This window comes from Rhea pennata, unplaced genomic scaffold, assembly GCF_028389875.1.
Source record: "Rhea pennata isolate bPtePen1 unplaced genomic scaffold, bPtePen1.pri scaffold_46, whole genome shotgun sequence".
Taxonomy (NCBI): domain Eukaryota; kingdom Metazoa; phylum Chordata; class Aves; order Rheiformes; family Rheidae; genus Rhea; species Rhea pennata.
Genome location: NW_026907685.1, coordinates 842430 through 979219, shown reverse-complemented (window position 1 = coordinate 979219; position 136790 = coordinate 842430).

Sequence of the window (136790 nt, the reverse complement as noted above, 5' to 3'; positions counted from 1 at the left end):
CCTCACTCTTAGGCAAAACGCCTCTCAGCTTGCTGGTGGGTGTGCCTCCGTGCTCAGAAGCAGCCCCGAGGCAGGCAGGACAGTGTGGGATGTCTTCTGGGCATGCAGCATGCTGCTTCCCATGCCCGGGACAAACTGCGAGCAGGTGCCTCGCTTGCGCTTCCATCTGCTGAGACTTGGACCTGGCCAGCGCGCAGCTTCCCGCAGTGTGTGCTGCTGTCCGCAGACAGCCTCCAAACAAAGCAGGGCACTAGGGCAAGAGAACTAAGCACCCCAGGAGGGAATCTGCCTGCGAGGGAAGCTGTGCAGCACATCCCTTGCTGTGCTCGCCACTTCCCTCACTCTTAGGCAAAGCCCATCTCAGCTGGCTTGTAGGCGTGCCTCCGTGCTCAGAAGCAGCCCCGAGGCAGGCAGGACAGTGCGGGATGTCTTCTGGGCACACAGCATGCTGCTTCCCATGCCCGGGACAAACTGCGAGCAGGTGCCTCGCTTGCGCTTCTATCTGCCGAGACTTGGAGCTGACCAGCGCGCAGCTTCCCGCAGTGTGTGCTACTGTCCGCAGACAGCCTCCAAACAAAGCAGGGCACTAGGGCAAGAGAAATAAGCACACCAGGAGAGAATCTGCCTGCGAGGGAAGCTGTGCAGCACATCCCTTGTTCCGCTCGCCATTTCCCTGACTCTTAGGCAAAGCCCATCTCAGCTTGCTTGTAGGTGTGCCTCCGTGCTCAGAAGCAGCCCCGAGGCAGGCAGGACAGTGCGGGATAGCTTTTGGACACGCAGCATGCTGCTTCCCATGCCTGGAACAAACTGCGAGCAGGTGCCTCGCTTGTGCTTCCATCTGCCGAGTCTTAGAGGCGGACAAGCAAGAAGCTTCCCGCAGTGTGTGCTGCTGTCCGCAGACAGCCTCCAAACAAAGCAGGGCACTAGGGCAAGAGAACTAAGCACCCCAGGAGGGAATCTGCCTGCGAGGGAAGCTGTGCAGCACATCCCTTGCTGTGCTCGCCACTTCCCTCACTCTTAGGCAAAGCCCATTTCAGCTGGCTTGTAGGCGTGCCTCCGTGCTCAGAAGCAGCCCCGAGGCAGGCAGGACAGTGCGGGATGTCTTCTGGGCACGCAGCATGCTGCTTCCCATGCCCGGGACAAACTGCGAGCAGGTGCCTCGCTTGCGCTTCTATCTGCCGAGACTTGGAGCTGACCAGCGCGCAGCTTCCCGCAGTGTGTGCTGCTGTCCGCAGACAGCCTCCAAACAAAGCAGGGCACTAGGGCAAGAGAAATAAGCACACCAGGAGGGAATCTGCCTGCGAGGGAAGCTGTGCAGCACATCCCTTACTGTGCTCGCCACTTCCCTCACTCTTAGGCAAAGCCCATCTCAGCTTGCTTGTAGGCGTGCCTCTGTGCTCAGAAGCAGCCCCGAGGCAGGCAGGACAGTGCGGGATGTCTTCTGGGCACGCAGCATGCTGCTTCCCATGCCCGGGACAAACTGCGAGCAGGTGCCTCGCTTGCGCTTCTATCTGCCGAGACTTGGAGCTGGCCAGCGCGCAGCTTCCCGCAGTGTGTGCTACTGTCCGCAGACAGCCTCCAAACAAAGCAGGGCGCTAAGGCAAGAGAAGTAAGCGCCCCAGGAGGGAATCTGCCTGCGAGGGAAGCTGTGCAGCACATCCCTTGCTGTGCTCGCCACTTCCCTCACTCTTAGGCAAAGCCCATCTCAGCTGGCTTGTAGGCGTGCCTTCGTGCTCAGAAGCAGCCCCGAGGCAGGCAGGACAGTGCGGGATGTCTTCTGGGCACGCAGCATGCTGCTTCCCATGCCCGGGACAAACTGCGAGCAGGTGCCTCGCTTGCGCTTCCATCTGCCGAGTCTTAGAGGCGGACAAGAAAGAAGCTCCCCGCAGTGTGTGCTGCTGTCCGCAAACAGCCTCCAAACAAAGCAGGGCGCTTAGGCAGGAGAAGTAAGCGCCCCAGGAGGGAATCTGCCTGCGAGGGAAGCTGTGCAGCACATCCCTTGCTGTGCTCGCCACTTCCCTCACTCTTAGGCAAAGCCCATCTCAGCTTGCTGGTGGGTGTGCCTCCGTGCTCAGAAGCAGCCCCGAGGCAGGCAGGACAGTGCGGTATGTCTTTTGGACACGCAGCATGCTGCTTCCCATGCCCGGGACAAACTGCGAGCAGGTGCCTCGCTTGCGCTTCTATCTGCCGAGACTTGGACCTGGCCAGGTCGCAGCTTCCCGCAGTGTGTGCTGCTGTCCGCAAACAGCCTCCAAACAAAGCAGGGCACTAGGGCAAGAGAAATAAGCACCCCAGGAGGGAATCTGCCTGCGAGGGAAGCTGTGCAGCACATCCCTTGTTCCGCTCGCCATTTCCCTGACTCTTAGGCAAAGCCCATCTCAGCTTGCTTGTAGGTGTGCCTCCGTGCTCAGAAGCAGCCCCGAGGCAGGCAGGACAGTGCGGGATAGCTTTTGGACACGCAGCATGCTGCTTCCCATGCCTGGAACAAACTGCGAGCAGGTGCCTCGCTTGTGTTTCCATCTGCCGAGTCTTAGAGGCGGACAAGCAAGAAGCTTCCCGCAGTGTGTGCTGCTGTCCGCAAACAGCCTCCAAACAAAGCAGGGCGCTTAGGCAGGAGAAGTAAGCGCCCCAGGAGGGAATCTGCCTGCGAGGGAAGATGTGCAGCACATCCCTTGCTGTGCTCGCCACTTCCCTCACTCTTAGGCAAAACGCCTCTCAGCTTGCTTGTGGGTGTGCCTCCGTGCTCAGAAGCAGCCCCGAGGCAGGCAGGACAGTGTGGGATGTCTTCTGGGCATGCAGCATGCTGCTTCCCATGCCCGGGACAAACTGCGAGCAGGTGCCTCGCTTGCGCTTCCATCTGCTGAGACTTGGACCTGGCCAGCGCGCAGCTTCCCACAGTGTGTGCTGCTGTCCGCAGACAGCCTCCAAACAAAGCAGGGCACTAGGGCAAGAGAACTAAGCGCCCCAGGAGGGAATCTGCCTGCGAGGGAAGATGTGCAGCACATCCCTTGCTGTGCTCGCCACTTCCCTCACTCTTAGGCAAAGCCCATCTCAGCTGGCTTGTAGGCGTGCCTCCGTGCTCAGAAGCAGCCCCGAGGCAGGCAGGACAGTGCGGGATGTCTTCTGGGCACGCAGCATGCTGCTTCCCATGCCCGGGAGAAACTGCGAGCAGGTGCCTCGCTTGCGCTTCCATCTGCCGAGACTTAGAGGCGGACAAGAAAGAAGCTCCCCGCAGTGTGTGCTGCTGTCCGCAAACAGCCTCCAAACAAAGCAGGGCGCTTAGGCAGGAGAAGTAAGCGCCCCAGGAGGGAATGTGCCTGCGAGGGAAGCTGTGCAGCACATCCCTTGCTGTGCTCGCCACTTCCCTCACTCTTAGGCAAAGCGCCTCTCAGCTTGCTGGTGGGTGTGCCTCCGTGCTCAGAAGCAGCCCCGAGGCAGGCAGGACAGTGCGGGATGTCTTTTGGACACGCAGCATGCTGCTTCCCATGCCCGGGACAAACTGCGAGCAGGTGCCTCGCTTGCGCTTCTATCTGCCGAGACTTGGAGCTGGCCAGGTCGCAGCTTCCCGCAGTGTGTGCTGCTGTCCGCAAACAGCCTCCAAACAAAGCAGGGCACTAGGGCAAGAGAAAAAAGCACCCCAGGAGGGAATCTGCCTGCGAGGGAAGCTGTGCAGCACATCCCTTGTTCCGCTCGCCATTTCCCTGACTCTTAGGCAAAGCCCATCTCAGCTTGCTTGTAGGTGTGCCTCCGTGCTCAGAAGCAGCCCCGAGGCAGGCAGGACAGTGCGGGATAGCTTTTGGACACGCAGCATGCTGCTTCCCATGCCTGGAACAAACTGCGAGCAGGTGCCTCGCTTGTGCTTCCATCTGCCGAGTCTTAGAGGCGGACAAGCAAGAAGCTTCCCGCAGTGTGTGCTGCTGTCCGCAAACAGCCTCCAAACAAAGCAGGGCGCTAAGGCAAGAGAACTAAGCGCCCCAGGAGGGAATCTGCCTGCGAGGGAAGCTGTGCAGCACATCCTTTGCTGTGCTCGCCACTTCCCTCACTCTTAGGCAAAGCCCATCTCAGCTGGCTTGTAGGCATGCCTCCGTGCTCAGAAGCAGCCCCGAGGCAGGCAGGACAGTGTGGGATGTCTTCTGGGCACGCAGCATGCTGCTTCCCATGCCCGGGACAAACTGCGAGCAGGTGCCTCGCTTGCGCTTCTATCTGCCGAGACTTGGAGCTGGCCAGCGCGCAGCTTCCCGCAGTGTGTGCTACTGTCCGCAGACAGCCTCCAAACAAAGCAGGGCGCTAAGGCAAGAGAACTAAGCGCCCCAGGAGGGAATCTGCCTGCGAGGGAAGCTGTGCAGCACATCCCTTGCTGTGCTCGCCACTTCCCTCACTCTTAGGCAAAGCCCATCTCAGCTGGCTTGTAGGCGTGCCTACGTGCTCAGAAGCAGCCCCGAGGCAGGCAGGACAGAGCGGGAAGTCTTCTGGGCATGCAGCATGCTGCTTCCCATGCCCGGGACAAACTGCGAGCAGGTGCCTCGCTTGCGCTTCTATCTGCCGAGACTTAGAGGCGGACAAGAAAGAAGCTTCCCGCAGTGTGTGCTGCTGTCCGCAAACAGCCTCCAAACAAAGCAGGGCGCTAAGGCAAGAGAACTAAGCGCCCCAGGAGGGAATCTGCCTGCGAGGGAAGCTGTGCAGCACATCCTTTGCTGTGCTCGCCACTTCCCTCACTCTTAGGCAAAGCCCATCTCAGCTGGCTTGTAGGCGTGCCTCCGTGCTCAGAAGCAGCCCCGAGGCAGGCAGGACAGTGCGGGATGTCTTCTGGGCACGCAGCATGCTGCTTCCCATGCCCGGGACAAACTGCGAGCAGGTGCCTCGCTTGCGCTTCTATCTGCCGAGACTTGGAGCTGGCCAGCGCGCAGCTTCCCGCAGTGTGTGCTGCTGTCCGCAGACAGCCTCCAAACAAAGCAGGGCGCTAAGGCAAGAGAACTAAGCGCCCCAGGAGGGAATCTGCCTGCGAGGGAAGCTGTGCAGCACATCCCTTGCTGTGCTCGCCACTTCCCTCACTCTTAGGCAAAGCCCATCTCAGCTGGCTTGTAGTAGTGCCTACGTGCTCAGAAGCAGCCCCGAGGCAGGCAGGACAGAGCGGGAAGTCTTCTGGGCATGCAGCATGCTGCTTCCCATGCCCGGGACAAACTGCGAGCAGGTGCCTCGCTTGCGCTTCCATCTGCCGAGACTTAGAGGCGGACAAGAAAGAAGCTTCCCGCAGTGTGTGCTGCTGTCCGCAAACAGCCTCCAAACAAAGCAGGGCACTAGGGCAAGAGAAATAAGCACACCAGGAGGGAATCTGCCTGCGAGGGAAGCTGTGCAGCACATCCCTTGTTCTGCTCGCCACTTCCCTCACTCTTAGGCAAAGCCCATCTCAGCTTGCTTGTAGGCGTGCCTCTGTGCTCAGAAGCAGCCCCGAGGCAGGCAGGACAGTGCGGGATGTCTTCTGGGCACGCAGCATGCTGCTTCCCATGCCCGGGACAAACTGCGAGCAGGTGCCTGGCTTGCGCTTCCATCTGCCGAGTGTTAGAGGCGGACAAGAAAGAAGCTCCCCGCAGTGTGTGCTGCTGTCCGCAAACAGCCTCCAAACAAAGCAGGGCGCTTAGGCAGGAGAAGTAAGCACCCCAGGAGGGAATGTGCCTGCGAGGGAAGCTGTGCAGCACATCCCTTGCTGTGCTCGCCACTTCCCTCACTCTTAGGCAAAGCGCCTCTCAGCTTGCTGGTGGGTGTGCCTCCGTGCTCAGAAGCAGCCCCGAGGCAGGCAGGACAGTGCGGGATGTCTTTTGGACACGCAGCATGCTGCTTCCCATGCCCGGGACAAACTGCGAGCAGGTGCCTCGCTTGCGCTTCTATCTGCCGAGACTTGGAGCTGGCCAGGTCGCAGCTTCCCGCAGTGTGTGCTGCTGTCCACAAACAGCCTCCAAACAAAGCAGGGCGCTAAGGCAAGAGAACTAAGCGCCCCAGGAGGGAATCTGCCTGCGAGGGAAGCTGTGCAGCACATCCTTTGCTGTGCTCGCCACTTCCCTCACTCTTAGGCAAAGCCCATCTCAGCTGGCTTGTAGGCATGCCTCCGTGCTCAGAAGCAGCCCCGAGGCAGGCAGGACAGTGCGGGATGTCTTCTGGGCACGCAGCATGCTGCTTCCCATGCCCGGGACAAACTGCGAGCAGGTGCCTCGCTTGCGCTTCTATCTGCCGAGACTTGGAGCTGGCCAGCGCGCAGCTTCACGCAGTGTGTGCTACTGTCCGCAGACAGCCTCCAAACAAAGCAGGGCGCTAAGGCAAGAGAAGTAAGCGCCCCAGGAGGGAATCTGCCTGCGAGGGAAGCTGTGCAGCACATCCCTTGCTGTGCTCGCCACTTCCCTCACTCTTAGGCAAAGCCCATCTCAGCTGGCTTGTAGGTGTGCCTCCGTGCTCAGAAGCAGCCCCGAGGCAGGCAGGACAGTGCGGGATGTCTTCTGGGCACGCAGCATGCTGCTTCCCATGCCCGGGACAAACTGCGAGCAGGTGCCTCGCTTGCGCTTCTATCTGCCGAGACTTGGAGCTGGCCAGCGCGCAGCTTCCCGCAGTGTGTGCTGCTGTCCGCAGACAGCCTCCAAACAAAGCAGGGCGCTAAGGCAAGAGAAGTAAGCGCCCCAGGAGGGAATCTGCCTGCGAGGGAAGCTGTGCAGCACATCCCTTGCTGTGCTCGCCACTTCCCTCACTCTTAGGGAAAGCCCATCTCAGCTGGCTTGTAGGCGTGCCTACGTGCTCAGAAGCAGCCCCGAGGCAGGCAGGACAGAGCGGGAAGTCTTCTGGGCATGCAGCATGCTGCTTCCCATGCCCAGGACAAACTGCGAGCAGGTGCCTCGCTTGCGCTTCCATCTGCCGAGACTTAGAGGCGGACAAGAAAGAAGCTTCCCGCAGTGTGTGCTGCTGTCCGCAAACAGCCTCCAAACAAAGCAGGGCGCTTAGGCAGGAGAAGTAAGCGCCCCAGGAGGGAATCTGCCTGCGAGTTAAGCTGTGCAGCACATCCCTTGCTGCGCTCGCCACTTCCCTCACTCTTAGGCAAAGCCCATCTCAGCTGGCTTGTAGGCGTGCCTCCGTGCTCAGAAGCAGCCCCGAGGCAGGCAGGACAGTTCGAGAAGTACTCTGGGCACGCAGCATGCTGCTTCCCATGCCCGGGACAAACCGCGAGCAGGTGCTTCGCTTGCGCTTCTATCTGCCGAGACTTGGAGCTGGCCAGCGCGCAGCTTCCCGCAGTGTGTGCTGCTGTCCGCAAACAGCCTCCAAACAAAGCAGGGCACTAGGGCAAGAGAAATAAGCACACCAGGAGGGAATCTGCCTGCGAGGGAAGCTGTGCACCACATCCCTTACTGTGCTCGCCACTTCCCTCACTCTTAGGCAAAGCCCATCTCAGCTTGCTTGTAGGCGTGCCTCTGTGCTCAGAAGCAGCCCCGAGGCAGGCAGGACAGTGCGGGATGTCTTCTGGGCACGCAGCATGCTGCTTCCCATGCCCGGGACAAACTGCGAGCAGGTGCCTCGCTTGTGCTTCCATCTGCCGAGTCTTAGAGGCGGACAAGCAAGAAGCTTCCCGCAGTGTGTGCTGCTGTCCGCAAACAGCCTCCAAACAAAGCAGGGCGCTTAGGCAGGAGAAGTAAGCGCCCCAGGAGGGAATGTGCCTGCGAGGGAAGCTGTGCAGCACATCCCTTGCTGTGCTCGCCACTTCCCTCACTCTTAGGCAAAGCGCCTCTCAGCTTGCTGGTGGGTGTGCCTCCGTGCTCAGAAGCAGCCCCGAGGCAGGCAGGACAGTGCGGGATGTCTTTTGGACACGCAGCATGCTGCTTCCCATGCCCGGGACAAACTGCGAGTAGGTGCCTCGCTTGTGCTTCCATCTGCCGAGTCTTAGAGGCGGACAAGCAAGAAGCTTCCCGCAGTGTGTGCTGCTGTCCGCAAACAGCCTCCAAACAAAGCAGGGCGCTTAGGCAGGAGAAGTAAGCGCCCCAGGAGGGAATCTGCCTGCGAGGGAAGATGTGCAGCACATCCCTTACTGTGCTCGCCACTTCCCTCACTCTTAGGCAAAGCCCATCTCAGCTTGCTGGTGGGTGTGCCTCCGTGCTCAGAAGCAGCCCCGAGGCAGGCAGGACAGTGTGGGATGTCTTCTGGGCATGCAGCATGCTGCTTCCCATGCCCGGGACAAACTGCGAGCAGGTGCCTCGCTTGCGCTTCCATATGCTGAGACTTGGAGCTGGCCAGCGCGCAGCTTCCCGCAGTGTGTGCTGCTGTCCGCAAACAGCCTCCAAACAAAGCAGGGTGCTAAGGCAAGAGAACTAAGCGCCCCAGGAGGGAATCTGCCTGCGAGGGAAGCTGTGCAGCACATCCCTTGTTCCGCTCGCCACTTCCCTCACTCTTAGGCAAAGCCCATCTCAGCTGGCTTGTAGGCATGCCTCCGTGCTCAGAAGCAGCCCCGAGGCAGGCAGGACAGAGCGGGAAGTCTTCTGGGCATGCAGCATGCTGCTTCCCATGCCCGGAACAAACTGCGAGCAGGTGCCTCCCTTGCGCTTCCATCTGCCGAGACTTAGAGGCAGACAAGCAAGAAGCTTCCCGCTGTGTGTGCTGCTGTCCGCAAACAGCCTCCAAACAAAGCAGGGCGCTTAGGCAGGAGAAGTAAGCGCCCCAGGAGGGAATCTGCCTGCGAGTTAAGCTGTGCAGCACATCCCTTGCTGCGCTCGCCACTTCCCTCACTCTTAGGGAAAGCCCATCTCAGCTGGCTTGTAGGTGTGCCTCCGTGCTCAGAAGCAGCCCCGTGGCAGGCAGGACAGTTCGAGAAGTACTCTGGGCACGCAGCATGCTGCTTCCCATGCCCGGGACAAACCGCGAGCAGGTGCTTCGCTTGCGCTTCTATCTGCCGAGACTTGGAGCTGGCCAGCGCGCAGCTTCCCGCAGTGTGTGCTGCTGTCCGCAAACAGCCTCCAAACAAAGCAGGGCACTAGGGCAAGAGAAATAAGCACACCAGGAGGGAATCTGCCTGCGAGGGAAGCTGTGCAGCACATCCCTTACTGTGCTCGCCACTTCCCTGACTCTTAGGCAAAGCCCATCTCAGCTTGCTTGTAGGCGTGCCTCTGTGCTCAGAAGCAGCCCCGAGGCAGGCAGGACAGTGCGGGATGTCTTCTGGGCACGCAGCATGCTGCTTCCCATTCCCGGGACAAACTGCGAGCAGGTGCCTCGCTTGCGCTTCTATCTGCCGAGACTTGGAGCTGGCCAGCGCGCAGCTTCCCGCAGTGTGTGCTGCTGTCCGCAAACAGCCTCCAAACAAAGCAGGGCACTAGGGCAAGAGAAATAAGCACACCAGGAGGGAATCTGCCTGCGAGGGAAGCTGTGCAGCACATCCCTTACTGTGCTCGCCACTTCCCTCACTCTTAGGCAAAGCCCATCTCAGCTGGCTTGTAGGCGTGCCTCCGTGCTCAGAAGCAGCCCCGAGGCAGGCAGGACAGTGCGAGAAGTACTCTGGGCACGCAGCATGCTGCTTCCCATGCCCGGGACAAACTGCGAGCAGGTGCCTCGCTTGCGCTTCTATCTGCCGAGACTTAGAGGCGGACAAGAAAGAAGCTCCCCGCAGTGTGTGCTGCTGTCCGCAAACAGCCTCCAAACAAAGCAGGGCGCTAAGGCAAGAGAACTAAGCGCCCCAGGAGGGAATCTGCCTGCGAGGGAAGCTGTGCAGCACATCCCTTGCTGTGCTCGCCACTTCCCTCACTCTTAGGGAAAGCCCATCTCAGCTGGCTTGTAGGCATGCCTCCGTGCTCAGAAGCAGCCCCGAGGCAGGCAGGACAGTGCGGGATGTCTTCTGGGCACGCAGCATGCTGCTTCCCATGCCCGGGACAAACTGCGAGCAGGTGCCTCGCTTGCGCTTCCATCTGCCGAGTCTTAGAGGCGGACAAGAAAGAAGCTCCCCGCAGTGTGTGCTGCTGTCCGCAAACAGCCTCCAAACAAAGCAGGGCGCTTAGGCAGGAGAAGTAAGCGCCCCAGGAGGGAATGTGCCTGCGAGGGAAGATGTGCAGCACATCCCTTGCTGTGCTCGCCACTTCCCTCACTCTTAGGCAAAGCCCATCTCAGCTGGCTTGTAGGCGTGCCTACGTGCTCAGAAGCAGCCCCGAGGCAGGCAGGACAGTGCGGGATGTCTTTTGGACACGCAGCATGCTGCTTCCCATGCCCGGGACAAACTGCGAGCAGGTGCCTCGCTTGCGCTTCTATCTGCCGAGACTTGGAGCAGGCCAGGTCGCAGCTTCCCGCAGTGTGTGCTGCTGTCCGCAAACAGCCTCCAAACAAAGCAGGGCACTAGGGCAAGAGAAATAAGCACCCCAGGAGGGAATCTGCCTGCGAGGGAAGCTGTGCAGCACATCCCTTGTTCCGCTCGCCATTTCCCTGACTCTTAGGCAAAGCCCATCTCAGCTTGCTTGTAGGTGTGCCTCCGTGCTCAGAAGCAGCCCCGAGGCAGGCAGGACAGTGCGGGATAGCTTTTGGATACGCAGCATGCTGCTTCCCATGCCTGGAACAAACTGCGAGCAGGTGCCTCGCTTGTGCTTCCATCTGCCGAGTCTTAGAGGCGGACAAGCAAGAAGCTTCCCGCAGTGTGTGCTGCTGTCCGCAAACAGCCTCCAAACAAAGCAGGGCGCTTAGGCAGGAGAGGTAAGCACCCCAGGAGGGAATCTGCCTGCGAGGGAAGATGTGCAGCACATCCCTTGCTGTGCTCGCCACTTCCCTCACTCTTAGGCAAAACGTCTCTCAGCTTGCTGGTGGGTGTGCCTCCGTGCTCAGAAGCAGCCCCGAGGCAGGCAGGACAGTGTGGGATGTCTTCTGGGCATGCAGCATGCTGCTTCCCATGCCCGGGACAAACTGCGAGCAGGTGCCTCGCTTGCGCTTCCATCTTCTGAGACTTGGACCTGGCCAGCGCGCAGCTTCCCGCAGTGTGTGCTGCTGTCCGCAGACAGCCTCCAAACAAAGCAGGGCACTAGGGCAAGAGAACTAAGCACCCCAGGAGGGAATCTGCCTGCGAGGGAAGCTGTGCAGCACATCCCTTGCTGTGCTCGCCACTTCCCTGACTCTTAGGCAAAGCCCATCTCAGCTGGCTTGTAGGCGTGCCTCCGTGCTCAGAAGCAGCCCCGAGGCAGGCAGGACAGTGCGGGATGTCTTCTGGGCACGCAGCATGCTGCTTCCCATGCCCGGGACAAACTGCGAGCAGGTGCCTCGCTTGCGCTTCTATCTGCCGAGACTTGGAGCTGGCCAGGTCGCAGCTTCCCGCAGTGTGTGCTGCTGTCCGCAAACAGCCTCCAAACAAAGCAGGGCGCTAAGGCAAGAGAAGTAAGCGCCCCAGGAGGGAATCTGCCTGCGAGGGAAGCTGTGCAGCACATCCCTTGTTCCGCTCGCCATTTCCCTGACTCTTAGGCAAAGCCCATCTCAGCTTGCTTGTAGGTGTGCCTCCGTGCTCAGAAGCAGCCCCGAGGCAGGCAGGACAGTGCGGGATAGCTTTTGGACACGCAGCATGCTGCTTCCCATGCCTGGAACAAACTGCGAGCAGGTGCCTCGCTTGTGCTTCCATCTGCCGAGTCTTAGAGGCGGACAAGCAAGAAGCTTCCCGCAGTGTGTGCTGCTGTCCGCAAACAGCCTCCAAACAAAGCAGGGCGCTTAGGCAGGAGAGGTAAGCACCCCAGGAGGGAATCTGCCTGTGAGGGAAGATGTGCAGCACATCCCTTGCTGTGCTCGCCACTTCCCTCACTCTTAGGCAAAACGCCTCTCAGCTTGCTGGTGGGTGTGCCTCCGTGCTCAGAAGCAGCCCCGAGGCAGGCAGGACAGTGCGGGATGTCTTCTGGGCATGCAGCATGCTGCTTCCCATGCCCGGGACAAACTGCGAGCAGGTGCCTCGCTTGCGCTTCCATCTGCTGAGACTTGGACCTGGCCAGCGCGCAGCTTCCCGCAGTGTGTGCTGCTGTCCGCAAACAGCCTCCAAACAAAGCAGGGCACTAGGGCAAGAGAACTAAGCACCCCAGGAGGGAATCTGCCTGCGAGGGAAGCTGTGCAGCACATCCCTTGCTGTGCTCGCCACTTCCCTCACTCTTAGGCAAAGCCCATCTCAGCTGGCTTGTAGGCGTGCCTCCGTGCTCAGAAGCAGCCCCGAGGCAGGCAGGACAGTGCGGGATGTCTTCTGGGCACGCAGCATGCTGCTTCCCATGCCTGGAACAAACTGCGAGCAGGTGCCTCGCTTGCGCTTCCATCTGCCGAGACTTAGAGGCGGACAAGCAAGAAGCTTCCCGCTGTGTGTGCTGCTGTCCGCAAAGAGCCTCCAAACAAAGCAGGGCACTAAGGCAGGAGAAGTAAGCGCCCCAGGAGGGAATCTGCCTGCGAGGGAAGCTGTGCAGCACATCCCTTGTTCTGCTCGCCACTTCCCTGACTCTTAGCCAAAGCCCATCTCAGCTTGCTTGTGGGTGTGCCTCCGTGCTCAGAAGCAGCCCCGAGGCAGGCAGGACAGTGCGGGATATCTTTTGGACACGCAGCATGCTGCTTCCCATGCCCGGAACAAACTGCGAGCAGGTGCCTTGCTTGCGCTTCCATCTGCCGAGACTTAGAGGCGGACAAGCAAGAAGCTTCCCGCTGTGTGTGCTGCTGTCCGCAAACAGCCTCCAAACAAAGCAGGGCGCTTAGGCAGGAGAAGTAAGCACCCCAGGAGGGAATCTGCCTGCGAGGGAAGCTGTGCAGCACATCCCTTGCTGTGATCGCCACTTCCCTCACTCTTAGGCAAAGCCCATCTCAGCTGGCTTGTAGGCGTGCCTCCGTGCTCAGAAGCAGCCCCGAGGCAGGCAGGACAGTGCGAGAAGTACTCTGGGCACGCAGCATGCTGCTTCCCATGCCCGGGACAAACCGCGAGCAGGTGCTTCGCTTGCGCTTCTATCTGCCGAGACTTGGAGCTGGCCAGCGCGCAGCTTCCAGCAGTGTGTGCTGCTGTCCGCAAAAAGCCTCCAAACAAAGCAGGGCACTAGGGCAAGAGAAATAAGCACCCCAGGAGGGAATCTGCCTGCGAGGGAAGCTGTGCAGCACATCCCTTGTTCCGCTCGCCATTTCCCTTACTCTTAGGCAAAGCCCATCTCAGCTGGCTGGTGGGTGTGCCTCCGTGCTCAGAAGCAGCCCCGAGGCAGGCAGGACAGTGCGGGATATCTTTTGGACACGCAGCATGCTGCTTCCCATGCCTGGAACAAACTGCGAGCAGGTGCCTCGCTTGCGCTTCCATCTGCCGAGACTTAGAGGCGGACAAGCAAGAAGCTTCCCGCTGTGTGTGCTGCTGTCCGCAAAGAGCCTCCAAACAAAGCAGGGCACTAAGGCAGGAGAAGTAAGCGCCCCAGGAGGGAATCTGCCTGCGAGGGAAGCTGTGCAGCACATCCCTTGTTCTGCTCGCCACTTCCCTCACTCTTAGCCAAAGCCCATCTCAGCTTGCTTGTGGGTGTGCCTCCGTGCTCAGAAGCAGCCCCGAGGCAGGCAGGACAGTGCGGGATATCTTTTGGACACGCAGCATGCTGCTTCCCATGCCCGGAACAAACTGCGAGCAGGTGCCTTGCTTGCGCTTCCATCTGCCGAGACTTAGAGGGAGACAAGCAAGAAGCGTCCCGCAGTGTGTGCTGCTGTCCGCAAACAGCCTCCAAACAAAGCAGGGCGCTTAGGCAGGAGAAGTATAGCGCCCCAGGAGGGAATCTGCCTGCGAGGGAAGCTGTGCAGCACATCCCTTGTTCTGCTCGCCACTTCCCTCACTCTTAGGCAAAGCCCATCTCAGCTGGCTTGTAGGTGTGCCTCCGTGCTCAGAAGTAGCCCAGAGGCAGGCAGGATGCAGCGGGATGTCTTCTGGGCACGCAGCATGCTGCTTCCCATGCCCGGAACAAACTGCGAGCAGGTGCCTCGCTTGCGCTTCCATCTGCCGAGACTTGGAGCTGGCCAGCGCGCAGCTTCCCGCAGTGTGTGCTGCTGTCCGCAAACAGCCTCCAAACAAAGCAGGGCGCTAAGGCAGGAGAAGTAAGCACCCCAGGAGGGAATCTGCCTGCGAGGGTAGCTGTGCAGCACATCCCTTGCTGTGCTCGCCACTTCCCTGACTCTTAGGCAAAGCCCATCTCAGCTTGCTTGTAGGCGTGGCTCCGTGCTCAGAAGCAGCCCCGAGGCAGGCAGGACAGTGCGGGAAGTCTTCTGGGCATGCAGCATGCTGCTTCCCATGCCCGGGACAAACTGCGAGCAGGTGCCTCCCTTGCGCTTCCATCTGCCGAGACTTAGAGGCGGACAAGCAGGAAGCTTCCTGCTGTGTGTGCTGCTGTCCGCAAACAGCCTCCAAACAAAGCAGGGCACTAGGGCAAGAGAAATAAGCACACCAGGAGGGAATCTGCCTGCGAGGGAAGCTGTGCAGCACATCCCTTGTTCCGCTCGCCACTTCCCTGACTCTTAGGCAAAGCCCATCTCAGCTGGCTTGTAGGTGTGCCTCCGTGCTCAGAAGCAGCCGCGAGGCAGGCAGGACAGAGCGGGAAGTCTTCTGGGCATGCAGCATGCTGCTTCCCATGCCCGGGACAAACTGCGAGCAGGTGCCTCGCTTGCGCTTCCATCTGCCGAGACTTGGAGGCGGACAAGAAAGAAGATTCCCGCTGTGTGTGCTGCTGTCCGCAAACAGCCTCCAAACAAAGCAGGGCGCTAAGGCAAGAGAACTAAGCGCCCCAGGAGGGAATCTGCCTGCGAGGGAAGCTGTGCAGCACATCCCTTGCTGTGCTCGCCACTTCCCTCACTCTTAGGCAAAGCCCATCTCAGCTGGCTTGTAGGCGTGGCTCCGTGCTCAGAAGCAGCACCGTGGCAGGCAGGACAGTGCGAGAAGTACTCTGGGCATGCAGCATGCTGCTTCCCATGCCCGGGACAAACTGCGAGCAGGTGCTTCGCTTGCGCTTCCATCTGCCGAGACTTGGAGCTGGCCAGCGCGCAGCTTCCCGCAGTGTGTGCTGCTGTCCGCAAACAGCCTCCAAACAAAGCAGGGCACTAGGGCAAGAGAAATAAGCACACCAGGAGGGAATCTGCCTGCGAGGGAAGCTGTGCAGCACATCCCTTGTTCCGCTCGCCATTTCCCTGACTCTTAGGCAAAGCCCATCTCAGCTGGCTTGTGGGTGTGCCTCCGTGCTCAGAAGCAGCCCCGAGGCAGGCAGGACAGTGCGGGATGTCTTCTGGGCACGCAGCATGCTGCTTCCCATGCCCGGGACAAACTGCGAGCAGGTGCCTCGCTTGCGCTTCCATCTGCCGAGACTTAGAGGCGGACAAGCAAGAAGCTTCCTGCTGTGTGTGCTGCTGTCCGCAAACAGCCTCCAAACAAAGCAGGGCGCTTAGGCAGGAGAAGTAAGCACCCCAGGAGGGAATCTGCCTGCGAGGGAAGCTGTGCAGCACATCCCTTGCTGTGCTCGCCATTTCCCTGGATCTTAGGCAAAGCCCATCTCAGCTGGCTTGTGGGTGTGCCTCCGTGCTCAGAAGCAGCCCCGTGGCAGGCAGGACAGTGCGGGATATCTTTTGGACACGCAGCATGCTGCTTCCCATGTCTGGAACAAACTGCGAGCAGGTGCCTCCCTTGCGCTTCCATCTGCCGAGACTTAAAGGCGGACAAGAAAGAAGCTTCCCGCTGTGTGTGCTGCTGTCCGCAAACAGCCTCCAAACAAAGCAGGGCGCTAAGGCAGGAGAAGTAAGCGCCCCAGGAGGGAATCTGCCTGCGAGGGAAGCTGTGCAGCACATCCCTTGCTGTGCTCGCCACTTCCCTCACTCTTAGGCAAAGCGCCTCTCAGCTTGCTGGTGGGTGTGCCTTCGTGCTCAGAAGTAGCCCTGAGGCAGGCAGGACAGTGTGGGATGTCTTCTGGGCATGCAGCATGCTGCTTCCCATGCCCGGAACAAACTGCGAGCAGGTGGCTCCCTTGCGCTTCCATCTGCTGAGACTTAGAGGCAGACAAGCAAGAAGCTTCCCGCAGTGTGTGCTGCTGTCCGCAAACAGCCTCCAAACAAAGCAGGGCGCTTAGGCAGGAGAAGTAAGCGCCCCAGGAGGGAATCTGCCTGCGAGGGAAGCTGTGCAGCACATCCCTTGCTGTGCTCGCCACTTCCCTCACTCTTAGGCAAAGCCCATCTCAGCTTGCTTGTGGGTGTGCCTCCGTGCTCAGAAGCAGCCCCGAGGCAGGCAGGACAGTGCGGGATGTCTTCTGGGCACGCAGCATGCTGCTTCCCATGCCCGGGACAAACTGCGAGCAGGTGCCTCGCTTGCGCTTCCATCTGCTGAGACTTAGAGGCGGACAAGAAAGAAGCTTCCCGCAGTGTGTGCTGCTGTCCGCAAACAGCCTCCAAACAAAGCAGGGCACTTAGGCAGGAGAAGTAAGCGCCCCAGGAGGGAATCTGCCTGCGAGGGAAGCTGTGCAGCACATCCCTTGCTGTGCTCGCCACTTCCCTCACTCTTAGGCAAAGCCCATCTCAGCTGGCTTGTAGGCGTGCCTCCGTGCTCAGAAGCAGCCCTGAGGTAGGCAGGACAGTGTGGGATGTCTTCTGGGCACGCAGCATGCTGCTTCACATGCCCGGGACAAACTACGAGCAGGTGCCTCGCTTGCGCTTCCATCTGCCGAGACTTAGAGGCGGACAAGCAAGAAGCTTCCCGCTGTGTGTGCTGCTGTCCGCAGACAGCCTCCAAACAAAGCAGGGCGCTTAGGCAGGAGAAGTAAGCACCCCAGGAGGGAATCTGCCTGCGAGGGAAGCTGTGCAGCACATCCCTTGCTGTGCTCGCCACTTCCCTCACTCTTAGGCAAAGCCCATCTCAGCTGGCTTGTAGGCGTGCCTCCGTGCTCAGAAGCAGCCCCGAGGCAGGCAGGACAGTGCGAGAAGTACTCTGGGCACGCAGCATGCTGCTTCCCATGCCCGGGACAAACCGCGAGCAGGTGCTTCGCTTGCGCTTCTATCTGCCGATACTTGGAGCTGGCCAGCGCGCAGCTTCCGGCAGTGTGTGCTGCTGTCCGCAGACAGCCTCCAAACAAAGCAGGGCACTAGGGCAAGAGAAATAAGCACACCAGGAGGGAATCTGCCTGCGAGGGTAGCTGTGCAGCACATCCCTTGCTGTGCTCGCCACTTCCCTGACTCTTAGGCAAAGCCCATCTCAGCTGGCTTGTAGGCGTGGCTCCGTGCTCAGAAGCAGCCCCGAGGCAGGCAGGACAGTGCGGGAAGTCTTCTGGGCATGCAGCATGCTGCTTCCCATGCCCGGGACAAACTGCGAGCAGGTGCCTCCCTTGCGCTTCCATCTGCCGAGACTTAGCGGCAGACAAGCAAGCAGCTTCCCGCAGTGTGTGCTGCTGTCCGCAAACAGCCTCCCAACAAAGCAGGGCGCTTAGGCAGGAGAACTAAGCGCCCCAGGAGGGAATCTGCCTGCGAGGGAAGCTGTGCAGCACATCCCTTGCTGTGCTCGCCACTTCCCTCGCTCTTAGGCAAAGCCCATCTCAGCTGGCTTGTAGGCGTGCCTCCGTGCTCAGAAGCAGCCCCGAGGCAGGCAGGACAGTGCGGGATATCTTTTGTACACGCAGCATGCTGCTTCCCATGCCTGGAACAAACTGCGAGCAGGTGCTTCGCTTGCGCTTCCATCTCCCGAGTCTTAGAGGCGGACAAGAAAGAAGCTTCCCGCAGTGTGTGCTGCTGTCCGCAAACAGCCTCCAAACAAAGCAGGGCGCTTAGGCAGGAGAAGTAAGCGCCCCAGGAGGGAATCTGCCTGCGAGGGAAGATGTGCAGCACATCCCTTGCTGTGCTCGCCACTTCCCTCACTCTTACGCAAAGCGCCTCTCAGCTTGCTGGTGGGTGTGCCTCCGTGCTCAGAAGCAGCCCCGAGGCAGGCAGGACAGTGCGGGATGTCTTTTGCACACGCAGCATGCTGCTTCCCATGCCCGGGACAAACTGCGAGCAGGTGCCTCGCTTGCGCTTCCATCTGCCGAGACTTAGAGGCGGACAAGCAAGAAGCTTCCTGCTGTGTGTGCTGCTGTCCGCAAACAGCCTCCAAACAAAGCAGGGCACTAGGGCAAGAGAACTAAGCGCCCCAGGAGGGAATCTGCCTGCGAGGAAAGCTGTGCAGCACATCCCTTGTTCCGCTCGCCACTTCCCTGACTCTTAGGCAAAGCCCATCTCAGCTTGCTTGTGGGTGTGCCTCCGTGCTCAGAAGCAGCCCCGAGGCAGGCAGGACAGTGCGGGATGTCTTCTGGGCACGCAGCATGCTGCTTCCCATGCCCGGGACAAACTGCGAGCAGGTGCCTCGCTTGCGCTTCCATCTGCCGAGACTTAGAGGCGGACAAGCAAGAAGCTTCCTGCTGTGTGTGCTGCTGTCCGCAAACAGCCTCCAAACAAAGCAGGGCGCCTAGGCAGGAGAAGTAAGCACCCCAGGAGGGAATCTGCCTGCGAGGGAAGCTGTGCAGCACATCCCTTGCTGTGCTCGCCACTTCCCTCACTCTTAGGCAAAGCCCATCTCAGCTGGCATGTAGGCGTGCCTCCGTGCTCAGAAGCAGCCCCGAGGCAGGCAGGACAGTGCGAGTAGTACTCTGGGCACGCAGCATGCTGCTTCCCATGCCCGGGACAAACCGCGAGCAGGTGCTTCGCTTGCGCTTCTATCTGCCGAGACTTGGAGCTGGCCAGCGCGCAGCTTCCAGCAGTGTGTGCTGCTGTCCGCAAACAGCCTCCAAACAAAGCAGGGCACTAGGGCAAGAGAAATAAGCACCCCAGGAGGGAATCTGCCTGCGAGGGAAGCTGTGCAGCACATCCCTTGTTCCGCTCGCCATTTCCCTGGATCTTAGGCAAAGCCCATCTCAGCTGGCTTGTGGGTGTGCCTCCGTGCTCAGAAGCAGCCCCGAGGCAGGCAGGACAGTGCGGGATATATTTTGGACACGCAGCATGCTGCTTCCCATGTCTGGAACAAACTGCGAGCAGGTGCCTCGCTTGCGCTTCCATCTGCCGAGACTTAGAGGCGGACAAGCAAGAAGCTTCCCGCTGTGTGTGCTGCTGTCCGCAAAGAGCCTCCAAACAAAGCAGGGCGCTTAGGCAGGAGAAGTAAGCGCCCCAGGAGGGAATCTGCCTGCGAGGGAAGCTGTGCAGCACATCCCTTGCTGTGCTCGCCACTTCCCTCACTCTTAGGCAAAGCCCATCTCAGCTGGCTTGTAGGCGTGCCTCCGTGCTCAGAAGCAGCCCCGAGGCAGGCAGGACAGTGCGGGATGTCTTCTGGGCATGCAGCATGCTGCTTCCCATGCCCGGGACAAACTGCGAGCAGGTGCCTCGCTTGCGCTTCCATCTGCCGAGACTTAGAGGCGGTCAAGAAAGAAGATTCCCGCTGTGTGTGCTGCTGTCCGCAAACAGCCTCCAAACAAAGCAGGGCGCTTAGGCAGGAGAAGTAAGCACCCCAGGAGGGAATCTGCCTGCGAGGGAAGCTGTGCAGCACATCCCTTGCTGTGCTCGCCACTTCCCTCACTCTTAGGCAAAGCCCATCTCAGCTGGCATGTAGGCGTGCCTCCGTGCTCAGAAGCAGCCCCGAGGCAGGCAGGACAGTGCGGGATGTCTTCTGGGCATGCAGCATGCTGCTTCCCATGCCCGGGACAAACCGCGAGCAGGTGCTTCGCTTGCGCTTCTATCTGCCGAGACTTGGAGCTGGCCAGCGCGCAGCTTCCAGCAGTGTGTGCTGCTGTCCGCAAACAGCCTCCAAACAAAGCAGGGCACTAGGGCAAGAGAAATAAGCACCCCAGGAGGGAATCTGCCTGCGAGGGAAGCTGTGCAGCACATCCCTTGCTGTGCTCGCCACTTCCCTCACTCTTAGGCAAAGCCCATCTCAGCTTGCTTGTGGGTGTGCCTCCGTGCTCAGAAGCAGCCCCGAGGCAGGCAGGACAGTGCGGGATGTCTTCTGGGCACGCAGCATGCTGCTTCCCATGCCCGGGACAAACTGCGAGCAGGTGCCTCGCTTGCGCTTCCATCTGCCGAGACTTAGAGGCGGACAAGAAAGAAGCTTCCCGCAGTGTGTGCTGCTGTCCGCAAACAGCCTCCAAACAAAGCAGGGCGCTTAGGCAGGAGAAGTAAGCACCCCAGGAGGGAATCTGCCTGCGAGGGAAGCTGTGCAGCACATCCCTTGCTGTGCTCGCCACTTCCCTCACTCTTAGGGAAAGCCCATCTCAGCTGGCTTGTAGGCGTGCCTCCGTGCTCAGAAGCAGCCCCGAGGCAGGCAGGACAGAGTGAGAAGTACTCTGGGCACGCAGCATGCTGCTTCCCATGCCCGGAACAAACTGCGAGCAGGTGCCTCGCTTGCGCTTCCATTTGCCGAGACTTAGAGGCGGACAAGCAAGAAGCTTCCCGCAGTGTGTGCTGCTGTCCGCAAACAGCCTCCAAACAAAGCAGGGCGCTAAGGCAGGAGAAGTAAGCGCCCCAGGAGGGAATCTGCCTGCGAGGGAAGCTGTGCAGCACATCCCTTGCTGTGCTCGCCACTTCCCTCACTCTTAGGCAAAGCGCCTCTCAGCTTGCTGGTGGGTGTGCCTCCGTGCTCAGAAGTAGCCCCGAGGCAGGCAGGACAGTGCGGGATGTCTTCTGGGCATGCAGCATGCTGCTTCCCATGCCCGGGACAAACTGCGAGCAGGTGCCTCGCTTGCGCTTCTATCTGCTGAGACTTGGAGCTAGCCAGCGCGCAGCTCCCCGCAGTGTGTGCTGCTGTCCGCAGACAGCCTCCAAACAAAGCAGGGCGCTAAGGCAGGAGAACTAAGCGCCCCAGGAGGGAATCTGCCTGCGAGGGAAGCTGTGCAGCACATCCCTTGCTGTGCTCGCCACTTCCCTCACTCTTAGGCAAAGCCCATCTCAGCTTGCTTGTGGGTGTGCCTCCGTGCTCAGAAGCAGCCCCGAGGCAGGCAGGACAGTGCGGGATGTCTTCTGGGCACGCAGCATGCTGCTTCCCATGCCCGGGACAAACTGCGAGCAGGTGCCTCGCTTGCGCTTCCATCTGCCGAGACTTAGAGGCGGACAAGAAAGAAGCTTCCCGCAGTGTGTGCTGCTGTCCGCAAACAGCCTCCAAACAAAGCAGGGCGCTTAGGCAGGAGAAGTAAGCACCCCAGGAGGGAATCTGCCTGCGAGGGAAGCTGTGCAGCACATCCCTTGTTCCGCTCACCATTTCCCTGGATCTTAGGCAAAGCCCATCTCAGCTGGCTTGTGGGTGTGCCTCCGTGCTCAGAAGCTGCCCCGAGGCAGGCAGGACAGAGCGGGAAGTCTTCTGGGCATGCAGCATGCTGCTTCCCATGCCCGGGACAAACTGCGAGCAGGTGCCTCGCTTGCGCTTCCATCTGCCGAGACTTAGAGGCGGACAAGAAAGAAGCTTCCCGCAGTGTGTGCTACTGTCCGCAAACAGCCTCCAAACAAAGCAGGGCGCTAAGGCAAGAGAACTAAGCGCCCCAGGAGGGAATCTGACTGCGAGGGAAGCTGTGCAGCACATCCCTTGTTCTGCTCGCCACTTCCCTCACTCTTAGGCAAAGCCCATCTCAGCTGGCTTGTAGGTGTGCCTCCGTGCTCAGAAGTAGCCCAGAGGCAGGCAGGATGCAGCGGGATGTCTTCTGGGCACGCAGCATGCTGCTTCCCATGCCTGGAACAAACTGCGAGCAGGTGCCTCGCTTGCGCTTCTTCTGCCGAGACTTGGAGCTGGCCAGCGCGCAGCTTCCCGCAGTGTGTGCTGCTGTCCGCAAACAGCCTCCAAACAAAGCAGGGCGCTAAGGCAAGAGAAGTAAGCACCCCAGGAGGGAATCTGCCTGCGAGGGAAGCTGTGCAGCACATCCCTTGCTGTGCTCGCCACTTCCCTGACTCTTAGGCAAAGCCCATCTCAGCTTGCTTGTAGGCGTGGCTCCGTGCTCAGAAGCAGCCCCGAGGCAGGCAGGACAGTGCGGGAAGTCTTCTGGGCATGCAGCATGCTGCTTCCCATGCCCGGGACAAACTGCGAGCAGGTGCCTCCCTTGCGCTTCCATCTGCCGAGACTTAGAGGCAGACAAGCAAGCAGCTTCCCGCAGTGTGTGCTGCTGTCCGCAAACAGCCTCCCAACAAAGCAGGGCGCTTAGGCAGGAGAACTAAGCGCCCCAGGAGGGAATCTGCCTGCGAGGGAAGCTGTGCAGCACATCCCTTGTTCCGCTCGCCACTTCCCTGACTCTTAGGCAAAGCCCATCTCAGCTGGCTTGTAGGTGTGCCTCCGTGCTCAGAAGCAGCCGCGAGGCAGGCAGGACAGAGCGGGAAGTCTTCTGGGCATGCAGCATGCTGCTTCCCATGCCCGGGACAAACTGCGAGCAGGTGCCTCGCTTGCGCTTCCATCTGCCGAGACTTGGAGCTGGCCAGCGCGCAGCTTCCCGCAGTGTGTGCTGCTGTCCGCAAACAGCCTCCAAACAAAGCAGGGCACTAGGGCAAGAGAAATAAGCACACCAGGAGGGAATCTGCCTGCGAGGGAAGCTGTGCAGCACATCCCTTGTTCCGCTCGCCATTTCCCTGACTCTTAGGCAAAGCCCATCTCAGCTTGCTTGTGGGTGTGCCTCCGTGCTCAGAAGCAGCCCCGAGGCAGGCAGGACAGTGCGGGATGTCTTCTGGGCACGCAGCATGCTGCTTCCCATGCCCGGGACAAACTGCGAGCAGGTGCCTCGCTTGCGCTTCCATCTGCCGAGACTTAGAGGCGGACAAGCAAGAAGCTTCCCGCAGTGTGTGCTGCTGTCCGCAAACAGCCTCCAAACAAAGCAGGGCGCTTAGGCAGGAGAAGTAAGCACCCCAGGAGGGAATCTGCCTGCGAGGGAAGCTGTGCAGCACATCCCTTGCTGTGCTCGCCACTTCCCTCACTCTTAGGCAAAGCCCATCTCAGCTGGCTTGTAGGCGTGCCTCCGTGCTCAGAAGCAGCCCCGAGGCAGGCAGGACAGTGCGAGAAGTACTCTGGGCACGCAGCATGCTGCTTCCCATGCCCGGGACAAACCGCGAGCAGGTGCTTCGCTTGCGCTTCTATCTGCCGAGACTTGGAGCTGGCCAGCGTGCAGCTTCCCGCAGTGTGTGCTGCTGTCCGCAAACAGCCTCCAAACAAAGCAGGGCACTAGGGCAAGAGAAATAAGCACACCAGGAGGGAATCTGCCTGCGAGGGAAGCTGTGCAGCACATCCCTTGTTCCGCTCGCCATTTCCCTGGATCTTAGGCAAAGCCCATCTCAGCTGGCTTGTGGGTGTGCCTCCGTGCTCAGAAGCAGCCCCGTGGCAGGCAGGACAGTGCGGGATATCTTTTGGACACGCAGCATGCTGCTTCCCATGTCTGGAACAAACTGCGAGCAGGTGCCTCCCTTGCGCTTCCATCTGCCGAGACTTAAAGGCGGACAAGAAAGAAGCTTCCCGCTGTGTGTGCTGCTGTCCGCAAACAGCCTCTAAACAAAGCAGGGCGCTAAGGCAGGAGAAGTAAGCGCCCCAGGAGGGAATCTGCCTGCGAGGGAAGCTGTGCAGCACATCCCTTGCTGTGCTCGCCACTTCCCTCACTCTTAGGCAAAGCGCCTCTCAGCTTGCTGGTGGGTGTGCCTTCGTGCTCAGAAGTAGCCCCGAGGCAGGCAGGACAGTGTGGGATGTCTTCTGGGCATGCAGCATGCTGCTTCCCATGCCCGGAACAAACTGCGAGCAGGTGGCTCCCTTGCGCTTCCATCTGCCGAGACTTAGAGGCAGACAAGCAAGAAGCTTCCCGCAGTGTGTGCTGCTGTCCGCAAACAGCCTCCAAACAAAGCAGGGCGCTTAGGCAGGAGAAGTAAGCGCCCCAGGAGGGAATCTGCCTGCGAGGGAAGCTGTGCAGCACATCCCTTGCTGTGCTCGCCACTTCCCTCACTCTTAGGCAAAGCCCATCTCAGCTGGCTTGTAGGCGTGCCTCCGTGCTCAGAAGCAACCCCGAGGCAGGCAGGACAGTGCGAGAAGTACTCTGGTCACGCAGCATGCTGCTTCCCATGCCCGGGACAAACCGCGAGCAGGTGCTTCGCTTGCGCTTCTATCTGCCGAGACTTGGAGCTGGCCAGCGCGCAGCTTCCCGCAGTGTGCGCTGCTGTCCGCAAACAGCCTCCAAACAAAGCAGGGCACTAGGGCAAGAGAAATAAGCACACCAGGAGGGAATCTGCCTGCGAGGGAAGCTGTGCAGCACATCCCTTGCTGTGCTCGCCACTTCCCTGACTCTTAGGCAAAGCCCATCTCAGCTTGCTTGTGGGTGTGCCTCCGTGCTCAGAAGCAGCCCCCGAGGCAGGCAGGACAGTGCGGGATATCTTTTGGACACGCAGCATGCTGCTTCCCATGCCCGGGACAAACTGCGAGCAGGTGCCTCGCTTGCGCTTCCATCTGCCGAGACTTAGAGGCGGACAAGAAAGAAGCTTCCCGCAGTGTGTGCTGCTGTCCGCAAACAGCCTCCAAACAAAGCAGGGCGCTAAGGCAGGAGAAGTAAGCGCCCCAGGAGGGAATCTGCCTGCGAGGGAAGCTGTGCAGCACATCCCTTGCTGTGCTCGCCACTTCCCTCACTCTTAGGCAAAGCCCATCTCAGCTGGCTTGTAGGCGTGCCTCCGTGCTCAGAAGCAGCCCCGTGGCAGGCAGGACAGTGCGAGAAGTACTCTGGGCATGCAGCATGCTGCTTCCCATGCCCGGGACAAACTGCGAGCAGGTGCTTCGCTTGCGCTTCCATCTGCCGAGACTTGGAGCTGGCCAGCGCGCAGCTTCCCGCAGTGTGTGCTGCTGTCCGCAAACAGCCTCCAAACAAAGCAGGGCACTAGGGCAAGAGAAATAAGCACACCAGGAGGGAATCTGCCTGCGAGGGAAGCTGTGCAGCACATCCCTTGTTCCGCTCGCCATTTCCCTGACTCTTAGGCAAAGCCCATCTCAGCTTGCTTGTGGGTGTGCCTCCGTGCTCAGAAGCAGCCCCGAGGCAGGCAGGACAGTGCGGGATGTCTTCTGGGCACGCAGCATGCTGCTTCCCATGCCCGGGACAAACTGCGAGCAGGTGCCTCGCTTGCGCTTCCATCTGCCGAGAGTTAGAGGCGGACAAGCAAGAAGCTTCCCGCAGTGTGTGCTGCTGTCCGCAAACAGCCTCCAAACAAAGCAGGGCGCTTAGGCAGGAGAAGTAAGCACCCCAGGAGGGAATCTGCCTGCGAGGGAAGCTGTGCAGCACATCCCTTGCTGTGCTCGCCACTTCCCTCACTCTTAGGCAAAGCCCATCTCAGCTGGCTTGTAGGCGTGCCTCCGTGCTCAGAAGCAGCCCCGAGGCAGGCAGGACAGTGCGAGAAGTACTCTGGGCACGCAGCATGCTGCTTCCCATGCCCGGGACAAACCGCGAGCAGGTGCTTCGCTTGCGCTTCTATCTGCCGAGACTTGGAGCTGGCCAGCGTGCAGCTTCCCGCAGTGTGTGCTGCTGTCCGCAAACAGCCTCCAAACAAAGCAGGGCACTAGGGCAAGAGAAATAAGCACACCAGGAGGGAATCTGCCTGCGAGGGAAGCTGTGCAGCACATCCCTTGTTCCGCTCACCATTTCCCTGGATCTTAGGCAAAGCCCATCTCAGCTGGCTTGTGGGTGTGCCTCCGTGCTCAGAAGCAGCCCCGAGGCAGGCAGGACAGTGCGGGATATCTTTTGGACACGCAGCATGCTGCTTCCCATGCCCGGGACAAACTGCGAGCAGGTGCCTCGCTTGCGCTTCCATCTGCCGAGACTTAGAGGCGGACAAGAAAGAAGCTTCCCGCAGTGTGTGCTGCTGTCCGCAAACAGCCTCCAAACAAAGCAGGGCGCTAAGGCAGGAGAAGTAAGCGCCCCAGGAGGGAATCTGCCTGCGAGGGAAGCTGTGCAGCACATCCCTTGCTGTGCTCGCCACTTCCCTCACTCTTAGGCAAAGCCCATCTCAGCTGGCTTGTAGGCGTGCCTCCGTGCTCAGAAGAAGCCCCGAGGCAGGCAGGACAGAGCGGGAAGTCTTCTGGGCATGCAGCATGCTGCTTCCCATGCCCGGAACAAACTGCGAGCAGGTGCCTCGCTTGCGCTTCTATCTGCTGAGACTTGGAGCTGGCCAGCGCGCAGCTTCCCGCAGTGTGTGCTGCTGTCCACAAACAGCCTCCAAACAAAGCAGGGCGCTAAGACAGGAGAAGTAAGTGCCCCAGGAGGGAATCTGCCTGCGAGGGAAGCTGTGCAGCACATCCCTTGCTGTGCTCGCCACTTCCCTCACTCTTAGGCAAAGCCCATCTCAGCTTGCTTGTGGGTGTGCCTCCGTGCTCAGAAGCAGCCCCGAGGCAGGCAGGACAGTGCGGGATGTCTTCTGGGCACGCAGCATGCTGCTTCCCATGCCCGGGACAAACTGCGAGCAGGTGCTTCGCTTGCCCTTCTATCTGCCGAGACTTGGAGCTGGCCAGGTCGCAGCTTTCCGCAGTGTGTGCTGCTGTCCGCAAACAGCCTCCAAACAAAGCAGGGCGCTAAGGCAAGAGAAGTAAGCGCCCCAGGAGGGAATCTGCCTGCGAGGGAAGCTGTGCAGCACATCCCTTGCTGTGCTCGCCACTTCCCTCACTCTTAGGCAAAGCCCATCTCAGCTGGCTTGTAGGCGTGCCTCCGTGCTCAGAAGCAGCCCCGAGGCAGGCAGGACAGTGCGGGATGTCTTCTGGGCACGCAGCATGCTGCTTCCCATGCCCGGGACAAACTGTGAGCAGGTGCCTCGCTTGCGCTTCCATCTGCCGAGACTTGGAGCTGGCCAGCGCGCAGCTTCCAGCAGTGTGTGCTGCTGTCCGCAAACAGCCTCCAAACAAAGCAGGGCACTAGGGCAAGAGAAATAAGCGCCCCAGGAGGGAATCTGCCTGCGAGGGAAGCTGTGCAGCACATCCCTTGCTGTGCTCCCCACTTCCCTGACTCTTAGGCAAAGCGCATCTCAGCTGGCTTGTGGGTGTGCCTCCGTGCTCAGAAGCAGCCCCGAGGCAGGCAGGACAGTGCGGGATGTCTTCTGGGCACGCAGCATGCTGCTTCCCATGCCCGGGACAAACTGCGAGCAGGTGCCTCGCTTGCCCTTCTATCTGCCGAGACTTGGAGCTGGCCAGCGCGCAGCTTCCCGCAGTGTGTGCTGCTGTCCGCAAACAGCCTCAAAACAAAGCAGGGCGCTAAGGCAAGAGAAGTAAGCACCCCAGCAGGGAACCTGCCTGCGAGGGGACCTGTGCAGCACATCCCTTGTTCCGCTCGTCACTTCCCTGACTCTTAGGCAAAGCCCATCTCAGCTTGCTTGTAGGTGTGCCTCCGTGCTCAGAAGCAACCCCGAGGCAGGCAGGACAGTGCGGGATGTCTTCTGGGCACGCAGCATGCTGCTTCCCATGCCCGGAACAAACTGCGAGCAGGTGCCTCGCTTGCGCTTCCATCTGCCGAGACTTAGAGGCGGACAAGCAAGAAGCTTCCCGCAGTGTGTGCTGCTGTCCGCAAACAGCCTCCAAACAAAGCAGGGCGCTTAGGCAGGAGAAGTAAGCACACCAGGAGGGAATCTGCCTGTGAGGGAAGCTGTGCAGCACATCCCTTGTTCCGCTCGCCATTTCCCTCACTCTTAGGCAAAGCCCATCTCAGCTTGCTTGTGGGTGTGCCTCCGTGCTCAGAAGCAGCCCCGAGGCAGGCAGGACAGTGCGGGATGTCTTTTGGACACGTAGCATTCTGCTTCCCATGCCCGGAACAAACTGCGAGCAGGTGCCTCGCTTGCGCTTCCATCTGCCGAGACTTGGAGCTGGCCAGGTAGCAGCTTCCCGCAGTGTGTGCTGCTGTCCGCAAACAGCCTCCAAACAAAGCAGGGCGCTAAGGCAAGAGAAGTAAGCGCCCCAGGAGGGAATCTGCCTGCGAGGGAAGCTGTGCAGCACATCCCTTGTTCCGCTCGCCACTTCCCTCACTCTTAGGCAAAGCCCATCTCAGCTGGCTTGTGGGTGTGCCTTCGTGCTCAGAAGCAGCCCCGAGGCAGGCAGGACAGAGCGGGAAGTCTTCTGGGCATGCAGCATGCTGCTTCCCATGCACAGGACAAACTGCGAGCAGGTGCCTCGCTTGCGCTTCCATCTGCCGAGACTTAGAGGCGGACAAGAAAGAAGATTCCCGCTGTGTGTGCTGCTGTCCGCAAACAGCCTCCAAACAAAGCAGGGCGCTTAGGCAGGAGAAGTTAGCACCCCGGAAGGGAATGTGCCTGCGAGGGAAGCTGTGCAGCACATCCCTTGCTGTGCTCGCCACTTCCCTCACTCTTAGGCAAAGCGCATCTCAGCTTGCTTGTGGGTGTGCCTCCGTGCTCAGAAGCAGCCCCGAGGCAGGCAGGACAGTGCGGGATGTCTTCTGGGCATGCAGCATGCTGCTTCCCATGCCCGGAACAAACTGCGAGCAGGTGCCTCGCTTGCGCTTCCATCTGCCGAGACTTAGAGGCGGACAAGCAAGAAGCTTCCCGCTGTGTGTGCTGCTGTCCGCAAACAGCCTCCAAACAAAGCAGGGCGCTTAGGCAGGAGAAGTAAGCACCCCGGAAGGGAATCTGCCTGTGAGGGAAGCTCTGCAGCACATCCCTTGTTCCGCTCGCCATTTCCCTGACTCTTAGCCAAAGCCCATCTCAGCTTGCTTGTGGGTGTGCCTCCGTGCTCAGAAGCAGCCCCGAGGCAGGCAGGACAGTGCGGGATGTCTTCTGGGCATGCAGCATGCTGCTTCCCATGCCCGGGACAAACTGCGAGCAGGTGCCTCGCTTGCGCTTCCATCTCCCGAGTCTTAGAGGCGGACAAGCAAGAAGCTTCGCGCAGTGTGTGCTGCTGTCCGCAGACAGCCTCCAAACAAAGTAGGGCGCTAAGGCAAGAGAAGTAAGCGCCCCAGGAGGGAATCTGCCTGCGAGGGAAGCTGTGCAGCACATCCCTTGCTGTGCTCGCCACTTCCCTCACTCTTAGGCAAAGCCCATCTCAGCTTGCTTGTAGGTGTGCCTCCGTGCTCAGAAGCAACCCCGAGGCAGGCAGGACAGTGCGGGATGTCTTCTGGGCACGCAGCATGCTGCTTCCCATGCCCGGAACAAACTGCGAGCAGGTGCCTCGCTTGCGCTTCCATCTGCCGAGACTTAGAGGCGGACAAGCAAGAAGCTTCCCGCTGTGTGTGCTGCTGTCCGCAAACAGCCTCCAAACAAAGCAGGGCGCTTAGGCAGGAGAAGTAAGCACACCAGGAGGGAATCTGCCTGTGAGGGAAGCTGTGCAGCACATCCCTTGTTCCGCTCGCCATTTCCCTGACTCTCAGCCAAAGCCCATCTCAGCTTGCTTGTGGGTGTGCCTCCGTGCTCAGAAGCAGCCCCGAGGCAGGCAGGACAGTGCGGGATGTCTTCTGGGCACGCAGCATGCTGCTTCCCATGCCCGGGACAAACTGCGAGCAGGTGCCTCGCTTGCGCTTCCATCTGCCGAGACTTGGAGCTGGCCAGCGTGCAGCTTCCCGCAGTGTGTGCTGCTGTCTGCAAACAGCCTCCAAACAAAGCAGGGCGCTAAGGCAAGAGAAGTAAGCGCCCCAGGAAGGAATCAGCCTGCGAGGGAAGCTGTGCAGCACATGCCTTCTTCCGCTCGCCACTTCCCTCACTCTTAGGCAAAGCCCATCTCAGCTGGCTTGTAGGCGTGCCTCCGTGCTCAGAAGCAGCCCCGAGGCAGGCAGGACAGAGCGGGAAGTCTTCTGGGCATGCAGCATGCTGCTTCCCATGCCCGGGACAAACTGCGAGCAGGTGCCTCGCTTGCGCTTCCATCTGCCGAGACTTAGAGGCGGACAAGAAAGAAGATTCCCGCTGTGTGTGCTGCTGTCCGCAAACAGCCTCCAAACAAAGCAGGGCGCTAAGGCAAGAGAAGTAAGCGAGGGAATCTGCCTGCGAGGGAAGCTGTGCAGCACATCCCTTGCTGTGCTCGCCACTTCCCTCACTCTTAGGCAAAGCGCCTCTCAGCTTGCTGGTGGGTGTGCCTTCGTGCTCAGAAGTAGCCCCGAGGCAGGCAGGACAGTGTGGGATGTCTTCTGGGCATGCAGCATGCTGCTTCCCATGCCCGGAACAAACTGCGAGCAGGTGGCTCCCTTGCGCTTCCATCTGCCGAGACTTAGAGGCAGACAAGCAAGAAGCTTCCCGCAGTGTGTGCTGCTGTCCGCAAACAGCCTCCAAACAAAGCAGGGCGCTAAGACAGGAGAAGTAAGCGCCCCAGGAGGGAATCTGCCTGCGAGGGAAGCTGTGCAGCACATCCCTTGCTGTGCTCGCCACTTCCCTCACTCTTAGGCAAAGCCCATCTCAGCTGGCTTGTAGGCGTGCCTCCGTGCTCAGAAGCAACCCCGAGGCAGGCAGGACAGTGCGAGAAGTACTCTGGTCACGCAGCATGCTGCTTCCCATGCCCGGGACAAACCGCGAGCAGGTGCTTCGCTTGCGCTTCTATCTGCCGAGACTTGGAGCTGGCCAGCGCGCAGCTTCCCGCAGTGTGCGCTGCTGTCCGCAAACAGCCTCCAAACAAAGCAGGGCACTAGGGCAAGAGAAATAAGCACACCAGGAGGGAATCTGCCTGCGAGGGAAGCTGTGCAGCACATCCCTTGTTCCGCTCGCCATTTCCCTGACTCTTAGGCAAAGCCCATCTCAGCTTGCTTGTGGGTGTGCCTCCGTGCTCAGAAGCAGCCCCGAGGCAGGCAGGACAGTGCGGGATATCTTTTGGACACGCAGCATGCTGCTTCCCATGCCCGGGACAAACTGCGAGCAGGTGCCTCGCTTGCGCTTCCATCTGCCGAGACTTAGAGGCGGACAAGAAAGAAGCTTCCCGCAGTGTGTGCTGCTGTCCGCAAACAGCCTCCAAACAAAGCAGGGCGCTAAGGCAGGAGAAGTAAGCGCCCCAGGAGGGAATCTGCCTGCGAGGGAAGCTGTGCAGCACATCCCTTGCTGTGCTCGCCACTTCCCTCACTCTTAGGCAAAGCCCATCTCAGCTGGCTTGTAGGCGTGCCTCCGTGCTCAGAAGAAGCCCCGAGGCAGGCAGGACAGAGCGGGAAGTCTTCTGGGCATGCAGCATGCTGCTTCCCATGCCCGGAACAAACTGCGAGCAGGTGCCTCGCTTGCGCTTCTATCTGCTGAGACTTGGAGCTGGCCAGCGCGCAGCTTCCCGCAGTGTGTGCTGCTGTCCACAAACAGCCTCCAAACAAAGCAGGGCGCTAAGACAGGAGAAGTAAGCGCCCCAGGAGGGAATCTGCCTGCGAGGGAAGCTGTGCAGCACATCCCTTGCTGTGCTCGCCACTTCCCTCACTCTTAGGCAAAGCCCATCTCAGCTTGCTTGTGGGTGTGCCTCCGTGCTCAGAAGCAGCCCCGAGGCAGGCAGGACAGTGCGGGATGTCTTCTGGGCACGCAGCATGCTGCTTCCCATGCCCGGGACAAACTGCGAGCAGGTGCTTCGCTTGCCCTTCTATCTGCCGAGACTTGGAGCTGGCCAGGTCGCAGCTTTCCGCAGTGTGTGCTGCTGTCCGCAAACAGCCTCCAAACAAAGCAGGGCGCTAAGGCAAGAGAAGTAAGCGCCCCAGGAGGGAATCTGCCTGCGAGGGAAGCTGTGCAGCACATCCCTTGCTGTGCTCGCCACTTCCCTCACTCTTAGGCAAAGCCCATCTCAGCTGGCTTGTAGGCATGCCTCCGTGCTCAGAAGCAGCCCCGAGGCAGGCAGGACAGTGCGGGATGTCTTCTGGGCACGCAGCATGCTGCTTCCCATGCCCGGGACAAACTGTGAGCAGGTGCCTCGCTTGCGCTTCCATCTGCCGAGACTTGGAGCTGGCCAGCGCGCAGCTTCCAGCAGTGTGTGCTGCTGTCCGCAAACAGCCTCCAAACAAAGCAGGGCACTAGGGCAAGAGAAATAAGCACACCAGGAGGGAATCTGCCTGCGAGGGAAGCTGTGCAGCACATCCCTTGCTGTGCTCCCCACTTCCCTGACTCTTAGGCAAAGCGCATCTCAGCTGGCTTGTGGGTGTGCCTCCGTGCTCAGAAGCAGCCCCGAGGCAGGCAGGACAGTGCGGGATGTCTTCTGGGCACGCAGCATGCTGCTTCCCATGCCCGGGACAAACTGCGAGCAGGTGCCTCGCTTGCCCTTCTATCTGCCGAGACTTGGAGCTGGCCAGCGCGCAGCTTCCCGCAGTGTGTGCTGCTGTCCGCAAACAGCCTCAAAACAAAGCAGGGCGCTAAGGCAAGAGAAGTAAGCACCCCAGCAGGGAACCTGCCTGCGAGGGGACCTGTGCAGCACATCCCTTGTTCCGCTCGTCACTTCCCTGACTCTTAGGCAAAGCCCATCTCAGCTTGCTTGTAGGTGTGCCTCCGTGCTCAGAAGCAACCCCGAGGCAGGCAGGACAGTGCGGGATGTCTTCTGGGCACGCAGCATGCTGCTTCCCATGCCCGGAACAAACTGCGAGCAGGTGCCTCGCTTGCGCTTCCATCTGCCGAGACTTAGAGGCGGACAAGCAAGAAGCTTCCCGCAGTGTGTGCTGCTGTCCGCAAACAGCCTCCAAACAAAGCAGGGCGCTTAGGCAGGAGAAGTAAGCACACCAGGAGGGAATCTGCCTGTGAGGGAAGCTGTGCAGCACATCCCTTGTTCCGCTCGCCATTTCCCTCACTCTTAGGCAAAGCGCATCTCAGCTTGCTTGTGGGTGTGCCTCCGTGCTCAGAAGCAGCCCCGAGGCAGGCAGGACAGTGCGGGATGTCTTTTGGACACACAGCATGCTGCTTCCCATGCCCGGAACAAACTGCGAGCAGGTGCCTCGCTTGCGCTTCCATCTGCCGAGACTTGGAGCTGGCCAGGTAGCAGCTTCCCGCAGTGTGTGCTGCTGTCCGCAAACAGCCTCCAAACAAAGCAGGGCGCTAAGGCAAGAGAAGTAAGCACCCCAGCAGGGAACCTGCCTGCGAGGGGACCTGTGCAGCACATGCCTTCTTCCGCTCGTCACTTCCCTGACTCTTAGACAAAGCCCATCTCAGCTGGCTTGTAGGTGTGCCTCCGTGCTCAGAAGCAACCCCGAGGCAGGCAGGACAGTGCGGGATGTCTTCTGGGCACGCAGCATGCTGCTTCCCATGCCCAGAACAAACTGCGAGCAGGTGCCTCGCTTGCGCTTCCATCTGCCGAGACTTAGAGGCGGACAAGCAAGAAGCTTCCCGCAGTGTGTGCTGCTGTCCGCAAACAGCCTCCAAACAAAGCAGGGCGCTTAGGCAGGAGAAGTAAGCACACCAGGAGGGAATCTGCCTGTGAGGGAAGCTGTGCAGCACATCCCTTGTTCCGCTCGCCATTTCCCTCACTCTTAGGCAAAGCCCATCTCAGCTTGCTTGTGGGTGTGCCTCCGTGCTCAGAAGCAGCCCCGAGGCAGGCAGGACAGTGCGGGATGTCTTTTGGACACGCAGCATGCTGCTTCCCATGCCCGGAACAAACTGCGAGCAGGTGCCTCGCTTGCGCTTCCATCTGCCGAGACTTGGAGCTGGCCAGCGCGCAGCTTCCCGCAGTGTGTGCTGCTGTCCGCAAACAGCCTCCAAACAAAGCAGGGCGCTAAGGCAAGAGAAGTAAGCGCCCCAGCAGGGAATCTGCCTGCGAGGGAAGCTGTGCAGCACATCCCTTGTTCCGCTCGCCACTTCCCTCACTCTTAGGCAAAGCCCATCTCAGCTGGCTTGTGGGTGTGCCTTCGTGCTCAGAAGCAGCCCCGAGGCAGGCAGGACAGAGCGGGAAGTCTTCTGGGCATGCAGCATGCTGCTTCCCATGCACAGGACAAACTGCGAGCAGGTGCCTCGCTTGCGCTTCCATCTGCCGAGACTTAGAGGCGGACAAGAAAGAAGATTCCCGCTGTGTGTGCTGCTGTCCGCAAACAGCCTCCAAACAAAGCAGGGCGCTTAGGCAGGAGAAGTTAGCACCCCGGAAGGGAATGTGCCTGCGAGGGAAGCTGTGCAGCACATCCCTTGCTGTGCTCGCCACTTCCCTCACTCTTAGGCAAAGCGCATCTCAGCTTGCTTGTGGGTGTGCCTCCGTGCTCAGAAGCAGCCCCGAGGCAGGCAGGACAGTGCGGGATGTCTTCTGGGCATGCAGCATGCTGCTTCCCATGCCCGGGACAAACTGCGAGCAGGTGCCTCGCTTGCGCTTCTATCTGCCGAGACTTGGAGCTGGCCAGCGCGCAGCTTCCCGCAGTGTGTGCTGCTGTCCGCAGACAGCCTCCAAACAAAGCAGGGCGCTAAGGCAAGAGAAGTAAGCACCCCGGAAGGGAATCTGCCTGTGAGGGAAGCTGTGCAGCACATCCCTTGTTCCGCTCGCCATTTCCCTGACTCTTAGCCAAAGCCCATCTCAGCTTGCTTGTGGGTGTGCCTCCGTGCTCAGAAGCAGCCCCGAGGCAGGCAGGACAGTGCGGGATGTCTTCTGGGCATGCAGCATGCTGCTTCCCATGCCCGGGACAAACTGCGAGCAGGTGCCTCGCTTGCGCTTCCATCTCCCGAGTCTTAGAGGCGGACAAGCAAGAAGCTTCGCGCAGTGTGTGCTGCTGTCCGCAGACAGCCTCCAAACAAAGCAGGGCGCTAAGGCAGGAGAAGTAAGCGCCCCAGGAGGGAATCTGCCTGCGAGGGAAGCTGTGCAGCACATCCCTTGCTGTGCTCGCCACTTCCCTCACTCTTAGGCAAAGCCCATCTCAGGTTGCTTGTAGGTGTGCCTCCGTGCTCAGAAGCAACCCCGAGGCAGGCAGGACAGTGCGGGATGTCTTCTGGGCACGCAGCATGCTGCTTCCCATGCCCGGAACAAACTGCGAGCAGGTGCCTCGCTTGCGCTTCCATCTGCCGAGACTTAGAGGCGGACAAGCAAGAAGCTTCCCGCTGTGTGTGCTGCTGTCCGCAAACAGCCTCCAAACAAAGCAGGGCGCTTAGGCAGGAGAAGTAAGCACACCAGGAGGGAATCTGCCTGTGAGGGAAGCTGTGCAGCACATCCCTTGTTCCGCTCGCCATTTCCCTGACTCTCAGCCAAAGCCCATCTCAGCTTGCTTGTGGGTGTGCCTCCGTGCTCAGAAGCAGCCCCGAGGCAGGCAGGACAGTGCGGGATGTCTTCTGGGCACGCAGCATGCTGCTTCCCATGCCCGGGACAAACTGCGAGCAGGTGCCTCGCTTGCGCTTCCATCTGCCAAGACTTGGAGCTGGCCAGCGTGCAGCTTCCCGCAGTGTGTGCTGCTGTCTGCAAACAGCCTCCAAACAAAGCAGGGCGCTAAGGCAAGAGAAGTAAGCGCCCCAGGAAGGAATCAGCCTGCGAGGGAAGCTGTGCAGCACATGCCTTCTTCCGCTCGCCACTTCCCTCACTCTTAGGCAAAGCCCATCTCAGCTGGCTTGTAGGCGTGCCTCCGTGCTCAGAAGCAGCCCCGAGGCAGGCAGGACAGAGCGGGAAGTCTTCTGGGCATGCAGCATGCTGCTTCCCATGCCCGGGACAAACTGCGAGCAGGTGCCTCGCTTGTGCTTCCATCTGCCGAGACTTAGAGGCGGACAAGAAAGAAGATTCCCGCTGTGTGTGCTGCTGTCCGCAAACAGCCTCCAAACAAAGCAGGGCGCTAAGGCAAGAGAAGTAAGCGAGGGAATCTGCCTGCGAGGGAAGCTGTGCAGCACATCCCTTGCTGTGCTCGCCACTTCCCTCACTCTTAGGCAAAGCCCATCTCAGCTGGCTTGTGGGTGTGCCTCCGTGCTCAGAAGCAGCCCCGAGGCAGGCAGGACAGAGCGGGAAGTCTTCTGGGCATGCAGCATGCTGCTTCCCATGCCCGGGACAAACTGCGAGCAGGTGCCTCGCTTGCGCTTCTATCTGCCGAGACTTGGAGCTGGCCAGCGCGCAGCTTCCCGCAGTGTGTGCTGCTGTCCGCAGACAGCCTCCAAACAAAGCAGGGCGCTTAGGCAGGAGAAGTAAGCGCCCCAGGAGGAAATCTGCCTGCGAGGGAAGCTGTGCAGCACATCCCTTGCTGTGCTCGCCACTTCCCTCACTCTTAGGCAAAGCCCATCTCAGGTTGCTTGTAGGCGTGCCTCCGTGCTCAGAAGCAGCCCCGAGGCAGGCAGGACAGAGCGGGAAGTCTTCTGGGCATGCAGCATGCTGCTTCCCATGCCCGGGACAAACTGCGAGCAGGTGCCTCGCTTGCGCTTCCATCTGCCGAGACTTAGAGGCGGACAAGAAAGAAGATTCCCGCTGTGTGTGCTGCTGTCCGCAAACAGCCTCCAAACAAAGCAGGGCGCTAAGGCAAGAGAAGTAAGCGCCCCAGGAGGGAATCTGCCTGCGAGGGAAGCTGTGCAGCACATCCCTTGTTCTGCTCGCCACTTCCCTCACTCTTAGGCAAAGCCCATCTCAGCTTGCTTGTGGGTGTGCCTCCGTGCTCAGAAGCAGCCCCGAGGCAGGCAGGACAGAGCGGGAAGTCTTCTGGGCATGCAGCATGCTGCTTCCCATGCCCGGGACAAACTGCGAGCAGGTGCCTCGCTTGCGCTTCCATCTGCCGAGACTTAGAGGCGGACAAGAAAGAAGATTCCCGCTGTGTGTGCTGCTGTCCGCAAACAGCCTCCAAACAAAGCAGGGCGCTTAGGCAGGAGAAGTAAGCACCCCAGGAGGGAATCTGTCTGCGAGGGAAGCTGTGCAGCACATCCCTTGTTCTGCTCGCCACTTCCCTCACTCTTAGGGAAAGCCCATCTCAGCTGGCTTGTAGGCGTGCCTCCGTGCTCAGAAGCAGCCCCGAGGCAGGCAGGACAGTGCGGGATGTCTTCTGGGCACGCAGCATGCTGCTTCCCATGCCCGGGACAAACCGCGAGCAGGTGCTTCGCTTGCGCTTCTATCTGCCGAGACTTGGAGCTGGCCAGCGCGCAGCTTCCAGCAGTGTGTGCTGCTGTCCGCAGACAGCCTCCAAACAAAGCAGGGCACTAGGGCAAGAGAAATAAGCACACCAGGAGGGAATCTGCCTGCGAGGGTAGCTGTGCAGCACATCCCTTGCTGTGCTCGCCACTTCCCTCACTCTTAGGCAAAGCCCATCTCAGCTTGCTTGTAGGCGTGGCTCCGTGCTCAGAAGCAGCCCCGAGGCAGGCAGGACAGTGCGGGAAGTCTTCTGGGCATGCAGCATGCTGCTTCCCATGCCCGGGACAAACTGCGAGCAGGTGCCTCCCTTGCGCTTCCATCTGCTGAGACTTAGAGGCAGACAAGCAAGCAGCTTCCCGCAGTGTGTGCTGCTGTCCGCAAACAGCCTCCAAACAAAGCAGGGCGCTAAGGCAAGAGAAGTAAGCGCCCCAGGAGGGAATCAGCCTGCGAGGGAAGCTGTGCAGCACATGCCTTCTTCCGCTCGCCACTTCCCTCACTCTTAGGCAAAGCCCATCTCAGGTTGCTTGTAGGCGTGCCTCCGTGCTCAGAAGCAGCCCCGAGGCAGGCAGGACAGAGCGGGAAGTCTTCTGGGCATGCAGCATGCTGCTTCCCATGCCCGGGACAAACTGCGAGCAGGTGCCTCGCTTGCGCTTCCATCTGCCGAGACTTGGAGGCGGACAAGAAAGAAGATTCCCGCTGTGTGTGCTGCTGTCCGCAAACAGCCTCCAAACAAAGCAGGGCGCTAAGGCAAGAGAACTAAGCGCCCCAGGAGGGAATCTGCCTGCGAGGGAAGCTGTGCAGCACATCCCTTGCTGTGCTCGCCACTTCCCTCACTCTTAGGCAAAGCCCATCTCAGGTTGCTTGTAGGCGTGCCTCCGTGCTCAGAAGCAGCCCCGTGGCAGGCAGGACAGTGCGAGAAGTACTCTGGGCATGCAGCATGCTGCTTCCCATGCCCGGGACAAACTGCGAGCAGGTGCTTCGCTTGCGCTTCCATCTGCCGAGACTTGGAGCTGGCCAGCGCGCAGCTTCCAGCAGTGTGTGCTGCTGTCCGCAAACAGCCTCCAAACAAAGCAGGGCACTAGGGCAAGAGAAATAAGCACACCAGGAGGGAATCTGCCTGCGAGGGAAGCTGTGCAGCACATCCCTTGTTCCGCTCGCCATTTCCCTGACTCTTAGGCAAAGCCCATCTCAGCTTGCTTGTGGGTGTGCCTCCGTGCTCAGAAGCAGCCCCGAGGCAGGCAGGACAGTGCGGGATGTCTTCTGGACACGCAGCATGCTGCTTCCCATGCCCGGGACAAACTGCGAGCAGGTGCCTCGCTTGCGCTTCCATCTGCCGAGACTTAGAGGCGGACAAGCAAGAAGCTTCCTGCTGTGTGTGCTGCTGTCCGCAAACAGCCTCCAAACAAAGCAGGGCGCTTAGGCAGGAGAAGTAAGCACCCCAGGAGGGAATCTGCCTGCGAGGGAAGCTGTGCAGCACATCCCTTGCTGTGCTCGCCACTTCCCTCACTCTTAGGCAAAGCCCATCTCAGCTGGCTTGTAGGCGTGCCTCCGTGCTCAGAAGCAGCCCCGAGGCAGGCAGGACAGTGCGGGATGTCTTCTGGGCACGCAGCATGCTGCTTCCCATGCCCGGGACAAACCGCGAGCAGGTGCTTCGCTTGCGCTTCTATCTGCCGAGACTTGGAGCTGGCCAGCGTGCAGCTTCCCGCAGTGTGTGCTGCTGTCCGCAAACAGCCTCCAAACAAAGCAGGGTACTAGGGCAAGAGAAATAAGCACACCAGGAGGGAATCTGCCTGCGAGGGAAGCTGTGCAGCACATCCCTTGTTCCGCTCGCCATTTCCCTGGATCTTAGGCAAAGCCCATCTCAGCTGGCTGGTGGGTGTGCCTCCGTGCTCAGAAGCAGCCCCGTGGCAGGCAGGACAGTGCGGGATATCTTTTGGACACGCAGCATGCTGCTTCCCATGTCTGGAACAAACTGCGAGCAGGTGCCTCCCTTGCGCTTCCATCTGCCGAGACTTAAAGGCGGACAAGAAAGAAGCTTCCCGCTGTGTGTGCTGCTGTCCGCAAACAGCCTCCAAACAAAGCAGGGCGCTAAGGCAGGAGAAGTAAGCGCCCCAGGAGGGAATCTGCCTGCGAGGGAAGCTGTGCAGCACATCCCTTGCTGTGCTCGCCACTTCCCTCACTCTTAGGCAAAGCGCCTCTCAGCTTGCTGGTGGGTGTGCCTTCGTGCTCAGAAGTAGCCCCGAGGCAGGCAGGACAGTGTGGGATGTCTTCTGGGCATGCAGCATGCTGCTTCCCATGCCCGGAACAAACTGCGAGCAGGTGGCTCCCTTGCGCTTCCATCTGCCGAGACTTAGAGGCAGACAAGCAAGAAGCTTCCCGCAGTGTGTGCTGCTGTCCGCAAACAGCCTCCAAACAAAGCAGGGCGCTTAGGCAGGAGAAGTAAGCGCCCCAGGAGGGAATCTGCCTGCGAGGGAAGCTGTGCAGCACATCCCTTGCTGTGCTCGCCACTTCCCTCACTCTTAGGCAAAGCCCATCTCAGCTTGCTTGTGGGTGTGCCTCCGTGCTCAGAAGCAGCCCCGAGGCAGGCAGGACAGTGCGGGATGTCTTCTGGGCACGCAGCATGCTGCTTCCCATGCCCGGGACAAACTGCGAGCAGGTGCCTCGCTTGCGCTTCCATCTGCTGAGACTTAGAGGCGGACAAGAAAGAAGCTTCCCGCAGTGTGTGCTGCTGTCCGCAAACAGCCTCCAAACAAAGCAGGGCGCTTAGGCAGGAGAAGTAAGCGCCCCAGGAGGGAATCTGCCTGCGAGGGAAGCTGTGCAGCACATCCCTTGCTGTGCTCGCCACTTCCCTCACTCTTAGGCAAAGCCCATCTCAGCTGGCTTGTAGGCGTGCCTCCGTGCTCAGAAGCAGCCCTGAGGTAGGCAGGACAGTGTGGGATGTCTTCTGGGCACGCAGCATGCTGCTTCACATGCCCGGAACAAACTGCGAGCAGGTGCCTCGCTTGCGCTTCCATCTGCCGAGACTTAGAGGCGGACAAGCAAGAAGCTTCCCGCTGTGTGTGCTGCTGTCCGCAGACAGCCTCCAAACAAAGCAGGGCGCTTAGGCAGGAGAAGTAAGCACCCCAGGAGGGAATCTGCCTGCGAGGGAAGCTGTGCAGCACATCCCTTGTTCCGCTCGCCATTTCCCTGACTCTTAGACAAAGCCCATCTCAGCTTGCTTGTGGGTGTGCCTCCGTGCTCAGAAGCAGCCCCGAGGCAGGCAGGACAGTGCGAGAAGTACTCTGGGCATGCAGCATGCTGCTTCCCATGCCCGGAACAAACTGCGAGCAGGTGCCTCGCTTGCGCTTCCATCTGCCGAGACTTAGAGGCAGACAAGCAAGAAGATTCCCGCTGTGTGTGCTGCTGTCCGCAAACAGCCTCCAAACAAAACAGGGCGCTTAGGCAGGAGAAGTAAGGGCCCCAGGAGGGAATCTGCCTGCGAGGAAAGCTGTGCAGCACATCCCTTGTTCCGCTCGCCATTTCCCTGACTCTTAGCCAAAGCCCATCTCAGCTTGCTGGTGGGTGTGCCTCCGTGCTCAGAAGCAGCCGCGAGGCAGGCAGGACAGTGCGGGATGTCTTTTGGACACGCAGCATGCTGCTTCCCATGCCCGGGACAAACTGCGAGCAGGTGCCTCGCTTGCGCTTCCATCTGCCGAGACTTAGAGGCGGACAAGAAAGAAGCTTACCGCAGTGTGTGCTGCTGTCCGCAAACAGCCTCCAAACAAAGCAGGGCGCTTAGGCAGGAGAAGTAAGCACCCCAGGAGGGAATCTGCCTGCGAGGGAAGCTGTGCAGCACATCCCTTGTTCTGCTCGCCACTACCCTCACTCTTAGCCAAAGCCCATCTCAGCTGGCTTGTAGGCGTGCCTCCGTGCTCAGAAGCAGCCCCGAGGCAGGCAGGACAGTGCGAGAAGTACTCTGGGCACACAGCATGCTGCTTCCCATGCCCGGGACAAACCGCGAGCAGGTGCTTCGCTTGCGCTTCTATCTGCCGAGACTTGGAGCTGGCCAGCGCGCAGCTTCCCGCAGTGTGTGCTGCTGTCCGCAGACAGCCTCCAAACAAAGCAGGGCACTAGGGCAAGAGAAATAAGCACACCAGGACGGAATCTGCCTGCGAGGGTAGCTGTGCAGCACATCCCTTGCTGTGCTCGCCACTTCCCTGACTCTTAGGCAAAGCCCATCTCAGCTTGCTTGTAGGCGTGGCTCCGTGCTCAGAAGCAGCCCCGAGGCAGGCAGGACAGTTCGGGAAGTCTTCTGGGCATGCAGCATGCTGCTTCCCATGCCCGGAACAAACTGCGAGCAGGTGCCTCCCTTGCGCTTCCATCTGCCGAGACTTAGCGGCAGACAAGCAAGCAGCTTCCCGCAGTGTGTGCTGCTGTCCGCAAACAGCCTCCAAACAAAGCAGGGCGCTTAGGCAAGAGAAGTAAGCGCCCCAGGAGGGAATCTGCCTGCGAGGGAAGCTGTGCAGCACATCCCTTGCTGTGCTCGCCACTTCCCTCACTCTTAGGCAAAGCCCATCTCAGCTGGCTTGTAGGCGTGCCTCCGTGCTCAGAAGCAGCCCCGAGGCAGGCAGGACAGTGCGGGATATCTTTTGTACACGCAGCATGCTGCTTCCCATGCCTGGAACAAACTGCGAGCAGGTGCTTCGCTTGCGCTTCCATCTCCCGAGTCTTAGAGGCGGACAAGAAAGAAGCTTCCCGCAGTGTGTGCTGCTGTCCGCAAACAGCCTCCAAACAAAGCAGGGCGCTTAGGCAGGAGAAGTAAGTGCCCCAGGAGGGAATCTGCCTGCGAGGGAAGATGTGCAGCACATCCCTTGCTGTGCTCGCCACTTCCCTCACTCTTACGCAAAGCGCCTCTCAGCTTGCTGGTGGGTGTGCCTCCGTGCTCAGAAGCAGCCCCGAGGCAGGCAGGACAGTGCGGGATGTCTTTTGCACACGCAGCATGCTGCTTCCCATGCCCGGGACAAACTGCGAGCAGGTGCCTCGCTTGCGCTTCCATCTGCCGAGACTTAGAGGCGGACAAGCAAGAAGCTTCCTGCTGTGTGTGCTGCTGTCCGCAAACAGCCTCCAAACAAAGCAGGGCACTAGGGCAAGAGAAATAAGCACACCAGGAGGGAATCTGCCTGCGAGGAAAGCTGTGCAGCACATCCCTTGTTCCGCTCGCCACTTCCCTGACTCTTAGGCAAAGCGCATCTCAGCTGGCTTGTAGGCGTGCCTCCGTGCTCAGAAGCAGCCCCGAGGCAGGCAGGACAGTGCGAGAAGCACTCTGGGCATGCAGCATGCTGCTTCCCATGCCCGGGACAAACTGCGAGCAGGTGCTTCGCTTGCGCTTCCATCTGCCGAGACTTGGAGCTGGCCAGCGCGCAGCTTCCAGCAGTGTGCGCTGCTGTCCGCAAACAGCCTCCAAACAAAGCAGGGCACTAGGGCAAGAGAAATAAGCACACCAGGAGGGAATCTGCCTGCGAGGGAAGCTGTGCAGCACATCCCTTGTTCCGCTCGCCATTTCCCTGACTCTTAGGCAAAGCCCATCTCAGCTTGCTTGTGGGTGTGCCTCCGTGCTCAGAAGCAGCCCCGAGGCAGGCAGGACAGTGCGGGATGTCTTCTGGGCACGCAGCATGCTGCTTCCCATGCCCGGGACAAACTGCGAGCAGGTGCCTCGCTTGCGCTTCCATCTGCCGAGACTTAGAGGCGGACAAGCAAGAAGCTTCCTGCTGTGTGTGCTGCTGTCCGCAAACAGCCTCCAAACAAAGCAGGGCGCCTAGGCAGGAGAAGTAAGCACCCCAGGAGGGAATCTGCCTGCGAGGGAAGCTGTGCAGCACATCCCTTGCTGTGCTCGCCACTTCCCTCACTCTTAGGCAAAGCCCATCTCAGCTGGCATGTAGGCGTGCCTCCGTGCTCAGAAGCAGCCCCGAGGCAGGCAGGACAGTGCGAGTAGTACTCTGGGCACGCAGCATGCTGCTTCCCATGCCCGGGACAAACCGCGAGCAGGTGCTTCGCTTGCGCTTCTATCTGCCGAGACTTGGAGCTGGCCAGCGCGCAGCTTCCAGCAGTGTGTGCTGCTGTCCGCAAACAGCCTCCAAACAAAGCAGGGCACTAGGGCAAGAGAAATAAGCACCCCAGGAGGGAATCTGCCTGCGAGGGAAGCTGTGCAGCACATCCCTTGCTGTGCTCGCCATTTCCCTGACTCTTAGCCAAAGCCCATCTCAGCTTGCTTGTGGGTGTGCCTCCGTGCTCAGAAGCAGCCCCGAGGCAGGCAGGACAGTGCGGGATGTCTTCTGGGCATGCAGCATGCTGCTTCCCATGCCCGGGACAAACCGCGAGCAGGTGCTTCGCTTGCGCTTCTATCTGCCGAGACTTGGAGCTGGCCAGCGCGCAGCTTCCAGCAGTGTGTGCTGCTGTCCGCAAAGAGCCTCCAAACAAAGCAGGGCGCTAAGGCAGTAGAAGTAAGCGCCCCAGGAGGGAATCTGCCTGCGAGGGAAGCTGTGCAGCACATCCCTTGCTGTGCTCGCCACTTCCCTCACTCTTAGGCAAAGCCCATCTCAGCTGGCTTGTAGGCGTGCCTCCGTGCTCAGAAGCAGCCCCGAGGCAGGCAGGACAGTGCGGGATGTCTTCTGGGCACGCAGCATGCTGCTTCCCATGCCCGGGACAAACTGCGAGCAGGTGCCTCGCTTGCGCTTCCATCTGCTGAGACTTAGAGGCGGACAAGCAAGAAGCTTCCCGCTGTGTGTGCTGCTGTCCGCAAACAGCCTCCAAACAAAGCAGGGCGCTTAGGCAGGAGAAGTAAGCACCCCAGGAGGGAATCTGCCTGCGAGGGAAGCTGTGCAGCACATCCCTTGCTGTGCTCGCCACTTCCCTCACTCTTAGGGAAAGCCCATCTCAGCTGGCTTGTAGGCGTGCCTCCGTGCTCAGAAGCAGCCCCGAGGCAGGCAGGACAGAGCGAGAAGTACTCTGGGCACGCAGCATGCTGCTTCCCATGCCCGGAACAAACTGCGAGCAGGTGCCTCGCTTGCGCTTCCATTTGCCGAGACTTAGAGGCGGACAAGCAAGAAGCTTCCCGCAGTGTGTGCTGCTGTCCGCAAACAGCCTCCAAACAAAGCAGGGCGCTAAGGCAGGAGAAGTAAGCGCCCCAGGAGGGAATCTGCCTGCGAGGGAAGCTGTGCAGCACATCCCTTGCTGTGCTCGCCACTTCCCTCACTCTTAGGCAAAGCGCCTCTCAGCTTGCTGGTGGGTGTGCCTCCGTGCTCAGAAGTAGCCCCGAGGCAGGCAGGACAGTGCGGGATGTCTTCTGGGCATGCAGCATGCTGCTTCCCATGCCCGGGACAAACTGCGAGCAGGTGCCTCGCTTGCGCTTCTATCTGCTGAGACTTGGAGCTGGCCAGCGCGCAGCTCCCCGCAGTGTGTGCTGCTGTCCGCAGACAGCCTCCAAACAAAGCAGGGCGCTAAGGCAGGAGAACTAAGCGCCCCAGGAGGGAATCTGCCTGCGAGGGAAGCTGTGCAGCACATCCCTTGCTGTGCTCGCCACTTCCCTCACTCTTAGGCAAAGCCCGTCTCAGCTGGCTTGTAGGTGTGCCTCCGTGCTCAGAAGCAGCCCCGAGGCAGGCAGGACAGAGCGGGAAGTCTTCTGGGCATGCAGCATTCTGCTTCCCATGCCCGGAACAAACTGCGAGCAGGTGCCTCGCTTGCGCTTCCATCTGCCGAGACTTGGAGCTGGCCAGCGCGCAGCTTCCCGCAGTGTGTGCTGCTGTCCGCAAACAGCCTCCAAACAAAGCAGGGCGCTAAGGCAAGAGAACTAAGAGCCCCAGGAGGGAATCTGCCTGCGAGGGAAGCTGTGCAGCACATCCCTTGTTCTGCTCGCCACTTCCCTCACTCTTAGGCAAAGCCCATCTCAGCTGGCTTGTAGGTGTGCCTCAGTGCTCAGAAGTAGCCCAGAGGCAGGCAGGATACAGCGGAATGTCTTCTGGGCACGCAGCATGCTGCTTCCCATGCCTGGAACAAACTGCGAGCAGGTGCCTCCCTTGCGCTTCCATCTGCCGAGACTTAGAGGCAGACAAGCAAGCAGCTTCCCGCAGTGTGTGCTGCTGTCCGCAAACAGCCTCCCAACAAAGCAGGGCGCTTAGGCAGGAGAACTAAGCGCCCCAGGAGGGAATCTGCCTGCGAGGGAAGCTGTGCAGCACATCCCTTGCTGTGCTCGCCACTTCCCTCACTCTTAGGCAAAGCCCATCTCAGCTGGCTTGTAGGTGTGCCTCCGTGCTCAGAAGCAGCCCCGAGGCAGGCAGGACAGAGCGGGAAGTCTTCTGGGCATGCAGCATGCTGCTTCCCATGCCTGGAACAAACTGCGAGCAGGTGCCTCGCTTGCGCTTCCATCTGCCGAGACTTAGAGGCGGACAAGAAAGAAGATTCCCGCTGTGTGTGCTGCTGTCCGCAAACAGCCTCCAAACAAAGCAGGGCGCTTAGGCAGGAGAAGTTAGCACCCCGGAAGGGAATGTGCCTGCGAGGGAAGCTGTGCAGCACATCCCTTGCTGTGCTCGCCACTTCCCTCACTCTTAGGCAAAGCGCATCTCAGCTTGCTTGTGGGTGTGCCTCCGTGCTCAGAAGCAGCCCCGAGGCAGGCAGGACAGTGCGGGATGTCTTCTGGGCATGCAGCATGCTGCTTCCCATGCCCGGAACAAACTGCGAGCAGGTGCCTCGCTTGCGCTTCTATCTGCCGAGACTTGGAGCTGGCCAGCACGCAGCTTCCCGCAGTGTGTGCTGCTGTCCGCAAACAGCCTCCAAACAAAGCAGGGCGCTAAGGCAAGAGAAGTAAGCACCCCAGCAGGGAACCTGCCTGCGAGGGGACCTGTGCAGCACATCCCTTGTTCCGCTCGTCACTTCCCTGACTCTTAGGCAAAGCCCATCTCAGCTTGCTTGTAGGTGTGCCTCCGTGCTCAGAAGCAACCCCGAGGCAGGCAGGACAGTGCGGGATGTCTTCTGGGCACGCAGCATGCTGCTTCCCATGCCCGGAACAAAGTGCGAGCAGGTGCCTCGCTTGCGCTTCCATCTGCCGAGACTTAGAGGCGGACAAGCAAGAAGCTTCCCGCAGTGTGTGCTGCTGTCCGCAAACAGCCTCCAAACAAAGCAGGGCGCTTAGGCAGGAGAAGTAAGCACACCAGGAGGGAATCTGCCTGTGAGGGAAGCTGTGCAGCACATCCCTTGTTCCGCTCGCCATTTCCCTCACTCTTAGGCAAAGCCCATCTCAGCTTGCTTGTGGGTGTGCCTCCGTGCTCAGAAGCAGCCCCGAGGCAGGCAGGACAGTGCGGGATGTCTTTTGGACACGCAGCATGCTGCTTCCCATGCCCGGAACAAACTGCGAGCAGGTGCCTCGCTTGCGCTTCCATCTGCCGAGACTTGGAGCTGGCCAGGTAGCAGCTTCCCGCAGTGTGTGCTGCTGTCCGCAAACAGCCTCCAAACAAAGCAGGGCGCTAAGGCAAGAGAAGTAAGCGCCCCAGGAGGGAATCTGCCTGCGAGGGAAGCTGTGCAGCACATCCCTTGTTCCGCTCGCCACTTCCCTGACTCTTAGGCAAAGCCCATCACAGCTTGCTTGTAGGTGTGCCTCCGTGCTCAGAAGCAGCCCCGAGGCAGGCAGGACAGAGCGGGAAGTCTTCTGGGCATGCAGCATGCTGCTTCCCATGCCCGGAACAAACTGCGAGCAGGTGCCTCGCTTGCGCTTCCATCTGCCGAGACTTAGAGGCAGACAAGCAAGAAGCTTCCCGCTGTGTGTGCTGCTGTCCGCAAACAGCCTCCAAACAAAGCAGGGCGCTTAGGCAGGAGAAGTAAGCACCCCGGAAGGGAATCTGCCTGTGAGGGAAGCTGTGCAGCACATCCCTTGTTCCGCTCGCCATTTCCCTGACTCTTAGCCAAAGCCCATCTCAGCTTGCTGGTGGGTGTGCCTCCGTGCTCAGAAGCAGCCCCGAGGCAGGCAGGACAGTGCGGGATGTCTTCTGGGCATGCAGCATGCTGCTTCCCATGCCCGGGACAAACTGCGAGCAGGTGCCTCGCTTGCGCTTCCATCTCCCGAGTCTTAGAGGCGGACAAGCAAGAAGCTTCGCGCAGTGTGTGCTGCTGTCCGCAGACAGCCTCCAAACAAAGCAGGGCGCTAAGGCAAGAGAAGTAAGTGCCCCAGGAGGGAATCTGCCTGTGAGGGAAGCTGTGCAGCACATCCCTTGTTCTGCTCGCCACTTCCCTCACTCTTAGGCAAAGCCCATCTCAGCTTGCTTGTGGGTGTGCCTCCGTGCTCAGAAGCAGCCCCGAGGCAGGCAGGACAGTGCGGGATGTCTTCTGGGCACGCAGCATGCTGCTTCCCATGCCCGGAACAAACTGCGAGCAGGTGCCTCGCTTGCGCTTCCATCTGCCGAGACTTAGAGGCGGACAAGCAAGAAGCTTCCCGCTGTGTGTGCTGCTGTCCGCAAACAGCCTCCAAACAAAGCAGGGCGCTTAGGCAGGAGAAGTAAGCACACCAGGAGGGAATCTGCCTGTGAGGGAAGCTGTGCAGCACATCCCTTGTTCTGCTCGCCACTTCCCTCACTCTTAGGCAAAGCCCATCTCAGCTTGCTTGTGGGTGTGCCTCCGTGCTCAGAAGCAGCCCCGAGGCAGGCAGGACAGAGCGGGAAGTCTTCTGGGCATGCAGCATGCTGCTTCCCATGCCCGGGACAAACCGCGAGCAGGTGCTTCGCTTGCGCTTCTATCTGCCGAGACTTGGAGCTGGCCAGCGCGCAGCTTCCCGCAGTGTGTGCTGCTGTCCGCAGACAGCCTCCAAACAAAGCAGGGCACTAGGGCAAGAGAAATAAGCACACCAGGAGGGAATCTGCCTGCGAGGGTAGCTGTGCAGCACATCCCTTGCTGTGCTCGCCACTTCCCTCACTCTTAGGCAAAGCCCATCTCAGCTTGCTTGTAGGCGTGGCTCCGTGCTCAGAAGCAGCCCCGAGGCAGGCAGGACAGTGCGGGATGTCTTCTGGGCATGCAGCATGCTGCTTCCCATGCCCGGGACAAACTGCGAGCAGGTGCCTCCCTTGCGCTTCCATCTGCTGAGACTTAGAGGCAGACAAGCAAGCAGCTTCCCGCAGTGTGTGCTGCTGTCCGCAAACAGCCTCCAAACAAAGCAGGGCGCTAAGACAAGAGAAGTAAGCGCCCCAGGAGGGAATCAGCCTGCGAGGGAAGCTGTGCAGCACATGCCTTCTTCCGCTCGCCACTTCCCTCACTCTTAGGCAAAGCCCATCTCAGGTTGCTTGTAGGCGTGCCTCCGTGCTCAGAAGCAGCCCCGAGGCAGGCAGGACAGAGCGGGAAGTCTTCTGGGCATGCAGCATGCTGCTTCCCATGCCCGGGACAAACTGCGAGCAGGTGCCTCGCTTGCGCTTCCATCTGCCGAGACTTAGAGGCGGACAAGAAAGAAGCTTCCCGCTGTGTGTGCTGCTGTCCGCAAACAGCCTCCAAACAAAGCAGGGCGCTTAGGCAGGAGAAGTAAGCACCCCAGGAGGGAATCTGCCTGCGAGGGAAGCTGTGCAGCACATCCCTTGCTGTGCTCGCCACTTCCCTCACTCTTAGGCAAAGCCCATCTCAGCTGGCTTGTGGGTGTGCCTCCGTGCTCAGAAGCAGCCCCGAGGCAGGCAGGACAGAGCGGGAAGTCTTCTGGGCATGCAGCATGCTGCTTCCCATGCCCGGAACAAACTGCGAGCAGGTGCCTCGCTTGCGCTTCCATCTGCCGAGACTTAGAGGCAGACAAGCAAGCAGCTTCCCGCAGTGTGTGCTGCTGTCCGCAAACAGCCTCCAAACAAAGCAGGGCGCTTAGGCAGGAGAAGTAAGCACCCCAGGAGGGAATCTGCCTGCGAGGGAAGCTGTGCAGCACATCCCTTGTTCTGCTCGCCACTTCCCTCACTCTTAGGGAAAGCCCATCTCAGCTGGCTTGTAGGCGTGCCTCCGTGCTCAGAAGCAGCCCCGAGGCAGGCAGGACAGTGCGGGATGTCTTCTGGGCACGCAGCATGCTGCTTCCCATGCCCGGGACAAACTGCGAGCAGGTGCCTCGCTTGCGCTTCTATCTGCCGAGACTTGGAGCTGGCCAGCGCGCAGCTTCCCGCAGTGTGTGCTGCTGTCCGCAGACAGCCTCCAAACAAAGCAGGGCGCTTAGGCAGGAGAAGTAAGCGCCCCAGGAGGAAATCTGCCTGCGAGGGAAGCTGTGCAGCACATCCCTTGCTGTGCTCGCCACTTCCCTCACTCTTAGGCAAAGCCCATCTCAGGTTGCTTGTAAGCGTGCCTCCGTGCTCAGAAGCAGCCCCGAGGCAGGCAGGACAGAGCGGGAAGTCTTCTGGGCATGCAGCATGCTGCTTCCCATGCCCGGGACAAACTGCGAGCAGGTGCCTCGCTTGCGCTTCCATCTGCCGAGACTTAGAGGCGGACAAGAAAGAAGATTCCCGCTGTGTGTGCTGCTGTCCGCAAACAGCCTCCAAACAAAGCAGGGCGCTAAGGCAAGAGAAGTAAGCGCCCCAGGAGGGAATCTGCCTGCGAGGGAAGCTGTGCAGCACATCCCTTGTTCTGCTCGCCACTTCCCTCACTCTTAGGCAAAGCCCATCTCAGCTTGCTTGTGGGTGTGCCTCCGTGCTCAGAAGCAGCCCCGAGGCAGGCAGGACAGAGCGGGAAGTCTTCTGGGCATGCAGCATGCTGCTTCCCATGCCCGGGACAAACTGCGAGCAGGTGCCTCGCTTGCGCTTCCATCTGCCGAGACTTAGAGGCGGACAAGAAAGAAGATTCCCGCTGTGTGTGCTGCTGTCCGCAAACAGCCTCCAAACAAAGCAGGGCGCTTAGGCAGGAGAAGTAAGCACCCCAGGAGGGAATCTGCCTGCGAGGGAAGCTGTGCAGCACATCCCTTGTTCTGCTCGCCACTTCCCTCACTCTTAGGGAAAGCCCATCTCAGCTGGCTTGTAGGCGTGCCTCCGTGCTCAGAAGCAGCCCCGAGGCAGGCAGGACAGTGCGGGATGTCTTCTGGGCACGCAGCATGCTGCTTCCCATGCCCGGGACAAACCGCGAGCAGGTGCTTCGCTTGCGCTTCTATCTGCCGAGACTTGGAGCTGGCCAGCGCGCAGCTTCCCGCAGTGTGTGCTGCTGTCCGCAGACAGCCTCCAAACAAAGCAGGGCACTAGGGCAAGAGAAATAAGCACACCAGGAGGGAATCTGCCTGCGAGGGTAGCTGTGCAGCACATCCCTTGCTGTGCTCGCCACTTCCCTCACTCTTAGGCAAAGCCCATCTCAGCTTGCTTGTAGGCGTGGCTCCGTGCTCAGAAGCAGCCCCGAGGCAGGCAGGACAGTGCGGGAAGTCTTCTGGGCATGCAGCATGCTGCTTCCCATGCCCGGGACAAACTGCGAGCAGGTGCCTCCCTTGCGCTTCCATCTGCTGAGACTTAGAGGCAGACAAGCAAGCAGCTTCCCGCAGTGTGTGCTGCTGTCCTCAAACAGCCTCCAAACAAAGCAGGGCGCTAAGACAAGAGAAGTAAGCGCCCCAGGAGGGAATCAGCCTGCGAGGGAAGCTGTGCAGCACATGCCTTCTTCCGCTCGCCACTTCCCTCACTCTTAGGCAAAGCCCATCTCAGGTTGCTTGTAGGCGTGCCTCCGTGCTCAGAAGCAGCCCCGAGGCAGGCAGGACAGAGCGGGAAGTCTTCTGGGCATGCAGCATGCTGCTTCCCATGCCCGGGACAAACTGCGAGCAGGTGCCTCGCTTGCGCTTCCATCTGCCGAGACTTAGAGGCGGACAAGAAAGAAGATTCCCGCTGTGTGTGCTGCTGTCCGCAAACAGCCTCCAAACAAAGCAGGGCGCTTAGGCAGGAGAAGTAAGCACACCAGGAGGGAATCTGCCTGCGAGGGAAGCTGTGCAGCACATCCCTTGCTGTGCTCGCCACTTCCCTCACTCTTAGGCAAAGCCCATCTCAGCTGGCTTGTAGGCGTGCCTCCGTGCTCAGAAGCAGCCCCGTGGCAGGCAGGACAGTGCGAGAAGTACTCTGGGCACGCAGCATGCTGCTTCCCATGCCCGGGACAAACCGCGAGCAGGTGCTTCGCTTGCGCTTCTATCTGCCGAGACTTGGAGCTGGCCAGCGCGCAGCTTCCCGCAGTGTGTGCTGCTGTCCGCAGACAGCCTCCAAACAAAGCAGGGCACTAGGGCAAGAGAAATAAGCACACCAGGAAGGAATCTGCCTGCGAGGGTAGCTGTGCAGCACATCCCTTGCTGTGCTCGCCACTTCCCTGACTCTTAGGCAAAGCCCATCTCAGCTTGCTTGTAGGCGTGGCTCCGTGCTCAGAAGCAGCCCCGAGGCAGGCAGGACAGTTCGGGAAGTCTTCTGGGCATGCAGCATGCTGCTTCCCATGCCCGGAACAAACTGCGAGCAGGTGCCTCCCTTGCGCTTCCATCTGCCGAGACTTAGAGGCGGACAAGAAAGAAGCTTCCCGCAGTGTGTGCTGCTGTCCGCAGACAGCCTCCAAACAAAGCAGGGAGCTTTTACAGGAGAACTAAGCGCCCCAGGAGGGAATCTGCCTGCGAGGGAAGCTGTGCAGCACATCCCTTGCTGTGCTCGCCACTTCCCTCACTCTTAGGCAAAGCCCATCTCAGCTGGCTTGTAGGCGTGCCTCCGTGCTCAGAAGCAGCCCCGAGGCAGGCAGGACAGTGCGAGAAGTACTCTGGGCACGCAGCATGCTGCTTCCCATGCCCGGAACAAACTGCGAGCAGGTGCCTCCCTTGTGCTTCCATCTGCCGAGACTTAGAGGCAGACAAGCAAGAAGATTCCCGCTGTGTGTGCTGCTGTCCGCAAACAGCCTCCAAAGAAAGCAGGGCGCTTAGGCAGGAGAAGTAAGCGCCCCAGGAGGGAATCTGCCTGCGAGGAAAGCTGTGCAGCACATCCCTTGTTCCGCTCGCCATTTCCCTGACTCTTAGCCAAAGCGCCTCTCAGCTGGCTGGTGGGTGTGCCTCCGTGCTCAGAAGCAGCCCCGAGGCAGGCAGGACAGTGCGGGATATCTTTTGGACACGCAGCATGCTGCTTCCCATGCCTGGAACAAACTGCGAGCAGGTGCCTCGCTTGAGCTTCCATCTGCTGAGACTTAGAGGCGGACAAGCAAGAAGCTTCCGCAGTGTGTGCTGCTGTCCGCAAACAGCCTCCAAACAAAGCAGGGCGCTAAGGCAGGAGAAGTAAGCGCCCCAGGAGGGAATCTGCCTGCGAGGGAAGCTGTGCAGCACATCCCTTGCTGTGCTCGCCACTTCCCTCACTCTTAGGCAAAGCGCCTCTCAGCTTGCTGGTGGGTGTGCCTCCGTGCTCAGAAGTAGCCCCGAGGCAGGCAGGACAGTGCGGGATGTCTTCTGGGCATGCAGCATGCTGCTTCCCATGCCCGGGACAAACTGCGAGCAGGTGCCTCGCTTGCGCTTCTATCTGCTGAGACTTGGAGCTGGCCAGCGCGCAGCTTCCCGCTGTGTGTGCTGCTGTCCGCAGACAGCCTCCAAACACAGCAGGGCGCTAAGACAGGAGAACTAAGCGCCCCAGGAGGGAATCTGCCTGCGAGGGAAGCTGTGCAGCACATCCCTTGCTGTGCTCGCCACTTCCCTCACTCTTAGGCAAAGCCCATCTCAGCTGGCTTGTAGGCATGCCTCCGTGCTCAGAAGCAGCCCCGAGGCAGGCAGCACAGAGCGGGAAGTCTTCTGGGCATGCAGCATGCTGCTTCCCATGCCCGGGACAAACTGCGAGCAGGTGCCTCGCTTGCGCTTCCATCTGCCGAGACTTAGGGGCGGACAAGCAAGAAGCTTCCCGCTGTGTGTGCTGCTGTCCACAAACAGCCTCCAAACAAAGCAGGGCGCTTAGGCAGGAGAAGTAAGCACCCCAGGAGGGAATCTGCCTGCGAGGGAAGCTGTGCAGCACATCCCTTGTTCTGCTCGCCACTTCCCTGACTCTTAGCCAAAGCCCATCTCAGCTTGCTTGTGGGTGTGCCTCCGTGCTCAGAAGCAGCCCCGAGGCAGGCAGGACAGTGCGGGATGTCTTCTGGGCACGCAGCATGCTGCTTCCCATGCCCGGGGCAAACCGCGAGCAGGTGCTTCGCTTGCGCTTCTATCTGCCGAGACTTGGAGCTGGCCAGCGCGCAGCTTCCCGCAGTGTGTGCTGCTGTCCGCAGATAGCCTCCAAACAAAGCAGGGCGCTTAGGCAGGAGAAGTAAGCGCCCCAGGAGGGAATCTGCCTGCGAGGGAAGCTGTGCAGCACATCCCTTGTTCCGCTCACCATTTCCCTGACTCTTAGCCAAAGCCCATCTCAGCTTGCTTGTGGGTGTGCCTCCGTGCTCAGAAGCAGCCCCGAGGCAGGCAGGACAGTGCGGGATGTCTTTTGGACACGCAGCATGCTGCTTCCCATGCCCGGGACAAACTGCGAGCAGGTGCCTCGCTTGCGCTTCCATCTGCCGAGACTTAGAGGCGGACAAGCAAGAAGCTTCCCGCAGTGTGTGCTGCTGTCCGCAAACAGCCTCCAAACAAAGCAGGGCGCTTTTACAGGAGAAGTAAGCACCCCAGGAGGGAATCTGCCTGCGAGGGAAGCTGTGCAGCACATCCCTTGCTGTGCTCGCCACTTCCCTCACTCTTAGGCAAAGCGCCTCTCAGCTTGCTGGTGGGTGTGCCTCCGTGCTCAGAAGCAGCCCCGAGGCAGGCAGGACAGTGCGGGATGTCTTCTGGGCACGCAGCATGCTGCTTCCCATGCCCGGGGCAAACCGCGAGCAGGTGCTTCGCTTGCGCTTCTATCTGCCGAGACTTGGAGCTGGCCAGCGCGCAGCTTCCCGCAGTGTGTGCTGCTGTCCGCAGATAGCCTCCAAACAAAGCAGGGCGCTTAGGCAGGAGAAGTAAGCACCCCAGGAGGGAATCTGCCTGCGAGGGAAGCTGTGCAGCACATCCCTTGTTCCGCTTGCCACTTCCCTCACTCTTAGGCAAAGCCCATCTCAGGTTGCTTGTAGGCGTGCCTCCGTGCTCAGAAGCAGCCCCGAGGCAGGCAGGACAGAGCGGGAAGTCTTCTGGGCATGCAGCATGCTGCTTCCCATGCCCGGAACAAACTGCGAGCAGGTGCCTCCCTTGCGCTTCCATCTGCCGAGACTTAGAGGCAGACAAGCAAGAAGCTTCCCGCAGTGTGTGCTGCTGTCCGCAAACAGCCTCCAAACAAAGCAGGGCGCTTAGGCAGGAGAAGTAAGCGCCCCAGGAGGGAATCTGCCTGCGAGGGAAGCTGTGCAGCACATCCCTTGCTGTGCTCGCCACTTCCCTCACTCTTAGGCAAAGCGCCTCTCAGCTTGCTGGTGGGTGTGCCTCCGTGCTCAGAAGCAGCCCCGAGGCAGGCAGGACAGTGCGGGATGTCTTCTGGGCACGCAGCATGCTGCTTCCCATGCCCGGGGCAAACCGCGAGCAGGTGCTTCGCTTGCGCTTCTATCTGCCGAGACTTGGAGCTGGCCAGCGCGCAGCTTCCCGCAGTGTCTGCTGCTGTCCGCAAACAGCCTCCAAACAAAGCAGGGCGCTTAGGCAGGAGAAGTAAGCGCCCCAGGAGGGAATCTGCCTGCGAGGGAAGCTGTGCAGCACATCCCTTGTTCCGCTTGCCACTTCCCTCACTCTTAGGCAAAGCCCCTCTCAGCTTGCTTGTAGGCGTGCCTCCGTGCTCAGAAGCAGCCCCGAGGCAGGCAGGACAGAGCGGGAAGTCTTCTGGGCATGCAGCATGCTGCTTCCCATGCCCGGAACAAACTGCGAGCAGGTGCCTCGCTTGCGCTTCCATCTGCCGAGACTTAGAGGCAGACAAGCAAGAAGCTTCCCGCAGTGTGTGCTGCTGTCCGCAAACAGCCTCCAAACAAAACAGGGCGCTTAGGCAGAAGAAGTAAGCGCCCCAGGAGGGAATCTGCCTGCGAGGGAAGCTGTGCAGCACATCCCTTGCTGTGCTCGCCACTTCCCTCACTCTTAGGCAAAGCCCATCTCAGCTTGCTGGTGGGTGTGCCTCCGTGCTCAGAAGCAGCCCCGAGGCAGGCAGGACAGTGCGAGAAGTACTCTGGGCACGCAGCATGCTGCTTCCCATGCCCGGGACAAACCGCGAGCAGGTGCTTCGCTTGTGCTTCTATCTGCCGAGACTTGGAGCTGGCCAGCGCGCATCTTCCCGCAGTGTGTGCTGCTGTCCGCAAACAGCCTCCAAACAAAGCAGGGCACTAGGGCAAGAGAAATAAGCACACCAGTAGGGAATCTGCCTGCGAGGGAAGCTGTGCAGCACATCCCTTGTTCCGCTCGCCATTTCCCTGACTCTTAGCCAAAGCCCATCTCAGCTTGCTTGTGGGTGTGCCTCCGTGCTCAGAAGCAGCCCCGAGGCAGGCAGGACAGTGCGGGATGTCTTTTGGACACGCAGCATGCTGCTTCCCATGCCCGGGACAAACTGCGAGCAGGTGCCTCGCTTGCGCTTCCATCTGCCGAGACTTAGAGGCGGACAAGCAAGAAGCTTCCCGCTGTGTGTGCTGCTGTCCGCAAACAGCCTCCAAACAAAGCAGGGCGCTAAGGCAGGAGAAGTAAGCACCCCAGGAGGGAATCTGCCTGCGAGGGAAGCTGTGCAGCACATCCCTTGTTCTGCTCGCCACTTCCCTCACTCTTAGGCAAAGCCCATCTCAGCTTGCTTGTGGGTGTGCCTCCGTGCTCAGAAGCAGCCCCGAGGCAGGCAGGACAGTGCGAGAAGTACTCTGGGCACGCAGCATGCTGCTTCCCATGCCCGGGACAAACTGCGAGCAGGTGCCTCGCTTGCGCTTCCATCTGCCAAGACTTAGAGGCGGACAAGCAAGAAGCTTCCCGCTGTGTGTGCTGCTGTCCGCAAACAGCCTCCAAACAAAGCAGGGCGCCTAGGCAGGAGAAGTAAGCACCCCAGGAGGGAATCTGCCTGCGAGGGAAGCTGTGCAGCACATCCCTTGTTCTGCTCGCCACTTCCCTCACTCTTAGGCAAAGCGCCTCTCAGCTTGCTGGTGGGTGTGCCTCCGTGCTCAGAAGCAGCCCCGAGGCAGGCAGGACAGTGCGAAAAGTACTCTGGGCATGCAGCATGCTGCTTCCCATGCCCGGGACAAACTGCGAGCAGGTGCCTCGCTTGCGCTTCCATCTGCCGAGACTTAGAGGTGGACAAGCAAGAAGCTTCCCGCTGTGTATGCTGCTGTCTGCAAACAGCCTCCAAACAAAGCAGGGCGCCTAGGCAGGAGAAGTAAGCACCCCAGGAGGGAATCTGCCTGCGAGGGAAGCTGTGCAGCACATCCCTTACTGTGCTCGCCACTTCCCTCACTCTTAGGCAAAGCCCATCTCAGCTTGCTTGTGGGTGTGCCTCCGTGCTCAGAAGCAGCCGCGAGGCAGGCAGGACAGAGCGGGAAGTCTTCTGGGCACGCAGCATGCTGCTTCCCATGCCCGGGACAAACTGCGAGCAGGTGCCTCGCTTGCGCTTCCATCTGCCGAGACTTAGAGGCGGTCAAGAAAGAAGATTCTCGCAGTGTGTGCTGCTGTCCGCAAACAGCCTCCAAACAAAGCAGGGCGCTTAGGCAGGAGAAGTAAGCGCCCCAGGAGGGAATCTGCCTGCGAGGGAAGCTGTGCAGCACATCCCTTGTTCCGCTCGCCACTTCCCTCACTCTTAGGCAAAGCCCATCTCAGCTTGCATGTAGGCGTGCCTCCGTGCTCAGAAGGAGCCCTGAGGTAGGCAGGACAGTGTGGGATGTCTTCTGGGCACGCAGCATGCTGCTTCCCATGCCCGGGACAAACTGCGAGCAGGTGCCTCGCTTGCGCTTCCATCTGCCGAGACTTAGAGGCGGACAAGCAAGAAGCTTCCCGCAGTGTGTGCTGCTGTCCGCAAACAGCCTCCAAACAAAGCAGGGCGCTAAGGCAGGAGAACTAAGCGCCCCAGGAGGGAATCTGCCTGCGAGGGAAGATGTGCAGCACATCCCTTGCTGTGCTCGCCACTTCCTTCACTCTTAGGCAAAGCGCCTCTCAGCTTGCTGGTGGGTGTGCCTCCGTGCTCAGAAGCAGCCCCGAGGCAGGCAGGACAGTGCGGGATGTCTTTTGGACACGCAGCATGCTGCTTCCCATGCCCGGGACAAACTGCGAGCAGGTGCCTCGCTTGCGCTTCCATCTGCCAAGACTTAGAGGCGGACAAGCAAGAAGCTTCCCGCTGTGTGTGCTGCTGTCCGCAAACAGCCTCCAAACAAAGCAGGGCGCTTAGGCAGGAGAACTAAGCACCCCAGGAGGGAATCTGCCTGCGAGGGAAGCTGTGTAGCACATCCCTTGCTGTGCTCGCCACTTCCCTCACTCTTAGGCAAAGCCCATCTCAGCTGGCTTGTAGGTGTGCCTCCGTGCTCAGAAGTAGCCCAGAGGCAGGCAGGATACAGCGGGATGTCTTCTGGGCACGCAGCATGCTGCTTCCCATGCCCGGAACAAACTGCGAGCAGGTGCCTCGCTTGCGCTTCCATCTCCCGAGTCTTAGAGGCAGACAAGCAAGAAGCTTCCCGCTGTGTGTGCTGCTGTCCGCAAACAGCCTCCAAACAAAGCAGGGCGCTTAGGCAGGAGAAGTAAGCGCCCCAGGAGGGAATCTGCCTGCGAGGGAAGCTGTGCAGCACATCCCTTGCTGTGCTCGCCACTTCCCTCACTCTTAGGCAAAGCGCCTCTCAGCTTGCTGGTGGGTGTGCCTCTGTGCTCAGAAGCAGCCCCGAGGCAGGCAGGACAGTGCGGGATGTCTTCTGGGCACGCAGCATGCTGCTTCCCATGCCCGGGACAAACCGCGAGCAGGTGCTTCGCTTGCGCTTCCATCTGCCGAGACTTAGAGGCAGACAAGCAAGCAGCTTCCCGCTGTGTGTGCTGCTGTCCGCAAACAGCCTCCAAACAAAGCAGGGCACTAGGGCAAGAGAAATAAGCACACCAGGACGGAATCTGCCTGCGAGGGAAGCTGTGCAGCACATCCCTTGTTCCGCTCGCCATTTCCCTGACTCTTAGCCAAAGCCCATCTCAGCTTGCTTGTGGGTGTGCCTCCGTGCTCAGAAGCAGCCCCGAGGCAGGCAGGACAGTGCGGGATGTCTTTTGGACACGCAGCATGCTGCTTCCCATGCCCGGGACAAACTGCGAGCAGGTGCCTCGCTTGCGCTTCCATCTGCCAAGACTTAGAGGCGGACAAGCAAGAAGCTTCCCGCTGTGTGTGCTGCTGTCCGCAAACAGCCTCCAAACAAAGCAGGGCGCTTAGGCAGGAGAAGTAAGCACCCCAGGAGGGAATCTGCCTGCGAGGGAAGCTGTGCAGCACATCCCTTGTTCTTCTCGCCACTTCCCTCACTCTTAGGCAAAGCCCATCTCAGCTTGCTTGTGGGTGTGCCTCCGTGCTCAGAAGCAGCCCCGAGGCAGGCAGGACAGTGCGAGAAGTACTCTGGGCACGCAGCATGCTGCTTCCCATGCCCGGGACAAACTGCGAGCAGGTGCCTCGCTTGCGCTTCCATCTGCCAAGACTTAGAGGCGGACAAGCAAGAAGCTTCCCGCTGTGTGTGCTGCTCTCCGCAAACAGCCTCCAAACAAAGCAGGGCACTAGGGCAAGAGAAATAAGCACACCAGGACGGAATCTGCCTGCGAGGGAAGCTGTGCAGCACATCCCTTGTTCCGCTCGCCATTTCCCTGACTCTTAGCCAAAGCCCATCTCAGCTTGCTTGTGGGTGTGCCTCCGTGCTCAGAAGCAGCCCCGAGGCAGGCAGGACAGTGCGAGAAGTACTCTGGGCACGCAGCATGCTGCTTCCCATGCCCGGGACAAACTGCGAGCAGGTGCCTCGCTTGCGCTTCCATCTGCCGAGACTTAGAGGCGGACAAGCAAGAAGCTTCCCGCTGTGTGTGCTGCTGTCCGCAAACAGCCTCCAAACAAAGCAGGGCGCTTAGGCAGGAGAAGTAAGCACCCCAGGAGGGAATCTGCCTGCGAGGGAAGCTGTGCAGCACATCCCTTGTTCTTCTCGCCACTTCCCTCACTCTTAGGCAAAGCCCATCTCAGCTTGCTTGTGGGTGTGCCTCCGTGCTCAGAAGCAGCCCCGAGGCAGGCAGGACAGTGCGAGAAGTACTCTGGGCACGCAGCATGCTGCTTCCCATGCCCGGGACAAACTGCGAGCAGGTGCCTCGCTTGCGCTTCCATCTGCCGAGACTTAGAGGCGGACAAGAAAGAAGCTTCCCGCAGTGTGTGCTGCTGTCCGCAAACAGCCTCCAAACAAAGCAGGGCGCTTAGGCAGGAGAAGTAAGCACCCCAGGAGGGAATCTGCCTGCGAGGGAAGCTGTGCAGCACATCCCTTGTTCTTCTCGCCACTTCCCTCACTCTTAGGCAAAGCCCATCTCAGCTTGCTTGTGGGTGTGCCTCCGTGCTCAGAAGCAGCCCCGAGGCAGGCAGGACAGTGCGAGAAGTACTCTGGGCACGCAGCATGCTGCTTCCCATGCCCGGGACAAACTGCGAGCAGGTGCCTCGCTTGCGCTTCCATCTGCCAAGACTTAGAGGCGGACAAGCAAGAAGCTTCCCGCTGTGTGTGCTGCTCTCCGCAAACAGCCTCCAAACAAAGCAGGGCACTAGGGCAAGAGAAATAAGCACACCAGGACGGAATCTGCCTGCGAGGGAAGCTGTGCAGCACATCCCTTGTTCCGCTCGCCATTTCCCTGACTCTTAGCCAAAGCCCATCTCAGCTTGCTTGTGGGTGTGCCTCCGTGCTCAGAAGCAGCCCCGAGGCAGGCAGGACAGTGCGAGAAGTACTCTGGGCACGCAGCATGCTGCTTCCCATGCCCGGGACAAACTGCGAGCAGGTGCCTCGCTTGCGCTTCCATCTGCCAAGACTTAGAGGCGGACAAGCAAGAAGCTTCCCGCTGTGTGTGCTGCTGTCCGCAAACAGCCTCCAAACAAAGCAGGGCGCTTAGGCAGGAGAAGTAAGCACCCCAGGAGGGAATCTGCCTGCGAGGGAAGCTGTGCAGCACATCCCTTGTTCTTCTCGCCACTTCCCTCACTCTTAGGCAAAGCCCATCTCAGCTTGCTTGTGGGTGTGCCTCCGTGCTCAGAAGCAGCCCCGAGGCAGGCAGGACAGTGCGAGAAGTACTCTGGGCACGCAGCATGCTGCTTCCCATGCCCGGGACAAACTGCGAGCAGGTGCCTCGCTTGCGCTTCCATCTGCCAAGACTTAGAGGCGGACAAGCAAGAAGCTTCCCGCTGTGTGTGCTGCTGTCCGCAAACAGCCTCCAAACAAAGCAGGGCGCCTAGGCAGGAGAAGTAAGCACCCCAGGAGGGAATCTGCCTGCGAGGGAAGCTGTGCAGCACATCCCTTGTTCTGCTCGCCACTTCCCTCACTCTTAGGCAAAGCCCATCTCAGCTTGCTTGTGGGTGTGCCTCCGTGCTCAGAAGCAGCCCCGAGGCAGGCAGGACAGTGCGAGAAGTACTCTGGGCACGCAGCATGCTGCTTCCCATGCCGGGGACAAACTGCGAGCAGGTGCCTCGCTTGCGCTTCCATCTGCCGAGACTTAGAGGCGGACAAGCAAGAAGCTTCCCGCTGTGTGTGCTGCTGTCCGCAAACAGCCTCCAAACAAAGCAGGGCGCCTAGGCAGGAGAAGTAAGCACCCCAGGAGGGAATCTGCCTGCAAGGGAAGCTGTGCAGCACATCCCTTACTGTGCTCGCCACTTCCCTCACTCTTAGGCAAAGCCCATCTCAGCTTGCTTGTGGGTGTGCCTCCGTGCTCAGAAGCAGCCGCGAGGCAGGCAGGACAGAGCGGGAAGTCTTCTGGGCACGCAGCATGCTGCTTCCCATGCCCGGGACAAACTGCGAGCAGGTGCCTCGCTTGCGCTTCCATCTGCCGAGACTTAGAGGCGGTCAAGAAAGAAGATTCTCGCAGTGTGTGCTGCTGTCCGCAAACAGCCTCCAAACAAAGCAGGGCGCTTAGGCAGGAGAAGTAAGCGCCCCAGGAGGGAATCTGCCTGCGAGGGAAGCTGTGCAGCACATCCCTTGTTCCGCTCGCCACTTCCCTCACTCTTAGGCAAAGCCCATCTCAGCTTGCATGTAGGCGTGCCTCCGTGCTCAGAAGGAGCCCTGAGGTAGGCAGGACAGTGTGGGATGTCTTCTGGGCACGCAGCATGCTGCTTCCCATGCCCGGGACAAACTGCGAGCAGGTGCCTCGCTTGCGCTTCCATCTGCCGAGACTTAGAGGCGGACAAGAAAGAAGCTTCCCGCAGTGTGTGCTGCTGTCCGCAAACAGCCTCCAAACAAAGCAGGGCGCTTAGGCAGGAGAAGTAAGCACCCCAGGAGGGAATCTGCCTGCGAGGGAAGCTGTGCAGCACATCCCTTGTTCTTCTCGCCACTTCCCTCACTCTTAGGCAAAGCCCATCTCAGCTTGCTTGTGGGTGTGCCTCCGTGCTCAGAAGCAGCCCCGAGGCAGGCAGGACAGTGCGAGAAGTACTCTGGGCACGCAGCATGCTGCTTCCCATGCCCGGGACAAACTGCGAGCAGGTGCCTCGCTTGCGCTTCCATCTGCCAAGACTTAGAGGCGGACAAGCAAGAAGCTTCCCGCTGTGTGTGCTGCTCTCCGCAAACAGCCTCCAAACAAAGCAGGGCACTAGGGCAAGAGAAATAAGCACACCAGGACGGAATCTGCCTGCGAGGGAAGCTGTGCAGCACATCCCTTGTTCCGCTCGCCATTTCCCTGACTCTTAGCCAAAGCCCATCTCAGCTTGCTTGTGGGTGTGCCTCCGTGCTCAGAAGCAGCCCCGAGGCAGGCAGGACAGTGCGAGAAGTACTCTGGGCACGCAGCATGCTGCTTCCCATGCCCGGGACAAACTGCGAGCAGGTGCCTCGCTTGCGCTTCCATCTGCCAAGACTTAGAGGCGGACAAGCAAGAAGCTTCCCGCTGTGTGTGCTGCTGTCCGCAAACAGCCTCCAAACAAAGCAGGGCGCTTAGGCAGGAGAAGTAAGCACCCCAGGAGGGAATCTGCCTGCGAGGGAAGCTGTGCAGCACATCCCTTGTTCTTCTCGCCACTTCCCTCACTCTTAGGCAAAGCCCATCTCAGCTTGCTTGTGGGTGTGCCTCCGTGCTCAGAAGCAGCCCCGAGGCAGGCAGGACAGTGCGAGAAGTACTCTGGGCACGCAGCATGCTGCTTCCCATGCCCGGGACAAACTGCGAGCAGGTGCCTCGCTTGCGCTTCCATCTGCCAAGACTTAGAGGCGGACAAGCAAGAAGCTTCCCGCTGTGTGTGCTGCTGTCCGCAAACAGCCTCCAAACAAAGCAGGGCGCCTAGGCAGGAGAAGTAAGCACCCCAGGAGGGAATCTGCCTGCGAGGGAAGCTGTGCAGCACATCCCTTGTTCTGCTCGCCACTTCCCTCACTCTTAGGCAAAGCCCATCTCAGCTTGCTTGTGGGTGTGCCTCCGTGCTCAGAAGCAGCCCCGAGGCAGGCAGGACAGTGCGAGAAGTACTCTGGGCACGCAGCATGCTGCTTCCCATGCCCGGGACAAACTGCGAGCAGGTGCCTCGCTTGCGCTTCCATCTGCCGAGACTTAGAGGCGGACAAGCAAGAAGCTTCCCGCTGTGTGTGCTGCTGTCCGCAAACAGCCTCCAAACAAAGCAGGGCGCCTAGGCAGGAGAAGTAAGCACCCCAGGAGGGAATCTGCCTGCGAGGGAAGCTGTGCAGCACATCCCTTACTGTGCTCGCCACTTCCCTCACTCTTAGGCAAAGCCCATCTCAGCTTGCTTGTGGGTGTGCCTCCGTGCTCAGAAGCAGCCGCGAGGCAGGCAGGACAGAGCGGGAAGTCTTCTGGGCACGCAGCATGCTGCTTCCCATGCCCGGGACAAACTGCGAGCAGGTGCCTCGCTTGCGCTTCCATCTGCCGAGACTTAGAGGCGGTCAAGAAAGAAGATTCTCGCAGTGTGTGCTGCTGTCCGCAAACAGCCTCCAAACAAAGCAGGGCGCTTAGGCAGGAGAAGTAAGCGCCCCAGGAGGGAATCTGCCTGCGAGGGAAGCTGTGCAGCACATCCCTTGTTCCGCTCGCCACTTCCCTCACTCTTAGGCAAAGCCCATCTCAGCTTGCATGTAGGCGTGCCTCCGTGCTCAGAAGGAGCCCTGAGGTAGGCAGGACAGTGTGGGATGTCTTCTGGGCACGCAGCATGCTGCTTCCCATGCCCGGGACAAACTGCGAGCAGGTGCCTCGCTTGCGCTTCCATCTGCCGAGACTTAGAGGCGGACAAGAAAGAAGCTTCCCGCAGTGTGTGCTGCTGTCCGCAAACAGCCTCCAAACAAAGCAGGGCGCTTAGGCAGGAGAAGTAAGCACCCCAGGAGGGAATCTGCCTGCGAGGGAAGCTGTGCAGCACATCCCTTGCTGTGCTCGCCACTTCCCTCACTCTTAGGCAAAGCCCATCTCAGCTGGCTTGTAGGTGTGCCTCCGTGCTCAGAAGTAGCCCAGAGGCAGGCAGGATACAGCGGGATGTCTTCTGGGCACGCAGCATGCTGCTTCCCATGCCCGGAACAAACTGCGAGCAGGTGCCTCGCTTGCGCTTCCATCTCCCGAGTCTTAGAGGCAGACAAGCAAGAAGCTTCCCGCTGTGTGTGCTGCTGTCCGCAAACAGCCTCCAAACAAAGCAGGGCGCTTAGGCAGGAGAAGTAAGCGCCCCAGGAGGGAATCTGCCTGCGAGGGAAGCTGTGCAGCACATCCCTTGCTGTGCTCGCCACTTCCCTCACTCTTAGGCAAAGCGCCTCTCAGCTTGCTGGTGGGTGTGCCTCCGTGCTCAGAAGCAGCCCCGAGGCAGGCAGGACAGTGCGGGATGTCTTCTGGGCACGCAGCATGCTGCTTCCCATGCCCGGGACAAACCGCGAGCAGGTGCTTCGCTTGCGCTTCCATCTGCCGAGACTTAGAGGCAGACAAGCAAGCAGCTTCCCGCTGTGTGTGCTGCTGTCCGCAAACAGCCTCCAAACAAAGCAGGGCACTAGGGCAAGAGAAATAAGCACACCAGTAGGGAATCTGCCTGCGAGGGAAGCTGTGCAGCACATCCCTTGTTCCGCTCGCCATTTCCCTGACTCTTAGGCAAAGCCCATCTCAGCTTGCTTGTGGGTGTGCCTCCGTGCTCAGAAGCAGCCCCGAGGCAGGCAGGACAGTGCGGGATGTCTTTTGGACACGCAGCATGCTGCTTCCCATGCCCGGGACAAACTGTGAGCAGGTGCCTCGCTTGCGCTTCCATCTGCCAAGACTTAGAGGCGGACAAGCAAGAAGCTTCCCGCTGTGTGTGCTGCTGTCCGCAAACAGCCTCCAAACAAAGCAGGGCGCTTAGGCAGGAGAAGTAAGCACCCCAGGAGGGAATCTGCCTGCGAGGGAAGCTGTGCAGCACATCCCTTGTTCTTCTCGCCACTTCCCTCACTCTTAGGCAAAGCCCATCTCAGCTTGCTTGTGGGTGTGCCTCCGTGCTCAGAAGCAGCCCCGAGGCAGGCAGGACAGTGCGAGAAGTACTCTGGGCACGCAGCATGCTGCTTCCCATGCCCGGGACAAACTGCGAGCAGGTGCCTCGCTTGCGCTTCCATCTGCCGAGACTTAGAGGCGGACAAGCAAGAAGCTTCCCGCTGTGTGTGCTGCTGTCCGCAAACAGCCTCCAAACAAAGCAGGGCGCCTAGGCAGGAGAAGTAAGCACCCCAGGAGGGAATCTGCCTGCGAGGGAAGCTGTGCAGCACATCCCTTACTGTGCTCGCCACTTCCCTCACTCTTAGGCAAAGCCCATCTCAGCTTGCTTGTAGGCATGCCTCCGTGCTCAGAAGCAGCCGCGAGGCAGGCAGGACAGAGCGGGAAGTCTTCTGGGCATGCAGCATGCTGCTTCCCATGCCCGGAACAAACTGCGAGCAGGTGCCTCCCTTGCGCTTCCATCTGCCGAGACTTAGAGGCAGACAAGCAAGCAGCTTCCCGCAGTGTGTGCTGCTGTCCGCAAACAGCCTCCAAACAAAGCAGGGCGCTTAGGCAGGAGAAGTAAGCGCGCCAGGAGGGAATCTGCCTGCGAGGGAAGCTGTGCAGCACATCCCTTGTTCCGCTCGCCATTTCCCTGACTCTTAGGCAAAGCCCATCTCAGCTTGCTTGTGGGTGTGCCTCCGTGCTCAGAAGCAGCCCCGAGGCAGGCAGGACAGTGCGGGATGTCTTCTGGGCACGCAGCATGCTGCTTCCCATGCCCGGGACAAACTGCGAGCAGGTGCCTCGCTTGCGCTTCCATCTGCCGAGACTTAGAGGCGGTCAAGAAAGAAGATTCTCGCAGTGTGTGCTGCTGTCCGCAAACAGCCTCCAAACAAAGCAGGGCGCTTAGGCAGGAGAAGTAAGCGCCCCAGGAGGGAATCTGCCTGCGAGGGAAGCTGTGCAGCACATCCCTTGCTGTGCTCGCCACTTCCCTCACTCTTAGGCAAAGCCCATCTCAGCTTGCATGTAGGCGTGCCTCCGTGCTCAGAAGCAGCCCTGAGGTAGGCAGGACAGTGTGGGATGTCTTCTGGGCACGCAGCATGCTGCTTCCCATGCCCGGGACAAACTGCGAGCAGGTGCCTCGCTTGCGCTTCCATCTGCCGAGACTTAGAGGCGGACAAGCAAGAAGCTTCCCGCTGTGTGTGCTGCTGTCCGCAAACAGCCTCCAAACAAAGCAGGGCGCTAAGGCAGGAGAACTAAGCGCCCCAGGAGGGAATCTGCCTGCGAGGGAAGATGTGCAGCACATCCCTTGCTGTGCTCGCCACTTCCTTCACTCTTAGGCAAAGCGCCTCTCAGCTTGCTGGTGGGTGTGCCTCCGTGCTCAGAAGCAGCCCCGAGGCAGGCAGGACAGTGCTGGATGTCTTCTGGGCACGCAGCATGCTGCTTCCCATGCCCGGAACAAACTGCGAGCAGGTGCCTCGCTTGTGCTTCTATCTGCCGAGACTTGGAGCTGGCCAGCGCGCAGCTTCCCGCAGTGTGTGCTGCTGTCCGCAAACAGCCTCCAAACAAAGCAGGGAGCTAAGGCAAGAGAAGTAAGCGCCCCAGGAGGGAATCTGCCTGCGAGGGAAGCTGTGCAGCACATCCCTTGTTCCGCTCGCCACTTCCCTCACTCTTAGGCAAAGCCCATCTCAGCTTGCTTGTAGGTGTGCCTCCGTGCTCAGAAGCAGCCCCGAGGCAGGCAGGACAGTGCTGGATGTCTTCTGGGCACGCAGCATGCTGCTTCCCATGCCCGGAACAAACTGCGAGCAGGTGCCTCGCTTGCGCTTCTATCTGCCGAGACTTGGAGCTGGCCAGCGCGCAGCTTCCCGCTGTGTGTGCTGCTGTCCGCAAACAGCCTCCAAACAAAGCAGGGCGCTAAGGCAAGAGAACTAAGCGCCCCAGGAGGGAATCTGCCTGCGAGGGAAGCTGTGCAGCACATCCCTTGTTCCGCTCGCCACTTCCCTCACTCTTAGGCAAAACCCATCTCAGCTTCTTATAGGTGTGCCTCCGTGCTCAGAAGCAGCCGTGAGGCAGGCAGGACAGAGCGGGAAGTCTTCTGGGCATGCAGCATGCTGCTTCCCATGCCCGGGACAAACTGCGAGCAGGTGCCTCGCTTGCGCTTCCATCTGCCGAGACTTAGAGGCAGACAAGCAAGCAGCTTCCCGCAGTGTGTGCTGCTGTCCGCAGACAGCCTCCAAACAAAGCAGGGCGCTTAGGCAGGAGAAGTAAGCGCCCCAGGAGGGAATCTGCCTGCGAGGGAAGCTGTGCAGCACATCCCTTGCTGTGCTCGCCACTTCCCTCACTCTTAGGCAAAGCCCATCTCAGCTGGCTTGTAGGCGTGCCTCCGTGCTCAGAAGCAGCCGCGAGGCAGGCAGGACAGAGCGGGAAGTCTTCTGGGCATGCAGCATGCTGCTTCCCATGCCCGGGACAAACTGCGAGCAGGTGCCTCGCTTGCGCTTCCATCTGCCGAGACTTAGAGGCAGACAAGCAAGAAGCTTCCCGCTGTGTGTGCTGCTGTCCGCAAACAGCCTCCAAACAAAGCAGGGCGCTTAGGCAGGAGAAGTAAGCGCCCCCGGGGGGACTCTGCCTGCGAGGGAAGCTGTGCAGCACATCCCTTGCTGTGCTCGCCACTTCCCTCACTCTTAGGGAAAGCCCATCTCAGCTGGCTTGTAGGCGTGCCTCCGTGCTCAGAAGCAGCCCCGAGGCAGGCAGGACAGTGTGGGATGTCTTCTGGGCACGCAGCATGCTGCTTCCCATGCCCGGGACAAACTGCGAGCAGGTGCCTCGCTTGCGCTTCTATCTGCCGAGACTTGGAGCTGGCCAGCGCGCAGCTTCCCGCAGTGTGTGCTGCTGTCCGCAAACAGCCTCCAAACAAAGCAGGGTGCTTTTACAGGAGAAGTAAGCGCGCCAGGAGGGAATCTGCCTGCGAGGGAAGCTGTGCAGCACATCCCTTGTTCTTCTCGCCACTTCCCTCACTCTTAGGCAAAGCCCATCTCAGCTTGCTTGTGGGTGTGCCTCCGTGCTCAGAAGCAGCCCCGAGGCAGGCAGGACAGTGCGAGAAGTACTCTGGGCACGCAGCATGCTGCTTCCCATGCCCGGGACAAACTGCGAGCAGGTGCCTCGCTTGCGCTTCCATCTGCCAAGACTTAGAGGCGGACAAGCAAGAAGCTTCCCGCTGTGTGTGCTGCTCTCCGCAAACAGCCTCCAAACAAAGCAGGGCACTAGGGCAAGAGAAATAAGCACACCAGGACGGAATCTGCCTGCGAGGGAAGCTGTGCAGCACATCCCTTGTTCCGCTCGCCATTTCCCTGACTCTTAGCCAAAGCCCATCTCAGCTTGCTTGTGGGTGTGCCTCCGTGCTCAGAAGCAGCCCCGAGGCAGGCAGGACAGTGCGAGAAGTACTCTGGGCACGCAGCATGCTGCTTCCCATGCCCGGGACAAACTGCGAGCAGGTGCCTCGCTTGCGCTTCCATCTGCCAAGACTTAGAGGCGGACAAGCAAGAAGCTTCCCGCTGTGTGTGCTGCTGTCCGCAAACAGCCTCCAAACAAAGCAGGGCGCTTAGGCAGGAGAAGTAAGCACCCCAGGAGGGAATCTGCCTGCGAGGGAAGCTGTGCAGCACATCCCTTGTTCTTCTCGCCACTTCCCTCACTCTTAGGCAAAGCCCATCTCAGCTTGCTTGTGGGTGTGCCTCCGTGCTCAGAAGCAGCCCCGAGGCAGGCAGGACAGTGCGAGAAGTACTCTGGGCACGCAGCATGCTGCTTCCCATGCCCGGGACAAACTGCGAGCAGGTGCCTCGCTTGCGCTTCCATCTGCCAAGACTTAGAGGCGGACAAGCAAGAAGCTTCCCGCTGTGTGTGCTGCTGTCCGCAAACAGCCTCCAAACAAAGCAGGGCGCCTAGGCAGGAGAAGTAAGCACCCCAGGAGGGAATCTGCCTGCGAGGGAAGCTGTGCAGCACATCCCTTGTTCTGCTCGCCACTTCCCTCACTCTTAGGCAAAGCCCATCTCAGCTTGCTTGTGGGTGTGCCTCCGTGCTCAGAAGCAGCCCCGAGGCAGGCAGGACAGTGCGAGAAGTACTCTGGGCACGCAGCATGCTGCTTCCCATGCCCGGGACAAACTGCGAGCAGGTGCCTCGCTTGCGCTTCCATCTGCCGAGACTTAGAGGCGGACAAGCAAGAAGCTTCCCGCTGTGTGTGCTGCTGTCCGCAAACAGCCTCCAAACAAAGCAGGGCGCCTAGGCAGGAGAAGTAAGCACCCCAGGAGGGAATCTGCCTGCGAGGGAAGCTGTGCAGCACATCCCTTACTGTGCTCGCCACTTCCCTCACTCTTAGGCAAAGCCCATCTCAGCTTGCTTGTGGGTGTGCCTCCGTGCTCAGAAGCAGCCGCGAGGCAGGCAGGACAGAGCGGGAAGTCTTCTGGGCACGCAGCATGCTGCTTCCCATGCCCGGGACAAACTGCGAGCAGGTGCCTCGCTTGCGCTTCCATCTGCCGAGACTTAGAGGCGGTCAAGAAAGAAGATTCTCGCAGTGTGTGCTGCTGTCCGCAAACAGCCTCCAAACAAAGCAGGGCGCTTAGGCAGGAGAAGTAAGCGCCCCAGGAGGGAATCTGCCTGCGAGGTAAGCTGTGCAGCACATCCCTTGTTCCGCTCGCCACTTCCCTCACTCTTAGGCAAAGCCCATCTCAGCTTGCATGTAGGCGTGCCTCCGTGCTCAGAAGGAGCCCTGAGGTAGGCAGGACAGTGTGGGATGTCTTCTGGGCACGCAGCATGCTGCTTCCCATGCCCGGGACAAACTGCGAGCAGGTGCCTCGCTTGCGCTTCCATCTGCCGAGACTTAGAGGCGGACAAGAAAGAAGCTTCCCGCAGTGTGTGCTGCTGTCCGCAAACAGCCTCCAAACAAAGCAGGGCGCTTAGGCAGGAGAAGTAAGCACCCCAGGAGGGAATCTGCCTGCGAGGGAAGCTGTGCAGCACATCCCTTGCTGTGCTCGCCACTTCCCTCACTCTTAGGCAAAGCCCATCTCAGCTGGCTTGTAGGTGTGCCTCCGTGCTCAGAAGTAGCCCAGAGGCAGGCAGGATACAGCGGGATGTCTTCTGGGCACGCAGCATGCTGCTTCCCATGCCCGGAACAAACTGCGAGCAGGTGCCTCGCTTGCGCTTCCATCTCCCGAGTCTTAGAGGCAGACAAGCAAGAAGCTTCCCGCTGTGTGTGCTGCTGTCCGCAAACAGCCTCCAAACAAAGCAGGGCGCTTAGGCAGGAGAAGTAAGCGCCCCAGGAGGGAATCTGCCTGCGAGGGAAGCTGTGCAGCACATCCCTTGCTGTGCTCGCCACTTCCCTCACTCTTAGGCAAAGCGCCTCTCAGCTTGCTGGTGGGTGTGCCTCCGTGCTCAGAAGCAGCCCCGAGGCAGGCAGGACAGTGCGGGATGTCTTCTGGGCACGCAGCATGCTGCTTCCCATGCCCGGGACAAACCGCGAGCAGGTGCTTCGCTTGCGCTTCCATCTGCCGAGACTTAGAGGCAGACAAGCAAGCAGCTTCCCGCTGTGTGTGCTGCTGTCCGCAAACAGCCTCCAAACAAAGCAGGGCACTAGGGCAAGAGAAATAAGCACACCAGTAGGGAATCTGCCTGCGAGGGAAGCTGTGCAGCACATCCCTTGTTCCGCTCGCCATTTCCCTGACTCTTAGGCAAAGCCCATCTCAGCTTGCTTGTGGGTGTGCCTCCGTGCTCAGAAGCAGCCCCGAGGCAGGCAGGACAGTGCGGGATGTCTTTTGGACACGCAGCATGCTGCTTCCCATGCCCGGGACAAACTGTGAGCAGGTGCCTCGCTTGCGCTTCCATCTGCCAAGACTTAGAGGCGGACAAGCAAGAAGCTTCCCGCTGTGTGTGCTGCTGTCCGCAAACAGCCTCCAAACAAAGCAGGGCGCTTAGGCAGGAGAAGTAAGCACCCCAGGAGGGAATCTGCCTGCGAGGGAAGCTGTGCAGCACATCCCTTGTTCTTCTCGCCACTTCCCTCACTCTTAGGCAAAGCCCATCTCAGCTTGCTTGTGGGTGTGCCTCCGTGCTCAGAAGCAGCCCCGAGGCAGGCAGGACAGTGCGAGAAGTACTCTGGGCACGCAGCATGCTGCTTCCCATGCCCGGGACAAACTGCGAGCAGGTGCCTCGCTTGCGCTTCCATCTGCCGAGACTTAGAGGCGGACAAGCAAGAAGCTTCCCGCTGTGTGTGCTGCTGTCCGCAAACAGCCTCCAAACAAAGCAGGGCGCCTAGGCAGGAGAAGTAAGCACCCCAGGAGGGAATCTGCCTGCGAGGGAAGCTGTGCAGCACATCCCTTACTGTGCTCGCCACTTCCCTCACTCTTAGGCAAAGCCCATCTCAGCTTGCTTGTAGGCATGCCTCCGTGCTCAGAAGCAGCCGCGAGGCAGGCAGGACAGAGCGGGAAGTCTTCTGGGCATGCAGCATGCTGCTTCCCATGCCCGGAACAAACTGCGAGCAGGTGCCTCCCTTGCGCTTCCATCTGCCGAGACTTAGAGGCAGACAAGCAAGCAGCTTCCCGCAGTGTGTGCTGCTGTCCGCAAACAGCCTCCAAACAAAGCAGGGCGCTTAGGCAGGAGAAGTAAGCGTGCCAGGAGGGAATCTGCCTGCGAGGGAAGCTGTGCAGCACATCCCTTGTTCCGCTCGCCATTTCCCTGACTCTTAGGCAAAGCCCATCTCAGCTTGCTTGTGGGTGTGCCTCCGTGCTCAGAAGCAGCCCCGAGGCAGGCAGGATAGTGCGGGATGTCTTCTGGGCACGCAGCATGCTGCTTCCCATGCCCGGGACAAACTGCGAGCAGGTGCCTCGCTTGCGCTTCCATCTGCCGAGACTTAGAGGCGGTCAAGAAAGAAGATTCTCGCAGTGTGTGCTGCTGTCCGCAAACAGCCTCCATACAAAGCAGGGCGCTTAGGCAGGAGAAGTAAGCACCCCAGGAGGGAATCTGCCTGCGAGGGAAGCTGTGCAGCACATCCCTTGCTGTGCTCGCCACTTCCCTCACTCTTAGGCAAAGCCCATCTCAGCTTGCATGTAGGCGTGCCTCCGTGCTCAGAAGCAGCCCTGAGGTAGGCAGGACAGTGTGGGATGTCTTCTGGGCACGCAGCATGCTGCTTCCCATGCCCGGGACAAACTGCGAGCAGGTGCCTCGCTTGCGCTTCCATCTGCCGAGACTTAGAGGCGGACAAGCAAGAAGCTTCCCGCTGTGTGTGCTGCTGTCCGCAAACAGCCTCCAAACAAAGCAGGGCGCTAAGGCAGGAGAACTAAGCGCCCCAGGAGGGAATCTGCCTGCGAGGGAAGATGTGCAGCACATCCCTTGCTGTGCTCGCCACTTCCTTCACTCTTAGGCAAAGCGCCTCTCAGCTTGCTGGTGGGTGTGCCTCCGTGCTCAGAAGCAGCCCCGAGGCAGGCAGGACAGTGCGGGATGTCTTCTGGGCACGCAGCATGCTGCTTCCCATGCCCGGGACAAACTGCGAGCAAGTGCCTCACTTGCGCTTCTATCTACTGAGACTTGGAGCTGGCCAGCGCGCAGCTTCCCGCTGTGTGTGCTGCTGTCCGCAAACAGCCTCCAAACAAAGCAGGGCGCTTAGGCAAGAGAAGTAAGCGCCCCAGGAGGGAATCTGCCTGCGAGGGAAGCTGTGCAGCACATCCCTTGTTCCGCTCGCCATTTCCCTGACTCTTAGGCAAAGCGCCTCTCAGCTTGCTGGTGGGTGTGCCTCCGTGCTCAGAAGCAGCCCCGAGGCAGGCAGGACAGTGCGGGATGTCTTCTGGGCACGCAGCATGCTGCTTCCCATGCCCGGGACAAACTGCGAGCAGGTGCCTCGCTTGTGCTTCTATCTGCCGAGACTTGGAGCTGGCCAGCGCGCAGCTTCCCGCAGTGTGTGCTGCTGTCCGCAAACAGCCTCCAAACAAAGCAGGGCGCTAAGGCAAGAGAAGTAAGCGCCCCAGGAGGGAATCTGCCTGCGAGGGAAGCTGTGCAGCACATCCCTTGCTGTGCTCGCCACTTCCCTCACTCTTAGGCAAAGCGCCTCTCAGCTTGCTGGTGGGTGTGCCTCCGTGCTCAGAAGCAGCCCCGAGGCAGGCAGGACAGTGCGGGATGTCTTCTGGGCACGCAGCATGCTGCTTCCCATGCCCGGAACAAACTGCGAGCAGGTGCCTCGCTTGCGCTTCCATCTGCCGAGACTTAGAGGCAGACAAGCAAGAAGATTACCGCAGTGTGTGCTGCTGTCCGCAAACAGCCTCTAAACAAAGCAAGGCGCTTAGGCAGGAGAAGTAAGCGCCCCAGGAGGGAATCTGCCTGCGAGGGAAGCTGTGCAGCACATCCCTTGCTGCGCTCGCCACTTCCCTCACTCTTAGGGAAAGCCCATCTCAGCTGGCTTGTAGAAGTGCCTCCGTGCTCAGAAGCAGCCCCGTGGCAGGCAGGACAGTGCGAGAAGTACTCTGGGCACGCAGCATGCTGCTTCCCATGCCCGGGACAAACCGCGAGCAGGTGCTTCGCTTGCGCTTCTATCTGCCGAGACTTGGAGCTGGCCAGCGTGCAGCTTCCAGCAGTGTGTGCTGCTGTCCGCAAACAGCCTCCAAACAAAGCAGGGCACTAGGGCAAGAGAAATAAGCACACCAGTAGGGAATCTGCCTGCGAGGGAAGCTGTGCAGCACATCCCTTGTTCCGCTCGCCATTTCCCTGACTCTTAGGCAAAGCCCATCTCATCTTGCTTGTGGGTGTGCCTCCGTGCTCAGAAGCAGCCCCGAGGCAGGCAGGACAGTGCGGGATATCTTTTGGACACGCAGCATGCTGCTTCCGATGCCTGGAACAAACTGCGAGCAGGTGCCTCGCTTGCGCTTCCATCTGCCGAGTCTTAGAGGCGGACAAGCAAGAAGCTTCCCGCAGTGTGTGCTGCTGTCCGCAAACAGCCTCCAAACAAAGCAGGGCGCTAAGACAAGAGAACTAAGCGCCCCAGGAGGGAATCTGCCTGTGAGGGAAGCTGTGCAGCACATCCCTTACTGTGCTCGCCACTTCCCTCACTCTTAGGCAAAGCCCATCTAGGCTGGCTTGTAGGCATGCCTCCGTGCTCAGAAGCAGCCCCGAGGCAGGCAGGACAGTGCTGGATGTCTTCTGGGCACGCAGCATGCTGCTTCCCATGCCCGGAACAAACTGCGAGCAGGTGCCTCGCTTGCGCTTCTATCTGCCGAGACTTGGAGCTGGCCAGCGCGCAGCTTCCCGCTGTGTGTGCTGCTGTCCGCAAACAGCCTCCAAACAAAGCAGGGCGCTAAGGCAAGAGAACTAAGCGCCCCAGGAGGGAATCTGCCTGCGAGGGAAGCTGTGCAGCACATCCCTTGTTCCGCTCGCCACTTCCCTCACTCTTAGGCAAAACCCATCTCAGCTTCTTATAGGTGTGCCTCCGTGCTCAGAAGCAGCCGTGAGGCAGGCAGGACAGAGCGGGAAGTCTTCTGGGCATGCAGCATGCTGCTTCCCATGCCCGGGACAAACTGCGAGCAGGTGCCTCGCTTGCGCTTCCATCTGCCGAGACTTAGAGGCAGACAAGCAAGCAGCTTCCCGCAGTGTGTGCTGCTGTCCGCAGACAGCCTCCAAACAAAGCAGGGCGCTTAGGCAGGAGAAGTAAGCGCCCCAGGAGGGAATCTGCCTGCGAGGGAAGCTGTGCAGCACATCCCTTGCTGTGCTCGCCACTTCCCTCACTCTTAGGCAAAGCCCATCTCAGCTGGCTTGTAGGCGTGCCTCCGTGCTCAGAAGCAGCCGCGAGGCAGGCAGGACAGAGCGGGAAGTCTTCTGGGCATGCAGCATGCTGCTTCCCATGCCCGGGACAAACTGCGAGCAGGTGCCTCGCTTGCGCTTCCATCTGCCGAGACTTAGAGGCAGACAAGAAAGAAGATTCCCGCTGTGTGTGCTGCTGTCCGCAAACAGCCTCCAAACAAAGCAGGGCGCTAAGGCAAGAGAACTAAGCGCCCCAGGAGGGAATCTGCCTGCGAGGGAAGCTGTGCAGCACATCCCTTGCTGTGCTCGCCACTTCCCTCACTCTTAGGCAAAGCCCATCTCAGGTTGCTTGTAGGCGTGCCTCCGTGCTCAGAAGCAGCCCCGAGGCAGGCAGGACAGAGCGGGAAGTCTTCTGGGCATGCAGCATGCTGCTTCCCATGCCCGGGACAAACTGCGAGCAGGTGCCTCGCTTGTGCTTCTATCTGCCGAGATTTGGAGCTGGCCAGCGCGCAGCTTCCCGCAGTGTGTGCTGCTGTCCGAAAACAGCCTCCAAACAAAGCAGGGCGCTTAGGCAGGAGAAGTAAGCACCCCAGGAGGGAATCTGCCTGCGAGGGAAGCTGTGCAGCACATCCCTTGCTGTGCTCGCCACTTCCCTGACTCTTAGGCAAAGCCCATCTCAGCTGGCTTGTAGGCGTGCCTCCGTGCTCAGAAGCAGCCCCGAGGCAGGCAGGACAGTGCGGGATGTCTTCTGGGCACGCAGCATGCTGCTTCCCATGCCCGGGACAAACTGCGAGCAGGTGCGTCGCTTACGCTTCCATCTGCCGAGACTTAGAGGCAGACAAGCAAGCAGCTTCCCGCAGTGTGTGCTGCTGTCCGCAAACAGCCTCTAAACAAAGCAGGGCACTTAGGCAGGAGAAGTAAGCGCCCCAGGAGGGAATCTGCCTGCGAGGGAAGCTGTGCAGCACATCCCTTGCTGTGCTCGCCACTTCCCTCACTCTTAGGCAAAGCCCATCTCAGCTTGCTGGTGGGTGTGCCTCCGTGCTCAGAAGCAGCCCCGAGGCAGGCAGGACAGTGCGGGATGTGTTCTGGGCACGCAGCATGCTGCTTCCCATGCCCTGAACAAACTGCGAGCAGGTGCCTCGGTTGCGCTTCTATCTGCCGAGACTTGGAGCTGGCCAGCGCGCAGCTTCCCGCAGTGTGTGCTGCTGTCCGCAAACAGCCTCCAAACAAAGCAGGGTGCTTTTACAGGAGAAGTAAGCGCGCCAGGAGGGAATCTGCCTGCGAGGGAAGCTGTGCAGCACATCCCTTGCTGTGCTCGCCACTTCCCTCACTCTTAGGCAAAGCGCCTCTCAGCTTGCTGGTGGGTGTGCCTCCGTGCTCAGAAGCAGCCCCGAGGCAGGCAGGACAGTGCGGGATGTCTTCTGGGCACGCAGCATGCTGCTTCCCATGCCCGGGACAAACTGCGAGCAGGTGCCTCACTTGCGCTTCTATCTGCCGAGACTTAGAGGCGGACAAGAAAGAAGCTTCCCGCAGTGTGTGCTGCTGTCCGCAGACAGCCTCCAAACAAAGCAGGGAGCTAAGGCAAGAGAAGTAAGCGCCCCAGGAGGGAATCTGCCTGCGAGGGAAGCTGTGCAGCACATCCCTTGTTCCGCTCGCCACTTCCCTGACTCTTAGGCAAAGCCCATCTCAGCTTGCTTGTAGGTGTGCCTCCGTGCTCAGAAGCAGCCCCGAGGCAGGCAGGACAGTGCGGGAAGTCTTCTGGGCATGCAGCATGCTGCTTCCCATGCCCGGGACAAACTGCGAGCAGGTGCCTCGCTTGCGCTTCCATCTGCCGAGACTTAGAGGCGGACAAGAAAGAAGATTCCCGCTGTGTGTGCTGCTGTCCGCAAACAGCCTCCAAACAAAGCAGGGCGCTAAGGCAAGAGAACTAAGCGCCCCAGGAGGGAATCTGCCTGCGAGGGAAGCTGTGCAGCACATCCCTTGCTGTGCTCGCCACTTCCCTGACTCTTAGGCAAAGCGCATCTCAGCTGGCTTGTAGGCGTCCCTCCGTGCTCAGAAGCAGCCCCGAGGCAGGCAGGACAGTGCTGGATGTCTTCTGGGCACGCAGCATGCTGCTTCCCATGCCCGGAACAAACTGCGAGCAGGTGCCTCGCTTGCGCTTCTATCTGCCGAGACTTGGAGCTGGCCAGCGCGCAGCTTCCCGAAGTGTGTGCTGCTGTCCGCAGACAGCCTCCAAACAAAGCAGGGCGCTAAGGCAAGAGAAGTAAGCGCGCCAGGAGGGAATCTGCCTGCGAGGGAAGCTGTGCAGCACATCCCTTACTGTGCTCGCCACTTCCCTCACTCTTAGGCAAAGCCCATCTCAGCTTGCTTGTAGGTGTGCCTCCGTGCTCAGAAGCAGCCGCGAGGCAGGCAGGACAGAGCGGGAAGTCTTCTGGGCATGCAGCATGCTGCTTCCCATGCCCGGGACAAACTGCGAGCAGGTGCCTCGCTTGCGCTTCCATCTGCCGAGACTTAGAGGCAGACAAGCAAGCAGCTTCCCGCAGTGTGTGCTGCTGTCCAAAACAGCCTCCAAACAAAGCAGGGCGCTTAGGCAGGAGAAGTAAGCGCCCCAGGAGGGAATCTGCCTGCGAGGGAAGCTGTGCAGCACATCCCTTGCTGTGCTCGCCACTTCCCTCACTCTTAGGCAAAGCCCATCTCAGGTTGCTTGTAGGCGTGCCTCCGTGCTCAGAAGCAGCCCCGAGGCAGGCAGGACAGAGCGGGAAGTCTTCTGGGCATGCAGCATGCTGCTTCCCATGCCCGGGACAAACTGCGAGCAGGTGCCTCCCTTGCGCTTCCATCTGCCGAGACTTAGAGGCAGACAAGCAAGAAGCTTCCCGCAGTGTGTGCTGCTGTCCGCAAACAGCCTCCAAACAAAGCAGGGCGCTTAGGCAGGAGAAGTAAGCGCCCCCTGGGGGACTCTGCCTGCGAGGGAAGCTGTGCAGCACATCCCTTGCTGCGCTCGCCACTTCCCTCACTCTTAGGCAAAGCCCATCTCAGCTGGCTTGTAGGCGTGCCTCCGTGCTCAGAAGCAGCCCCGAGGCAGGCAGGACAGTGCGGGATGTCTTCTGGGCACACAGCATGCTGCTTCCCATGCCCGGAACAAACTGCGAGCAGGTGCCTCGCTTGCGCTTCCATCTGCCGAGACTTAGAGGCAGACAAGCAAGCAGCTTCCCGCAGTGTGTGCTGCTGTCCGCAAACAGCCTCCAAACAAAGCAGGGCACTAGGGCAAGAGAAATAAGCACACCAGGAGAGAATCTGCCTGCGAGGGAAGCTGTGCAGCACATCCCTTGTTCCGCTCGCCATTTCCCTGACTCTTAGGCAAAGCGCCTCTCAGCTTGCTGGTGGGTGTGCCTCCGTGCTCAGAAGCAGCCCCGAGGCAGGCAGGACAGTGCGGGATGTCTTCTGGGCACGCAGCATGCTGCTTCCCATGCCCGGGACAAACTGCGAGCAGGTGCCTCGCTTGTGCTTCTATCTGCCGAGACTTGGAGCTGGCCAGCGCGCAGCTTCCCGCAGTGTGTGCTGCTGTCCGCAAACAGCCTCCAAACAAAGCAGGGCGCTTAGGCAGGAGAAGTAAGCACCCCAGGAGGGAATCTGCCTGCGAGGGAAGCTGTGCAGCACATCCCTTGCTGTGCTTGCCACTTCCCTCACTCTTAGGCAAAGCCCATTTCAGCTGGCTTGTAGGCGTGCCTCCGTGCTCAGAAGCAGCCCCGAGGCAGGCAGGACAGTGCGGGATGTCTTCTGGGCACGCAGCATGCTGCTTCCCATGCCCGGGACAAACTGCGAGCAGGTGCCTCGCTTGCGCTTCCATCTGCCGAGACTTAGAGGCAGACAAGCAAGAAGCTTCCCGCAGTGTGTGCTGCTGTCCGCAGACAGCCTCCAAACAAAGCAGGGAGCTAAGGCAAGAGAAGTAAGCGCCCCAGGAGGGAATCTGCCTGCGAGGGAAGCTGTGCAGCACATCCCTTACTGTGCTCGCCACTTCCCTGACTCTTAGGCAAAGCCCATCTCATCTTGCTTGTGGGTGTGCCTCCGTGCTCAGAAGCAGCCCCGAGGCAGGCAGGACAGTGCGGGATATCTTTTGGACACGCAGCATGCTGCTTCCGATGCCTGGAACAAACTGCGAGCAGGTGCCTCGCTTGCGCTTCCATCTGCCGAGTCTTAGAGGCGGACAAGCAAGAAGCTTCCCGCAGTGTGTGCTGCTGTCCGCAAACAGCCTCCAAACAAAGCAGGGCGCTAAGACAAGAGAACTAAGCGCCCCAGGAGGGAATCTGCCTGTGAGGGAAGCTGTGCAGCACATCCCTTACTGTGCTCGCCACTTCCCTCACTCTTAGGCAAAGCCCATCTAGGCTGGCTTGTAGGCATGCCTCCGTGCTCAGAAGCAGCCCCGAGGCAGGCAGGACAGTGCTGGATGTCTTCTGGGCACGCAGCATGCTGCTTCCCATGCCCGGAACAAACTGCGAGCAGGTGCCTCGCTTGCGCTTCTATCTGCCGAGACTTGGAGCTGGCCAGCGCGCAGCTTCCCGCTGTGTGTGCTGCTGTCCGCAAACAGCCTCCAAACAAAGCAGGGCGCTAAGGCAAGAGAACTAAGCGCCCCAGGAGGGAATCTGCCTGCGAGGGAAGCTGTGCAGCACATCCCTTGTTCCGCTCGCCACTTCCCTCACTCTTAGGCAAAACCCATCTCAGCTTCTTATAGGTGTGCCTCCGTGCTCAGAAGCAGCCGTGAGGCAGGCAGGACAGAGCGGGAAGTCTTCTGGGCATGCAGCATGCTGCTTCCCATGCCCGGGACAAACTGCGAGCAGGTGCCTCGCTTGCGCTTCCATCTGCCGAGACTTAGAGGCAGACAAGCAAGCAGCTTCCCGCAGTGTGTGCTGCTGTCCGCAGACAGCCTCCAAACAAAGCAGGGCGCTTAGGCAGGAGAAGTAAGCGCCCCAGGAGGGAATCTGCCTGCGAGGGAAGCTGTGCAGCACATCCCTTGCTGTGCTCGCCACTTCCCTCACTCTTAGGCAAAGCCCATCTCAGCTGGCTTGTAGGCGTGCCTCCGTGCTCAGAAGCAGCCGCGAGGCAGGCAGGACAGAGCGGGAAGTCTTCTGGGCATGCAGCATGCTGCTTCCCATGCCCGGGACAAACTGCGAGCAGGTGCCTCGCTTGCGCTTCCATCTGCCGAGACTTAGAGGCAGACAAGAAAGAAGATTCCCGCTGTGTGTGCTGCTGTCCGCAAACAGCCTCCAAACAAAGCAGGGCGCTAAGGCAAGAGAACTAAGCGCCCCAGGAGGGAATCTGCCTGCGAGGGAAGCTGTGCAGCACATCCCTTGCTGTGCTCGCCACTTCCCTCACTCTTAGGCAAAGCCCATCTCAGGTTGCTTGTAGGCGTGCCTCCGTGCTCAGAAGCAGCCCCGAGGCAGGCAGGACAGAGCGGGAAGTCTTCTGGGCATGCAGCATGCTGCTTCCCATGCCCGGGACAAACTGCGAGCAGGTGCCTCGCTTGTGCTTCTATCTGCCGAGATTTGGAGCTGGCCAGCGCGCAGCTTCCCGCAGTGTGTGCTGCTGTCCGCAAACAGCCTCCAAACAAAGCAGGGCGCTTAGGCAGGAGAAGTAAGCACCCCAGGAGGGAATCTGCCTGCGAGGGAAGCTGTGCAGCACATCCCTTGCTGTGCTCGCCACTTCCCTGACTCTTAGGCAAAGCCCATCTCAGCTGGCTTGTAGGCGTGCCTCCGTGCTCAGAAGCAGCCCCGAGGCAGGCAGGACAGTGCGGGATGTCTTCTGGGCACGCAGCATGCTGCTTCCCATGCCCGGGACAAACTGCGAGCAGGTGCGTCGCTTACGCTTCCATCTGCCGAGACTTAGAGGCAGACAAGCAAGCAGCTTCCCGCAGTGTGTGCTGCTGTCCGCAAACAGCCTCTAAACAAAGCAGGGCACTTAGGCAGGAGAAGTAAGCGCCCCAGGAGGGAATCTGCCTGCGAGGGAAGCTGTGCAGCACATCCCTTGCTGTGCTCGCCACTTCCCTCACTCTTAGGCAAAGCCCATCTCAGCTTGCTGGTGGGTGTGCCTCCGTGCTCAGAAGCAGCCCCGAGGCAGGCAGGACAGTGCGGGATGTGTTCTGGGCACGCAGCATGCTGCTTCCCATGCCCTGAACAAACTGCGAGCAGGTGCCTCGGTTGCGCTTCTATCTGCCGAGACTTGGAGCTGGCCAGCGCGCAGCTTCCCGCAGTGTGTGCTGCTGTCCGCAAACAGCCTCCAAACAAAGCAGGGTGCTTTTACAGGAGAAGTAAGCGCGCCAGGAGGGAATCTGCCTGCGAGGGAAGCTGTGCAGCACATCCCTTGCTGTGCTCGCCACTTCCCTCACTCTTAGGCAAAGCGCCTCTCAGCTTGCTGGTGGGTGTGCCTCCGTGCTCAGAAGCAGCCCCGAGGCAGGCAGGACAGTGCGGGATGTCTTCTGGGCACGCAGCATGCTGCTTCCCATGCCCGGGACAAACTGCGAGCAGGTGCCTCACTTGCGCTTCTATCTGCCGAGACTTAGAGGCGGACAAGAAAGAAGCTTCCCGCAGTGTGTGCTGCTGTCCGCAGACAGCCTCCAAACAAAGCAGGGAGCTAAGGCAAGAGAAGTAAGCGCCCCAGGAGGGAATCTGCCTGCGAGGGAAGCTGTGCAGCACATCCCTTGTTCCGCTCGCCACTTCCCTGACTCTTAGGCAAAGCCCATCTCAGCTTGCTTGTAGGTGTGCCTCCGTGCTCAGAAGCAGCCCCGAGGCAGGCAGGACAGTGCGGGAAGTCTTCTGGGCATGCAGCATGCTGCTTCCCATGCCCGGGACAAACTGCGAGCAGGTGCCTCGCTTGCGCTTCTATCTGCCGAGACTTGGAGCTGGCCAGCGCGCAGCTTCCCGAAGTGTGTGCTGCTGTCCGCAGACAGCCTCCAAACAAAGCAGGGCGCTAAGGCAAGAGAAGTAAGCGCGCCAGGAGGGAATCTGCCTGCGAGGGAAGCTGTGCAGCACATCCCTTACTGTGCTCGCCACTTCCCTCACTCTTAGGCAAAGCCCATCTCAGCTTGCTTGTAGGTGTGCCTCCGTGCTCAGAAGCAGCCGCGAGGCAGGCAGGACAGAGCGGGAAGTCTTCTGGGCATGCAGCATGCTGCTTCCCATGCCCGGGACAAACTGCGAGCAGGTGCCTCGCTTGCGCTTCCATCTGCCGAGACTTAGAGGCAGACAAGCAAGCAGCTTCCCGCAGTGTGTGCTGCTGTCCAAAACAGCCTCCAAACAAAGCAGGGCGCTTAGGCAGGAGAAGTAAGCGCCCCAGGAGGGAATCTGCCTGCGAGGGAAGCTGTGCAGCACATCCCTTGCTGTGCTCGCCACTTCCCTCACTCTTAGGCAAAGCCCATCTCAGGTTGCTTGTAGGCGTGCCTCCGTGCTCAGAAGCAGCCCCGAGGCAGGCAGGACAGAGCGGGAAGTCTTCTGGGCATGCAGCATGCTGCTTCCCATGCCCGGGACAAACTGCGAGCAGGTGCCTCCCTTGCGCTTCCATCTGCCGAGACTTAGAGGCAGACAAGCAAGAAGCTTCCCGCAGTGTGTGCTGCTGTCCGCAAACAGCCTCCAAACAAAGCAGGGCGCTTAGGCAGGAGAAGTAAGCGCCCCCTGGGGGACTCTGCCTGCGAGGGAAGCTGTGCAGCACATCCCTTGCTGCGCTCGCCACTTCCCTCACTCTTAGGCAAAGCCCATCTCAGCTGGCTTGTAGGCGTGCCTCCGTGCTCAGAAGCAGCCCCGAGGCAGGCAGGACAGTGCGGGATGTCTTCTGGGCACACAGCATGCTGCTTCCCATGCCCGGAACAAACTGCGAGCAGGTGCCTCGCTTGCGCTTCCATCTGCCGAGACTTAGAGGCAGACAAGCAAGCAGCTTCCCGCAGTGTGTGCTGCTGTCCGCAAACAGCCTCCAAACAAAGCAGGGCACTAGGGCAAGAGAAATAAGCACACAAGAGAATCTGCCTGCGAGGGAAGCTGTGCAGCACATCCCTTGTTCCGCTCGCCATTTCCCTGACTCTTAGGCAAAGCGCCTCTCAGCTTGCTGGTGGGTGTGCCTCCGTGCTCAGAAGCAGCCCCGAGGCAGGCAGGACAGTGCGGGATGTCTTCTGGGCACGCAGCATGCTGCTTCCCATGCCCGGGACAAACTGCGAGCAGGTGCCTCGCTTGCGCTTCCATCTGCCGAGACTTAGAGGCAGACAAGCAAGAAGCTTCCCGCAGTGTGTGCTGCTGTCCGCAAACAGCCTCTAAACAAAGCAGGGCGCTTAGGCAGGAGAAGTAAGCGCCCCAGGAGGGAATCTGCCTGCGAGGGAAGCTGTGCAGCACATCCCTTGCTGCGCTCGCCACTTCCCTCACTCTTAGGGAAAGCCCATCTCAGCTGGCTTGTAGAAGTGCCTCCGTGCTCAGAAGCAGCCCCGTGGCAGGCAGGACAGTGCGAGAAGTACTCTGGGCACGCAGCATGCTGCTTCCCATGCCCGGGACAAACCGCGAGCAGGTGCTTCGCTTGCGCTTCTATCTGCCGAGACTTGGAGCTGGCCAGCGCGCAGCTTCCAGCAGTGTGTGCTGCTGTCCGCAAACAGCCTCCAAACAAAGCAGGGCACTAGGGCAAGAGAAATAAGCACACCAGTAGGGAATCTGCCTGCGAGGGAAGCTGTGCAGCACATCCCTTGTTCCGCTCGCCATTTCCCTGACTCTTAGGCAAAGCCCATCTCATCTTGCTTGTGGGTGTGCCTCCGTGCTCAGAAGCAGCCCCGAGGCAGGCAGGACAGTGCGGGATATCTTTTGGACACGCAGCATGCTGCTTCCGATGCCTGGAACAAACTGCGAGCAGGTGCCTCGCTTGCGCTTCCATCTGCCGAGTCTTAGAGGCGGACAAGCAAGAAGCTTCCCGCAGTGTGTGCTGCTGTCCGCAAACAGCCTCCAAACAAAGCAGGGCGCTAAGACAAGAGAACTAAGCGCCCCAGGAGGGAATCTGCCTGTGAGGGAAGCTGTGCAGCACATCCCTTACTGTGCTCGCCACTTCCCTCACTCTTAGGCAAAGCCCATCTCAGCTTGCTTGTAGGCATGCCTCCGTGCTCAGAAGCAGCCCCGAGGCAGGCAGGACAGAGCGGGAAGTCTTCTGGGCACGCAGCATGCTGCTTCCCACGCCCGGAACAAACTGCGAGCAGGTGCCTCGCTTGCGCTTCCATCTGCCGAGACTTGGAGCTGGCCAAGTCGCAGCTTCCCGCAGTGTGTGCTGCTGTACGCAAACAGCCTCCAAACAAAGCAGGGCGCTAAGGCAAGAGAACTAAGCGCCCCAGGAGGGAATCTGCCTGCGAGGGAAGCTGTGCAGCACATCCCTTGTTCCGCTCGCCACTTCCCTGACTCTTAGGCAAAGCCCATCTCAGCTGGCTTGTAGGTGTGCCTCCGTGCTCAGAAGTAGCCCCGAGGCAGGCAGGATACAGTGGGATGTCTTCTGGGCACGCAGCATGCTGCTTCCCATGCCCGGGACAAACTGCGAGCAGGTGCCTCGCTTGCGCTTCCATCTCCCGAGTCTTAGAGGCGGACAAGCAAGAAGCTTCCCGCAGTGCGTGCTGCTGTCCGCAGACAGCCTCCAAACAAAGCAGGGAGCTAAGGCAAGAGAAGTAAGCGCCCCAGGAGGGAATCTGCCTGCGAGGGAAGCTGTGCAGCACATCCCTTGCTGTGCTCGCCACTTCCCTCACTCTTAGGCAAAGCGCCTCTCAGCTTGCTGGTGGGTGTGCCTCCGTGCTCAGAAGCAGCCCCGAGGCAGGCAGGACAGTGCGGGATGTCTTCTGGGCACGCAGCATGCTGCTTCCCAAGCCCGGGACAAACCGCGAGCAGGTGCCTCACTTGCGCTTCTATCTGCTGAGACTTGGAGCTGCCCAGCGCGCAGCTTCCCGCAGTGTGTGCTGCTGTCCGCAAACAGCCTCCAAACAAAGCAGGGCACTAGGGCAAGAGAAATAAGCACACCAGGAGGGAATCTGCCTGCGAGGGAAGCTGTGCAGCACATCCCTTGTTCCGCTCGCCATTTCCCTGACTCTTAGGCAAAGAGCCTCTCAGCTTGCTGGTGGGTGTGCCTCCGTGCTCAGAAGCAGCCCCGAGGCAGGCAGGACAGTGCTGGATGTCTTCTGGGCACGCAGCATGCTGCTTCCCATGCCCGGGACAAACTGCGAGCAGGTGCCTCGCTTGTGCTTCTATCTGCCGAGACTTGGAGCTGGCCAGCGCGCAGCTTCCCGCAGTGTGTGCTGCTGTCCGCAAACAGCCTCCAAACAAAGCAGGGCGCTAAGGCAAGAGAAGTAAGCGCGACAGGAGGGAATCTGCCTGCGAGGGAAGCTGTGCAGCACATCCCTTGCTCCACTCGCCACTTCCCTCACTCTTAGGCAAAGCGCCTCTCAGCTTGCTGGTGGGTGTGCCTCCGTGCTCAGAAGCAGCCCCGAGGCAGGCAGGACAGTGCGGGATGTCTTCTGGGCACGCAGCATGCTGCTTCCCATGCCCGGAACAAACTGCGAGCAGGTGCCTCGCTTGCGCTTCTATCTGCCGAGACTTGGAGCTGGCCAGCGCGCAGCTTCCCGCAGTGTGTGCTGCTGTCCGCAAACAGCCTCCAAACAAAGCAGGGTGCTTTTACAGGAGAAGTAAGCGCGCCAGGAGGGAATCTGCCTGCGAGGGAAGCTGTGCAGCACATCCCTTGCTGTGCTCGCCACTTCCCTCACTCTTAGGCAAAGGCCTTCTCAGCTTGCTGGTGGGTGTGCCTCCGTGCTCAGAAGCAGCCCCGAGGCAGGCAGGACAGTGCGGGATGTCTTCTGGGCACGCAGCATGCTGCTTCCCATGCCCGGGATAAACTGCGAGCAAGTGCCTCACTTGCGCTTCTATCTACTGAGACTTGGAGCTGGCCAGCGCGCAGCTTCCCGCTGTGTGTGCTGCTGTCCGCAAACAGCCTCCAAACAAAGCAGGGCACTAGGGCAAGAGAAGTAAGCGCCCCAGGAGGGAATCTGCCTGCGAGGGAAGCTGTGCAGCACATCCCTTGTTCCGCTCGCCATTTCCCTGACTCTTAGGCAAAGCGCCTCTCAGCTTGCTGGTGGGTGTGCCTCCGTGCTCAGAAGCAGCCCCGAGGCAGGCAGGACAGTGCGGGATGTCTTCTGGGCACGCAGCATGCTGCTTCCCATGCCCGGGACAAACTGCGAGCAGGTGCTTCGCTTGCGCTTCTATCTGCCGAGACTTGGAGCTGGCCAGCGCGCAGCTTCCCGCAGTGTGTGCTGCTGTCCGCAAACAGCCTCCAAACAAAGCAGGGCGCTAAGGCAAGAGAAGTAAGCGCCCCAGGAGGGAATCTGCCTGCGAGGGAAGCTGTGCAGCACATCCCTTGCTCCACTCGCCACTTCCCTCACTCTTAGGCAAAGCCCATCTCAGCTTGCTTGTGGGTGTGCCTCCGTGCTCAGAAGCAGCCCCGAGGCAGGCAGGACAGTGCGGGATGTCTTCTGGGCACGCAGCATGCTGCTTCCCATGCCCGGAACAAACTGCGAGCAGGTGCCTCGCTTGCGCTTCTATCTGCCGAGACTTGGAGCTGGTCAGCGCGCAGCTTCCCGCAGTGTGTGCTGCTGTCCGCAAACAGCCTCCAAACAAAGCAGGGTGCTTTTACAGGAGAAGTAAGCGCGCCAGGAGGGAATCTGCCTGCGAGGGAAGCTGTGCAGCACATCCCTTGCTGTGCTCCCCACTTCCCTCACTCTTAGGCAAAGCGCGTCTCAGCTTGCTGGTGGGTGTGCCTCCGTGCTCAGAAGCAGCCCCGAGGCAGGCAGGACAGTGCGGGATATCTTTTGGACACGCAGCATGCTGCTTCCGATGCCTGGAACAAACTGCGAGCAGGTGCCTCGCTTGCGCTTCCATCTGCCGAGTCTTAGAGGCGGACAAGCAAGAAGCTTCCCGCAGTGTGTGCTGCTGTCCGCAAACAGCCTCCAAACAAAGCAGGGCGCTAAGACAAGAGAACTAAGCGCCCCAGGAGGGAATCTGCCTGTGAGGGAAGCTGTGCAGCACATCCCTTACTGTGCTCGCCACTTCCCTCACTCTTAGGCAAAGCCCATCTCAGCTTGCTTGTAGGCATGCCTCCGTGCTCAGAAGCAGCCCCGAGGCAGGCAGGACAGAGCGGGAAGTCTTCTGGGCACGCAGCATGCTGCTTCCCATGCCCGGAACAAACTGCGAGCAGGTGCCTCGCTTGCGCTTCCATCTGCCGAGACTTGGAGCTGGCCAAGTCGCAGCTTCCCGCAGTGTGTGCTGCTGTACGCAAACAGCCTCCAAACAAAGCAGGGCGCTAAGACAAGAGAACTAAGCGCGCCAGGAGGGAATCTGCCTGCGAGGGAAGCTGTGCAGCACATCCCTTGTTCCGCTCGCCACTTCCCTCACTCTTAGGCAAAGCCCATCTCAGCTGGCTTGTAGGTGTGCCTCCGTGCTCAGAAGTAGCCCCGAGGCAGGCAGGATACAGTGGGATGTCTTGTGGGCACGCAGCATGCTGCTTCCCATGCCCGGGACAAACTGCGAGCAGGTGCCTCGCTTGCGCTTCCATCTCCCGAGTCTTAGAGGCGGACAAGCAAGAAGCTTCCCGCAGTGTGTGCTGCTGTCCGCAAACAGCCTCCAAACAAAGCAGGGTGCTTTTACAGGAGAAGTAAGCGCGCCAGGAGGGAATCTGCCTGCGAGGGAAGCTGTGCAGCACATCCCTTGCTGTGCTCGCCACTTCCCTCACTCTTAGGCAAAGCCCATCTCAGCTTGCTTGTAGGTGTGCCTCCGTGCTCAGAAGCAGCCCCGAGGCAGGCAGGACAGAGCGGGAAGTCTTCTGGGCACGCAGCATGCTGCTTCCCATGCCCGGAACAAACTGCGAGCAGGTGCCTCGCTTGCGCTTCCATCTGCCGAGACTTGGAGCTGGCCAAGTCGCAGCTTCCCGCAGTGTGTGCTGCTGTCCGCAAACAGCCTCCAAACAAAGCAGGGAGCTAAGGCAAGAGAAGTAAGCGCGCCAGGAGGGAATCTGCCTGCGAGGGAAGCTGTGCAGCACATCCCTTGCTGTGCTCGCCACTTCCCTCACTCTTAGGCAAAGCCCATCTCAGCTTGCTGGTGGGTGTGCCTCCGTGCTCAGAAGCAGCCGCGAGACAGGCAGGACAGTGCGGGATGTCTTCTGGGCACGCAGCATGCTGCTTCCCATGCCCGGGACAAACCGCGAGCAGGTGCCTCACTTGCGCTTCTATCTGCTGAGACTTGGAGCTGCCCAGCGCGCAGCTTCCCGCAGTGTGTGCTGCTGTCCGCAAACAGCCTCCAAACAAAGCAGGGCACTAGGGCAAGAGAAATAAGCACACCAGGAGGGAATCTGCCTGCGAGGGAAGCTGTGCAGCACATCCCTTGTTCCGCTCGCCATTTCCCTGACTCTTAGGCAAAGAGCCTCTCAGCTTGCTGGTGGGTGTGCCTCCGTGCTCAGAAGCAGCCCCGAGGCAGGCAGGATAGTGCGGGATGTCTTCTGGGCACGCAGCATGCTGCTTCCCATGCCCGGAACAAACTGCGAGCAGGTGCCTCGCTTGCGCTTCCATCTGCCGAGACTTAGAGGCAGACAAGCAAGAAGCTTCCCGCAGTGTGTGCTGCTGTCCGCAAACAGCCTCTAAACAAAGCAGGGCGCTTAGGCAGGAGAAGTAAGCGCCCCAGGAGGGAATCTGCCTGCGAGGGAAGCTGTGCAGCACATCCCTTGCTGCGCTCGCCACTTCCCTCACTCTTAGGGAAAGCCCATCTCAGCTGGCTTGTAGAAGTGCCTCCGTGCTCAGAAGCAGCCCCATGGCAGGCAGGACAGTGCGAGAAGTACTCTGGGCACGCAGCATGCTGCTTCCCATGCCCGGGACAAACCGCGAGCAGGTGCTTCGCTTGCGCTTCTATCTGCCGAGACTTGGAGCTGGCCAGCGCGCAGCTTCCAGCAGTGTGTGCTGCTGTCCGCAAACAGCCTCCAAACAAAGCAGGGCACTAGGGCAAGAGAAATAAGCACACCAGTAGGGAATCTGCCTGCGAGGGAAGCTGTGCAGCACATCCCTTGTTCCGCTCGCCATTTCCCTGACTCTTAGGCAAAGCCCATCTCATCTTGCTTGTGGGTGTGCCTCCGTGCTCAGAAGCAGCCCCGAGGCAGGCAGGACAGTGCGGGATATCTTTTGGACACGCAGCATGCTGCTTCCGATGCCTGGAACAAACTGCGAGCAGGTGCCTCGCTTGCGCTTCCATCTGCCGAGTCTTAGAGGCGGACAAGCAAGAAGCTTCCCGCAGTGTGTGCTGCTGTCCGCAAACAGCCTCCAAACAAAGCAGGGAGCTAAGACAAGAGAACTAAGCGCCCCAGGAGGGAATCTGCCTGTGAGGGAAGCTGTGCAGCACATCCCTTGCTGTGCTCCCCACTTCCCTCACTCTTAGGCAAAGCCCATCTCAGCTTGCTTGTAGGCATGCCTCCGTGCTCAGAAGCAGCCCCGAGGCAGGCAGGACAGAGCGGGAAGTCTTCTGGGCACGCAGCATGCTGCTTCCCATGCCCGGAACAAACTGCGAGCAGGTGCCTCGCTTGCGCTTCCATCTGCCGAGACTTGGAGCTGGCCAAGTCGCAGCTTCCCGCAGTGTGTGCTGCTGTACGCAAACAGCCTCCAAACAAAGCAGGGAGCTAAGGCAAGAGAAGTAAGCGCCCCAGGAGGGAATCTGCCTGCGAGGGAAGCTGTGCAGCATATCCCTTGCTGTGCTCACCACTTCCCTCACTCTTAGGCAAAGCCCATCTCAGCTTGCTGGTGGGTGTGCCTCCGTGCTCAGAAGCAGCCCCGAGGCAGGCAGGACAGTGCGGGATGTCTTCTGGGCACGCAGCATGCTGCTTCCCATGCCCGGGACAAACCGCGAGCAGGTGCCTCGCTTGCGCTTCTATCTGCCGAGACTTGGAGCTGGCCAGCGCGCAGCTTCCCGCAGTGTGTGCTGCTGTCCGCAAACAGCCTCCAAACAAAGCAGGGCACTAGGGCAAGAGAAATAAGCACACCAGGAGGGAATCTGCCTGCGAGGGAAGCTGTGCAGCACATCCCTTGTTCCGCTCGCCATTTCCCTGACTCTTAGGCAAAGAGCCTCTCAGCTTGCTGGTGGGTGTGCCTCCGTGCTCAGAAGCAGCTCCGAGGCAGGCAGGACAGTGCTGGATGTCTTCTGATCACGCAGCATGCTGCTTCCCATGCCCGGGACAAACTGCGAGCAGGTGCCTCGCTTGTGCTTCTATCTGCCGAGACTTGGAGCTGGCCAGCGCGCAGCTTCCCGCAGTGTGTGCTGCTGTCCGCAAACAGCCTCCAAACAAAGCAGGGCGCTAAGGCAAGAGAAGTAAGCGCGCCAGGAGGGAATCTGCCTGCGAGGGAAGCTGTGCAGCACATCCCTTGCTGTGCTCGCCACTTCCGTCACTCTTAGGCAAAGCGCCTCTCAGCTTGCTGGTGGGTGTGCCTCCGTGCTCAGAAGCAGCCCCGAGGCAGGCAGGACAGTGCGGGATGTCTTCTGGGCACGCAGCATGCTGCTTCCCATGCCCGGAACAAACTGCGAGCAGGTGCCTCGCTTGCGCTTCCATCTGCCGAGACTTAGAGGCAGACAAGCAAGAAGATTCCCGCAGTGTGTGCTGCTGTCCGCAAACAGCCTCTAAACAAAGCAGGGCGCTTAGGTAGGAGAAGTAAGCGCCCCAGGAGGGAATCTGCCTGCGAGGGAAGCTGTGCAGCACATCCCTTGCTGCGCTCGCCACTTCCCTCACTCTTAGGGAAAGCCCATCTCAGCTGGCTTGTAGAAGTGCCTCCGTGCTCAGAAGCAGCCCCGTGGCAGGCAGGACAGTGCGAGAAGTACTCTGGGCACGCAGCATGCTGCTTCCCATGCCCGGGACAAACCGCGAGCAGGTGCTTCGCTTGCGCTTCTATCTGCCGAGACTTGGAGCTGGCCAGCGCGCAGCTTCCAGCAGTGTGTGCTGCTGTCCGCAAACAGCCTCCAAACAAAGCAGGGCACTAGGGCAAGAGAAATAAGCACACCAGGAGGGAATCTGCCTGCGAGGGAAGCTGTGCAGCACATCCCTTGTTCCGCTCGCCATTTCCCTGACTCTTAGGCAAAGCCCATCTCATCTTGCTTGTGGGTGTGCCTCCGTGCTCAGAAGCAGCCCCGAGGCAGGCAGGACAGTGCGGGATATCTTTTGGACACGCAGCATGCTGCTTCCGATGCCTGGAACAAACTGCGAGCAGGTGCCTCGCTTGCGCTTCCATCTGCCGAGTCTTAGAGGCGGACAAGCAAGAAGCTTCCCGCAGTGTGTGCTGCTGTCCGCAAACAGCCTCCAAACAAGGCAGGGCGCTAAGACAAGAGAACTAAGCGCCCCAGGAGGGAATCTGCCTGTGAGGGAAGCTGTGCAGCACATCCCTTACTGTGCTCGCCACTTCCCTCACTCTTAGGCAAAGCCCATCTCAGCTTGCTTGTAGGCATGCCTCCGTGCTCAGAAGCAGCCCCGAGGCAGGCAGGACAGAGCGGGAAGTCTTCTGGGCACGCAGCATGCTGCTTCCCATGCCCGGAACAAACTGCGAGCAGGTGCCTCGCTTGCGCTTCCATCTGCCGAGACTTGGAGCTGGCCAAGTCGCAGCTTCCCGCAGTGTGTGCTGCTGTACGCAAACAGCCTCCAAACAAAGCAGGGCGCTAAGACAAGAGAACTAAGCGCGCCAGGAGGGAATCTGCCTGCGAGGGAAGCTGTGCAGCACATCCCTTGTTCCGCTCGCCACTTCCCTCACTCTTAGGCAAAGCCCATCTCAGCTGGCTTGTAGGTGTGCCTCCGTGCTCAGAAGTAGCCCCGAGGCAGGCAGGATACAGTGGGATGTCTTCTGGGCACGCAGCATGCTGCTTCCCATGCCCGGAACAAACTGCGAGCAGGTGCCTCGCTTGCGCTTCCATCTGCCGAGTCTTAGAGGCGGACAAGCAAGAAGCTTCCCGCAGTGCGTGCTGCTGTCCGCAAACAGCCTCCAAACAAAGCAGGGCGCTAAGGCAAGAGAAGTAAGCGCGCCAGGAGGGAATCTGCCTGCGAGGGAAGCTGTGCAGCACATCCCTTGTTCCGCTCGCCACTTCCCTCACTCTTAGGCAAAGCCCATCTCAGCTTGCTTGTAGGTGTGCCTCCGTGCTCAGAAGCAGCCGCGAGGCAGGCAGGACAGAGCGGGAAGTCTTCTGGGCATGCAGCATGCTGCTTCCCATGCCCGGGACAAACTGCGAGCAGGTGCCTCGCTTGCGCTTCCATCTGCCGAGACTTAGAGGCAGAAAAGCAAGCAGCTTCCCGCAGTGTGTGCTGCTGTCCGCAAACAGCCTCCAAACAAAGCAGGGCGCTTAGGCAGGAGAAGTAAGCGCCCCAGGAGGGAATCTGCCTGCGAGGGAAGCTGTGCAGCACATCCCTTGCTGTGCTCGCCACTTCCCTCACTCTTAGGCAAAGCCCATCTCAGCTGGCTTGTAGGCGTGCCTCCGTGCTCAGAAGCAGCCGCGAGGCAGGCAGGACAGAGCGGGAAGTCTTCTGGGCATGCAGCATGCTGCTTCCCATGCCCGGGACAAACTGCGAGCAGGTGCCTCGCTTGCGCTTCCATCTGCCGAGACTTAGAGGCAGACAAGAAAGAAGATTCCCGCAGTGTGTGCTGCTGTCCGCAAACAGCCTCCAAACAAAGCAGGGCGCTAAGGCAAGAGAAGTAAGCGCCCCAGGAGGGAATCTGCCTGCGAGGGAAGCTGTGCAGCACATCCCTTGCTGTGCTCGCCACTTCCCTCACTCTTAGGCAAAGCGCACCTCAGCTTGCTGGTGGGTGTGCCTCCGTGCTCAGAAGCAGCCCCGAGGCAGGCAGGACAGTGCGGGATGTCTTCTGGGCACGCAGCATGCTGCTTCCCATGCCCGGGACAAACTGCAAGCAGGTGCCTCGCTTGCGCTTCTATCTGCCGAGACTTGGAGCTGGCCAGCGCGCAGCTTCCCGCAGTGTGTGCTGCTGTCCGCAAACAGCCTCCAAACAAAGCAGGGCGCTAAGGCAAGAGAAGTAAGCACCCCAGGAGGGAATCTGCCTGCGAGGGAAGCTGTGCAGCACATCCCTTGTTCCGCTCGTCACTTCCCTGACTCTTAGGCAAAGCCCATCTCAGCTGGCTTGTAGGTGTGCCTCCGTGCTCAGAAGTAGCCCCGAGGCAGGCAGGATACAGTGGGATGTCTTCTGGGCACGCAGCATGCTGCTTCCCATGCCCGGGACAAACTGCGAGCAGGTGCCTCGCTTGCGCTTCCATCTCCCGAGTCTTAGAGGCGGACAAGCAAGAAGCTTCCCGAAGTGTGTGCTGCTGTCCGCAGACAGCCTCCAAACAAAGCAGGGCGCTAAGGCAAGAGAAGTAAGCGCCCCAGGAGGGAATCTGCCTGCGAGGGAAGCTGTGCAGCACATCCCTTGCTGTGCTCGCCACTTCCCTCACTCTTAGGCAAAGCCCAGCACAGCTTGCTTGTAGGTGTGCCTCCGTGCTCAGAAGCAACCCCGAGGCAGGCAGGACAGTGCGGGATGTCTTCTGGGCACGCAGCATGCTGCTTCCCATGCCCGGAACAAACTGCGAGCAGGTGCCTCGCTTGCGCTTCTATCTGCCGAGACTTAGAGGCGGACAAGCAAGAAGCTTCCCGCAGTGTGTGCTGCTGTCCGCAAACAGCCTCCAAACAAAGCAGGGCGCTTAGGCAGGAGAAGTAAGCACACCAGGAGGGAATCTGCCTGTGAGGGAAGCTGTGCAGCACATCCCTTGTTCCGCTCGCCATTTCCCTCACTCTTAGGCAAAGCCCATCTCAGCTTGCTTGTGGGTGTGCCTCCGTGCTCAGAAGCAGCCCCGAGGCAGGCAGGACAGTGCGGGATGTCTTTTGGACACGCAGCATGCTGCTTCCCATGCCCGGAACAAACTGCGAGCAGGTGCCTCGCTTGCGCTTCCATCTGCCGAGACTTGGAGCTGGCCAGGCAGCAGCTTCCCGCAGTGTGTGCTGCTGTCCGCAAACAGCCTCCAAACAAAGCAGGGAGCTAAGGCAAGAGAAGTAAGCGCCCCAGGAGGGAATCTGCCTGCGAGGGAAGCTGTGCAGCACATCCCTTGTTCCGCTCGCCACTTCCCTGACTCTTAGGCAAAGCCCATCACAGCTTGCTTGTAGGTGTGCCTCCGTGCTCAGAAGCAGCCCCAAGGCAGGCAGGACAGAGCGGGAAGTCTTCTGGGCATGCAGCATGCTGCTTCCCATGCCCGGGACAAACTGCGAGCAGGTGCCTCGCTTGCGCTTCCATCTGCCGAGACTTAGAGGCAGAAAAGCAAGCAGCTTCCCGCAGTGTGTGCTGCTGTCCGCAAACAGCCTCCAAACAAAGCAGGGCGCTTAGGCAGGAGAAGTAAGCGCCCCAGGAGGGAATCTGCCTGCGAGGGAAGCTGTGCAGCACATCCCTTGCTGTGCTCGCCACTTCCCTCACTCTTAGGCAAAGCCCATCTCAGCTGGCTTGTAGGCGTGCCTCCGTGCTCAGAAGCAGCCGCGAGGCAGGCAGGACAGAGCGGGAAGTCTTCTGGGCATGCAGCATGCTGCTTCCCATGCCCGGGACAAACTGCGAGCAGGTGCCTCGCTTGCGCTTCCATCTGCCGAGACTTAGAGGCAGACAAGAAAGAAGATTCCCGCAGTGTGTGCTGCTGTCCGCAAACAGCCTCCAAACAAAGCAGGGCGCTAAGGCAAGAGAAGTAAGCGCCCCAGGAGGGAATCTGCCTGCGAGGGAAGCTGTGCAGCACATCCCTTGCTGTGCTCGCCACTTCCCTCACTCTTAGGCAAAGCGCACCTCAGCTTGCTGGTGGGTGTGCCTCCGTGCTCAGAAGCAGCCCCGAGGCAGGCAGGACAGTGCGGGATGTCTTCTGGGCACGCAGCATGCTGCTTCCCATGCCCGGGACAAACTGCAAGCAGGTGCCTCGCTTGCGCTTCTATCTGCCGAGACTTGGAGCTGGCCAGCGCGCAGCTTCCCGCAGTGTGTGCTGCTGTCCGCAAACAGCCTCCAAACAAAGCAGGGCGCTAAGGCAAGAGAAGTAAGCACCCCAGGAGGGAATCTGCCTGCGAGGGAAGCTGTGCAGCACATCCCTTGTTCCGCTCGTCACTTCCCTGACTCTTAGGCAAAGCCCATCTCAGCTGGCTTGTAGGTGTGCCTCCGTGCTCAGAAGTAGCCCCGAGGCAGGCAGGATACAGTGGGATGTCTTCTGGGCACGCAGCATGCTGCTTCCCATGCCCGGGACAAACTGCGAGCAGGTGCCTCGCTTGCGCTTCCATCTCCCGAGTCTTAGAGGCGGACAAGCAAGAAGCTTCCCGAAGTGTGTGCTGCTGTCCGCAGACAGCCTCCAAACAAAGCAGGGCGCTAAGGCAAGAGAAGTAAGCGCCCCAGGAGGGAATCTGCCTGCGAGGGAAGCTGTGCAGCACATCCCTTGCTGTGCTCGCCACTTCCCTCACTCTTAGGCAAAGCCCAGCACAGCTTGCTTGTAGGTGTGCCTCCGTGCTCAGAAGCAACCCCGAGGCAGGCAGGACAGTGCGGGATGTCTTCTGGGCACGCAGCATGCTGCTTCCCATGCCCGGAACAAACTGCGAGCAGGTGCCTCGCTTGCGCTTCTATCTGCCGAGACTTAGAGGCGGACAAGCAAGAAGCTTCCCGCAGTGTGTGCTGCTGTCCGCAAACAGCCTCCAAACAAAGCAGGGCGCTTAGGCAGGAGAAGTAAGCACACCAGGAGGGAATCTGCCTGTGAGGGAAGCTGTGCAGCACATCCCTTGTTCCGCTCGCCATTTCCCTCACTCTTAGGCAAAGCCCATCTCAGCTTGCTTGTGGGTGTGCCTCCGTGCTCAGAAGCAGCCCCGAGGCAGGCAGGACAGTGCGGGATGTCTTTTGGACACGCAGCATGCTGCTTCCCATGCCCGGAACAAACTGCGAGCAGGTGCCTCGCTTGCGCTTCCATCTGCCGAGACTTGGAGCTGGCCAGGCAGCAGCTTCCCGCAGTGTGTGCTGCTGTCCGCAAACAGCCTCCAAACAAAGCAGGGAGCTAAGGCAAGAGAAGTAAGCGCCCCAGGAGGGAATCTGCCTGCGAGGGAAGCTGTGCAGCACATCCCTTGTTCCGCTCGCCACTTCCCTGACTCTTAGGCAAAGCCCATCACAGCTTGCTTGTAGGTGTGCCTCCGTGCTCAGAAGCAGCCCCAAGGCAGGCAGGACAGAGCGGGAAGTCTTCTGGGCATGCAGACTGCTGCTTACCATGCCCGGAACAAACTGCGAGCAGGTGCCTCGCTTGCGCTTCCATCTGCCGAGACTTAAAGGCGGACAAGCAAGAAGCTTCCCGCTGTGTGTGCTGCTGTCCGCAAACAGCCTCCAAACAAAGCAGGGCGCTTAGGCAGGAGAAGTAAGCACACCAGGAGGGAATCTGCCTGTGAGGGAAGCTGTGCAGCACATCCCTTGCTGTGCTCGCCATTTCCCTCACTCTTAGGCAAAGCCCATCACAGCTTGCTTGTAGGTGTGCCTCCGTGCTCAGAAGCAGCCCCGAGGCAGGCAGGACAGTGCGGGATGTCTTCTGGGCACGCAGCATGCTGCTTCCCATGCCCGGGACAAACTGCAAGCAGGTGCCTCGCTTGTGCTTCTATCTGCCGAGACTTGGAGCTGGCCAGCGCGCAGCTTCCCGCAGTGTGTGCTGCTGTCCGCAAACAGCCTCCAAACAAAGCAGGGCGCTAAGGCAAGAGAAGTAAGCGCCCCAGGAGGGAATCTGCCTGCGAGGGAAGCTGTGCAGCACATCCCTTGCTGTGCTCGCCACTTCCCTCACTCTTAGGCAAAGCCCATCTCAGCTTGCTTGTAGGTGTGCCTCCGTGCTCAGAAGCAGCCCCGAGGCAGGCAGGACAGAGCGGGAAGTCTTCTGGGCATGCAGCATGCTGCTTCCCATGCCCGGAACAAACTGCGAGCAGGTGCCTCGCTTGCGCTTCCATCTGCCGAGACTTAGAGGCGGAGAAGCAAGAAGCTTCCCGCTGTGTGTGCTGCTGTCCGCAAACAGCCTCCAAACAAAGCAGGGCGCTTAGGCAGGAGAAGTAAGCACACCAGGAGGGAATCTGCCTGCGAGGGAAGCTGTGCAGCACATCCCTTGCTGTGCTCGCCACTTCCCTCACTCTTAGGCAAAGCCCATCTCAGCTGGCTTGTAGGCGTGCCTCCGTGCTCAGAAGCAGCCCCGAGGCAGGCAGGACAGTGCGGGATGTCTTCTGGGCATGCAGCATGCTGCTTCCCATGCCCGGGACAAACTGCGAGCAGGTGCCTCGCTTGCGCTTCCATCTGCCGAGACTTAGAGGCAGAAAAGCAAGCAGCTTCCCGCAGTGTGTGCTGCTGTCCGCAAACAGCCTCCAAACAAAGCAGGGCGCTTAGGCAGGAGAAGTAAGCGCCCCAGGAGGGAATCTGCCTGCGAGGGAAGCTGTGCAGCACATCCCTTGCTGTGCTCGCCACTTCCCTCACTCTTAGGCAAAGCCCATCTCAGCTGGCTTGTAGGCGTGCCTCCGTGCTCAGAAGCAGCCGCGAGGCAGGCAGGACAGAGCGGGAAGTCTTCTGGGCATGCAGCATGCTGCTTCCCATGCCCGGAACAAACTGCGAGCAGGTGCCTCGCTTGCGCTTCCATCTGCCGAGACTTAGAGGCAGACAAGAAAGAAGATTCCCGCAGTGTGTGCTGCTGTCCGCAAACAGCCTCCAAACAAAGCAGGGCGCTAAGGCAAGAGAAGTAAGCGCCCCAGGAGGGAATCTGCCTGCGAGGGAAGCTGTGCAGCACATCCCTTGCTGTGCTCGCCACTTCCCTCACTCTTAGGCAAAGCGCACCTCAGCTTGCTGGTGGGTGTGCCTCCGTGCTCAGAAGCAGCCCCGAGGCAGGCAGGACAGTGCGGGATGTCTTCTGGGCACGCAGCATGCTGCTTCCCATGCCCGGGACAAACTGCAAGCAGGTGCCTCGCTTGCGCTTCTATCTGCCGAGACTTGGAGCTGGCCAGCGCGCAGCTTCCCGCAGTGTGTGCTGCTGTCCGCAAACAGCCTCCAAACAAAGCAGGGCGCTAAGGCAAGAGAAGTAAGCACCCCAGGAGGGAATCTGCCTGCGAGGGAAGCTGTGCAGCACATCCCTTGTTCCGCTCGTCACTTCCCTGACTCTTAGGCAAAGCCCATCTCAGCTGGCTTGTAGGTGTGCCTCCGTGCTCAGAAGTAGCCCCGAGGCAGGCAGGATACAGTGGGATGTCTTCTGGGCACGCAGCATGCTGCTTCCCATGCCCGGGACAAACTGCGAGCAGGTGCCTCGCTTGCGCTTCCATCTCCCGAGTCTTAGAGGCGGACAAGCAAGAAGCTTCCCGAAGTGTGTGCTGCTGTCCGCAGACAGCCTCCAAACAAAGCAGGGCGCTAAGGCAAGAGAAGTAAGCGCCCCAGGAGGGAATCTGCCTGCGAGGGAAGCTGTGCAGCACATCCCTTGCTGTGCTCGCCACTTCCCTCACTCTTAGGCAAAGCCCAGCACAGCTTGCTTGTAGGTGTGCCTCCGTGCTCAGAAGCAACCCCGAGGCAGGCAGGACAGTGCGGGATGTCTTCTGGGCACGCAGCATGCTGCTTCCCATGCCCGGAACAAACTGCGAGCAGGTGCCTCGCTTGCGCTTCTATCTGCCGAGACTTAGAGGCGGACAAGCAAGAAGCTTCCCGCAGTGTGTGCTGCTGTCCGCAAACAGCCTCCAAACAAAGCAGGGCGCTTAGGCAGGAGAAGTAAGCACACCAGGAGGGAATCTGCCTGTGAGGGAAGCTGTGCAGCACATCCCTTGTTCCGCTCGCCATTTCCCTCACTCTTAGGCAAAGCCCATCTCAGCTTGCTTGTGGGTGTGCCTCCGTGCTCAGAAGCAGCCCCGAGGCAGGCAGGACAGTGCGGGATGTCTTTTGGACACGCAGCATGCTGCTTCCCATGCCCGGAACAAACTGCGAGCAGGTGCCTCGCTTGCGCTTCCATCTGCCGAGACTTGGAGCTGGCCAGGCAGCAGCTTCCCGCAGTGTGTGCTGCTGTCCGCAAACAGCCTCCAAACAAAGCAGGGAGCTAAGGCAAGAGAAGTAAGCGCCCCAGGAGGGAATCTGCCTGCGAGGGAAGCTGTGCAGCACATCCCTTGTTCCGCTCGCCACTTCCCTGACTCTTAGGCAAAGCCCATCACAGCTTGCTTGTAGGTGTGCCTCCGTGCTCAGAAGCAGCCCCAAGGCAGGCAGGACAGAGCGGGAAGTCTTCTGGGCATGCAGACTGCTGCTTCCCATGCCCGGAACAAACTGCGAGCAGGTGCCTCGCTTGCGCTTCCATCTGCCGAGACTTAGAGGCGGACAAGCAAGAAGCTTCCCGCTGTGTGTGCTGCTGTCCGCAGACAGCCTCCAAACAAAGCAGGGCGCTTAGGCAGGAGAAGTAAGCACCCCAGGAGGGAATCTGCCTGCGAGGGAAGCTGTGCAGCACATCCCTTGCTGTGCTCGCCACTTCCCTGACTCTTAGGCAAAGCCCATCTCAGCTTGCTTGTGGGTGTGCCTCCGTGCTCAGAAGCAGCCCCGAGGCAGGCAGGACAGTGCGGGATGTCTTCTGGGCATGCAGCATGCTGCTTCCCATGCCCGGGACAAACTGCGAGCAGGTGCCTCGCTTGCGCTTCTATCTGCCGAGACTTGGAGCTGGCCAGCGCGCAGCTTCCCGCAGTGTGTGCTGCTGTCCGCAAACAGCCTCCAAACAAAGCAGGGCACTAGGGCAAGAGAAGTAAGCGCCCCAGGAGGGAATCTGCCTGCGAGGGAAGCTGTGCAGCACATCCCTTTTTCCGCTCGCCACTTCCCTGACTCTTAGGCAAAGCCCATCTCAGCTTGCTTGTGGGTGTGCCTCCGTGCTCAGAAGCAGCCCCGAGGCAGGCAGGACAGTGCGGGATGTCTTCTGGGCACGCAGCATGCTGCTTCCCATGCCCGGGACAAACTGCGAGCAGGTGCCTCGCTTGTGCTTCTATCTGCCGAGACTTTGAGCTGGCCAGCGCGCAGCTTCCCGCAGTGTGTGCTGCTGTCCGCAAACAGCCTCCAAACAAAGCAGGGAGCTAAGGCAAGAGAAGTAAGCGCCCCAGGAGGGAATCTGCCTGCGAGGGAATCTGTGCAGCACATCCCTTTTTCCGCTCGCCACTTCCCTGACTCTTAGGCAAAGCCCATCTCAGCTTGCTTGTAGGTGTGCCTCCGTGCTCAGAAGCAGCCGCGAGGCAGGCAGGACAGAGCGGGAAGTCTTCTGGGCATGCAGCATGCTGCTTCCCATGCCCGGAACAAACTGCGAGCAGGTGCCTCGCTTGCGCTTCCATCTGCCGAGACTTAGAGGCGGAGAAGCAAGAAGCTTCCCGCTGTGTGTGCTGCTGTCCGCAAACAGCCTCCAAACAAAGCAGGGCGCTTAGGCAGGAGAAGTAAGCACCCCAGGAGGGAATCTGCCTGCGAGGGAAGCTGTGCAGCACATCCCTTGCTGTGCTCGCCACTTCCCTCCCTCTTAGGCAAAGCCCATCTCAGCTTGCTTGTAGGTGTGCCTCCGTGCTCAGAAGCAGCCGCGAGGCAGGCAGGACAGAGCGGGAAGTCTTCTGGGCATGCAGCATGCTGCTTCCCATGCCCGGGACAAACTGCGAGCAGGTGCCTCGCTTGCGCTTCCATCTCCCGAGTCTTACAGGCGGACAAGAAAGAAGCTTCCCGCTGTGTGTGCTGCTGTCCGCAAACAGCCTCCAAACAAAGCAGGGCGCTTAGGCAGGAGAAGTAAGCACACCAGGAGGGAATCTGCCTGTGAGGGAAGCTGTGCAGCACATCCCTTGCTGTGCTCGCCACTTCCCTCACTCTTAGGCAAAGCGCATCTCAGCTTGCTTGTGGGTGTGCCTCCGTGCTCAGAAGCAGCCCCGAGGCAGGCAGGACAGTGCGGGATGTCTTCTGGGCACGCAGCATGCTGCTTCCCATGCCCGGGACAAACTGCGAGCAGGTGCCTCGCTTGCCCTTCTATCTGCCGAGACTTGGAGCTGGCCAGCGCGCAGCTTTCCGCAGTGTGTGCTGCTGTCCGCAAACAGCCTCCAAACAAAGCAGGGCGCTAAGGCAAGAGAAGTAAGCGCGCCAGGAGGGAATCTGCCTGCGAGGGAAGCTGTGCAGCACATCCCTTGTTCCGCTCGCCACTTCCCTCACTCTTAGGCAAAGCCCATCTCAGCTTGCTTGTAGGTGTGCCTCCGTGCTCAGAAGCAGCCCCGAGGCAGGCAGGATACAGTGGGATGTCTTCTGGGCATGCAGCATGCTGCTTCCCATGCCCGGGACAAACTGCGAGCAGGTGCCTCGCTTGCGCTTCTGTCTGCCGAGACTTAGAGGCGGACAAGAAAGAAGCTTCCCGCTGTGTGTGCTGCTGTCCGCAAACAGCCTCCAAACAAAGCAGGGCGCTAAGGCAAGAGAAGTAAGCGCCCCAGGAGGGAATCTGCCTGCGAGGGAAGCTGTGCAGCACATCCCTTGCTGTGCTCGCAACTTCCCTGACTCTTAGGCAAAGCCCATCTCAGCTTGCTTGTAGGTGTGCCTCCGTGCTCAGAAGCAACCCCGAGGCAGGCAGGACAGTGCGGGATGTCTTCTGGGCACGCAGCATGCTGCTTCCCATGCCCGGGACAAACTGCGAGCAGGTGCCTCGCTTGCGCTTCCATCTGCCGAGACTTAGAGGCAGACAAGCAAGAAGCTTCCCGCTGTGTGTGCTGCTGTCCGCAAACAGCCTCCAAACAAAGCAGGGCACTAGGGCAAGAGAAGTAAGCGCCCCAGGAGGGAATCTGCCTGTGAGGGAAGCTGTGCAGCACATCCCTTGTTCCGCTCGCCATTTCCCTGACTCTTAGCCAAAGCGCATCTCAGCTTGCTTGTGGGTGTGCCTCCGTGCTCAGAAGCAGCCCCGAGGCAGGCAGGACAGTGCGGGATGTCTTCTGGGCATGCAGCATGCTGCTTCCCATGCCCGGGACAAACTGCGAGCAGGTGCCTCGCTTGCGCTTCTATCTGCCGAGACTTGGAGCTGGCCAGCGCGCAGCTTCCCGCAGTGTGTGCTGCTGTCCGCAAACAGCCTCCAAACAAAGCAGGGCGCTAAGGCAAGAGAAGTAAGCACCCCAGCAGGGAATCTGCCTGCGAGGGGACCTGTGCAGCACATCCCTTGCTGTGCTCGCCACTTCCCTCACTCTTAGGCAAAGCCCATCTCAGCTGGCTTGTGGGTGTGCCTCCGTGCTCAGAAGCAGCCCCGAGGCAGGCAGGACAGAGCGGGAGGTCTTCTGGGCATGCAGCATGCTGCTTCCCATGCCCGGGACAAACTGCGAGCAGGTGCCTCGCTTGCGCTTCCATCTGCCGAGACTTAGAGGCGGACAAGAAAGAAGCTTCCCGCTGTGTGTGCTGCTGTCCGCAAACAGCCTCCAAACAAAGCAGGGTGCTTTTACAGGAGAAGTAAGCACACCAGGAGGGAATCTGCCTGCGAGGGAAGCTGTGCAGCACATCCCTTGTTCCGCTCGCCACTTCCCTCACTCTTAGGCAAAGCCCATCTCAGCTGGCTTGTAGGTGTGCCTCCGTGCTCAGAAGTAGCCCCGAGGCAGGCAGGATACAGTGGGATGTCTTCTGGGCACGCAGCATGCTGCTTCCCATGCCCGGGACAAACTGCGAGCAGGTGCCTCGCTTGCGCTTCCATCTCCCGAGTCTTAGAGGCGGACAAGCAAGAAGCTTCCCGCAGTGTGTGCTGCTGTCCGCAGACAGCCTCCAAACAAAGCAGGGTGCTAAGGCAAGAGAAGTAAGCGCCCCAGGAGGGAATCTGCCTGCGAGGGAAGCTGTGCAGCACATCCCTTGCTGTGCTCGCCACTTCCCTCACTCTTAGGCAAAGCCCATCTCAGCTTGCTTGTAGGTGTGCCTCCGTGCTCAGAAGCAACCCCGAGGCAGGCAGGACAGTGCGGGATGTCTTCTGGGCATGCAGCATGCTGCTTCCCATGCCCGGAACAAACTGCGAGCAGGTGCCTCGCTTGCGCTTCCATCTACCGAGACTTAGAGGCGGACAAGCAAGAAGCTTCCCGCTGTGTGTGCTGCTGTCCGCAAACAGCCTCCAAACAAAGCAGGGCGCTTAGGCAGGAGAAGTAATCACCCCAGGAGGGAATCTGCCTGTGAGGGAAGCTGTGCAGCACATCCCTTGTTCCGCTCGCCATTTCCCTGACTCTTAGGCAAAGCCCATCTCAGCTTGCTTGTGGGTGTGCCTCCGTGCTCAGAAGCAGCCCCGAGGCAGGCAGGACAGTGCGGGATGTCTTTTGGACACGCAGCATGCTGCTTCCCATGCCCGGAACAAACTGCGAGCAGGTGCCTCGCTTGCGCTTCCATCTGCCGAGACTTGGAGCTGGCCAGGTAGCAGCTTCCCGCAGTGTGTGCTGCTGTCCGCAAACAGCCTCCAAACAAAGCAGGGCGCTAAGGCAAGAGAAGTAAGCGCCCCAGGAGGGAATCTGCCTGCGAGGGAAGCTGTGCAGCACATCCCTTGTTCCGCTCGCCACTTCGCTGACTCTTAGGCAAAGCCCATCACAGCTTGCTTGTAGGTGTGGCTCCGTGCTCAGAAGCAGCCCCGAGGCAGGCAGGACAGAGCGGGAAGTCTTCTGGGCATGCAGCATGCTGCTTCCCATACCCGGGACAAACTGCGAGCAGGTGCCTCGCTTGCGCTTCCATCTGCCGAGACTTAGAGGCGGACAAGAAAGAAGCTTCCCGCAGTGTGTGCTGCTGTCCGCAAACAGCCTCCAAACAAAGCAGGGCGCTTAGGCAGGAGAAGTAAGCACCCCAGGAGGGAATCTGCCTGCGAGGGAAGCTGTGCAGCACATCCCTTGCTGTGCTCGCCACTTCCCTGACTCTTAGGCAAAGCGCATCTCAGCTTGCTTGTGGGTGTGCCTCCGTGCTCAGAAGCAGCCGCGAGGCAGGCAGGACAGTGCGGGATGTCTTCTGGGCACGCAGCATGCTGCTTCCCATGCCCGGGACAAACTGCGAGCAGGTGCCTCGCTTGCCCTTCTATCTGCCGAGACTTGGAGCTGGCCAGCGCGCAGCTTCCCGCAGTGTGTGCTGCTGTCCGCAAACAGCCTCCAAACAAAGCAGGGCGCTAAGGCAAGAGAAATAAGAGTCCCAGGAGGGAATCTGCCTGCGAGGGAAGCTGTGCAGCACATCCCTTTTTCCGCTCGCCACTTCCCTCACTCTTAGGCAAAGCCCATCTCAGCTTGCTTGTAGGTGTGCCTCCGTGCTCAGAAGCAGCCCCGAGGCAGGCAGGACAGAGCGGGAAGTCTTCTGGGCATGCAGCATGCTGCTTCCCATGCCCGGGACAAACTGCGAGCAGGTGCCTCCCTTGCGCTTCCATCTGCCGAGACTTAGAGGCGGACAACAAAGAAGATTCCCGCAGTGTGTGCTGCTGTCGGCAAACAGCCTCCAAACAAAGCAGGGCGCTTAGGGAGGAGAAGTAAGCACCCCAGGAGGGAATCTGCCTGCGAGGGAAGCTGTGCAGCACATCCCTTGCTGTGCTCGCCACTTCCCTCACTCTTAGGCAAAGCGCATCTCAGCTGGCTTGTGGGTGTGCCTCCGTGCTCAGAAGCAGCCCCGAGGCAGGCAGGACAGTGCGGGATGTCTTCTGGGCACACAGCATGCTGCTTCCCATGCCCGGGACAAACTGCGAGCAGGTGCCTCGCTTGCGCTTCCATCTGCCGAGACTTAGAGGCGGACAAGAAAGAAGCTTCCCGCAGTGTGTGCTGCTGTCCGCAAACAGCCTCCAAACAAAGCAGGGCGCTTAGGCAGGAGAAGTAAGCACCCCAGGAGGGAATCTGCCTGCGAGGGAAGCTGTGCAGCACATCCCTTGTTCCGCTCGCCACTTCCCTCACTCTTAGGCAAAGCCCATCTCAGCTTGCTTGTAGGTGTGCCTCCGTGCTCAGAAGCAGCCCCGAGGCAGGCAGGACAGAGCGGGAAGTCTTCTGGGCATGCAGCATGCTGCTTCCCATGCCCGGAACAAACTGCGAGCAGGTGCCTCGCTTGCGCTTCCATCTGCCGAGACTTGGAGCTGGCCAGGCAGCAGCTTCCCGCAGTGTGTGCTGCTGTCCGCAAACAGCCTCCAAACAAAGCAGGGCGCTAAGGCAAGAGAACTAAGCGCCCCAGGAGGGAATCTGCCTGCGAGGGAAGCTGTGCAGCACATCCCTTGTTCCGCTCGCCACTTCCCTCACTCTTAGGCAAAGCCCATCTCAGCTTGCTTGTAGGCGTGCCTCCGTGCTCAGAAGCAGCCCCGAGGCAGGCAGTACAGTGCGAGATGTGTTCTGGGCACGCAGACTGCTGCTTCCCATGCCCGGGACAAACTGCGAGCAGGTGCCTCGCTTGCGCTTCCATCTGCCGAGACTTAGAGGCGGACAAGAAAGAAGCTTCCCGCTGTGTGTGCTGCTGTCCGCAAACAGCCTCCAAACAAAGCAGGGCGCTTAGGGAGGAGAAGTAAGCACCCCAGGAGGGAATCTGCCTGCGAGGGGACCTGTGCAGCACATCCCTTGTTCCGCTCGCCACTTCCCTGACTCTTAGGGAAAGCCCATCTCAGCTTGCTTGTGGGCGTGCCTCCGTGCTCAGAAGCAGCCCCGAGGCAGGCAGGACAGTGCGGGATGTCTTCTGGGCACGCAGCATGCTGCTTCCCATGCCCGGGACAAACTGCGAGCAGGTGCCTCGCTTGCGCTTCTATCTGCCGAGACTTGGAGCTGGCCAGCGCGCAGCTTTCCGCAGTGTGTGCTGCTGTCCGCAAACAGCCTCCAAACAAAGCAGGGCGCTAAGGCAAGAGAAGTAAGTGCCCCAAGAGGGAATCTGCCTGCGAGGGAAGCTGTGCAGCACATCCCTTTTTCCGCTCGCCACTTCCCTGACTCTTAGGCAAAGCGCATCTCAGCTTGCTTGTAGGTGTGCCTCCGTGCTCAGAAGCAGCCCCGAGGCAGGCAGGACAGAGCGGGAAGTCTTCTGGGCATGCAGCATGCTGCTTCCCATGCCCGGGACAAACTGCGAGCAGGTGCCTCGCTTGCGCTTCCATCTGCCGAGACTTAGAGGCGGACAAGAAAGAAGATTCCCGCAGTGTGTGCTGCTGTCCGCAAACAGCCTCCAAACAAAGCAGGGCGCTAAGGCAAGAGAACTAAGCGCCCCAGGAGAGAATCTGCCTGCGAGGGAAGCTGTGCAGCACATCCCTTGCTGTGCTCGCCACTTCCCTCACTCTTAGGCAAAGCCCATCTCAGCTTGCTTGTGGGTGTGCCTCCGTGCTCAGAAGCAGCCCCGAGACAGGCAGGACAGTGCGGGATGTCTTCTGGGCACTCAGCATGCTGCTTCCCATGCCCGGGACAAACTGCGAGCAGGTGCCTCGCTTGCGCTTCCATCTGCCGAGACTTAGAGGCGGACAAGCAAGAAGCTTCCCGCAGTGTGTGCTGCTGTCCGCAAACAGCCTCCAAACAAAGCAGGGCGCTTAGGCAGGAGAAGTAAGCGCCCCAGGAGAGAATCTGCCTGCGAGGGAAGCTGTGCAGCACATCCCTTGCTGTGCTCGCCACTTCCCTGACTCTTAGGCAAAGCGCATCTCAGCTTGCTTGTGGGTGTGCCTCCGTGCTCAGAAGCAGTCCCGAGGCAGGCAGGACAGAGCGGGATGTCTTCTGGGCACGCAGCATGCTGCTTCCCATGCCCGGGACAAACTGCGAGCAGGTGCCTCGCTTGCGCTTCTATCTGCCGAGAATTGGAGCTGGCCAGCGTGCAGCTTTCCGCAGTGTGTGCTGCTGTCCGCAAACAGCCTCCAAACAAAGCAGGGCGCTAAGGCAAGAGAACTAAGCGCCCCAGGAGGGAATCTGCCTGCGAGGGAAGCTGTGCAGCACATCCCTTGTTCCGCTCGCCACTTCCCTGACTCTTAGGCAAAGCCCATCTCAGCTTGCTTGTAGGTGTGCCTCCGTGCTCAGAAGCAGCCGCGAGGCAGGCAGGACAGAGCGGGAAGTCTTCTGGGCATGCAGCATGCTGCTTCCCATGCCCGGGACAAACTGCGAGCAGGTGCCTCGCTTGCGCTTCCATCTGCCGAGACTTAGAGGCGGACAAGAAAGAAGATTCCCGCTGTGTGTGCTGCTGTCCGCAAACAGCCTCCAAACAAAGCAGGGCGCTAAGGCAAGAGAAGTAAGCGCCCCAGGAGGGAATCTGCCTGCGAGGGAAGCTGTGCAGCACATCCCTTGTTCCGCTCGCCACTTCCCTCACTCTTAGGCACAGCCCATCTCAGCTGGCTTTTAGGTGTGCCTCCGTGCTCAGAAGTAGCCCCGAGGCAGGCAGGATACAGTGGGATGTCTTCTGGGCACGCAGCATGCTGCTTCCCATGCCCGGGACAAACTGCGAGCAGGTGCCTCGCTTGCGCTTCCATCTGCCGAGACTTAGAGGCGGACAAGAAAGAAGATTCCCGCTGTGTGTGCTGCTGTCCGCAAACAGCCTCCAAACAAAGCAGGGCGCTTAGGCAGGAGAAGTAAGCACCCCAGGAGGGAATCTGCCTGCGAGGGAAGCTGTGCAGCACATCCCTTGCTGTGCTCGCCACTTCCCTCACTCTTAGGCAAAGCGCATCTCAGCTTGCTTGTGGGTGTGCCTCCGTGCTCAGAAGCAGTCCCGAGGCAGGCAGGACAGAGCGGGATGTCTTCTGGGCACGCAGCATGCTGCTTCCCATGCCCGGGACAAACTGCGAGCAGGTGCCTCGCTTGCGCTTCTATCTGCCGAGACTTGGAGCTGGCCAGCGTGCAGCTTTCCGCAGTGTGTGCTGCTGTCCGCAAACAGCCTCCAAACAAAGCAGGGCGCTAAGGCAAGAGAAGTAAGTGCCCCAGGAGGGAATCTGCCTGCGAGGGAAGCTGTGCAGCACATCCCTTGTTCCGCTCGCCACTTCCCTGACTCTTAGGCAAAGCCCATCTCAGCTTGCTTGTAGGTGTGCCTCCGTGCTCAGAAGCAGCCGCGAGGCAGGCAGGACAGAGCGGGAAGTCTTCTGGGCATGCAGCATGCTGCTTCCCATGCCCGGGACAAACTGCGAGCAGGTGCCTCGCTTGCGCTTCCATCTGCCGAGACTTAGAGGCGGACAAGAAAGAAGATTCCCGCTGTGTGTGCTGCTGTCCGCAAACAGCCTCCAAACAAAGCAGGGCGCTAAGGCAAGGGAAGTAAGCGCCCCAGGAGGGAATCTGCCTGCGAGGGAAGCTGTGCAGCACATCCCTTGCTGTGCTCGCCACTTCCCTCACTCTTAGGCAAAGCCCATCTCAGCTTGCTTGTAGGTGTGCCTCCGTGCTCAGAAGCAGCCCCGAGGCAGGCAGGACAGTGCGGGATGTCTTCTGGGCACGCAGACTGCTGCTTCCCATGCCCGGGACAAACTGCGAGCAGGTGCCTCGCTTGCGCTTCCATCTGCCGAGACTTAGAGGCGGACAAGAAAGAAGCTTCCCGCTGTGTGTGCTGCTGTCCGCAAACAGCCTCCAAACAAAGCAGGGCGCTTAGGCAGGAGAAGTAAGCACCCCAGGACGGAATCTGCCTGCGAGGGGACCTGTGCAGCACATCCCTTGTTCCGCTCGCCACTTCCCTCACTCTTAGGGAAAGCCCATCTCAGCTTGCTTGTGGGCGTGCCTCCGTGCTCAGAAGCAGCCCCGAGGCAGGCAGGACAGTGCGGGATGTCTTCTGGGCACGCAGCATGCTGCTTCCCATGCCCGGGACAAACTGCGAGCAGGTGCCTCGCTTGCGCTTCTATCTGCCGAGACTTGGAGCTGGCCAGCGCGCAGCTTTCCGCAGTGTGTGCTGCTGTTCGCAGACAGCCTCCAAACAAAGCAGGGCGCTAAGGCAAGAGAAGTAAGCGCCCCAGGAGGGAATCTGCCTGCGAGGGAAGCTGTGCAGCACATCCCTTGCTGTGCTCGCCACTTCCCTGACTCTTAGGCAAAGCGCATCTCAGCTTGCTTGTAGGTGTGCCTCCGTGCTCAGAAGCAGCCCCGAGGCAGGCTGGACAGAGCGGGAAGTCTTCTGGGCATGCAGCATGCTGCTTCCCATGCCCGGGACAAACTGCGAGCAGGTGCCTCGCTTGCGCTTCCATCTGCCGAGACTTAGAGGCGGACAAGAAAGAAGATTCCCGCTGTATGTGCTGCTGTCCGCAAACAGCCTCCAAACAAAGCAGGGCGCTTAGGCAGGAGAAGTAAGCACCCCAGGAGGGAATCTGCCTGCGAGGGAAGCTGTGCAGCACATCCCTTGCTGTGCTCGCCACTTCCCTCACTCTTAGGCAAAGCGCATCTCAGCTTGCTTGTGGATGTGCCTCCGTGCTCAGAAGCAGTCCCGAGGCAGGCAGGACAGAGCGCGATGTCTTCTGGGCACGCAGCATGCTGCTTCCCATGCCCGGGACAAACTGCGAGCAGGTGCCTCGCTTGCGCTTCTATCTGCCGAGAATTGGAGCTGGCCAGCGTGCAGCTTTCCGCAGTGTGTGCTGCTGTCCGCAAACAGCCTCCAAACAAAGCAGGGCGCTAAGGCAAGAGAACTAAGCGCCCCAGGAGGGAATCTGCCTGCGAGGGAAGCTGTGCAGCACATCCCTTGTTCCGCTCGCCACTTCCCTCACTCTTAGGCAAAGCCCATCTCAGCTTGCTTGTAGGTGTGCCTCCGTGCTCAGAAGTAGCCCCGAGGCAGGCAGGATACAGTGGGATGTCTTCTGGGCACGCAGCATGCTGCTTCCCATGCCCGGGACAAACTGCGAGCAGGTGCCTCGCTTGCGCTTCCATCTGCCGAGACTTAGAGGCGGACAAGAAAGAAGGTTCCCGCTGTGTGTGCTGCTGTCCGCAAACAGCCTCCAAACAAAGCAGGGCTCTTAGGCAGGAGAAGTAAGCACCCCAGGAGGGAATCTGCCTGCGAGGGGACCTGTGCAGCACATCCCTTGTTCCGCTCGCCACTTCCCTGACTCTTAGGGAAAGCCCATCTCAGCTTGCTTGTGGGCGTGCCTCCGTGCTCAGAAGCAGCCCCGAGGCAGGCAGGACAGTGCGGGATGTCTTCTGGGCACGCAGCATGCTGCTTCCCATGCCCGGGACAAACTGCGAGCAGGTGCCTCGCTTGCGCTTCTATCTGCCGAGACTTGGAGCTGGCCAGCGCGCAGCTTTCCGCAGTGTGTGCTGCTGTTCGCAGACAGCCTCCAAACAAAGCAGGGCGCTAAGGCAAGAGAACTAAGCGCCCCAGGAGGGAATCTGCCTGCGAGGGAAGCTGTGCAGCACATCCCTTTTTCCGCTCGCCACTTCCCTGACTCTTAGGCAAAGCGCATCTCAGCTTGCTTGTAGGTGTGCCTCCGTGCTCAGAAGCAACCCCGAGGCAGGCAGGACAGAGCGGGAAGTCTTCTGGGCATGCAGCATGCTGCTTCCCATGCCCGGGACAAACTGCGAGCAGGTGCCTCGCTTGCGCTTCCATCTGCCGAGACTTAGAGGCGGACAAGCAAGAAGATTCCCGCTGTGTGTGCTGCTGTCTGCAAGCAGCCTCCAAACAAAGCAGGGCGCTAAGGCAAGAGAACTAAGCGCCCCAGGAGAGAATCTGCCTGCGAGGGAAGCTGTGCAGCACATCCCTTGCTGTGCTCGCCACTTCCCTCACTCTTAGGAAAAGCCCATCTCAGCTTGCTTGTGGGTGTGCCTCCGTGCTCAGAAGCAGCCCCGAGGCAGGCAGGACAGAGTGGGAAGTCTTCTGGGCACTCAGCATGCTGCTTCCCATGCCCGGGACAAACTGCGAGCAGGTGCCTCGCTTGCGCTTCCATCTGCCGAGACTTAGAGGCGGACAAGAAAGAAGCTTCCCGCTGTGTGTGCTGCTGTCCGCAAACAGCCTCCAAACAAAGCATGGCGCTTAGGCAGGAGAAGTAAGCACCCCAGGAGGGAATCTGCCTGCGAGGGAAGCTGTGCAGCACATCCCTTGCTGTGCTCGCCACTTCCCTGACTCTTAGGCAAAGCGCATCTCAGCTTGCTTGTGGGTGTTCCTCCGTGCTCAGAAGCAGTCCCGAGGCAGGCAGGACAGAGCGGGATGTCTTCTGGGCACGCAGCATGCTGCTTCCCATGCCCGGGACAAACTGCGAGCAGGTGCCTCGCTTGCGCTTCTATCTGCCGAGACTTGGAGCTGGCCAGCGTGCAGCTTTCCGCAGTGTGTGCTGCTGTCCGCAAACAGCCTCCAAACAAAGCAGGGCGCTAAGGCAACAGAACTAAGCGCCCCAGGAGGGAATCTGCCTGCGAGGGAAGCTGTGCAGCACATCCCTTCTTCCGCTCGCCACTTCCCTGACTCTTAGGCAAAGCCCATCTCAGCTTGCTTGTAGGTGTGCCTCCGTGCTCAGAAGCAGCCCCGAGGCAGGCAGGACAGAGCGGGAAGTCTTCTGGGCATGCAGCATGCTGCTTCCCATGCCCGGGACAAACTGCGAGCAGGTGCCTCGCTTGCGCTTCCATCTGCCGAGACTTAGAGGCGGACAAGAAAGAAGATTCCCGCAGTGTGTGCTGCTGTCCGCAAACAGCCTCCAAACAAAGCAGGGCGCTAAGGCAAGAGAACTAAGCGCCCCAGGAGGGAATCTGCCTGCGAGGGAAGCTGTGCAGCACATCCCTTGCTGTGCTCGCCACTTCCCTCACTCTTAGGCAAAGCCCATCTCAGCTTGCTTGTAGGTGTGCCTCCGTGCTCAGAAGCAGCCCCGAGGCAGGCAGGACAGTGCGGGAAGTCTTCTGGGCATGCAGCATGCTGCTTCCCATGCCCGGGACAAACTGCGAGCAGGTGCCTCGCTTGCGCTTCTATCTGCCGAGAACTGGAGCTGGCCAGCGTGCAGCTTTCCGCAGTGTGTGCTGCTGTCCGCAAACAGCCTCCAAACAAAGCAGGGCGCTAAGGCAAGAGAACTAAGCGCCCCAGGAGGGAATCTGCCTGCGAGGGAAGCTGTGCAGCACATCCCTTGTTCCGCTCGCCACTTCCCTGACTCTTAGGCAAAGCCCATCTCAGCTTGCTTGTAGGTGTGCCTCTGTGCTCAGAAGCAGCCCCGAGGCAGGCAGGACAGAGCGGGAAGTCTTTTGGGCATGCAGCATGCTGCTTCCCATGCCCGGGACAAACTGCGAGCAGGTGCCTCGCTTGCGCTTCCATCTGCCGAGACTTAGAGGCGGACAAGAAAGAAGCTTCCCGCAGTGTGTGCTGCTGTCCGCAAACAGCCTCCAAACAAAGCAGGGCGCTTAGGCAGGAGAAGTAAGCACCCCAGGAGGGAATCTGCCTGCGAGGGGACCTGTGCAGCACATCCCTTGTTCCGCTCGCCACTTCCCTGACTCTTAGGCAAAGCCCATCTCAGCTTGCTTCTGGGCGTCCCTCCGTGCTCAGAAGCAGCCCCGAGGCAGGCAGGACAGTGCGGGATGTCTTCTGGGCACGCAGCATGCTGCTTCCCATGCCCGGGACAAACTGCGAGCAGGTGCCTCGCTTGCGCTTCTATCTGCCGAGACTTGGAGCTGGCCAGCGCGCAGCTTTCCGCAGTGTGTGCTGCTGTTCGCAGACAGCCTCCAAACAAAGCAGGGCGCTAAGGCAAGAGAACTAAGCGCCCCAGGAGAGAATCTGCCTGCGAGGGAAGCTGTGCAGCACATCCCTTTTTCCGCTCGCCACTTCCCTGACTCTTAGGCAAAGCGCATCTCAGCTTGCTTGTAGGTGTGCCTCCGTGCTCAGAAGCAGCCCCGAGGCAGGCAGGACAGTGCGGGATGTCTTCTGGGCACGCAGCATGCTGCTTCCCATGCCCGGGACAAACTGCGAGCAGGTGCCTCGCTTGCGCTTCCATCTGCCGAGACTTAGAGGCGGACAAGAAAGAAGATTCCCGCTGTGTGTGCTGCTGTCCGCAAACAGCCTCCAAACAAAGCAGGGCGCTAAGGCAAGAGAACTAAGCGCCCCAGGAGAGAATCTGCCTGCGAGGGAAGCTGTGCAGCACATCCCTTGCTGTGCTCGCCACTTCCCTCACTCTTAGGCAAAGCCCATCTCAGCTTGCTTGTGGGTGTGCCTCCGTGCTCAGAAGCAGCCCCGAGGCAGGCAGGACAGTGCGGGATGTCTTCTGGGCATGCAGCATGCTGCTTCCCATGCCCGGGACAAACTGCGAGCAGGTGCCTCGCTTGCGCTTCCATCTGCCGAGACTTAGAGGCGGACAAGAAAGAAGCTTCCCGCAGTGTGTGCTGCTGTCCGCAAACAGCCTCCAAACAAAGCAGGGCGCTAAGGCAAGAGAAGTAAGCGCCCCAGGAGGGAATCTGCCTGCGAGGGAAGCTGTGCAGCACATCCCTTGTTCCGCTCGCCACTTCCCTGACTCTTAGGCAAAGCCCATCTCAGCTGGCTTGTAGGTGTGCCTCCGTGCTCAGAAGTAGCCCCGAGGCAGGCAGGATACAGTGGGATGTCTTCTGGGCACGCAGCATGCTGCTTCCCATGCCCGGGACAAACTGCGAGCAGGTGCCTCGCTTGCGCTTCCATCTCCCGAGTCTTAGAGGCGGACAAGCAAGAAGCTTCCCGCAGTGTGTGCTGCTGTCCGCAGACAGCCTCCAAACAAAGCAGGGAGCTAAGGCAAGAGAAGTAAGCGCCCCAGGAGGGAATCTGCCTGCGAGGGAAGCTGTGCAGCACATCCCTTGCTGTGCTCGCCACTTCCCTGACTCTTAACCAAAGCGCATCTCAGCTTGCTTGTGGGTGTGCCTCCGTGCTCAGAAGCAGTCCCGAGGCAGGCAGGACAGAGCAGGATGTCTTCTGGGCACGCAGCATGCTGCTTCCCATGCCCGGAACAAACTGCGAGCAGGTGCCTCGCTTTCGCTTCTATCTGCCGAGACTTGGAGCTGGCCAGCGCGCAGCTTTCCGCAGTGTGTGCTGCTGTCCGCAAACAGCCTCCAAACAAAGCAGGGCGCTAAGGCAAGAGAACTAAGCGCCCCAGGAGGGAATCTGCCTGCGAGGGAAGCTGTGCAGCACATCCCTTGTTCCGCTCGCCACTTCCCTGACTCTTAGGCAAAGCCCATCTCAGCTTGCTTGTAGGTGTGCCTCCGTGCTCAGAAGCAGCCCCGAGGCAGGCAGGATACAGTGGGATGTCTTCTGGGCACGCAGCATGCTGCTTCCCATGCCCGGGACAAACTGCGAGCAGGTGCCTCGCTTGCGCTTCCATCTCCCGAGTCTTAGAGGCGGACAAGCAAGAAGCTTCCCGCAGTGTGTGCTGCTGTCCGCAGACAGCCTCCAAACAAAGCAGGGAGCTAAGGCAAGAGAAGTAAGCGCCCCAGGAGGGAATCTGCCTGCGAGGGAAGCTGTGCAGCACATCCCTTGCTGTGCTCGCCACTTCCCTGACTCTTAACCAAAGCGCATCTCAGCTTGCTTGTGGGTGTGCCTCCGTGCTCAGAAGCAGCCCTGAGGCAGGCAGGACAGAGCAGGATGTCTTCTGGGCACGCAGCATGCTGCTTCCCATGCCCGGAACAAACTGCGAGCAGGTGCCTCGCTTTCGCTTCTATCTGCCGAGACTTGGAGCTGGCCAGCGTGCAGCTTCCCGCAGTGTGTGCTGCTGTCCGCAAACAGCCTCCAAACAAAGCAGGGCACTAAGGCAAGAGAACTAAGTGTCCCAGGAGGGAATCTGCCTGCGAGGGAAGCTGTGCAGCACATCCCTTGCTGTGCTCGCCACTTCCCTCACTCTTAGGCAAAGCGCATCTCAGCTTGCTTGTGGATGTGCCTCCGTGCTCAGAAGCAGCCCCGAGGCAGGCAGGACAGTGCGGGATGTCTTCTGGGCACGCAGCATGCTGCTTCCCATGCCCGGGACAAACTGCGAGCAGGTGCCTCGCTTGCGCTTCTATCTGCCGAGACTTGGAGCTGGCCAGCGCGCAGCTTCCAGCAGTGTGTGCTGCTGTCCGCAGACAGCCTCCAAACAAAGCAGGGCGCTAAGGCAAGAGAACTAAGCGCCCCAGGAGGGAATCTGCCTGCGAGGGAAGCTGTGCAGCACATCCCTTGTTCCGCTCGCCACTTCCCTCACTCTTAGGCAAAGCCCATCTCAGCTGGCTTGTAGGTGTGCCTCCGTGCTCAGAAGCAGCCCCGAGGCAGGCAGGACAGAGCGGGAAGTCTTCTGGGCATGCAGCATGCTGCTTCCCATGCCCGGGACAAACTTCGAGCAGGTGCCTCGCTTGCGCTTCTATCTGCCGAGACTTGGAGCTGGCCAGCGCGCAGCTTCCAGCAGTGTGTGCTGCTGTCCGCAAACAGCCTCCAAACAAAGCAGGGCGTTAAGGCAAGAGAAGTAAGCGCCCCAGGAGGGAATCTGCCTGCGAGGGGACCTGTGCAGCACATCCCTTGTTCCGCTCGCCACTTCCCTCACTCTTAGGCAAAGCCCATCTCAGCTTGCTTGTAGGTGTGCCTCCGTGCTCAGAAGCAGCCCCGAGGCAGGCAGGACAGAGCGGGAAGTCTTCTGGGCATGCAGCATGCTGCTTCCCATGCCCGGGACAAACTGCGAGCAGGTGCCTCGCTTGCGCTTCTATCTGCCGAGACTTAGAGGCAGACAAGAAAGAAGATTCCCGCAGTGTGTGCTGCTGTCCGCAAACAGCCTCCAAACAAAGCAGGGCGCTTAGGCAGGAGAAGTAAGCACCCCGGGAGGGAATCTGCCTGCGAGGGAAGCTGTGCAGCACATCCCTTGCTGTGCTCGCCACTTCCCTCACTCTTAGGGAAAGCGCATCTCAGCTTGCTTGTGGGTGTGCCTCCGTGCTCAGAAGCAGCCCCGAGGCAGGCAGGACAGTGCGGGATGTCTTCTGGGCATGCAGCATGCTGCTTCCCATGCCCGGGACAAACTGCGAGCAGGTGCCTCGCTTGCGCTTCTATCTGCCGAGATTTGGAGCTGGCCAGCGCGCAGCTTCCCGCAGTGTGTGCTGTTGTCCGCAGACAGCCTCCAAACAAAGCAGGGCGCTAAGGCAAGAGAACTAAGCGCCCCAGGAGGGAATCTGCCTGCGAGGGAAGCTGTGCAGCACATCCCTTGTTCCGCTCGCCACTTCCCTGACTCTTAGGCAAAGCCCATCTCAGCTGGCTTGTAGGTGTGCCTCCGTGCTCAGAAGCAGCCCCGAGGCAGGCAGGACAGAGCGGGAAGTCTTCTGGGCATGCAGCATGCTGCTTCCCATGCCCGGGACAAACTGCGAGCAGGTGCCTCGCTTGCGCTTCCATCTGCCGAGACTTAGAGGCAGACAAGCAAGAAGCTTCCCGCTGTGTGTGCTGCTGTCCGCAACCAGCCTCCAAACAAAGCAGAGCGCTTAGGCAGGAGAAGTAAGCACCCCAGGAGGGAATCTGCTTGTGAGGGAAGCTGTGTAGCACATCCCTTGTTCCGCTCGACACTTCCCTGACTCTTAGGCAAAGCCCATCTCAGCTTGCTTGTAGGTGTGCCTCCGTGCTCAGAAGCAGCCCCGAGGCAGGCAGGACAGAGCGGGAAGTCTTCTGGGCATGCAGCATGCTGCTTCCCATGCCCAGGACAAACTGCGAGCAGGTGCCTCGCTTGCGCTTCCATCTGCCGAGACTTAGAGGCAGACAAGCAAGAAGCTTCCCGCAGTGTGTGCTGCTGTCCGCAAACAGCCTCCAAACAAAGCAGGGCACTAAGGCAAGAGAACTAAGTGTTCCAGGAGGGAATCTGCCTGCGAGGGAAGCTGTGCAGCACATCCCTTGTTCTGCTCGCCACTTCCCTCACTCTTAGGCAAAGCCCATCTCAGCTGGCTTGTAGGTGTGCCTCCGTGCTCAGAAGTAGCCCCGAGGCAGGCAGGATACAGCGGGATGTCTTCTGGGCACGCAGCATGCTGCTTCCCATGCCCGGGACAAACTGCGAGCAGGTGCCTCGCTTGCGCTTCTATCTGCCGAGACTTGGAGCTGGCCAGCGCGCAGCTTCCCGCAGTGTGTGCTGCTGTCCGCAAACAGCCTCCAAACAAAGCAGGGCGCTAAGGCAAGAGAAGTAAGCGCCCCAGGAGGGAATCTGCCTGCGAGAGAACCTGTGCAGCACATCCCTTGTTCCGCTCACCACTTCCCTGACTCTTAGGCAAAGCCCATCTCAGCTGCCTTGTAGGCGTGCCTCCGTGCTCAGAAGCAGCCCTGAGGCAGGCAGGACAGTGCGAGATGTCTTCTGGGCACGTAGCATGCTGCTTCCCATGCCTGGGACAAACTGCGAGCAGGTGCCTCATTGTGCTTCTATCTGCCGAGACTTGGAGCTGGCCAGCACGCAGCTTCCCGCAGTGTGTGCTGCTGTCCGCAAACAGCCTCCAAACAAAGCAGGGCGCTAAGGCAGGAGAACTAAGTGCCCCAGGAGGGAATCTGCCTGCGAGGGAAGCTGTGCAGCACATCCCTTGCTCCGCTCGACACTTCCCTCACTCTTAGAAAAAGCCCATCTCAGCTTGCTTGTAAGTGTGCCTCCGTGCTCAGAAGCATCCCCGAGGTTGGTAGGATACAGCAGGATGTGTTCTGGGCATGCATCATGCTGCTTCCCATGCCTGGAACAAACTGCGAGCAGGTGCCTTGCTTGTGCTTCTATCTGCCGAGACTTGGAGCTGGCCAGCGCGCAGCTTCCCGCAGTGTGTGCTGCTGTCCGCAAACAGTCTCCAAACAAAGCAGGGTGCTAAGGCAGGAAAAATAAGTGCCCCAGGAGAGAATCTGCCTGCGAGGGAAGCTGTGCAGCACATCCCTTGCTCCGCTCGACACTTCCCTCACTCTTAGGCAAAGCCCATCTCAGCTTGTTTGTAGGCGTGCCTCCGTGCTCAGAAGCAGCCTTGAGGCAGGCAGGATACAGCGGGATGTGTTCTGGGCATGCAGCATGCTGCTTCCCATGCCCGGGACAAACTACGAGCAGGTGCCTCACTTGCGCTTCCATCTGCCGAGACTTAGAGGCGGACAAGCAAGAAGCTTCCCGCAGTGTGTGCTGCTGTCCGCAGTCTCCAAACAAAGCAGGGCGATAAGGCAAGAGAACTAAGGGCCCCAGGAGGGAATCTGCCTGCGAGAGAACCTGTGCAGCACATCCCTTGTTCCGCTCACCGCTTCCCTGACTCTTAGGCAAAGCCCATCTCAGCTGGCTTGTAGGCGTGCCTCTGTGCTCAGAAGCAGCCCCGAGGCAGGCAGGACAGTGCGAGATGTCTTCTGGGCATGTAGCATGCTGCTTCCCATGCCTGGGACAAACTGCGAGCAGGTGCCTCATTGTGCTTCTATCTGCCGAGACTTGGAGCTGGCCAGCGCGCAGCTTCCCGCAGTGTGTGCTGCTGTCCGCAAACAGCCTCCAAACAAAGCAGGGCGCTAAGGCAGGAGAACTAAGTGCCCCAGGAGGGAATCTGCCTGCGAGGGAAGCTGTGTAGCACATCCCTTGTTCCGCTCTCCACTTCCCTGACGCTTAGGCAAAGCCCATCTCAGCTTGCTTGTAGGTGTGCCTCCGTGCTAAGAGGAAGCCCCGTGGCAGGCAGGACAGTGTGGGATTTCTCTTGGGCACGCAGCATGCTGCTTCCCATGCCTGGACAAACTGCGAGCAGGTGCCTCGCTTGTGCTTCTATCTGCCGAGACTTGGAGGTGGCCAGCGCGCAGCTTCCCGCAGTGTGTGCTGCTGTCCGCAAACAGCCTCCAAACAAAGCAGGGCGCTAAGGCAGGAGAACTAAGTGCCCCAGGAGGGAATCTGCCTGCGAGGGAAGCTGTGCAGCACATCCCTTGCTCCGCTCGACACTTCACTCACTCTTAGGCAAAGCCCATCTCAGCTTGCTTGTAGGTGTGCCTCCGTGCTCAGAAGCATCCCCGAGGTTGGTAGGATACAGCAGGATGTGTTCTGGGCATGCAGCATGCTGCTTCCCATGCCTGGACAAACTGCGAGAGTAGGTGCCTCGCTTGCGCTTCTATCTGCCGAGACTTGGAGCTGGCCAGCGCGCACCTTCCCGCAGTGTGTGCTGCTGTCCGCAAACAGCCTCCAAACAAAGCAGGGCGCTAAGGCAAGAGAACTAAGTGCCCCAGGAGGGAATGTGCCTGTGAGGGAAGCTGTGCAGCACATCCCTTGTTCCGCTCGACACTTCCCTCACTCTTAGGCAAAGCCCATCTCAGCTTGCTTGTAGGCGTGCCTCCGTGCTCAGAAGCAGCCCCGAGGCAGGCAGGACAGTGCGAGATGTCTTCTGGGCACTCAGCATGCTGCTTCCCATGCCCGGAACAAACTGCGAGCAGGTGCCTCGCTTGCGCTTCTATCTGCCGAGACTTGGAGCTGGCCAGCGCGCAGCTTCCCGCAGTGTGTGCTGCTGTCCGCAGACAGCCTCCAAACAAAGCAGGGCACTAATGTAAGAGAAGTAAGCGCCCCAGGAGGGAATCTGCCTGCGAGGGAAGCTGTGCAGCACATCCCTTGTTCCGCTCGCCACTTCCCTCACTCTTAGGCAAAGCCCATCTCAGCTGGCTTGTAGATGTGCCTCCGTGCTCAGAAGCAGCCCCGAGGCAGGCAGGATAGAGCGGGATGTCTTCTGGGCATGTAGCATGCTGCTTCCCATGCCCGGGACAAACTGCGAGCAGGTGCCTCGCTTGCGCTTCTATCTGCTGAGACTTGGAGCTGGCCAGCGTGCAGCTTCCCGCAGTGTGTGCTGCTGTCCGCAAACAGCCTCCAAACAAAGCAGGGCGCTTAGGCAGGAGAAGTAAGCGCCCCAGGAGGGAATCTGCCTGCGAGGGAAGCTGTGCAGCACATCCCTTGCTCCGCTCGACACTTCCCTCACTCTTAGGCAAAGCCCATCTCAGCTTGCTTGTAGGTGTGCCTCCGTGCTCAGAAGCAGCCCCGAGGCAGGCAGGACAGTGCGAGAGGTCTTCTCGGCATGTAGCATGCTGCTTCCCATGCCTGGGACAAACTGCGAGCAGGTGCCTCGCTTGCCCTTCTATCAGCCGAGACTTGGAGCTGGCCAGCGCGCAGCTTCCCGCTGTGTGTGCTGCTGTCCGCAAACAGTCTCCAAACAAAGCAGGGTGCTAAGGCAGGAGAACTAAGTGCCCCAGGAGGGAATCTGCCTGCGAGGGAAGATGTGCAGCACATCCCTTGTTCCGCTCGACACTTCCCTCACTCTTAGGCAAAGCCCATCTCAGCTGCCTTGTAGGTGTGCCTCCGTGCTCAGAAGCAGCCTTGAGGCAGGCAGGATACAGGGGGATGTCTTCTGGGCACGCAGCATGCTGCTTCCCATGCCCGGGACAAACTGTGAGCAGGTGCCTCGCTTGCGCTTCCATCTGCCTAGACTTAGAGGCGGACAAGCAAGAAGCTTCCCGCAGTGTGTGCTGCTGTCCGCAAACAGCCTCCAAACAAAGCAGGGCACTAAGGCAAGAGAAGTAAGCGCCCCAGGAGGGAATCTGCCTGCGAGAGAACCTGTGCAGCACATCCCTTGCTCCGCTCGCCACTTCCCTCACTCTTAGGCAAAGTCCATCTCAGCTGGCTTGTAGGTGTGCCTCCGTGCTCAGAGGAAGCCCCGTGGCAGGCAGGACAGTGCGGGATGTCTTCTGGGCACGCAGCATGCTGCTTCCCATGCCCGGAACAAACTGCGAGCAGGTGCCTCGCTTGTGCTTCTATCTGCCGAGACTTGGAGCTGGCCAGCGCGCAGCTTCCCGCAGTGTGTGCTGCTGTCCGCAAACAGCCTCCAAACAAAGCAAGGCGCTAAGGCAGGAGAACTAAGTGCCCCAGGAGGGAATGTGCCTGTGAGGGGAAGCTGTGCAGCACATCTTTTGCTCCGCTCGACACTTCCCTCACTCTTAGGCAAAGCCCATCTCAGCTGGCTTGTAGGTGTGCCTCCGTGCTCAGAAGCATCCCCGAGGTTGGTAGGATACAGCAGGATGTGTTCTGGGCATGCAGCATGCTGCTTCCCATGCCTGGACAAACTGCGAGAGTAGGTGCCTCGCTTGCGCTTCTATCTGCCGAGACTTGGAGCTGGCCAGCGTGCAGCTTCCCGCAGTGTGTGCTGCTGTCCGTGAACAGCCTCCAAACAAAGCAGGGCGCTTAGGCAGGAGAAGTAAGCGCCCCAGGAGGGAATCTGCCTGCGAGGGAAGCTGTGCAGCACATCCCTTGCTGTGCTCGCCACTTCCCTCACTCTTAGGCAAAGCCCATCTCAGCTTGCTTGTAGGTGTGCCTCCGTGCTCAGAAGCAGCCCCGAGGCAGGCAGGATAGTGCGAGAGGTCTTCTCGGCATGTAGCATGCTGCTTCCCATGCCTGGGACAAACTGCGAGCAGTTGCCTCGCTTGCCCTTCTATCAGCCGAGACTTGGAGCTGGCCAGCGAGCAGCTTCCCGCAGTGTGTGCTGCTGTCCGCAAACAGTCTCCAAACAAAGCAGGGTGCTAAGGCAGGAGAACTAAAGTGCCCCAGGAGGGAATCTGCCTGCGAGGGAAGCTGTGCAGCACATCCCTTGTTCCGCTCGACACTTCCCTCACTCTTAGGCAAAGCCCATCTCAGCTGCCTTGTAGGTGTGCCTCCGTGCTCAGAAGCAGCCTTGAGGCAGGCAGGATACAGGGGGATGTCTTCTGGGCATGCAGCATGCTGCTTCCCATGCCCGGGACAAACTGTGAGCAGGTGCCTCGCTTGCGCTTCCATCTGCCGAGACTTAGAGGCGGACAAGCAAGAAGCTTCCCGCAGTGTGTGCTGCTGTCCGCAGACAGCCTCCAAACAAAGCAGGGCACTAAGGCAAGAGAAGTAAGCGCCCCAGGAGGGAATCTGCCTGCGAGGGAAGCTGTGCAGCACATCCCTTGTTCCGCTCGCCACTTCCCTGACGCTTAGGCAAAGCCCATCTCAGCTGGCTTGTAGGTGTGCCTCCGTGCTCAGAGGAAGCCCCGTGGCAGGCAGGACAGTGCGGGATGTCTTCTGGGCACGCAGCATGCTGCTTCCCATGCCCGGAACAAACTGCGAGCAGGTGCCTCGCTTGTGCTTCTATCTGCCGAGACTTGGAGCTGGCCAGCGCGCAGCTTCCCGCAGTGTGTGCTGCTGTCCGCAAACAGCCTCCAAACAAAGCAGGGCGCTGAGGCAGGAGAACTAAGTGCCCCAGGAGGGAATCTGCCTGCTAGGGAAGCTGTGCAGCACATCCCTTGCTCTGCTCGACACTTCCCTCACTCTTAGGCAAAGCCCATCTCAGCTGGCTTGTAGGTGTGCCTCCGTGCTCAGAAGCATCCCCGAGGTTAGTAGGATACAGCAGGATGTGTTCTGGGCATGCAGCATGCTTCTTTCCATGCCTGGAACAAACTGCGAGCAGGTGCCTCGCTTGCGCTTCTATCTGCCGAGACTTGGAGCTGGCCAGCGCGCAGCTTCCCGCAGTGTGTGCTGCTGTCCGCAGACAGCCTCCAAACAAAGCAGGGCACTAAGGCAAGAGAAGTAAGCGCCCCAGGAGGGAATCTGCCTGCGAGGGAAGCTGTGCAGCACATCCCTTGTTCCGCTCGCCACTTCCCTGACGCTTAGGCAAAGCCCATCTCAGCTGGCTTGTAGATGTGCCTCCGTGCTCAGAAGCAGCCCCGAGGCAGGCAGGACAGAGCGAGATGTCTTCTGGGCATGTAGCATGCTGCTTCCCATGCCTGGGACAAACTGCGAGCAGGTGCCTCGCTCGCGCTTCTATCTGCCGAGACTTGGAGCTGGCCAGCGCGCAGCTTCCCGCAGTGTGTGCTGCTGTCCGCAAACAGTCTCCAAACAAAGCAGGGTGCTAAGGCAGGAGAACTAAGTGCCCCAGGAGGGAATCTGCCTGCGAGGGAAGCTGTGAAGCACATCCCTTGTTCCGCTCGACACTTCCCTGACGCTTAGGCAAAGCCCATCTCAGCTTGCTTGTAGGTGTGCCTCCGTGCTAAGAGGAAGCCCCGTGGCAGGCAGGACAGTGTGGGATTTCTTCTGGGCACGCAGCATGCTGCTTCCCATGCCTGGACAAACTGCGAGAGTAGGTGCCTCGCTTGCGCTTCTATCTGCCGAGACTTGGAGCTGGCCAGCGCACAGCTTCCCACAGTGTGCTGCGGTCTGCAAACAGCCTCCAAACAAAGCAGGGCGCTAAGGCAAGAGAAGTAAGCGCCCCAGGAGTGAATCTGCCTGCGAGGGAAGCTGTGCAGCACATCCCTTGCTCCGCTCGCCACTTCCCTCACTCTTAGGCAAAGCCCATCTCAGCTGGCTTGTAGGTGTGCCTCCGTGCTCAGAGGAAGCCCCGTGGCAGGCAGGACAGTGCGGGATGTCTTCTGGGCACGCAGCATGCTGCTTACCATGCCCGGAACAAACTGCGAGCAGATGCCTCGCTTGTGCATCTATCTGCCGAGACTTGGAGGTGGCCAGCACGCAGCTTCCCGCAGTGTGTGCTGCTGTCCGCAAACAGCCTCCAAACAAAGCAGGGTGCTAAGGCAGGAGAACTAAGTGCCCCAGGAGGGAATCTGCCTGCGAGGGAAGCTGTGCAGCACATCCCTTGCTCCGCTCGACACTTCCCTCACTCTTAGGCAAAGCCCATCTCAGCTGGCTTGTAGGTGTGCCTCCGTGCTCAGAAGCATCCCCGAGGTTGGTAGGATACAGCAGGATGTGTTCTGGGCATGCAGCATGCTGCTTCCCATGCCTGAACAAACTGCGAGCAGGTGCCTCGCTTGTGCTTCTATCTGCCGAGACTTGGAGCTGGCCAGCGCGCAGCTTCCCGCAGTGTGTGCTGCTGTCCGCAAACAGCCTCCAAACAAAGCAGGGCGCTAAGGCAAGAGAACTAAGTGCCCCAGGAGGGAATCTGCCTGCGAGGGAAGCTGTGCAGCACATCCCCTGTTCCACTCGCCACTTCCCTCACTCTTAGGCAAAGCCCATCTCAGCTTGCTTGTAGGCGTGCCTCCGTGCTCAGAAGCAGCCGCGAGGCAGGCAGGACAGTGCGAGATGTCTTCTGGGCATGTAGCATGCTGCTTCCCATGCCTGGGACAAACTGCGAGCAGGTGCCTCGCTTGTGCTTCTATCTGCCGAGACTTGGAGCTGGCCAGCGCGCAGCTTCCCGCAGTGTGTGCTGCTGTCTGCAAACAGCCTCCAAACAAAGCAGGGCGCTAAGGCAGGAGAACTAAGTGCCCCAGGAGGGAATCTGCCTGCGAGGGAAGCTGTGCAGCACATCCCTTGCTCCGCTCGACACTTCCCTCACTCTTAGGCAAAGCGCATCTCAGCTTGCTTGTAGGTGTGCCTCCGTGCTCAGAAGCATCCCCGAGGTTGGTAGGATACAGCAGGATGTGTTCTGGGCATGCAGCATGCTGCTTCCCATGCCTGGACAAACTGCGAGAGTAGGTGCCTCGCTTGCGCTTCTATCTGCCGAGACTTGGAGCTGGCCAGCGTGCAGCTTCCCGCAGTGTGTGCTGCTGTCCGTGAACAGCCTCCAAACAAAGCAGGGCGCTAAGGCAAGAGAACTAAGTGCCCCAGGAGGGAATGTGCCTGTGAGGGAAGCTGTGCAGCACATCCCTTGTTCCGCTCGACACTTCCCTCACTCTTAGGCAAAGCCCATCTCAGCTGGCTTGTAGGCGTGCCTCCGTGCTCAGAAGCAGCCCCGAGGCAGGCAGGACAGTGCGAGATGTGTTCTGGGCACACAGCATGCTGCTTCCCATGCCCGGAACAAACTGCGAGCAGGTGCCTCGCTTGCGCTTCTATCTGCCGAGACTTGGAGCTGGCCAGCGCGCAGCTTCCCGCAGTGTGTGCTGCTGTCCGCAGACAGCCTCCAAACAAAGCAGGGCACTAAGGCAAGAGAAGTAAGCGCCCCAGGAGGGAATCTGCCTGCGAGGGAAGCTGTGAAGCACATCCCTTGTTCCGATCGCCACTTCCCTGACGCTTAGGCAAAGCCCATCTCAGCTGGCTTGTGGATGTGCCTCCGTGCTCAGAAGCAGCCCCGAGGCAGGCAGGACAGAGCGGGATGTCTTCTGGGCATGTAGCATGCTGCTTACCGTGCCCGGGACAAACTGCGAGCAGGTGCCTCGCTTGTGCTTCTATCTGCCGAGACTTGGAGCTGGCCAGCGCGCAGCTTCCCGCAGTGTGTGCTGCTGTCCGCAAACAGCCTCCAAACAAAGCAGGGCGCTAAGGCAAGAGAAGTAAGCGCCCCAGGAGGGAATCTGCCTGCGAGAGAACCTGTGCAGCACATCCCTTGCTCCGCTCGACACTTCCCTCACTCTTAGGCAAAGCCCATCTCAGCTGGCTTGTAGGTGTGCCTCCGTGCTCAGAAGCATCCCCGAGATTCTAGGATACAGCAGGATGTGTTCTGGGCATGCAGCATGCTTCTTCCCATGCCTGGAACAAACTGCGAGCAGGTGCCTCGCTTGCGCTTCTATCTGCCGAGACTTGGAGCTGGCCAGCGCGCAGCTTCCCGCAGTGTGTGCTGCTGTCCGCAAACAGCCTCCAAACAAAGCAGGGCGCTAAGGCAAGAGAAGTAAGCGCCCCAGGAGGGAATCTGCCTGCGAGGGAAGCTGTGCAGCACATCCCTTGTTCCGCTCGCCACTTCCCTGACTCTTAGGCAAAGCCCATCTCAGCTGGCTTGTAGGTGTGCCTCCGTGCTCAGAAGTAGCCCCGAGGCAGGCAGGATACAGTGGGATGTCTTCTGGGCACGCAGCATGCTGCTTCCCATGCCCGGGACAAACTGCGAGCAGGTGCCTCGCTTGCGCTTCCATCTCCCGAGTCTTAGAGGCGGACAAGCAAGAAGCTTCCTGCAGTGTGTGCTGCTGTCTGCAAACAGCCTCCAAACAAAGCAGGGAGCTAAGGCAAGAGAAGTAAGCGCCCCAGGAGGGAATCTGCCTGCGAGGGAAGCTGTGCAGCACATCCCTTGTTCCGCTCACCACTTCCCTGACTCTTAGGCAAAGCCCATCTCAGCTTGCTTGTAGGTGTGCCTCCGTGCTCAGAAGCAGCCCCGAGGCAGGCAGGACAGAGCGGGAAGTCTTCTGGGCATGCAGCATGCTGCTTCCCATGCCCGGGACAAACTGCGAGCAGGTGCCTCGCTTGCGCTTCCATCTGCCGAGACTTAGAGGCGGACAAGCAAGAAGATTCCCGCTGTGTGTGCTGCTGTCCGCAAACAGCCTCCAAACAAAGCAGGGCGCTTAGGCAGGAGAAGTAAGCACCCCAGGAGGGAATCTGCCTGCGAGGGAAGCTGTGCAGCACATCCCTTGCTGTGCTCGCCACTTCCCTCACTCTTAGGCAAAGTGCATCTCAGCTTGCTTGTAGGTGTGCCTCCGTGCTCAGAAGCAGTCCCGAGGCAGGCAGGACAGAGCGGGATGTCTTCTGGGCACGCAGCATGCTGCTTCCCATGCCCGGGACAAACTGCGAGCAGGTGCCTCGCTTGCGCTTCTATCTGCCGAGACTTGGAGCTGGCCAGGTCGCAGCTTCCCGCAGTGTGTGCTGCTGTCCGCAAACAGCCTCCAAACAAAGCAGGGCGCTAAGGCAAGAGAAGTAAGCGCCCCAGGAGGGAATCTGCCTGCGAGGGAAGCTGTGCAGCACATCCCTTGCTGTGCTCGCCACTTCCCTGACTCTTAGGCAAAGCCCATCTCAGCTGGCTTGTAGGTGTGCCTCCGTGCTCAGAAGCAGCCCCGAGGCAGGCAGGATACAGTGGGATGTCTTCTGGGCACGCAGCATGCTGCTTCCCATGCCCGGGACAAACTGCGAGCAGGTGCCTCGCTTGCGCTTCCATCTCCCGAGTCTTAGAGGCGGACAAGCAAGAAGCTTCCCGCAGTGTGTGCTGCTGTCCGCAGACAGCCTCCAAACAAAGCAGGGAGCTAAGGCAAGAGAAGTAAGCGCCCCAGGAGGGAATCTGCCTGCGAGGGAAGCTGTGCAGCACATCCCTTGCTGTGCTCGCCACTTCCCTGACTCTTAGCCAAAGAGCATCTCAGCTTGCTTGTGGGTGTGCCTCCGTGCTCAGAAGCAGCCCCGAGGCAGGCAGGACAGAGCAGGATGTCTTCTGGGCACGCAGCATGCTGCTTCCCATGCCCGGGACAAACTGCGAGCAGGTGCCTCGCTTGCGCTTCTATCTGCCGAGACTTGGAGCTGGCCAGCGCGCAGCTTCCCGCAGTGTGTGCTGCTGTCCGCAGACAGCCTCCAAACAAAGCAGGGCGCTAAGGCAAGAGAACTAAGCGCCCCAGGAGGGAATCTGCCTGCGAGGGAAGCTGTGCAGCACATCCCTTGTTCCGCTCGCCACTTCCCTCACTCTTAGGCAAAGCCCATCTCAGCTGGCTTGTAGGTGTGCCTCCGTGCTCAGAAGCAGCCCCGAGGCAGGCAGGACAGAGCGGGAAGTCTTCTGGGCATGCAGCATGCTGCTTCCCATGCCTGGGACAAACTGCGAGCAGGTGCCTCGCTTGCGCTTCTATCTGCCGAGACTTGGAGCTGGCCAGCGCGCAGCTTCCAGCAGTGTGTGCTGCTGTCCGCAAACAGCCTCCAAACAAAGCAGGGCGTTAAGGCAGGAGAAGTAAGCGCCCCAGGAGGGAATCTGCCTGCGAGGGGACCTGTGCAGCACATCCCTTGTTCCGCTCGCCACTTCCCTCACTCTTAGGCAAAGCCCATCTCAGCTTGCTTGTAGGTGTGCCTCCGTGCTCAGAAGCAGCCCCGAGGCAGGCAGGACAGAGCGGGAAGTCTTCTGGGCATGCAGCATGCTGCTTCCCATGCCCGGGACAAACTGCGAGCAGGTGCCTCGCTTGTGCTTCTATCTGCCGAGACTTAGAGGCAGACAAGAAAGAAGATTCCCGCAGTGTGTGCTGCTGTCCGCAAACAGCCTCCAAACAAAGCAGGGCGCTTAGGCAGGAGAAGTAAGCACCCCGGGAGGGAATCTGCCTGCGAGGGAAGCTGTGCAGCACATCCCTTGCTGTGCTCGCCACTTCCCTCACTCTTAGGGAAAGCGCATCTCAGCTTGCTTGTGGGTGTGCCTCCGTGCTCAGAAGCAGCCCCGAGGCAGGCAGGACAGTGCGGGATGTCTTCTGGGCACGCAGCATGCTGCTTCCCATGCCCGGGACAAACTGCGAGCAGGTGCCTCGCTTGCGCTTCTATCTGCCGAGATTTGGAGCTGGCCAGCGCGCAGCTTCCCGCAGTGTGTGCTGCTGTCCGCAGACAGCCTCCAAACAAAGCAGGGCGCTAAGGCAAGAGAACTAAGTGTCCCAGGAGGGAATCTGCCTGCGAGGGAAGCTGTGCAGCACATCCCTTGTTCCGCTCGCCACTTCCCTCACTCTTAGGCAAAGCCCATCTCAGCTGGCTTGTAGGTGTGCCTCCGTGCTCAGAAGCAGCCCCGAGGCAGGCAGGACAGAGCGAGATGTCTTCTGGGCATGTAGCATGCTGCTTCCCATGCCTGGGACAAACTGCGAGCAGGTGCCTCGCTCGCGCTTCTATCTGCCGAGACTTGGAGCTGGCCAGCGCGCAGCTTCCCGCAGTGTGTGCTGCTGTCCGCAAACAGTCTCCAAACAAAGCAGGGTGCTAAGGCAGGAGAACTAAGTGCCCCAGGAGGGAATCTGCCTGCGAGGGAAGCTGTGAAGCACATCCCTTGTTCCGCTCGACACTTCCCTGACGCTTAGGCAAAGCCCATCTCAGCTTGCTTGTAGGTGTGCCTCCGTGCTAAGAGGAAGCCCCGTGGCAGGCAGGACAGTGTGGGATTTCTTCTGGGCACGCAGCATGCTGCTTCCCATGCCTGGACAAACTGCGAGAGTAGGTGCCTCGCTTGCGCTTCTATCTGCCGAGACTTGGAGCTGGCTAGCGCACAGCTTCCCACAGTGTGCTGCGGTCTGCAAACAGCCTCCAAACAAAGCAGGGCGCTAAGGCAAGAGAAGTAAGCGCCCCAGGAGTGAATCTGCCTGCGAGGGAAGCTGTGCAGCACATCCCTTGCTCCGCTCGCCACTTCCCTCACTCTTAGGCAAAGCCCATCTCAGCTGGCTTGTAGGTGTGCCTCCGTGCTCAGAGGAAGCCCCGTGGCAGGCAGGACAGTGCGGGATGTCTTCTGGGCACGCAGCATGCTGCTTCCCATGCCCGGAACAAACTGCGAGCAGGTGCCTCGCTTGTGCTTCTATCTGCCGAGACTTGGAGGTGGCCAGCACGCAGCTTCCCGCAGTGTGTGCTGCTGTCCGCAAACAGCCTCCAAACAAAGCAGGGTGCTAAGGCAGGAGAACTAAGTGCCCCAGGAGGGAATCTGCCTGCGAGGGAAGCTGTGCAGCACATCCCTTGCTCCGCTCGCCACTTCCCTCACTCTTAGGCAAAGCCCATCTCAGCTGGCTTGTAGGTGTGCCTCCGTGCTCAGAAGCATCCCCGAGGTTGGTAGGATACAGCAGGATGTGTTCTGGGCATGCAGCATGCTGCTTCCCATGCCTGAACAAACTGCGAGCAGGTGCCTCGCTTGTGCTTCTATCTGCCGAGACTTGGAGCTGGCCAGCGCGCAGCTTCCCGCAGTGTGTGCTGCTGTCCGCAAACAGCCTCCAAACAAAGCAGGGCGCTAAGGCAAGAGAACTAAGTGCCCCAGGAGGGAATCTGCCTGCGAGGGAAGCTGTGCAGCACATCCCCTGTTCCACTCGCCACTTCCCTCACTCTTAGGCAAAGCCCATCTCAGCTTGCTTGTAGGCGTGCCTCCGTGCTCAGAAGCAGCCCCGAGGCAGGCAGGACAGTGCGAGATGTCTTCTGGGCATGTAGCATGCTGCTTCCCATGCCTGGGACAAACTGCGAGCAGGTGCCTCGCTTGTGCTTCTATCTGCCGAGACTTGGAGCTGGCCAGCGCGCAGCTTCCCGCAGTGTGTGCTGCTGTCCGCAAACAGCCTCCAAACAAAGCAGGGCGCTAAGGCAGGAGAACTAAGTGCCCCAGGAGGGAATCTGCCTGTGAGGGAAGCTGTGCAGCACATCCCTTGCTCCGCTCGACACTTCCCTCACTCTTAGGCAAAGCCCATCTCAGCTGGCTTGTAGGTGTGCCTCCGTGCTCAGAAGCATCCCCGAGGTTGGTAGGATACAGCAGGATGTGTTCTGGGCATGCAGCATGCTGCTTCCCATGCCTGGACAAACTGCGAGAGTAGGTGCCTCGCTTGCGCTTCTATCTGCCGAGACTTGGAGCTGGCCAGCGTGCAGCTTCCCGCAGTGTGTGCTGCTGTCCGCAAACAGCCTCCAAACAAAGCAGGGCGCTAAGGCAAGAGAACTAAGTGCCCCAGGAGGGAATGTGCCTGTGAGGGAAGCTGTGCAGCACATCCCTTGTTCCGCTCGCCACTTCCCTCACTCTTAGGCAAAGCCCATCTCAGCTTGCTTGTAGGCGTGCCTCCGTGCTCAGAAGCAGCCCCGAGGCAGGCAGGACAGTGCGAGATGTGTTCTGGGCACGCAGCATGCTGCTTCCCATGCCCGGAACAAACTGCGAGCAGGTGCCTCGCTTGCGCTTCTATCTGCCGAGACTTGGAGCTGGCCAGCGCGCAGCTTCCCGCAGTGTGTGCTGCTGTCCGCAGACAGCCTCCAAACAAAGCAGGGCACTAAGGCAAGAGAAGTAAGCGCCCCAGGAGGGAATCTGCCTGCGAGGGAAGCTGTGAAGCACATCCCTTGTTCCGATCGCCACTTCCCTGACGCTTAGGCAAAGCCCATCTCAGCTGGCTTGTAGATGTGCCTCCGTGCTCAGAAGCAGCCCCGAGGCAGGCAGGACAGAGCGGGATGTCTTCTGGGCATGTAGCATGCTGCTTACCGTGCCCGGGACAAACTGCGAGCAGGTGCCTCGCTTGTGCTTCTATCTGCCGAGACTTGGAGCTGGCCAGCGCGCAGCTTCCCGCAGTGTGTGCTGCTGTCCGCAAACAGCCTCCAAACAAAGCAGGGAGCTAAGGCAAGAGAAGTAAGCGCCCCAGGAGGGAATCTGCCTGCGAGGGAAGCTGTGCAGCACATCCCTTGCTCCGCTCGACACTTCCCTCACTCTTAGGCAAAGACCATCTCAGCTGGCTTGTAGGTGTGCCTCCGTGCTCAGAAGCATCCCCGAGATTCTAGGATACAGCAGGATGTGTTCTGGGCATGCAGCATGCTTCTTCCCATGCCTGGAACAAACTGCGAGCAGGTGCCTCGCTTGCGCTTCTATCTGCCGAGACTTGGAGCTGGCCAGCGCGCAGCTTCCCGCAGTGTGTGCTGCTGTCCGCAAACAGCCTCCAAACAAAGCAGGGCGCTAAGGCAAGAGAAGTAAGCGCCCCAGGAGGGAATCTGCCTGCGAGGGAAGCTGTGCAGCACATCCCTTGTTCCGCTCGCCACTTCCCTGACTCTTAGGCAAAGCCCATCTCAGCTGGCTTGTAGGTGTGCCTCCGTGCTCAGAAGTAGCCCCGAGGCAGGCAGGATACAGTGGGATGTCTTCTGGGCACGCAGCATGCTGCTTCCCATGCCCGGGACAAACTGCGAGCAGGTGCCTCGCTTGCGCTTCCATCTCCCGAGTCTTAGAGGCGGACAAGCAAGAAGCTTCCTGCAGTGTGTGCTGCTGTCTGCAAACAGCCTCCAAACAAAGCAGGGAGCTAAGGCAAGAGAAGTAAGCGCCCCAGGAGGGAATCTGCCTGCGAGGGAAGCTGTGCAGCACATCCCTTGTTCCGCTCACCACTTCCCTGACTCTTAGGCAAAGCCCATCTCAGCTTGCTTGTAGGTGTGCCTCCGTGCTCAGAAGTAGCCCCGAGGCAGGCAGGATACAGCGGGATGTCTTCTGGGCACGCAGCATTCTGCTTCCCATGCCCGGGACAAACTGCGAGCAGGTGCCTCGCTTGCGCTTCTATCTGCCGAGACTTGGAGCTGGCCAGCGCGCAGCTTCCCGCAGTGTGTGCTGCTGTCCGCAAACAGCCTCCAAACAAAGCAGGGCGCTAAGGCAAGAGAACTAAGTGTCCCAGGAGGGAATCTGCCTGCGAGGGAAGCTGTGCAGCACATCCCTTGCTGTGCTCGCCACTTCCCTCACTCTTAGGCAAAGCCCATCTCAGCTTGCTTGTAGGCGTGCCTCCGTGCTCAGAAGCAGCCCCGAGGCAGGCAGGACAGAGCGGGAAGTCTTCTGGGCACGCAGCATGCTGCTTCCCATGCCCGGGACAAACTGCGAGCAGGTGCCTCGCTTGCGCTTCTATCTGCCGAGTCTAAGAGGCAGACAAGCAAGAAGCTTCCAGCAGTGTGTGCTGCTGTCCGCAGTCTCCGAACAAAGCAGGGCGCTAAGGCAAGAGAACTAAGGGCCCCAGGAGGGAATCTGCCTGCGAGAGAACCTGTGCAGCACATCCCTTGTTACGCTCACCACTTCCCTGACGCTTAGGCAAAGCCCATCTCAGCTGCCTTGTAGGCGTGCCTCCGTGCTCAGAAGCAGCCCTGAGGCAGGCAGGACAGTGCGAGATGTCTTCTGGGCACGTAGCATGCTGCTTCCCATGCCTGGGACAAACTGCGAGCAGGTGCCTCATTGTGCTTCTATCTGCCGAGACTTGGAGCTGGCCAGCACGCAGCTTCCCGCAGTGTGTGCTGCTGTCCGCAAACAGCCTCCAAACAAAGCAGGGCGCTAAGGCAGGAGAACTAAGTGCCCCAGGAGGGAATCTGCCTGCGAGGGAAGCTGTGCAGCACATCCCTTGCTCCGCTCGACACTTCCCTCACTCTTAGAAAAAGCCCATCTCAGCTTGCTTGTAAGTGTGCCTCCGTGCTCAGAAGCATCCCCGAGGTTGGTAGGATACAGCAGGATGTGTTCTGGGCATGCATCATGATGCTTCCCATGCCTGGAACAAACTGCGAGCAGGTGCCTTGCTTGTGCTTCTATCTGCCGAGACTTGGAGCTGGCCAGCGCGCAGCTTCCCGCAGTGTGTGCTGCTGTCCGCAAACAGTCTCCAAACAAAGCAGGGTGCTAAGGCAGGAAAAATAAGTGCCCCAGGAGAGAATCTGCCTGCGAGGGAAGCTGTGCAGCACATCCCTTGCTCCGCTCGACACTTCCCTCACTCTTAGGCAAAGCCCATCTCAGCTTGTTTGTAGGCGTGCCTCCGTGCTCAGAAGCAGCCTTGAGGCAGGCAGGATACAGCGGGATGTGTTCTGGGCATGCAGCATGCTGCTTCCCATGCCCGGGACAAACTGCGAGCAGGTGCCTCACTTGCGCTTCCATCTGCCGAGACTTAGAGGCGGACAAGCAAGAAGCTTCCCGCAGTGTGTGCTGCTGTCCGCAGTCTCCAAAGAAAGCAGGGCGATAAGGCAAGAGAACTAAGGGCCCCAGGAGGGAATCTGCCTGCGAGAGAACCTGTGCAGCACATCCCTTGTTCCGCTCACCGCTTCCCTGACTCTTAGGCAAAGCCCATCTCAGCTGGCTTGTAGGCGTGCCTCTGTGCTCAGAAGCAGCCCCGAGGCAGGCAGGACAGTGCGAGATGTCTTCTGGGCATGTAGCATGCTGCTTCCCATGCCTGGGACAAACTGCGAGCAGGTGCCTCATTGTGCTTCTATCTGCCGAGACTTGGAGCTGGCCAGCGCGCAGCTTCCCGCAGTGTGTGCTGCTGTCCGCAAACAGCCTCCAAACAAAGCAGGGCGCTAAGGCAGGAGAACTAAGTGCCCCAGGAGGGAATCTGCCTGCGAGGGAAGCTGTGTAGCACATCCCTTGTTCCGCTCTCCACTTCCCTGACGCTTAGGCAAAGCCCATCTCAGCTTGCTTGTAGGTGTGCCTCCGTGCTAAGAGGAAGCCCCGTGGCAGGCAGGACAGTGTGGGATTTCTCCTGGGCACGCAGCATGCTGCTTCCCATGCCTGGACAAACTGCGAGAGTAGGTGCCTCGCTTGCGCTTCTATCTGCCGAGACTTGGAGCTGGCCAGCGCGCAGCTTCCCGCAGTGTGTGCTGCGGTCTGCAAACAGCCTCCAAACAAAGCAGGGCGCTAAGGCAGGAGAACTAAGTGCCCCAGGAGGGAATCTGCCTGCGAGGGAAGCTGTGCAGCACATCCCTTGCTCCGCTCGACACTTCCCTCACTCTTAGGCAAAGCCCATCTCAGCTGGCTTGTAGGTGTGCCTCCGTGCTCAGAAGCATCCCCGAGGTTGGTAGGATACAGCAGGATGTGTTCTGGGCATGCAGCATGCTGCTTCCCATGCCTGGACAAACTGCGAGAGTAGGTGCCTCGCTTGCGCTTCTATCTGCCGAGACTTGGAGCTGGCCAGCGTGCAGCTTCCCGCAGTGTGTGCTGCTGTCCGTGAACAGCCTCCAAACAAAGCAGGGCGCTAAGGCAAGAGAACTAAGTGCCCCAGGAGGGAATGTGCCTGTGAGGGAAGCTGTGCAGCACATCCCTTGTTCCGCTCGCCACTTCCCTCACTCTTAGGCAAAGCCCATCTCAGCTTGCTTGTAGGCGTGCCTCCGTGCTCAGAAGCAGCCCCGAGGCAGGCAGGACAGTGCGAGATGTGTTCTGGGCACGCAGCATGCTGCTTCCCATGCCCGGAACAAACTGCGAGCAGGTGCCTCGCTTGCGCTTCTATCTGCCGAGACTTGGAGCTGGCCAGCGCGCAGCTTCCCGCAGTGTGTGCTGCTGTCCGCAGACAGCCTCCAAACAAAGCAGGGCACTAAGGCAAGAGAAGTAAGCGCCCCAGGAGGGAATCTGCCTGCGAGGGAAGCTGTGAAGCACATCCCTTGTTCCGATCGCCACTTCCCTGACGCTTAGGCAAAGCCCATCTCAGCTGGCTTGTAGATGTGCCTCCGTGCTCAGAAGCAGCCCCGAGGCAGGCAGGACAGAGCGGGATGTCTTCTGGGCATGTAGCATGCTGCTTACCGTGCCCGGGACAAACTGCGAGCAGGTGCCTCGCTTGTGCTTCTATCTGCCGAGACTTGGAGCTGGCCAGCGCGCAGCTTCCCGCAGTGTGTGCTGCTGTCCGCAAACAGCCTCCAAACAAAGCAGGGCGCTAAGGCAGGAGAACTAAGTGCCCCAGGAGGGAATCTGCCTGCGAGGGAAGCTGTGCAGCACATCCCTTGCTCCGCTCGACACTTCCCTCACTCTTAGAAAAAGCCCATCTCAGCTTGCTTGTAAGTGTGCCTCCGTGCTCAGAAGCATCCCCGAGGTTGGTAGGATACAGCAGGATGTGTTCTGGGCATGCATCATGCTGCTTCCCATGCCTGGAACAAACTGCGAGCAGGTGCCTTGCTTGTGCTTCTATCTGCCGAGACTTGGAGCTGGCCAGCGCGCAGCTTCCCGCAGTGTGTGCTGCTGTCCGCAAACAGCCTCCAAACAAAGCAGGGTGCTAAGGCAGGAAAAATAAGTGCCCCAGGAGAGAATCTGCCTGCGAGGGAAGCTGTGCAGCACATCCCTTGCTCCGCTCGACACTTCCCTCACTCTTAGGCAAAGCCCATCTCAGCTTGTTTGTAGGCGTGCCTCTGTGCTCAGAAGCAGGCTTGAGGCAGGCAGGATACAGCGGGATGTGTTCTGGGCATGCAGCATGCTGCTTCCCATGCCCGGGACAAACTGCGAGCAGGTGCCTCACTTGCGCTTCCATCTGCCGAGACTTAGAGGCGGACAAGCAAGAAGCTTCCCGCAGTGTGTGCTGCTGTCCGCAGTCTCCAAAGAAAGCAGGGCGATAAGGCAAGAGAACTAAGGGCCCCAGGAGGGAATCTGCCTGCGAGAGAACCTGTGCAGCACATCCCTTGTTCCGCTCACCGCTTCCCTGACTCTTAGGCAAAGCCCATCTCAGCTGGCTTGTAGGCGTGCCTCTGTGCTCAGAAGCAGCCCCGAGGCAGGCAGGACAGTGCGAGATGTCTTCTGGGCATGTAGCATGCTGCTTCCCATGCCTGGGACAAACTGCGAGCAGGTGCCTCATTGTGCTTCTATCTGCCGAGACTTGGAGCTGGCCAGCGCGCAGCTTCCCGCAGTGTGTGCTGCTGTCCGCAAACAGCCTCCAAACAAAGCAGGGCGCTAAGGCAGGAGAACTAAGTGCCCCAGGAGGGAATCTGCCTGCGAGGGAAGCTGTGTAGCACATCCCTTGTTCCGCTCTCCACTTCCCTGACGCTTAGGCAAAGCCCATCTCAGCTTGCTTGTAGGTGTGCCTCCGTGCTAAGAGGAAGCCCCGTGGCAGGCAGGACAGTGTGGGATTTCTCCTGGGCACGCAGCATGCTGCTTCCCATGCCTGGACAAACTGCGAGCAGGTGCCTCGCTTGTGCTTCTATCTGCCGAGACTTGGAGGTGGCCAGCGCGCAGCTTCCCGCAGTGTGTGCTGCTGTCCGCAAACAGCCTCCAAACAAAGCAGGGCGCTAAGGCAGGAGAACTAAGTGCCCCAGGAGGGAATCTGTCTGCGAGGGAAGCTGTGCAGCACATCCCTTGCTCCGCTCGACACTTCCCTCACTCTTAGGCAAAGCCCATCTCAGCTGGCTTGTAGGTGTGCCTCCGTGCTCAGAAGCATCCCCGAGGTTGGTAGGATACAGCAGGATGTGTTCTGGGCATGCAGCATGCTGCTTCCCATGCCTGGACAAACTGCGAGAGTAGGTGCCTCGCTTGCGCTTCTATCTGCCGAGACTTGGAGCTGGCCAGCGCGCACCTTCCCGCAGTGTGTGCTGCTGTCCGCAAACAGCCTCCAAACAAAGCAGGGCGCTAAGGCAAGAGAACTAAGTGCCCCAGGAGGGAATGTGCCTGTGAGGGAAGCTGTGCAGCACATCCCTTGTTCCGCTCGCCACTTCCCTCACTCTTAGGCAAAGCCCATCTCAGATTGCTTGTAGGCGTGCCTCCGTGCTCAGAAGCAGCCCCGAGGCAGGCAGGACAGTGCGAGATGTCTTCTGGGCACTCAGCATGCTGCTTCCCATGCCCGGAACAAACTGCGAGCAGGTGCCTCGCTTGCGCTTCTATCTGCCGAGACTTGGAGCTGGCCAGCGCGCAGCTTCCCGCAGTGTGTGCTGCTGTCCGCAGACAGCCTCCAAACAAAGCAGGGCACTAATGTAAGAGAAGTAAGCGCCCCAGGAGGGAATCTGCCTGCGAGGGAAGCTGTGCAGCACATCCCTTGTTCCGCTCACCACTTCCCTCACTCTTAGGCAAAGCCCATCTCAGCTGGCTTGTAGATGTGCCTCCGTGCTCAGAAGCAGCCCCGAGGCAGGCAGGACAGAGCGGGATGTCTTCTGGGCATGTAGCATGCTGCTTCCCATGCCCGGGACAAACTGCGAGCAGGTGCCTCACTTGCGCTTCTATCTGCTGAGACTTGGAGCTGGCCAGCGTGCAGCTTCCCGCAGTGTGTGCTGCTGTCCGCAAACAGCCTCCAAACAAAGCAGGGCGCTTAGGCAGGAGAAGTAAGCGCCCCAGGAGGGAATCTGCCTGCGAGGGAAGCTGTGCAGCACATCCCTTGCTCCGCTCGACACTTCCCTCACTCTTAGGCAAAGCCCATCTCAGCTTGCTTGTAGGTGTGCCTCCGTGCTCAAAAGCAGCCCCGAGGCAGGCAGGACAGTGCGAGAGGTCTTCTCGGCATGTAGCATGCTGCTTCCCATGCCTGGGACAAACTGCGAGCAGGTGCCTCGCTTGCCCTTCTATCAGCCGAGACTTGGAGCTGGCCAGCGCGCAGCTTCCCGCAGTGTGTGCTGCTGTCCGCAAACAGTCTCCAAACAAAGCAGGGTGCTAAGGCAGGAGAACTAAGTGCCCCAGGAGGGAATCTGCCTGCGAGGGAAGATGTGCAGCACATCCCTTGTTCCGCTCGACACTTCCCTCACTCTTAGGCAAAGCCCATCTCAGCTGCCTTGTAGGTGTGCCTCCGTGCTCAGAAGCAGCCTTGAGGCAGGCAGGATACAGGGGGATGTCTTCTGGGCACGCAGCATGCTGCTTCCCATGCCCGGGACAAACTGTGAGCAGGTGCCTCGCTTGCGCTTCCATCTGCCTAGACTTAGAGGCGGACAA